Source organism: Pygocentrus nattereri, chromosome 21 (assembly GCF_015220715.1).
Source record: "Pygocentrus nattereri isolate fPygNat1 chromosome 21, fPygNat1.pri, whole genome shotgun sequence".
Taxonomy (NCBI): Eukaryota; Metazoa; Chordata; class Actinopteri; order Characiformes; family Serrasalmidae; genus Pygocentrus; species Pygocentrus nattereri.
In genome coordinates this window covers 15717831-15862009 of record NC_051231.1, presented here as the reverse complement: position 1 = coordinate 15862009, position 144179 = coordinate 15717831, and the positions used below count along the sequence as shown (strand labels likewise).

The window sequence follows — 144179 nt, the reverse complement described above, 5'->3', positions numbered from 1 at the left end:
TATATCATCTCCAGAAAAAGGTTTATCTAAGGGGAGGACAGGGCTTTCTTGCTGGGGAAATGTCTTCTAAGGGCCGACACTATGCACACAGAAGAAGAAAGATGTTGCTTGTATAGAGCAAATGGCCCGTGACCAAGCTCAAACACCAACCGTGCCGTAAAAACCCAGTTGATAAATGTATCATAAATCTCACAGACAGCAAAAGCAGGGATGTGTCGCTCATATTTCACACTCTTTACCTCGCAACTCAAACAGCGAATAGTTGGTCGTCATCCGGCCCGCGACGCAATTAAAGTAGTTATTGGCCGTGTTTACAGAAGTCTTTGTGTGCAGCAATTCCCTCGGAAAGAGTAATTACCCCAGCTGAAGTGTGATCTGGAAAGCATTTGATTAACAAGCCTAGTCCCATCCACGAGAATCGGTGCTGCTCTTCATTGCAGCGTATTTTGCCCTGCCGTTCGAAATCAAAAGCTTTCCTATTGCCCTGTAGTAGCTCACAGGACGGCCCAAAGGGAACCAAACACAAACATACAATTAGATGGGGTGCAGAAAAAAAAAACATTTTAAATAAGAGAGGAAAACAGTGCTAACATTTCAACAGTGTCAGAGGTTACAGTGTTCCCAGCCAAGGCATTAGCGACAAAGCAGTTATCATGGATTTTCTCCATAAAATTCCTTATAGTTTATTTTGTTTAATGCTATAGGACTATGACTGGTCTTCTACGTACCTGAATTATCATATATGATAAAGTGCGCTTGAAAAAATCAATGGCAGTGAAGCTCTGCTGTTCAAATAACAGTTACATTAGAACATCATCTTTTAATATAAGTCCGCGAGTCAAAAGAGCCAGATCACGTTTGGAGAAAACTCCCCTTCTGCCCGAGTGGCTCAGCACACACACACACACATCAGGTCCTATTTTCCTAGTGGGTGGTCCCTCGTGGGCTTGATGTGGAAAGTGAATTAGCGGCCGAGCCAATTTTTGCCCTCGATCTGGAAACATTTTCTACCTTCCAGAAAGGGCCTTAATATAGAGACGTAATAAAACACCTTCAGCCTCTGGCGTGTTGTTTTACCAAATAACATCTAACTGGCCATTACTCCCCATTAAGGCTAATGGCTCGACTAATTACAATAATTCCATAAAAGGTGCTGTGTTTAGCCCAAACTGTAGACGAACATTAACTTAATGACAAGGCCGACCTCTCTCAAACGCTGCCAGTGTGCATGTCCGTGATAGGCCATTCATCACTAGCATTTTGCATTAGGCCTTACGTGGGAGAAGCCTGCGAATGGGCTCGTGTGGTCACAACGGTCTGGATGCTTATCAGATATAGCTTTCAAAACGCAAATGACATGAATGTGCAGCTGCACCACAGACATGTCTCGCACCGTCAGGAGAAGGAAAATGAGTATTTATCTGTCAACTTGTGTGGTTGTAAACTGCAGACTAAATAGGTTTTTAGATAAGGGGGCTCCAATCCAGCTCTCAGCGACGATTACTGCGGAAATCCTCTCCACTCCTCCTTAGTGGAATCAAGTGTGGAATGTCAGATACAAAAAAGGGCCATACCCCCGCCCTCCCCCCAGCACACACACACCCAAAAGGTTTTTTTGTGTTTTTTTTTTTTATCCAATCAGTGAAGCCTCTGCCATGAAATATCCTGGCTCACCAAAATGACAACCATCAGATTTTGGGGGGTATTTTGTGTCTAAACTCCAAAGTCGATGGATGGACCACAGTCTGCGAAGGAGTAAGATAGGGCCCCTTAAATGTTTTTCTTCATCGCTTTCTGCCCCAAATTCTTTGAGGTTCTTTCAGCAATCAGGGTGATTTCCGTAAAATGTTGCCATTCTGCTTCTTCTGCAATCGCACCATTACGCCGTGCGCTATTGGTTTTTCTTCTAAGCGGCGGCACTGGTTGTGTAAAAGGCAGGGCAGTAAATTAATCGTGTGCATACGAATCCCTTGTTGCTGGCAGGCATACGGTGCTGCTGATTAACACTGAGCTGGGAACTAAAGCTGTTGTCCCAGGTGCGCTGTGTTTGGAGAAGGGCCGTGTCCAACACGGAATACTTCACAGAGGAAGTCCATCACTGGGGCCTACATGAGGGAAGTTGGGCTGCATTTAACCAGCAATGATAAGCTTCAGGGTACACAAGAACTGTGGCTATTACTGCCACAGTCTGTTCATGTTACTATTAGGATTGTTATTGTTGTCAGCATTAGCTGTACGCCTATTGTGCTGATACATTATTGGTGTTATTTGTAGAACTGCATGTCTGTACTACTGCCATAATGCACATGTTCTTATGTTAACTTCCATATATGTTGCTGTACATATACTCAGGGATTTGCAAGCCAAATTTTTGTGTGTATACCATAACAATGAAGGTATTCAGTTATCAGTTATTCAGTTATCAGTATTCAGATAAGGGCTATTTTTATGTTCAGAGTATGCATTAGGTTTATTGTTGGTCCTACAGTGGAGATCATTTTGTTGCATAATTATTTACAGTCTATTCACAGTCTGCAGTATTACTGAGGACAGTGCCTGGGGGCAGTGGGGGGTGTAATTTTTACTTCGTTCTCACTCTTCCTTATTGTTACTGGTTGGTAGTAAAAAACTGCCAAGCTTTAGGTGGTTTGCTCAAGGGCACAACCTTTTGAGCTCTAGAATTTGAACCAACAACCTTCTCATTGTTGGCTCACTTCTCCTGTCGCTAGGCTTCTGGCCTAGTCTTGCATTGAAGTTAAAGGGGACTTTCACCGATTTCTGCATAACTTAAACCATTTAGATGTGAACAAGGTCATTCAGAGAGGTTTGTAAAATGCTCCGTTCTAGAGAAACTTTCCAAGCCAGAATAGTTCACAGCATTAGTGACAGGAACCGTATATCTGAAGTGCTAAATCTACCTCAGAAAGTTATTACCTGAAATGGGTATGATCACACTGCCGCATATCTAAAATATTTTTTTCTTATAGGTTTGAGAAAAGTTTTGGCCTAAAACCCTAATTTCTGAAATACATTCTCGGCAGAAAAATACCTGCAGAGTGTTTGTAAGGTAAGAAAACAAGTTTTTCACATTTACCACTATTTTACCATTATCAATATTACTGGAAATACAGAAGATATGTATAAATGAATGAATTTACCATTGTAAACTAATCAAAATCTGTAACTGTCTCTACAGTGCACCTTTTCACACCAAACCACTCTGGACAGCTTTGTATATTTAGAAAATTTGGTGAAATTCCCATTTTAGACTAGGGTTAGAGTGAATGTTAGGTTTAGGGTTGGGGAAAATCTTGAGTGAATGTGGTAGAAATTTAGCTGAGTGTAAGTTTAGGAGAGCATGAGTATCTACAAAGCATCTACAGTGGACCATCAAATTTAAATGCTAGCAACAAATTACATGATAGAAAAAGCACAGAGGGCTGTGCAGATTTGCTTCAGCTGTGCTCTACATTATGTATGACAACCCCAACCCCAGCAACACGGCACTAATCCGCCGTTTTCCGTTTAATTGCACTGAAGCTATTCGGCTTAGCATCATGCACTGAAAGCTTCACAGCAGTGATCCAAGCTAATGTCGATCTACCGAGTGCATATTCCTCAGGAATTCTCCTGACCATGGAAGCTATGCAATGTGGACCGCTTGCCTCTCTAGGAAAGTTGGATCAAGAGGAATTGCGAAGTTGAATTTCAGTCTCCAGTCTTGGTTCCAGCCATGATGTTGTTACGCAATGTTTTGGATCTTTAATAGGACTGAGGAAGCAGAAGGTGCATTGAAAGTGGTTAACCTCTTAAAGTCCCAAGATCCACATGTGGCCGCTCTCATAACTACATAGCTTCCATATTGATTTCATAGTAGCTACTGAATAATTTACAGTAGTTACTGTATAATAAGATTTAGGAATAATAACTGAATAATGAGCCTTAAAGGCATAGTTCAGACCAGTATGTGAGTGTAGCCACTAATTAGCATTGGGCAGAATACTTTTGGAAAAAAAAGATGCTGACCTAAATCTTAATACTGTGCTTAATGTTTTCAGTAATGTAAACGGTACAGTACACAAAAAGCAACATATTTAGAATCCCTTGAGCAGGACCACCTGTCTCATGAGCTCCTACACACTCCAATCTTTTGTTTTTGTGAGTTGTCTCTTAAATGTAAATGCCTTAAAACTGTAGTGAGCGTAGTGATATGATTGGGCCCATCAGGCCTTGGCCCACCCATGAATCAAGGCACTAACTCTCACAACTCTAATAAGAAAATTACGAGTTTAAGGAGTCCAGCATTAACAGTGATGCTGCCAGCATTTTGGAGATCAATGTAGGGAGGACTGCTGCGTGGATTTAAGGATTGGAAGCAAATTAACATGGCTTGTTTTAAACATGAAAGTAGCCAAGCTCACCATTTAGCATTGGATTAACACAGAAACTACAATTATCTAAATCTACACATGGAACAACAGTCAACCAGCTCATTAACAATGAGGTGTGCGAAGCAAGATATGTGAGTTTAGATATTTTTCTATTATGAGCTCAGGTTGACTAAAATAGTGTGTCCTGCTGCATTTTTTTACGTATATGGCCAACACTTAGCAAATGCTTCCATGGAAGTAAGATTTGCCCCACCTGTTGGCTACAAATTGTTTTATTTGGGTGTTTTAGACCCTGGAACAGAGTTAGGCACCATTTTCACTTGAACCTTTTTCAGGTTTTCAAGGTTTTTTGCAAATGCATAATATTCCCAACATTGTACTAAACTTGCTGTACAAAACATTTTGATTAATCTATATATATTTTCTTTTATTCATCATATCTCAATAACACATTTGCAAATTTGACAATGAATTATATAACATAATTCTATGAAACAAATGCGTCTTGTCCATTGCAACATTGATACTAAGCTTATCCCTCATGAACATGCCTCTACTGAGGAGACTGTCCAGTTTGATCATCTCTCAAGAGTTTAGTAATGATGAAATTAATAACTGGCTCATTACATGGATTTATCAGTCCACTCAGGCTTTAGCAGGAACTTCAGTGTTTGCAAAGGAGCCGTTAAAGTTCTTTACAGACCACCTAATGAAGGGGTTTGCTACATTCTCTGTGCTCATTTTAAATTATTGTCGTTAATAAATGAGCACTGATGTTTCTTTCAAAGATTGTATATTTTATTGATATATTTTTTAATTCAGCGGCTAAGTGTTCTAAAGGTATCCCCCTAAAAATGTCAAAAGTATCTGAATACTTTTCAAAATAGTATGACATAGTGGGTAACACCACAGACCTATATAGTGTAGAGAGGGGTTTGATTCCCCGCTTCGGGCAAGAATCAGATCATTGTTCCAAGAAAGGCAAAGTTTATAACACTACATTTTTCCTGCCTCTGTAACATGGTTCAATTGTAAGTCAGTCTTAATGAGATCTGGATTTTTTCCAACATTTTATATAGAAATTATACTATATTTTGCACTTCTGGTTAGATGCTAACTGCATTTCATTGATTCTGTACCTGTACTCTGCACAATGACAAAGTTGAATCTCATCTAGTCTAATAAGCAAATGCTGGCAAATGTCGAGAAGGTTGATTTCTGTATTCTAATTTCCCAGTACTTGTGTTCTCTTGCATTCTATTCCTGGTAATTAGTGGATGCATATTCATGTTAACCTTCCAGTTTAAGAGGCTAACACTAAGCCTAAACCTAACTTAGTTTTACTAGATACTTCATTAACAGTTTGGACATTGGTAGATCTTAGCATATAAGAGAACCATCAGTCATGAACCACTAGACAGCTTTTCATTTATATGCAGGCTTCACCCCAAGTCTGCGTGCATTTAGAGATGTGTAGGATTCTTAGCGTTTCTGGCCACCATCCAGGAGCACTAATAAAATAAGTGTTATTGTTCCTGACTGGCCTTAAGAGAGGCAGGCCTCTGCATTCCGTGCAGCTGCCGGGGCGGCCATGAACGGTGTTGATTAGAGCAATTGGGGCATCCTGAGCTGAAGCAGCTGCTTTGATTCGGCTTGATTGCCGGGCCCGAGTTCGTTCAGCTAAAGTACGCATCTGTCAGGGATTGTTTGGCAAGCTGCATAGATGACAACTTCTTTTTTTTTCCATTTTCTTTCTTCGCCCTGCATTTGTAGTCTAACGCATGCTTAATTTAACTCCCGCCATCCAAATCGGGGATGACAAACCGATGATTAAATGGCGAGGATCAGCTCGGACGTTCAAGGCCTGACACTGTGGCACATTATCGTTGGCGTGCAGCAACCTGCCCTAACTGGCTGCAGGCACGGCCGCTTAGTTTGGAAAAGTCTTCTTCATATTTTTCAAGCTGGAAATGACTTCCTTCTCAGATTGGAAAGGAATACAAACATTTGGACATTTGGACTCGGATACAAGTTCTCCGACCATAACTGCTTGGCACTGTGGCCTGTGCCTCAGCTTTCTTCATCTTACTTAACCATTCTCATATTCTCATGAATGTGCAACAGGCAGCTTTAGGGAAACAGCTGGAATGAACACAGAGGTCTCTCATCTTGGTTTATGTACAATATTTTCCACCTTACCCCAAATTTCGATCAGCCAAGATGTGTTCACTGTCTGTATTAGTTTTGCACTGGAGCTACAAAGGCAATAAAACAAAGTAAAAAAAAAAACAAGTAATGGAAGCTTGTACCTCATTACTGGTTGTTAAGTAATCTTTGGTCCATAAGCAGGTCTATTTCAGATTACATAACTTAAGGTGGATTGAAGCATTTGTATAATAGTTTAAATGTGCTGTTGGCATGATGCTAATTGGTGAGTCCATTATGTTCCATTACTTGTTAGCCTCATCGCTCCAGTACAAAACATCATTATTGCCATTAAAATTAACTCTTTTCCTTACAGCATTGCTGCCATTAACAGTAACTAACTACAGTTCAATATTACTTCAATTAAAAGTAATTTGCTACAATACATTACTGCCTCTAAAAGTAACTAATAACATTGTTGCTGCCATTAATATAGCAGCTTGCTACGTCAGTGTTAATGCCATCAAAAGCAATTTGCTGCATTACAATGTAATAATACTGCAATAAAAGAAACTGACTACATTGCAGTGTTACTGCCGTAATAACTCTCTTAATTAGTATTACTGCCTTTGAAAGTAATTCATTGTATTACAGCATTACTACCATGAAAAGTAACTTATTACATTGTTACTACCATAAAAGGTAACATTGCATAACATTGTATTTTAACAAGTTACTTTTAATGTTACTCCAATTAAAAGTAACTTGTTAAATTACAATGTTGCTGCCATTACAAGTAACTTGTTCAATTAGTGTTAAGTAACTTGTTACACTACAGCGTTACTGCTATTAAAAGATACTTGTTACATTATAGTTTTACTGCCATTAAAGCTAACTCACCAAATGAAAAAAATTGTTGCCATAAAATTGATCCTGTTTCATTAGTGTTACTGCTTTTAAAATTCTTAATTACAATGTTATTGCCATTAAACATTTACATGTTACATTGCAATATTACTTTCATTAAGAGTACTTCATATTACTTCTATGAAAAGTACCTTGTTACGTTGTAAGTGTAATTGCTGTTTAAACTAAATATTAATTACAATGTTATTGACATTACAAGTAATGTGCTGATGAAAGTAAAAGTAGCATTACCACAAAAGCAATGTGTCCTTTCATTTCTTTGTTTGTATAACTTCAGTTACCTTAACACATTAAAGCAAACATCAACACTGTGTTGACTAATCGACTACCATTTGGCTAAGAGAAAAAATTGTGTAAATTAGATTTTTTTTTTTCTAGCTATCACTTCAATCCTACTGTGACAGGTGGAACCACCACATGAACACAAGCCTGAGGTCTGGTGGATGTATTCTATGTTTCTATTGCATGATATATTTTGGTGTTGTGATCTGTGCAGGGACCTCTGCAGGTATCTGACTTTACTGCTTCATGAAATAAAGCATCTGCAGCCTTTTAGAGTCAAATGAACTGTGTGCTCAGTGTCGAGTTTCTTGATGAAGGACCGGCCTGTTCTGGCTGTCAGTCTGTGCATTCAAACACATTATTACTTCAGCCGTACCGCACATAGACTAATTAATGTACATACATGCTCCCGTTTCCTCTGCTGTCCCGGCCCCACGCTCGGCTGTTGAAACATGAATGACTCTCCAATGGGCCAAACCCTCCGCTTCTCTCTTAGCACCATTTAATTACATGACATCTGTGCTGACATTGTGAATGCCCGTTTGAGCTGAGGAGCCAAAAAACCGTAAGCAGTCTTATGGGTGAGCTTATAGCTAATGTAAATAAAAAGCAGCAACTTCATTCTACAGTTAACTCAGTTCTCAGAGTGCCAAGTGGAACCAAAAAGGGTTCTTGAAAGGTGAGTGATGAAGTAAGAGAATGTATATGTAATTCAGTACATGAATAACTATGTAATTCCTTTGATGTTATGGAATTACACTTGAATATTGTAGCAAAATAAAACTTTTTTAACAATATATTTTTTTTTCTAGGCATGACCAAGCCTAGAAACATTTTGGGCTCTTTATTTTGATGAGCATGGTGAATTACCTTGTTTTTGGTCATTGCTTGACATTCAAGTCCAGACATCAAACCTGGGAATAGAATGTAAATTAAATGTGTATGTAATTCATCACATGAATAACTCTGTAATTACTTTTGTGTTTCCATAGATACATTTGAAGTTGAAGAAACATGTAGGAACCTATCTTTTGAAGAGTGTAGTAAATTGCCTTATTTTTGTCTTTTGGAATGTCAATTGAAAGTATATGTAATTCAGTATATTAATAAATATCTAATTACCTTTGTATTTACACACGTTTGAACTGTATAGTAAAATGAAAATTAGTAATAACTTCTAACTGTAATTCCACGCCAAGAAACATTTAGAAACCTTTATTTTGGAGAATGTAATAAATTTCATAAATACTAATGCATGATGTGACTAAGCATATTGGATTACTATGACAACAGGCATTGTGGTAGATTATGTTTATCGTGATCTAGTTTATGCTTGTTGTCATCGGTATACAATAACAGATTTTGTTTCTTTTTTTTGGAAGTAAATTCCTTCCATGGGTTGAGACACGTTGACACTCTCCAACTCATATTTATGTCTTTTTGGTAACTACACAGAAAGAAACGCTCCAATAGATCAGTGTCAGAGGCGATGATAACTGTGCATTTGAGTGTGAGTGTGTGTGTGTGTGTGTGTGTGTGTGTGTGTGTGTGTGTGTGTTTCGGTATGGGGGGCACATCTGAGAGCAATCTCAGCATGTGACAGAACGCAGACATAACAGTCTGCTCTGACACTTGTTACCAGCACATAAACACTTGCCTTAGTGAGCTGTGGAGGAGAGAGGCTTGCAGCAGCTGAGACTGCAGAGCATATCTGCTATTTATCAACCGCTAATTAACTGTTAATTTGCCAACCTTTGGGTTCAAGCATGTGGCCAATTTATCACACCCAGCGCACCCTCTCTGCCGTGGTCCTGTGGGGGGAGTGATCAGCATGCTCACAGTAGCTCCCCGTTCATAGCCTCACAATACCATATCAACCCATATATGAAGAGTTTCATTCCTAAATGCTGTATATTTATATAAAAATATATATTCATATTTTTTATATTTGTTGTATATTTGTCAATATTCAGTGTAATGCATTTTGGAATAAAACACTTCATAAAGAGATGTTTGTGTAATTTTTCTCCTCTTAATGTTACAAAGATAATTACATAATCAATTACATAGTGTTTTTCATTGCATTCTGTATTAGCAGGTTCGAGTCAACACAAGATTGCGTCTGTTTTAATGCAGAGATAAGGCAAAAATATGGCAAAATGTAAAAGTTTTTTTTGTTTACTGTACACACAAGGAATGCACTGGAATGTATGAAAAAATATGTAAAAAAGAAAAAGATTAAGTGTATTTAAAAAGTGTCTAAATGAATGAGTGATTGAAAACTTTTTTTTATTTGCTCTCTTGAGCCAGTCAATGCAGTTCAAACTGTTTGAGTGGCATCAGATAAACAGTGAAAATGTCAGCTGCATGGAAAAGTTTCCCAGTTTCAATTAGGAACATTAGTTAAACGATTTATAATCTCTGTTCATGCAGATTATCAAGAACTTCTCCACTACAGGTTTGATACCGTTTAATATAAGTAGAAAGGAAAGTGAATGCCAGCAGGATGACGCAGTCTATAGCTTCAGTAAAAATAATGAAAAAGTTCACATGTATCTTTGGCTATGGAAATGTTTGAACACAGTCAACTGACATGTTTGTCACGTCCTCTACAAAGATCACATTTAGCACACTATTTCAGTGTATTTGCTGAGCTTATCAGAAAGCAAAAACAGGAAAAAAAATGTATGTGGCATAACTTTTGCACAGGCCACATTTTGTTTTATTTTTCATTCCCAATGTGTGGAATTCAGCAGACAAACAGTAAACACTGCTTTAAAATGTGCAGAAATGTGTTCTCTGTACTGTATTATATTTGTACTGTGTTATGTCTGTATTTAGAAAAACAACAAACCATTGAATTTGACCAGGAGCACCCAAACTTTGGCAAACAAACCAAACAAAAACAAATTATGAATAAATGAAGAAAACATTGCAGTTTCATTTGTTTGTTCATTTAAAAACAGCAATGAAAACTTTCAAAAGAAGCTAACATGTCCAAAAACTTTAGACAGGCAAATTCTCTACATGACATGCTGTACACTGATTGCTGAAATTGCCATTGTACTACATAATTTGTCGTAATGCTTGCACTTCTATTGCGGAAGGCGAGCATTATACACAGCAATTATAACACTGAGAGACTGTCTTTATCTCCTTGTGTCTGAGTGAATGTGTTTGTTTAGGGTGCGTAAGCCAGCATAGACACACACACACATCTACACCTATGCATGCACACACACACACACACACTATAAAACTAGTAGGTGACAGCTGCTGTCAGTAGGCCGGTGGAAGCGAGCGCACAAAACATCCTTGCTGACAGATTTGTTATCCTGAGTGGGCCGCTAATGCTAACGTCACAATTGCTAACACCTTCCTGAAAGATCCCTCCACAAGGGCGTGAGCAAAGCATGAAAAGAGCTATTGCAAATGGCACTGAAACCCGGATGACCCGGCGAAACTGGGCTGTCGTCAGTCACTGCTTTCTCACGCAGACAGTTTTGACATGGCTAATTGGCTAAAACACATACAATAGTCATTAGGAAGTGATGCTTGGAGTGACACGAGGAAAAACACTAAAGCTCAGGTGGATTTAGCCTTGGCACACTGTTGATGAATCATACGCTAGTGCTAGACTTTATGTGAATCAGAAGATTGCATAACTGTGCAGTGTTGAGATGTTTTTACATTTCCTATATAAGCGTTCATAAATGCTACCTTTCAAAAGTTTGGGGATACCTCTTATTCTTTTGAGATTAACAAATGCCTGCATTAAACGGCTACATGCTGTTTGGAATTAGTTTCAGTACTCAGCTGCATGTTCATTAGTAGTTATTAGGTAACGGAACAAGCAGTAATTTGTCACTTTATGGACGTTTTTCTGGATGGACAGTTTTGCTTTATCACTTGGTACTTTATGGCTGTTGGATGTACACTGTACTGCATATCTGCATGCTTTTTGGATCTTTCTACATGTTGGTTCATAGTCATAGTCTGTAATAATGCCTCAGAAACTCTTGACTATTTCGGTAGTGACAATTTTAGCTAATATTAAGTCGAACTCAAAAACACTAGCAGTGCCTGACTAGCAAATACAGCTTTCGCAGTTGAACACAAAATCATATATATATATATATGTATTTTGTCTTTTGTCTAGTAACATTCACATAATTGCACACTGTGTTTCAGTGGTGATAATTCTTAATGTTATGTGTTTCATACTGTGGGACACATTTACTTCAAAACGATGGGATCTAACCTTTTACAGTCACAAATTTGTTGCACTTTCCATGTATATGAAATAAAAGGGCCAACACTATAGTAAACATGACCTTTAATAAGAACATGGCTGTGTTTAACAACCACCTCAGCAAATTGTTAACAGGCTAACAGACTAATCCAGTAATGTTCAGAGTTAGGCTTTAAGTTTAAGAATTCAAATCTGTCTGAATGGCATCTTCAAATGTTGACTGAAGGCCCAGCTCTTTGTGTAACAGTGAACTCTAATCTAGCACTTATTGAAATGTCTTTTATTGCACTCATACTTTGTCTTCATTCTGTATTTTATCTAAGCTAGAATACATTTTCTGAGTGAACTTTAGTAATAAAACTTTAGTAATAATAACTTTTCTGAATAAGAGCATCTGTTCAATGCAGATTTACTGAACTGCAGCATCTAAAGTTATGTTGTTGTGTTTTGCCTCGTTCCTCCCCTGTGTGTGCATCACTCATTGTCTCAGTGCTCAACGTAATGCACAGATCTGATTGGCGGAGTAGCGTCATGTGTGATATTTACAATGCATGTGATTGGTCTGTGAGTTTTCCGGGCAACATGAAGGCTAGAAAAGTGACAATGATTAAAATAGGACCACCGTGTCAAAATTAAATTCCTATCCATAGTTTATCGATTATAGGTCTAGGTCCACATAGGACAGTGCCTGGGTCTGGACTCGGACCGTGGTCTGCCTATTAGTGACTCTGGTCTACCTGTTTAACCAGCTGGTTGACAAGTAAAAGATATGTTTTCCTCTAGTCCAGCTGGATGTCCAGCTTGTCAACCACCTATACCAGAGGTGCACAACTCCAGTCCTGGAGGGCTGGTGTCCAGCAGTTTGGTGATTTTCCTGTTCAAGTATGCAACTCATGTGTATTTCAACTGTGTATTTCAACTCATCTGTCAATTGTCATGTTTAGGGGATGTGTTTGAATAGGGGAACCAACAAACTGTGCCCTCCAGGACTGGAGTTGTGCACCCTTGGCCTAGACCAGGGGTGTCCAACTGGATCCAGAAAGGGCCGGTGTGGGTGCAGGTTTTCATTCCAACCAAGCAGAAGCCACACCTGATTCCACCTAGTTAATTAGTTGATCCTGGCTTTAAAAAGACTGTCAGGTACAGCTTCTGCTTGGTTGGAATAAAAACCTGCACCCACACCGGCCCTTTCTGGATCCAGTTTGACACCCCTGGCCTAGACAAACACCAACTTAGACCGTCTGAAACCAGCATAGGGTATGTTTTCATTTGAGTTTAATGACACAGCTGGTCTGCCAGCATGAACAACTTAACCATACTAGTTGACCTTCTTGATCATGTTTGTCGACCTGCTTGGTCAAGTTGTTCGACCAGCTAAACTATCAAAATCAAAGTATGTGCTCTGCTGGTCAAACAGCTTAGATGGTCTACTAGCTTAACCAGCTTGGGCTGATCAAGTTGTATTTTTTTCTAGGAAAGATGTAGCACAAATAAAAAGATAAAATAATGTAGTTCATATTCATTTTTATTTATTTATTTAGATTATACTTTAAGCCTATACGATGGTGAAACACAACTAGAGACAAGAGTGCAGAGTTTAGGCTACATTCAGATTAACTGTACTTTCTATACAGGGGGAAAAAAATGATGATGTAGACTATAAAAATCATTTTTATGATTCATTGTAGAATTGTATTTTGGCATGCTGGATCAAGACTGAATAGAATCGTGACGTGCCTAGAGCTTCAACGTCTAGTATCAACAGCAGTTTTTGTCTGTGTTGTGATTCGGCAGATCTTTATTCCAAACTGTCGTTAAAAGCATATATTGAACATCTTTTGGTCCAAATGTGGTTTAAACACCTGAAAGGTTTCAGTGCTGGCATCCCAACAAGGGGATAATGTTTTGAGTGCATTATTCCTAACCTAGCAGTTGGAAATACTGACACAAATATTGACATGTGATATTGTTTTTCTTAAAGTCTACCTGCTGAAATTCAGTTATTACAAGCCAACAAAGAAAAACATACTCATTGATTAAAAATCACTTTGAAAAGCTAAGCAGGCTTTTGTAAGCTTTGTCTACCTTTTTTTCCCCCTGGCATTGTTCAACATCAGAAAGTAAAGTTGGCCGTCTATAAAAGCCTTTGAACACGGCCTTGGCAAATTCCTCTACAAATTGTTGTAACAATTCCTCCATTCAAAAGCATTTATCCTCCATAAACTGCAAATGGCTGATCATTTTATTATGCTTGGCGTGCTGCGTGCTCTTGTTTCGCACACTTTATCCCGATTCCTGAATCGAGTGAATCCTCGCAAATTAGCTGACAATTTTACGGTAAACCTGGAACAAATGTAAACAGCACCTTGCAATTTGGGATGTTTCGTTTTTCCAACTTTCTGGAGCTAATGACTTCAGGAAGTGTGTGTGTGGTGTGAGTGTGTGTGTTGCCCGCAGTTGTTGTTGGAGAAAGGTCCGAGCAGAGATAGTGAAGGGAAAGCTGAGTCCTGCAGTAATTAACATCACTCAAGCATAGAGCTCCGAGCCCAGAGCCAAATGAGGCAGTTTGGCTGTAATTTAACTTCCTGGGGCAAATCTCTGGGGCACGTTTGAGAAAGGACAGACTGTTTACAAACAGAGTCCAATTACAGAGCTTAAGAGCAGCAAGAGAATAACCACGGAGAAACACACACACCAGGCCTGGACGAGTGAGTTGTCTCAAGTCCTGAGTCAAGTCCCACTTTTTTCTTTTTTTTTTTATTATTATTTTTATTTAACTTGGGACATTATCTGAAGACCTACTATCCCCAACACACACTCCCTTTTATAGACAATAATTGTTTTCCTTCATTTTATTGCTATTGACATTCAGTTCACAGTTTATAATAGTGCAGTTTTAGTGCAATAGTGCAGTGTAATATGGATGATTCTATTGAATTCAAAGTTAAATCAACACAATTTTTTTTTACTTTTAGCTGATTTGAACTTCAGACTAAAATTCTTTTGTATTGAATGAACCTCCACCTTTAGATGGTTATTTATTAAAACAAATTATTAAATGTTCAATAATCACAACTAAAACAATCAATAAAATGACACTTTTTAGCACAAAAACATTAGCCAGTACATGACCAGCAAACACAGCTTTGAACAACTGTACACACATAAAATCATCATATGTTTCATTAAAACAAGAGAATTTACTTAATTGTAGAAAATATGTATTTTGGAAGTGACGGCTCCTAATGTTACACACAGATTTTCATACTTCACAACAATGGAATCTAACGCCTCAATATGTGGTCATTTAGGAACAGGGAAAATACAAAATAAAAATTGTAAATATTTTGTAAATGTTTAGTTTATTACTACCTCTGTTAATGCATTGGGCTTAACAGATTATAACATAATCCTTGTAAATATTTAGCATCTGAATACTTAATTCTTTGTATATATATATATATATATATATATATATATATATATATATACATTTAGACATTTAGATTGCTAGCTCAATAGTGGTCAGAAAAATCACAATTAAATATTTTCCCCAGATTGTTCAGCCCTTTATGGTTTGTGAGAAGCAGAAAATACAACCAACTTATAAGACTGAACTGGAAGAGTGGAAAAACAGATTTCAGATTTCTTTGAAAAACTGAAAGCAAATATCCTGAATAGAACAGAAGTTTATATGAACTTTAAGGGTGGACACATTAAATAGTGAAAAGAATTAATATTATATGTAGTTGTTGAGGCTTTTGTGTAATTGTATGTTGAATGTATGTTTTCTGCTTTTGTTCCTGATGCTGAAAAATTAGTAACTTCTACTTAAGGGCTGTTTTAACTGGAAAGAGTGATCTCCAACTTTTACAGAGTAATGTATCTTGTTCTGCTAGGAAATCCTGAAAACCTGCTGCTCATCTTGAAACGTAGACCAACAGGCCTAAAATGTCACGACAAAAGCCAAAATTCAAAATGTTTGCGCCACATGCAGGAAAAACACTGTTCAATCACAGCACTTTAATTTTAATGATGCTGGTTTCCTCCGCAGTCTGCTGCCCACGCTTTGAAACCAAAGAAACAGAAAATAAACACCAGGCCCGGGAAAGAAAACACGGCAGCATGTTTTACCCCACATCTCTGCATTCATCTGAACACAACACACACACGTGCACACACACGCACACACATACACACACACAACTCTGTCTCTCACACACAAACTCACACATACATGCACTCATGCACACACACACACCTCATAAATGGGCATCTCACAGACATATACACACACACACATGTAGTCACACATGATTTACCCCATGTGCATGTATTCCTTTCATGTGTTCATCTTCTTACACATACACAAGCGTGCAAATCTTCACACACTCATGTGCACACACACATACTCAAACCTGTACAACGCACGCTTCCAGTGCAGTGTGTGTTCTGTGGACACTGTGCAGACTCTAGCATGGTAAAGCCCAGCACAGCTGTGAGGTGTGTGTGTGTGTGTGTGTGTGTGTGTGTGTGTGTGTGTCTAATTCACCTGAATTAGTGCAACACACAGGTCCCCCTACAGAGCAGCCTAATGCTCTGTTTATTTTAAGGGTTTTGCTTCTAGCAAATCATTCCTTATCTGACACTCACTTATTGCCCCACTGGGTCACCCAGAAAAGAGGGGGAAAGGAAGTGGTGGGAGGTTGGTGGTTATGAAGGCCATTTACCTTTACCACAGCTGCATTGATCTTTACTAAAAATCTTAGAAACATATGAAGAACAGAACATCTGGGGATAGAAAACATTTTTTTCTTTATATATGCTACTATTCAAAAGCCAGAGATCATTCATTTATTCCTACCATAAAGTACAAGTTAGTCCTTCTTGGGATTTTTTTTTCTGTGGAGATTACACATAAAATAATCCACTTGAAATCACAATCATGCAAAAGTTTATAGACCACCAGAACTGCCACAATCAGACCAACAGTACCTACAAAGAACCCTACAGGTGTTTCTGTCCATTCTTCAATGGTGAGAAGACAATACAACACTGTGGGTCTGAAAGGATGTGTAGCTGTCAAGAAAAGGAAAAATGCCAAAAAGAAGAAAAGGATGGTGGTGGTGGTCCAGAGCAATGGACTGTTCAGCAAAAGTTTGGGATTGCTTGGATCCTGACAAGCCGAAAATGCAAACAACTTCTAAGACTGAACTTTCAGAGGCATGAAAAAATCAATGCAGGTTTACTTGGAAAAAAAATTAAAGCAAGAATGGAAGCTGTAATAAAGGCAAAGACAGAATACTGACACTTTTTTCCATTTTTTTTGCTGACACTGAAAAATGAATAACTTACATAATGGCCATTTTGTCTGAAATTGAAATATATATAGGGTGGATACACTCACCTGTATACACTCTATATAATTTTTTTTTTTCAAAATAATACTTAAACCTATAGAATATAAGTCTAAATATGACAATATTTAGGCTTTCCAATAAATTGTATTTGTTAAACTCCACTAAAATGGGATTACACAAATAAAAGGAAAATAAAGTTAATAAATAATAAATTTATACATTTCTGCTTAATGTGAAAATTTCTTTGAATTTTTTATGGCCTAAAATTTCCTTCCAAAACTGACTCAGGCTTTTTCGATCAGTACAGCACACAATACGTTTCATGCTGAATGCTGTTTATCTCAGATGTATGGGCTTCAGTAATTACAAAGCACCATAACGTGTGTTTTGAAACCGTTGGGCTAAATGACAGAGCAGCAAATGTTCCTTGACGTCCTAATCGTCTTTGCCCATGGCTTTGAGTTCAGTTTGAATGGATTAGCCTAGCCATGCTAAGCTGAGCCTATCTCATCTCTGTGAGCCATCCTAATGAAGAAAGAAGCACTGAAGCAGCCTGCTGCCTCTTTATATCTGCTACCACTTACTCCAAAATGCAACTAAATTTCTTTATAATTGCCCCCAGTTCTGCATCTGCTTGTAAATAACTCTTCTGCCCTGACAGCTAATTTATTTAGTTTAGATTGCTGCTATGTATAGGCCTGGCATGTGAACTCCAAAATGTGTGTCATCTGCATCCCAGCATGAAGACAAAAAGTGCTAAGATCATTATTGCTCCGCTTTTGGATGTGTTTATTTACCCAAAGAGGGCGAAATTGCTGTCCATCCACGCTTGGCAACGCAGATGGCAATTCCCCCAGCTTTGCATGGTTAGAACTGTCTCACTAACAAATGAAGAAACGAAACATAATTGGCCTCCCCTTCACAACCTGCAATTCAGAATTCCCCTCGGATTTTGTAATATCCCACTGAAGCAGCTCAGCCAAAGCTACCATCCTGTGCTGGGATGGGGATATTATTTTCTAATCTAGGGATTTTTGTTTCTCTTTAATTCCCCCCCGATAGCACAACACACAAGCAAATGCACTCTCAAATGCATTTAATGTGAGCCCTGAGCCCTGCTCTTGTACAAACCCTGCAGTGTTTCTAAGCCAAAGCACAAAACATAATTTAGTTAGTGTTCATCAGGCAGAAAGGGACATGTCCCAACCTCTATCAGCAGGCTTTGAGTTCACAGCACAGCTTCTCCGTAAAGGAAAAGACAGCATGTATTTGCTCAGCGCTCCGTGGCTGATGCTCCAGGCGATGTTGGAGTTGTTTTCTCTGCCACTTTACCATCAAATGTTTGACCACCCTAAAGGGGAATTAACAGCTCAGCCTTCACCTTGTTTCTTTACTGTCAGTCTGGTTACAAAAGAGGGAGGCCTGCACCCATCCATCCTAACAGGGCCACAGTAAGCAGCCCCACTCTGTTTGCACCCCCAATTGTTCCAGGTTGCTGCCCTGCGTCCATCTGCAGGGCATGATATGGATTTACACTGGAGATGCACTGAATTTCTGGGCCCAATAGGAAAAACAACATAACACCTTATTGTGGCTGATAATGATAACATATGACTATAATTTTATTCATTTTGTAATGAACTATTTAATTATTTTTATGTTTCACAATATGTATATATTGTAGCATGTTTCAACAATGTTTATTGTAGGTTGTTGTTCTCCAGCAGTTATTCTCTGGGTTTATTTTAAAGGTCTGTTATTTTGAAGGCTTGGAAGCAAGAGAGTGCAGACATGAGCTAATGCTAGAGCAAGCTGTTAGCCTAAGCCTTGCGTATTGTACAGCAAAGCTGTGACCAACTACAGCCTTTAATATAGCACAACAACTTGTACATAAGCTGTGTGTCCTCTTTAATAGCAATAAGTGCTACAATGTTTTATATTATACCACAACTGGGTCCATGCTGTGTGATTGGTTGAGAGCTGCCCTGTAAGTGCGAATAAGTCTTTTTCAGTATCACACCGCCTTATTCGCCTTTAATGTAGCAGTGACAACCACCCATTAAAACAATAATGGCCACAGTTTTAAGTAACCAGCCTGTCAGAAAACTATAATGACAGCAGGTCAGCCCAAGTGAGCTACAAGAACAAACCCAAACTGCTGAAATGAAGCTGTTTACACCTGATCTTAGTCTTTGACAGACATCCTGTTTCTGTTTCTGATGCATCACTAATGTTCCACCTTAAATACTGTAGTTAAGCCCAGCTCCTTTCAAAACCTGGTTAAACTAGTCAAAAACAGATCAAGAAACCGATCCATGAGGTGGAGAGCGGTGAGCTGTATGAACCTTTTCTAATTTTTATAAGGACATTTCCAGCCTGCTGGAAGTTTCAGTTTGTTATACCATGTTTTTAGTCTGTTATGAGCTTCTGATATTTCTTTTAAATATGTTACACAATGTGAAGTTTGTAGCTTGTTCTCTCTGACTTGTGTAGGGCAACAGAAACCCTATCATCTATTTCTGTATCTAGAAAAGGCTACTCTGTTCAATTGGAACAGCCTCGAATGTTTGGGCCTTTTCTGGGGCATTTTTAACTAAAAAGGGGTAAATAAATGTTTAATACTATTTGCTGTAAATCAAAAACTAAAATCATTTTTATTTCAAACATGACATGTATGTGTGTGTGTGTGTGTGTGTGTGTGTGTGTGTGTGTGTGTGTGTGTGTGTGTGTGTGTGTGTGTATATATATATGCAAGTGAGCAAGTAGTCAAACTATAGAAACCTGCTTGGCACATTGTCATTTCTACAGGCTTAGATTGAACTCTACTGTTGGCTTTAGTCCTAACACTTTACATCTGTTATATATTTGCATTAATAACATTTTATGGCATTTAATTGAACATTAATGTTGTTTGAAAACGTGTTAAGATTTTTTAAAAACATGTTGATGTATTTGATCTGGTGTCTCTGCTCAGAGGGATCACATCCCTACCTGTAAGATACATAAATGTAAATATTACTTCACTTCTGCTTTTTTATTTTTATAGCAATTGTGTGAATTTGTTTCTAGCCATGAAAATATGAATTTTCCATGAATGTAGTGCCATGAATTTGGATATTTAAATCATTCAGTCAGCAGCATGCAGATATGTCCGTTTTATGATTACATTTGTTTACAGGCAAAACTTGACTGCGCCAACATGACAGACAGTAGATGTATCACTTCAGATGGAAAACAGCAGACAGTGTGCCATCTGTTGTTTACATCTGTGTCTAACAAGTACAACTTTTGGCTTTCAATTTGACTTAGAACTCTGCTTAGCTGGTGTTATGCTAGCATAACTCATAGGTAGCTTGCTAGCAAGTTAAAGTAGGTCAGTCGCTACTCAAATTTTTAGATGTTACTTGAAGTCATTTCAGCATCTATTCTTTTGTATTTTAGGGTAGTTATTCTTCATCATGACTTGCCAGCTATGCTAAACATAGTTTATATGCTGTGTGTTAGCTACCTTGGCTTAGATAGCTAGGTAATAACCAATGAATAGGCAGCCCAAACAGCACTAACCCTATTATTTACTGGTAATTATTAAAGATTGTCCCTGTGACCCAGAAGGATAAGTGGCTTAGAAGAGGTGTTTGTGTATGTGTGTGTGTGTGTGTGTGTGTGTGTGTGTGTGTGTGTGTGTGTGTGTGTGTGTGTGTATTTATGGGTTGTAATAAGAGTGTATGGTAACTTCAACTACTATCCAAAAGTTAACTTTACAAACATATAAACATACAAAATACTACACAGTTTAGACTGACATATTTTTCTTATTCATTGCGCATCAGAAAGGACCCTTCCATGTGTCCAGATTATGTGAACACAAATGTTTGATTTACCCACCTTATTCAGAACACCATTTAAATCGAACTGATCAAAACCAGGAGGTTCATGCTAATATGAAAGGAAGTGTCTACAGCATGTCACCAATGCAGAACACTCACCAAAGAAGGGTTTTCCTCAGATAATGGAGACATTGTCTACTAGTAACTTGCTGGATGGTGGGGTAGCACTGGCCTGTCAAAGCACCTGAGTGGAAGCAGAGGCCCAAGGCAGCCGCTGTTTCCTCCAGCCTGCCAATTTAGGCTAAAGAACGAGCTTCTCAATTATTTACACTTCAGGGGGTCAGAGGTCAGACGGCACAGATTGGTGAGTGGGCACCTTGCACTGTGGGTTGTGGAAGGTGATGTGAGTGATTTTTCACATGCACCCATATGGCACAGGGAGAAGTAGCAGCAGGCCAAGTATTTGCCATTTAATGGTGCTAGTCCAGAAAATTAGATATGATGAGTACAGGCATACTTGGGGATTTCCCCACCGAACCCAACTCTAACCTTCACAAAAGTCAGTGATAGCTTCTTTTACTTTTTACAACAAAAACAAAATAAAAAAGTATTTTCCTTATGGAAATCACCCAGATATCCCCACAATTAAAAGAAATGCTCATGTGTTAATCTTCCTGGGGACATTTAGTCCCCACAAAGCACTAAATGCCTACACACTGCAATGGTTTGGTGGTTTGGTTATAAGTAAAGAGGGCAATTACACACCCTCTTGACTTGATTATTTTCTGTTCATATAAAGTTATGTTTTATTTACTAGTTAATGGGCAATTAAATATAAAATGTTTGTCTAAAAAAGTCTCTAATGGTAGCTGGCATAAGCAGAGTGTCCACTTCATGTTCATAGCTCATTAAGAGCTATTTAATAGGAGTCTATCAGGCTTGTTGTAATTACTGTCTAACATTACTGGGACGAGACACAAATTTAGCCCTGGCTACATCAAAGTACATGGCTATAATCTTCCCATCAGATGTTCAAACTGCTTCATGCAACAGAATGTCAATCAAAGCTGGGCTAATTATTTAGACGTGGCTATATAAGCAGAGTCCTTGTGGGTAAGGCAAGCCCAAATGCTAGCTTTTAAGCGTTCCGCTTTAAACTGACCAAAATTGAGGGCAGAATAATCCCTGTCAGTCGTAACTGGTCTGCCTCACATCAGCCCGGAATGTGTTCAATACGGGCGCACCACATTCGTCTCTTTAACGTAAACTTGCCCGATTTCATCCGCCCCAGTAGAGAGAAAGAGCTTGAGTTAGGAGGATTTAGGCAAAGCATTACAGCCGGCAGGCATGTGACCACATAATTTCTCCCTGAAATGCCCTACACTTCCTCTGCCCGCCGTCATTACGGCTCTCAATAACCCACATGAAAGCCCGTGGCCGTCCCAGGCCTTGTGAGCTGATTGGCCATTTTGGAAAATGAGGCCATGTTCTATATCAGGGGTTTCTTGACGACATAACAAGGCCTTTTAATATTCAGAGGAAGTGGTGGGGGTCAGGGAGCTCACAGCCGCTTGACCCCAGGGGGCCAGAGGGCAGAGTGCCGAGGGGTGGCACATGGTGGAGAGAGAGGCCTAATGATTTAGATATCTGTTACATGCTCAGCAGAAAGCCATTCGACTCACATTACCTGCACTGAAACAGGCCAAACACTGCTTGGTAACTTTAAAAGTGATAGTTTGGCCAAATGTACAGTTTTAGCTTTTACACCAAATGTAATCGATCAGCCAAGTTTTGTCTCTGAAGTTTGCTCTGTTAGATTTGCACTGGTGCTATGAGGCTACTGGTAGCCAACAAGTATTGCAAGCTTATACCCCACCAGTTAGCCTCATACACACTGCATGCCTAAATCATCACACACTTGCATCAAATTATTCAGTAATTTCAAAGATTATCTGAGATCTATTAAAAAAAGGTGCTTAACATCACAGCAAGAACAAAACCATCTCCAAAATAAGTAACTTTACAGGTGAAGGAAAAAAACTTTCTTAAATTTCACTGTGTTAATATAATTTGTTTTAACGGATTTTGGACTTTTGGGTATTTCTATTGGTCCAACCATCATGAAATTTTGACACCATATAAAGGGTAACTGATGTTTTCAAATTATTCTAAAAAATAAGAATGAAGTTTTGTTTCAACAGCAACAATAAGCTTGCATTACTTGCTTTGTTCTAGTGAAAAACTAAATAAGCAAACTTCAGACACCAAAGATAGTATAAAGGAGGACACAGTTCACTGGTTGAAAAATGGAATGGGATTTGAATGGGAATAAAAGATTGAATGGCAATGGACCTCTGCGTCTTCTGTATTTGGCATCATGCCATATTAGCAACTTGATCTACTAAAGTCTAAAATCTTTGACTTATTCCAAATGGATGTGGCTGGATATTTCACAACTTACTGAATAATTACGCATTCATTCACCCCATACACTGTGATATAGGTTCTAAGCAGGATTTCTTTATGGTAAAAATAAGTGCAATTTTCAAAAATTGCAACTGTCTAAACAAAACGGTCCCAAACCTGATACATACACTATATTGCCAAAAAGTATTCACTCACCCATCCGAATCATTGACTTCAGGTTTTCCATTAACTTCCATGGCCACAGGTGTAGAAAATCAAGCACCTAGGCATGCAGACTGCTTCTACAAACATTTGTGAAGGAATGGGTCGCTCTCAAGAGCTCAGTGAATTCCAGCATGGTACTGTGATAGGATTCCACCTGTGCAGTCGTGAAATTTCCTCACTACTAAATAATCCAACTGTCAGTGGTATTATAACAAAGGGGAAGTGATTGGGAACGACAGCAACTCAGCCACGAAGTGGTAGGCCACGTAAAATGATGAATGCTGAGACACATATTGCACAGAGGTCGCCAACCTTCTGCAGAGTCAATCACTATAGACCTCCAAACTTCATGTGGCCTTCAGATTAGCTCAAGAACAGTGCGTAGAGAGATTAATGGAATGGGTTTCCATGGCCGAGCAGCTGCATCCAAGCCTTACATCACCAAGCGCAAAGCAAAGCATCGAATGCAGTGGTGTAAAGCGCTGCCACTGGACTCTAGAGCAGTGGAGACATGTTCTCTGGAGTGATGAATCATGCTTCTCTGTCTGCCAATCCAATGGACAAATCTGGGTTTGGTGGTTGTCAGGAGAACGATACTTGTCTGACTGCATTGTGCCAAGTGTAAAGTTTGGTGGAGGGGGAGTATGATGTGGGGTTGTTTTTCAGGAGTTGGGCTCGGCCCCTTAGTTCCAGTGAAAGGAACTCTCTTAATGATTGAGCAGACCAAGAGATTTTGGGCAATTTCATGTTCCCAACGTCATAAAGGATGAGCAAGTTTGGTGTGGAAGAACTTGACTGGCCTACACAGAGTCCTGACCTCAACCCAACAGAACACCTTTGGGATGAATTAGAGCGGAGACTGCAAACCAGGCCTTCTCGTCCAACATCAGTGTCTGACCTCACAAATGCGCTTCTGGAAGAATGGTCAAAAATTCCTATAAACACACTCCTAAACCTTGTGGAAAGCCTTTATAGTTGAAGCTGCTATAGCCGCAAAGGGTGGCCCGATATCATATTAAACCCTGTGGATTAAGAATGGGATGTCACTCAAGTTCATATGCGTGTGAAGGCAGACGAGTGAATATTGGAAATATAGTGTACATACATACGTTTTCCACTGAGTGTGACTGGATTCTCTGATCTACAAGGTCTTTAATGAGCTGAAATATAAACTTCGATACATCTGTGCTAATATCAAGCTACCACTCCTGTGCACTAAAATGATGTTCTATGAAAGTAAGTCTACATGATAGCTTCTCCTAACATACTGTACCACAGCCAAACTACCTCACTTTGTTTGAGCTGTTTTTTGTGCCTGTCTTGATGTAAATTCAGTGAGCCGCAGTGATGGCACGCAACAATGTTTTATGCATTATTTAGCCAAACACTGAAAACTATTTAAGGCATTTTCTGTAATTCTGTGTTTTCCAAGTGACTTCAAACGGATGGGATCCCTGTCACAACCGGAAATAACTGGCCAGGGTTTTGCCAGGACAGTCGCAGAGTGGATAGACTTTCCAGTGAGTTTAGAGCTTCATTTTCAAGGCCTGTTGTAAAAATCACTGTACAAAAAAACTGAACTACAATGCATTCGAAGCGCATTGTGCTAAAATGTTTGCTGAGACGACAGTTAAATCAAAAACAGTCGACCGCTATCGATGCGTGCTAGCTGCAGGCTGTGGACTCATGACTTTGCTCTGAAACGTTTGCGTAAATATTAAAACGAATGTCAAATACTGACAATTACTGTGCAGGGTTGATTTGTTTACTTGATGGCCTGTGGTGAAACTGCTAAAGTAAAACAGTCCGCGCTTTTTTTTCTGTCACAGAAGCTGTCTCTCCTCAGTTGGATTACAGCGGCATTCGCTTGAGTTTGCCTGAAAAACTTGTACCCTCAGACACTTGCTGATGCGTGGCACGGTGTTGAATTTCACCTAAATGCCCCGGTAAACATGAGGCTTACACGCTGCAACAAAGGCGTGCCCTTGAAAAACGCTTTCAAAAGCAATTTCCGTCTCGTACAGCCACATGTAAACGGAGTAATTGTAGTTGGGAGACTACCAAGCACCAGCTGACTACAATCCTCCACGCTTTGCATGAGGCAGAATTTTGAATTACACTCTTTAGCTGGAGTGGGCCTGTGATTAGGATGTAGTGGTAGTCCACAGTAGTTGTATTATATGTAATAGGAAGGATTAGGGGGTAAATGTGGCCCAGTTTACACCATATGCCAGTTAGGAAATCATAAAAGAATAAGAAAATAATAATAAGAAGAAGAAAATCATATCTAATAGTATTAATAAATCTAATAATAACATAATATTTGCAGTTGGGCCTGTCTACATCTCTGGACCGACTGCAAAAGTTTCTAAAAGTGATATAACTTGCTGGATCCATTTAAATAAATGGAAACATATTAGTCATCAAAATATCCCATTACTCACTAAAGACCTTTTTTTTCTTCAAATTAACTCACAAGAGCTGTTCTGTTGTTATTTGGGGACACTGCCTCTACCCTGAAGTTACAGCTAGAAGTGTTTCCTTATGGATGCCGGGATTGCTTACATAGAAAATGGCTGGTTTCATATGTACGCTTAAAAAAACCAGATGTTTGCATTCAGCCCCAAGCCTAAATTTGATGCATCTGCTGTTTGGCCTATCTGTTTACGGACATCTAAAAGGTTGAGATTAAGGGTGTTTATTCACGTCACGAGGCCGACGTGCTCACACTGCGGTGTGAAACACTTCACGATCATGCATGTGAATGGGGGTCATAGGGAGTTTAAAGACTTAATATGGGACGCTGATTGGCTAATGGGGCTCCACATATGCTCATTCATAAAATGTTCATGCAAACCTTTCCAACTACTTTTCTTTTTTCTTTCTTTTTTTTTGTCTGTTGAAATTGGAATATGCTGCTTTGTGTAAACCGAAGTGGTTTCATATAGAATTTTAAAGCCTCTTGCCACAGGCCAAGTTATATAAGTAGGCTAAATAAGGCCAACTCTTTTTGTGCTAATCATGTTAATGATAGCCTTTTATACACGCAGTCATATACACAGTGGACGCTTTGATACTGATGTAAATGAATGGAAACAGAAGTGGGACACAGATGGTGACAGCACATGGCCCTGAAGATTTAAACTACAAACAGAATATTCGCCTGCTTGTTGTGATACTTTGTAAACTGCAAAGAGGGGAACTCTCAGGGCCTTCAAAGCCTTCTGCGAAATAAAAATACATGTCATTTTTTATTTCATTTTTATTGAATACAATTATCTTGCTTGTTGTATTTAAACTGTTATGTAGTAAAATGTAGTAATTTTGTAGTTTGACTGTAAACAAAAGCGCTAAATTCTTAAAACATCCAGTACAAAAAATGTCCACTCAAGGTTTTTTCCTCCATGCTCTATGTACTGACTAATTCCATTATTTAGGCCTTCAGAAGCCTAACGCATATTATTGAAGGGAAAACACTCCAATTTTTCAAAAGCATAATTAAACTGATAAGATGTAAACAAAGTCATTCTGGGTGGTTTGATGTGTAATGCTTCGTACAGAATCAGAATCGTTCAGGGTGATGATAGGAACCAGACGTCTGAAGAGTTTAGTGCCTCTAAAAGTAACTTCACAGAAAGTTATTGCATGACATGGTTATAAATATGTTGTCTGAAATAGGTTGCAATAATATTTTTGCCTGCAATGTATTTTTTTTTTAAATACACGCAGGGCAGGGGGATACATGCAGGCAGACTACTCCCCAAAGAAAACTTTACTGTTATCAACGTTACATATAAAAACTTACAAGGTTCACTGGTGGTTTTGTATAGTAAATAACATATACATTTGCATCATAGAAAAAAAATAAAAGGGTGAAGTTCCCTTTTAAGAAGTGATAGAAGAATCAACCAATCATGTTTTGATTTGCAAAGGCAGGGACCAATTTCATGGGGAAAAACATCTGGAAGTCCTAGATATGTTAGGTCTAAACAGGATTCTTTCAGATGTTAGAAAACAGCAGCACCCTTATGCTACAGCTATTTACTGAAAGAGTCAATATAAAGTGAGCTATAAGTGGGCTATAAAGTGTATGTTCATTTATGCTACAATCTTCAATGAAAAATATAGGTTTTTTTTGTTGTTTTTTTTAATAAGCTTCAAATGTTTGTATTTACTCTAGAATGGCCAAGAAATATTTATGTGAATCAGACTGTTAGCTTAGTGCTAACATGCTAAATGAATCCTATAGGTGTGCTAGCGGAAATTAGCATTATCATAGAGATGTTTATTTCTCAGAATTCTCACATTTGTGATCCGAACTAAAGGCCAGGCCGTAATTCTTATGGTTTGCCACTGATTGTGTCAAGTACTGAACTATACTTTTCTATTGAATTTCGTTCTTTTGGACTTGAAAACATACTAATTTGCTCACTCAACATTTTTCCCCAAAACTGCCAAACCGCTCATGTATTTTTTCCTTGCCTTGCCAGCTGGCTGCAGGCTCAGATATAGTGGTTACATGTTAATGTAATAATATCGTTTCATGGTCACTTTCAGCCATGTCACTTCACTCCGCTCCTGGGCTGGTAGGAAAATTAAAGCTGAAGTGTTACCTTCCAGGTTGTCTGCTCAAGTCTGTCAAAAGTTAAATCCACACACCACCATGAAGAGTGTCTCCACATTCTCATATCCCGCCTTCCCTAGGATCGGAATCAAGTAAAATAACAATAATACTGCTCTCACATGGCAAATGACCTAATTTAGCAGAAGGGCAAGTCTGAAGGCTGCATAAAATGAGAGCACACGTATTGGCAGGCACCCACATGAGCACATACACGTACTAGTGTGCTGGGCTGTGTTTGTGGGCTGTTTCCATGATCTTTTGTATGAATGTATGTAAGTGCAGCTCCACCTAAGCTAATTCTAACCTCAGGATCACACCTCGTTCACATCTTACAAAAAAAGCTGCAGTTTTATGGGGGAGAGGTATTTTTCTTGTCACTAAAGCGCCAAAATGTTCATGTTTTCATCACCCAGTCTTCGGCCCTCACAAAGAGCTAGATACACACAATGGTGCTAGCTATGTTTTCATCATCCAGGCTTTGGCCCTCACAAAGAGCTAGATACACACAATGGTGCTAGCTATGATTTCATCATCCAGGCTTTGGCCCTCACGAAGAGCTAGATACACACAATGGTGCTAGCTATGATTTCGTCATCCAGGCTTTGGCCCTCACGAAGAGCTAGATACACACAATGGTGCTAGCTATGATTTCGTCATCCAGGCTTTGGCCCTCACAACGAGCGAGATACACACAATGGTGCTAGCTATGTTTTCGTCATCCAGGCTTTGGCCCTCATAAAGAGCTAGATAGACACAGTGGTGCTAGCTATGTTTTCATCATCCAGGTTTTGGCCCTCAGAAAGAGCTAGATAGACACAGTGGTGCTAGCTATGTTTTCATCATCCAGGCTTTGGCCCTCACGAAGAGCTAGATACACACAATGGTGCTAGCTATGATTTCGTCATCCAGGCTTTGGCCCTCACAAAGAGCTAGATACACACAGTGGTGCTAGCTATGTTTTCATCACCCAGTCTTCGGCCCTCACAAAGAGCTAGATACACACAGTGGTGCTAGCTATGTTTTCATCATCCAGTCTTTGGCCCTCACAAAGAGCTAGATACACACAATGGTGCTAGCTATGTTTTCATCATCCAGGCTTTGGCCCTCACAAAGAGCTAGATACACACAATGGTGCTAGCTATGATTTCGTCATCCAGGCTTTGGCCCTCATAAAGAGCTAGATAGACACAGTGGTGCTAGCTATGTTTTCATCATCCAGGTTTTGGCCCTCAGAAAGTGCTAGATAGACACAGTGGTGCTAGCTATGTTTTCATCATCCAGGCTTTGGCCCTCACGAAGAGCTAGATACACACAATGGTGCTAGCTATGATTTCGTCATCCAGGCTTTGGCCCTCACAAAGAGCTAGATACACACAGTGGTGCTAGCTATGTTTTCATCACCCAGTCTTCGGCCCTCACAAAGAGCTAGATACACACAGTGGTGCTAGCTATGTTTTCATCATCCAGTCTTTGGCCCTCACAAAGAGCTAGATACACACAATGGTGCTAGCTATGTTTTCATCATCCAGGCTTTGGCCCTCACAAAGAGCTAGATACACACAATGGTGCTAGGTATGATTTCATCATCCAGGCTTTGGCCCTCACGAAGAGCTAGATACACACAATGGTGCTAGCTATGATTTCGTCATCCAGGCTTTGGCCCTCACAAAGAGCGAGATACACACGATGGTGTTAGCTATGTTTTCGTCATCCAGGCTTTGGCCCTCATAAAGAGCTAGATAGACACAGTGGTGCTAGCTATGTTTTCATCATCCAGGTTTTGGCCCTCAGAAAGTGCTAGATAGACACAGTGGTGCTAGCTATGTTTTCATCATCCAGGCTTTGGCCCTCACGAAGAGCTAGATACACACAATGGTGCTAGCTATGATTTCGTCATCCAGGCTTTGGCCCTCACAAAGAGCTAGATACACACAGTGGTGCTAGCTATGTTTTCATCATCCAGGCTTTGGCCCTCACAAAGAGCTAGATACACACAATGGTGCTAGCTATGTTTTCATCATCCAGGTTTTGGCCCTCACAAAGAGCTAGATACACACAATGGTGCTAGCTATGTTTTCATCATCCAGGCTTTGGCCCTCACAAAGAGCTAGATACACACAATGGTGCTAGCTATGTTTTCATCATCCAGGCTTTGGCCCTCATAAAGAGCTAGATACACACAATGGTGCTAGCTAATCTTAGTTAAAATATGCCAACTAGCTAACTTTAGATATTTAAACTCTGTGTTAGGGTAAACTCTGTAAAACTAGGTTACCATTTGGTACAAGTTCTCTATGGCAATAGTTAATGTTAATGTCAACACCGCTAACTTTAGCCAATCCCTTTTTACTGTTTATCTGGTAATGCATTGTTAGAAAACTGGAACATTACTGAAGTATTACATTACTTTACCAAATGTCTTACAGCTCCCTTCTTCTTTTTCCCCTCTATAGTTTTGAAACAAATTTCTTTGTTTTTCCATCTTACTGTATCATAATAGCTTCCAGTCAGAAATCGCACTGGTATCCTGGGAATGACTGTAGAATAGTCATAGAGATGAGTGCAGTGTAACCGTATAAATGGGTGTAGTCCACTGATCTATTTATCAGTTGTGTAGGCCTTTTTCAGGCCACGTTATCATTTGCATCATTTGTATTATGATAGTCAAGCTGTGCGAGTTGACCTGCACTCTTTAGTGACTTCCCCTAAAATCTCTAGCAACCTTTGAAAATACAAAACCTAGCTTTTGAAAAGTCCCCAGTGGAAACTAGGTCTTTGAATACACACAAGATCACTATAAGTGGTCTACCGAGGGTCCACACTCCCTCCCTCCTCTATCCTCCACAATCTGCTCAAGATGAAATCAGAGCTGCTTATCACAAGTGACAGCCACATACCACACACACCCTACAGGCTGATGCAAACGCCTAAGCCCACTGTTAGAGTAAACTAAATTGATGTAGTAATATGTGTGTGTGTGTGTGTGTGTGTGTGTGTGTGTGTGTGTGTGTGTGTATATATGAGTTTTTGGAATGGGCCAAAATGATTTGGAAAAACATCAAATAAAGATGCTATTGGTGTTCTCAGCACAATAATGCAGAAAATTCAATCAACTTCTAAGACTAAAACTGAGCTCAGATTTGTTTGAGAAACTGAAAGCAAGTCTCTCACAAAGAATGAAAGCTGCTAAAAAGGCAAAGCATGGAGAAAATTCTGAACTTATATTTAGTAATTGAGGCTTCTGTATTTTTTTGTTATGCTTCGCGCTTCTTTTCCTGCCTTTTCCTTTACCAAAAATTGGTAATTTGACTGAAAATTAAATAACTTTGGCACAGTATTGTAAATGGATGGATGGATGGATAGATAGATCTAGATCAAACTAAAGAAAGAAAAGCGGTGACCACATCACGGCCACACAAAGACACGATTCGCTCGGACATTCCTGTGCAATTAAAGCATCCTCTGGCCGGCACGTTTCTCTGGACCACTGGGGACTGCTTTAATAAGGGCACACACACACGGTGCACCAGACGCTGGCCCTTCACATCTGGAACGCTAGCCCACATATGATAGCAATGAGATCAGCTCAAATATGACACACAGCAGGCCCTGTTTGCGCTGCACTGACGTTCTAATTACCGACCCACTTACCCTCCTCAAGGTACCAATAATTAATTCCTACCAGACAGAGGCAGAGGGGCGAAAATAAACGCTGCTGCAGCTTACACAGTAAAGTCCCGCAGACTCTACCACAATGTGAAGAAAATGCAGACTGCGAATATGGATGCATTTGGCCTTTTGTTCTAAAAAATGTGAAAAAAGAAATACAAAGGTATGGCTTTCTATTCTAAAACTTAAAAGAAGAAGAAATATTTGTGACTTGGCCTTTATGATAAAAAACATCATAATAATTGTACATTTATTACCAATGCACTTGACCTTCTATTCAAAAAATTGTGTAAAAGTGACTTGTATTTGACCTGTATTTAAACTAAAGAGCACAAAGCCTTGACCCAATATTTTACCCTATCAGCTTCATTGCTGCCATCTGAAATGGACTGCTACACAGAGGAAATGTTTATTGTGGCCTGTCAAGCCTTTCTGATGGAAATAATGTTTATGGGAAAAATGGATGTCATGTTCTCTGGATCAAAGATTATGCGGACCATTCAGATTGTTACCAGTGTAAAGTTTAAGTTGGCGTTTGTCATGGTATGGGGTGCATTAGTGCACATGGCAGTGAAGGTCACTAACGCTGAAAGATACAGTGTAAAAGATACTTTGGAGCAATATATTGTCATTGTTCAAAGAAAAACAAGTGTCTCCAAAATGCAAACAGGAAAGGACAAAAATGTATTTACCTTTTAATGTCATTTAAAGCATTTCTATTTGTCCATTCATCATGACATATTCACACAATGTGAAGGACAGCTAATGTTTTTTTTCTTGGATGTGCTGCTTTATAGACGATGTTCGTGCTTGTTTATTAAGGCCCTGTGTGTTTGCACAGCTGAAGAATGGCAAAAATGCTTTCTCTACAGTCCCCAGATTATTTTGTTGTTAAAAGGAAAGATTATGTAACACAGTGGTATGCGCTCCTGTCCCAACTTTTTTGGAACATGTAGGTGACAAATTTGGAATGAGCATAAAAACCCGAAAACATGTTCAAGAAGTACATTAGATATCGTGTTTTTGTACTGTTTTCAATGTAATGCAGGTCTAACCAAATTCTCTCATCACTGCTTCCTGTTTTATTAGCGTTTCACATACTGTCCTAAGTTTTTTGGTACTGAGGTTTGTACATAAACAGTATTAAAACAAGCCCCATTTTCCACCTTCGCCAGCCACACACATACACACACAGACACTCTGCCAGCAGTGGCTCTCAAATGATTTTCTCTTCTTGCGAGGAAAACCCCAATCTAATGCTTTTAATCAGTGATGTTAGACGAAGGGAATTTCCTGCGAAAGCTCGGGCCACCTGCTCTTCTCAACAAGAACAAACAGCACCAAACTGCTGCTCTCTCTCCACGTCTCTCTGTTACTGTTTAAACATTGCATTCAAAACGTCTGAGTAAGCAGAGGCGTGTATTAAATATTTAAATGAACAAAAAACCCAAACTGACCCCAACAGTTTAGGCCTAAAGTAAGACAAAAACAGAGAAAAATACAAAGAAAGTTTAGATATAGCATAATAGAGCACACACATATAATCATATACAAATGTTTGTGCACCACTGTTCAAATTATGTTTTGTTGATTTTTGTAAGTGAAATAAAATACACATCCGCTACACAGAACAAACTGCTGCACATTTAAACACACAGTTACTGTTTATTTGCTGAATTTAACATGCTGGAGCAAAATGGGCCCTGAGTAAAACTTTTATATATTTTTTATATATTATGTATTTTTTTAAATACTCTAAACTCATTTTTAAGTTTGTTTTCTGTAAAGGAAACTTATTTTCACTCAAAACAATTTGCCTGGATGTGATCAAACTTTTGCATGTAAACTAGATGTAATCATACTATACTATACAATGCCATGCGTACACAGTATTGTATACATATGGTATAGTACAGTATGATTTAATGTGATGTTAAGAGTTTAAAATACATGTTCCTAAATAGTTCCTAGCTTGGGCATATAGTTCTAGGAAAAAACTTCAAACATTTAAGGTAGACAATTTCATAATTTATGTGTGTAAATATATATATATATATATATATATATATATATATATATATATATATATATATACTTTCAACTGTTGTTCTCTTTAAAATTCTTTGTATCCATAATTGTTCCACATGGATCTAAAGCATTATGTAGTGAAACTTGTACTGTCTACTGTAAAGTTATCATTTTGTAGATACAAGGTTTTGTTCCAACAATTTACAGAATTATATATATTAATGTGTGTGTCTAAATAATTGCAAAAAATGTTGAAAGTGTTTAACAAATAAAGCCATTTAACCTATGTTTTCTGTTTTAAGTCGCCAAAAGTAACATGAAAAAGAAAATAAAATGTGTTTTATTTCTTCCTAAATGTCCTCATTTTACATCCAAGTGTCTAAAAGCCCTCAATTAAAGGGCTTAGCAAGGCCCCCTGGCCCTGGGAGCCCCCGGCCCATACCCCTTCCAACCCCAATCTAGCCCACTCCATCCTTCTAAAAAGACTTCTTTTTTGATGTTAACTAACTGCTAAAACAATGTTTGCTAAACAGTGCTGCGGCGAGACAAACAAACTGATGGCAGGAACAACTGGGCCTGATGAACGGGGCTTCTCGTGCAGTTCCTCTGTGGAGTCCTCGCACACATAAACATCATTAATACACTCCGGAGTACTTAAGGGCCACGGGGCCACTACTTTGTCGAGGAGTTTGGTTTACCGTAACGCAATGAGCAATTGCATTCTGTCCGCTGTGGACGACACATGGCAGATGTTGATGTCAGAAAACAGCATTTTCATGTTAAGAGTGGAACGCTGCCACGTCTTCAAACAATAACAAATATGTACTCAAAGATTGTTTTATCCCGCAATTATTTGAAATGAATGTCACGCCGTCAAGATTTATGTGGGATCGGTTTGAATGTCAGAGAACGAAGGGAAGCAGTTGAAGGAAAATTAAACATGAAAAGCGAAACAGGCCACATCCTTACAATAATTATTTGCTTATGGCAAAAATTTTTTTTATTATTATTATTATTTGTGCCTGAGATATCTCAGCATATTTCTGCTCCGGGGGTAATTTTAATTGTTTTAAAGCCGGATTGACCTGCATTCTGGTGTGCTCCTTATAATGCCATAAGAAATCTTCAAAGTAGCCTAACGCATATATGTCCAGAGGACTGTAGACAACTGTTCATCCATGTTTCCTCTGAAACCAAGGGTATTTATTAATAGACGGTTTGTGCCTCTTTGCTGCAGTAACAGCCTATACTCTTCTAAGAAGAGATGAACTAGAACATTGCTGTGAGGATTTGATGCATTTAGTTGCAATCATTATTGAGGTCAGTTGTTGGTGTTGGATGATCAGTTCTGTCCACTTCAGCTCCTCCCAAAGGTATTAGATGGAGCTCCATCACTCCAGAGAATGCAGTTCCACTTCACAGCCCAGTGCTGGGGGGCTTCATAGGGGGCTTTTTGAAGGAGATTATACACTTTTTTTGTTTAATACAAGTGTTTGTGCACTTGATCACCTGTGGAATTGGAGCACCTTAAAGTAGCTATATTCACTAATTACAAGAGGTGTCTGGATTCTTGCGGACATGTATGTTAAGTTGATTTCTTCAGCTTTCCTGAGTCAGGGCCTCCTGACATATCTCTCCTGAGCATTCTGTCGCCCCCTGCTGGGACAGAAACGACCTCTCTGATGTAGGTGATTCTAAAGCAGTAACCTGCAGAGATGGACAGTGAACAGTTACATTGACTTTGCTTTCATGTACTCATGTAAAATTTTAATGAAAGCAATTTGATTTTACTATGTAAATAAATCTCATTACACTTTATATTTTAACATAAAGCTCCTAATTGCTGTCTTGTGCTTAATGCTGGTGACACTATCCATACTGCTTTAATATGAGTCATACTCATATTCCAGAGGCTCCTCATTTAGGCCAAGAGTGTGTCAAAAAGACAACAGCAGAAAAACAGGACCTAACAAACTTCACTTCCTTTGCTGATAGATTTTGGATGTATTATGAACTTTCACTGCCGTTCTATAAGCTCATCTGCACTAAAGTAGTGTTTTTTAACCTGATACTTGTGTACTGTTGCTTTTAGAAATTTTATTTGAATGGCTATGTCAAACAATCAGGAATTATTGTATTTGTACTTGTATGAATTGAGGATCATCTGGCAACCTGAATGCTGGCAAAGCAACAAGCTACAATACAGAACACTCAAAGTTTCTCATACAAATATATAAAAACAAATTTGGGGTAAATTGTCAACATATTGCAATATATTTCATTTTTATACAGGCCTCTGCAAAAGTCATGTTTGTGTCTATATATAATATTTCTAAATCAGTATATATAGTATATACATATATATATATATATATTGTAATCAGTGTTTATCTTTGTAACTGTCTCTATATTTGTGTATCAATCTATCCTCCTGTGTATTCAAAGTTATATGTATGTGCAAAAGTTTGAACACCCCTCAAATTACACATTTTATTGATTTTCTAAGAGGAAAATAAGTTAAAACATTAATAAAGAAAACACACTTAAATATGGCATTTTCTACTTCACAGTTTTCATTTATTTGTTTAACTTTTGCACAGGTCACTTTTTATTTCCCATTCTCCTCCACTCAGATGTGGTAAATTTAGCAAATAAACATAAGCCGTGTATTACAATGTAAAGTAAATTAACTTATTGTCATTCAGAAAAAACAATAATACTTGCCATATGACCAGGGGTGCCAAAACCTTTGCATATGACTGTAAAAGTGCTGATAGAATCCCACCCCACCCCTCCCACACACTTTCTGATTTCTGCATTAGGGAAAATATTCCTAATCAGCAGACTCTGATGATATTTGACTTGATTGTGTGAATAATTATTGGCCCCCTTACGGATCCTGAAGTGAACTCGAGTTTTTACTTTGTGTTTTTTTCTGAAATCAGCCCCACGGAGGGTCTTGCTCTACTCAGGGGCTATTAATGGTGTTGACCTTGGCGAGAGTGTAATTAATGAGTTTTGGCTGAGTTTGCCGGGTTGAATTGTATGTTAAAATGGAGCAAAAGCAGCACGTGCAGCTCAGCCCCCAGCGGCCACCACGGCTCTAAAAGGAAGGGCTGTGTTGGAGGAAGACGTTTCTCTAGAGTACCGGACCTGAACGCTGCAGTAGCATGAGCACATTTAAAAGCAATTACCCCATCATGTTCCAGCGCACACGTCCCAAATGAACGGTGCAGGAGCATGCAACAAAATCAGACTTTTCCCGTCACTGTTGTGTAGTAGGAGTTGAAAGGCATGAGTGATTCATTTCACCTAATCCACATATATGTGGGTATTTCTGAAGACGCATTTCCCCCACTGGTGTTTTTAAAAATATTCGCATCCACACCAGCATCATTTTGGAAACTCTCTCCATCCACGTAACATGAGAGTGATGTGAAAAGCTAAAAGCTAAAAATATTTGAAAACGCTCACATGAACATGCTACTCCAAGAGTAGGCCTGGGATGAGTCATTGGGATAAAGTTATCAGTCCATATTGATGGACAGGTTCTGATAGTACTAGAGGGCTTAAATAAGAATTCATTATTTTTCAAAATTTCTGCAAAATTCTATTGGTGAGATGTAATCAAAGTCATTCAGAGTGGTTTTTATAGTAGAGTGATTTTTTTATATATAATGATCATGATGGTAAAATAGTGCTGAACCTGAACAGTTTGGGCACTATTGTTATTAAGTACTATTATAGCAATAGCTACACCTGGTACTTCAAGGGTTCTTTAGTAAAAAAAAAGGTTCTATATTGCACCATGAACGCCCAGAGAAGCCTTTGCATAATTAAAGGGTTCTTTGCATTGTGAAAGGGTTCCTAGGATTGATGTAGAATGTGCTGAAGATGAAGATTCTGTAAAGAACCTTTTTGAAAGGGGCTCTGTATAGCACCAAAAAGGGTTCCTCTATTGTTACGACGATGCCACGCTTGCTGTTTTGTGATACCACCATTTTCGAAAAAGGTTCTATATAGAACAATATACAACACATTTTCCACCAACCTGAAGAACCCTTTCACGATGCAAAGAACCCTTTATTCATGTAAGGGGTTCTTTGAGTGTTGATGATTCAATATAGAACCACTTTCTTTCTGAAGAACCCTTGAAGAACTATATGTTTTAAGTTTGAAGTCCTAATGTATTACTGGAAAAGTAACTTAACTACCAAAGCTTGTTGGTTTGTTCTGCATCAATAATTATCATAAGTCAATAAGTGGTCACATACTTACCTGGCAGGGCGAAGCTCTGCCATTGCACTTTGATGGTGATGAATTCCATTGTAAATTCCCCAAATGCGGGAATCTCAACTGCATAATTTCTGGTAGTGGGGGACTGCGTTCGCACTCTCCCCTGACAAATTTTTGGGGAAGTTGTGGGCTGGAGGTTAGGGAACCAGCCTTGTGACCGGAAGGATGTTGGTCCGATCCTCTTAGCCGACCGCCCTTGAGCAAGACACCTAACCCCCAACTGCTCCCTGGGCACTGCGGATAGGGCTGCCCACCGCTCCGGGCAAGTGTGCTCACTGTCCCACAGTGTGTGTCTTCACTCGTGTGTATGTTCTGTTTCACTGCACAAATGGGTTAAATTGCGCAGGTGAAATTTCCCCATTGTGGGACTAAAGGCTTACGTAATCTTACTCTTACTCATCCCTAGGAAAAAGAAGCACAGACCAGCATGTCGGTCCCAGGAAAACCAGCATATGTTATGTTTGGATGCTGGTATGCTGGTCAGCAGCAATGGAAACTGTTATGCTGATCACCAGCAAAACCAGCATATGTTGTGTTTGGAAAGCTGGTATGCTGGTCAGCAGCAATGGAAGCGGTTATGCTGATCACCAGCAAAACCAGCATATGTTGTGTTTGGAAAGCTGGTATGTTGGTTACCCAGCATGACCATGTTGGGTGACCAGCTAAACCAGCACATGACCAGCACTCGACCAGCATAAAGCAATTTAGACCAGCATGGAATGCATGCTAATCTGTGTATTTTCTGTAGGGATGTCATAACACTTGATGTCTCATGCTTTGATAAGAACAGTACAAGCATAGAACGGCTAGAATTATTCAGAAGAATTACAGAATGAGGGGAATTCATCTGTGTAGACTACCGCTGAAGTGATAAAGAAAGGCTAAATTAAGTAGACATGTAATCAAATACGAAATTACTGAACTCAGAAGTGAAGCACGCTCAAGATCTGTTTTCAGCGAGCTAAAATTGGGTTTTTGTGTGGACAGAAAACAAGCTTTTCTAAAATAAAGTGAATGGGTTGAAGTGAATGTGGTCTGAAACACCAGATGAGGTGAAGGACAGTGATACACTGCCCATTAAAAGTTTTGGGACACCCAGATTTCAAAATGCTTGTAATGAATGAGCATGGTTTTGGTGCGTTCAGTACCTTAACCCCTTAACATCCCAGTCTTATTACATACTAAGGCTTATTAATCAGTATTTATATGGAACTGGTCGAGCTATTCTCAGGTTATAGATGTGTATAATAAAACTGGATGCTTGCCATTTAAGAGGTTAAAAGAGGAAAATATCCTATATTTTTCTTCCATATAATTTTTTCCCCCTGAGGTCCACTTGGGACATTTTTGTGTTTTTTTATGCAGCAAAAACAGTCATGATTAATTTTTACATGAACATTTAGCAAAATCCCTTACAATTAAACAAGCTGTTTTTATAAGTGTGTCTATATGTAAACAAGATCTGTTCTGATTAGCTCCCTGCACTTTTAAAAATAATGGGTCTTCAGGGGTTCTTCAGTTAAAAAAATGGTTCTGTATAGAAATTTGAGCACTCAGAGAACTCTGCATGATTAAAGGGTTCTTTGCATTGTGAAAGGGTTCTGCAGATTGATGGAGAATGTTTTGGTACTACATACAGCCTTTTAGAAAAAGGTTATCTATTCTTACAGGCTTGACATTATAACAATAACCCGTAAAGGGTTAAGTGTTCATGGTTCTATATAGATTCATTTTCTATACTGAAAAACCCTGGAAGAACCATAATTTTATGAGTGTATATTGTACCTCATTCAAAAACCACTTTGGGCTGAAACTCTCTTTTTAACTTCAGGTGGATATACATGTGTTGGTTTTCTTGGCATCACAGAGTGTATTCAAAACAGGCTCTCTGTGGTTAACAGGAAGCTGAATGCTGAAGCTTAATATATACGAAAGAAAATAAAGCATAGAGTTTTTTTTTCTTTTCAAAAACTTCAAAGGAAGGCATCTCCAAACTTTTCATGGAAGTATGAGCAGGGAAAGTTTAAAAACAGCTGCTCATAAAAACATTTAATATAACAGGCAATCATGAACATACAGTACTGGGAAAAGGTTTTAGACATCTGAGAAAATATATTTAAAAAGCAAAGAATCTTGGCACTAATATTACAAATAATGAAAATAACACTAATACAAAACATTGTGATTTTATGTATGTCAGTGTGTTCCACCAATTTGTCTATATAATTAATTCACTGAGATGCAAAGTCATTCAGAGAGCTTTCAAGTGAAATGCTTCATTCGAGAACAGTGGTCTCCAACCCTGGTCCTGGAGAGCTGTCTTCCTGCAGGGTTTAGGTCCAACCTGTATCCAATAAGCAGCCCTGTCCCTTAATTAACTCTAATGCATCTTATTCAGCCAGTCAGGGACTTGGAAAGAGGTTGATTGACTGGAGCAGGTGTGGCAAATTGTGGTGGAACTGGGCTCTGCGACAAGGTTGCTCTCCAGCACCCCAGGGTTGGAGACCACAGTTCCAGAGAAACTTACCAAGTTAGATCTGTTCACACTGCTGAAGAGCAATACTGCAGAAAGTTCTTACATTAAACCATGATGAATTCTCTCCCTGCTGTCTGAGACTTGTGTTCATTCTGAGATAAGCTTTTGGCCTGAAATGTAATTTTCCAAATCTACTCAGGGCAGAGAGGTACATACAGGGAGTTCTAAGGCAAAATAGAACCCAAATAAACTTATTTTCCGCATTTACCAACATTTTATCATCAACATGACATACAACTCAGAAGATACACTGGTGGTTTTAGATAGTAAATAAAATGGCTTTACTTGTGTTGCAGACTTTGTGACCCTGGGTTCCCATCACCACCACTGTAATGAAAAGCTGAGTTTATTATATTTGTTATAGAACAGAGCATTTCACTTCAAAGCACTCTAAATGATTTTATATCATATATGAATTATGCAGACAATGTTAAAAGTCTGTGGAAGTATTATTTGTAGTTATCATCCATTACCTGGCTTGAATCAATGCTTTGTTAAGTTAAATGAACTGTGCTGATGATGGAATTGTACAAATGCATGTGACTGCTCAGAGCACTGGAGAGAAATCTGGAACTGAACTTCGTTCTTTAAACTAGCTCAGAAGATATCAACTACTTTTAAAAATATTTTTATTTGCAATTTGTCCAGTGCTGTACGGTGTTTTTGCAAGCACACATATTTCTAATGTGCATGGTTTTAAACAATGCGCTTAGGTGCCTAAGACTTTTGCACAGTACTATATGCAAAGTTTGAAATACAACAAAAGGAACTGAGAAAAACACGAGAGGCCAGACGCAAAGGTAACATTCACTGCCCTGGTACAGTGGATGCATTTAATTGGTTGAACATATAAAAATAAACCACAACAAAGCAACACACATTTTGTACAAATAAAAACCTGAAATAGTTCCATTGACAAAGATCGATCTGAGTGTATTTCAAATCAGAAAGGTGGATACAAGATTTACACTGATAACTAAAACACTGCAATTGATCAGCAAACCGTTGTAAAGAATGTACATAATCTATTAACAAAATAAAATTCATGGCGTGACTGTGCGGTTATTTAAAAGAGCTGCATAATAATAATAATAATAATAATGTAACATTTTAAATGGATGACCTGTTGCAGTTGACAAAATAAAAACAAAAGGGGTAAAAAATGCTTTCACTAAGACAAAAATGGAACTATTGCCGAAAATCAATGAGGCATGTTAATGACACAAGGTTTCTAAGGGGCTCTCACACTGATAAAATATTTCAAACAAAAAACTCTTAAGAATTATACAAGTATAAAAGGCTACAAACATTAATAAATTACATCACTGACACAGAAAACACTTCACAAGGTGCTAGTAAAATAACCTTTGACTCCCAGTTGGGGGGTATTTGAAGTTGAATGCGAGGCTGGTCTTTCGAAAACTTTGCTTTTGTCTTGACATTATTATTATTATTATCTTTTTTTCTTGTTTTCCTCAAAGTTTCCTCCCCTGTTGTAACTGAATCGATACAATACATGTAGCTTTGTGTATGTAAGGCCATATGATATTTTATGCTGTGATGATTCTTTTGTTCTCCAGGCAACACCAAAGAAAAAAAAAAAGATAAAAGAAAGATGGTTAGAAAAACAAAGCGCTGCTATTGTGTATCTAAAAAGACAAAAGAAAAAAAGAAACCAAAAACCAAAAATAGAACGAAATGACTTTCTATATCTTTATATATACTTTTTTTGTTTATAATTTGCAAAAAACTAGTAAAAATGTATAATGAAGTATTAAGGAAAAAGGATACAAAACGTAGTCATTTAAAAAGCTATATACAGGCTACATTCTACATACTGTACTGTGAAGCAATACAAATGCATATTTCAGTCTAGGGTAACGGGTGCTGCCTGCGAGACAAACAGAGGAGAGAAAGTATCCCTATGTAGTGATACACATCAACGTGGATGAGGCTTATCAGAGCTGTAAAGGTCCCACGGAGTTAGTGTCTTTTTTATTTTTGGAGAACTGTTTATGGCAAACAAAAACAAGCACAACATTTACAGACGATACAGTAACGTGAAACGATAAATACATGAAACGCCAATGGTAATTCACAAGCTGTGGAGCCATGGGACGTCCAACATCTCAAACATCATGACGTAAAACCACCTTGATGCAGGAATCAGGGTTAAAAAATACTTTGAGTATTGCTAATAGTTAAGTAACATTTTTACTACAACGTACTAATTTGTTGTTAGATTGAGATGAAAATATCATACTGTAATATTAGAAAATATATGCATTTTAATGTAAGTAATTAACCTGAAATGTTTCACTCATGATATGCATCTCATGATTTGCGACGAAGTGGTAGAATCTGATTCCGTGAAAACATACAAATGTCCTATTGTTTGAAAATGGAAAAAAAAAATCTTCTAAAACAATTATGAAATATCAGATGAAGTGCTACAGTTCATGGTTCACAGTAGCTGTTATAAAAAAAATTAAAAAAAACATTTAAAACTACTCACAATATAATTCAGTTTTTGTGCTTCGTTGATGTCCTTAAGTGCCTTCTGGCTTTCCTCAAACTACCTATGACATGTACAATTATATTAGGTCAATAAATATTATCAGTGATAGTGCTTAGCAAACGAAAAGTAACTCGTTCCATGTAAGTAATGCTTACAAAACAAGAGACCCTTTTATCACAAGGAGTCTCGGTAGAAAACGTGGGGTGTTAGACTGGTGCAGGGCAGTCGCTGTGAAAATTCTCGAAAAACAAAAAGTCTCCATTAATACTTTTTCAACATCAAAAGACAATGATAAGCCACATCCAAAAAAGCTGGATTTCAACCCCCTCCCCCCATCCTAATCCCCCCTCTAACCAATGCATGCATGCAACTGGACACATGCAAGGGATACTTTCTTTATCTTGGAATGACTGCTATGTATTTCATAATATCTTAGCAACCCCTGATAAACTGACAGCTGTAGTAAAACGAGACAAATTCTTCTTACAAAATATTAATAGCAGGTATTCTGTACATTTTTTAATATCTGAAAGTTATAAAGTATAAGTAGAGGCAAAAACCTATTTGAGCTATGTTCTTCTTAGAAATTGAAAAGTCGCATGATTCTTCTCGCAATCTCCTTCCTACTTTCAGTCCTTGCTGTTCACGTCCCCAGTGTTTTTTTTATTTGTTTTTTGGGGGGGGCGGGGGATGGGAGGTGATGGGGGAGAGGGAGGGGTGGGTTTGGCTAGTCCACGCGGGGTCCATAAGATCGTCGTTAGGAGAAAACGTGGCCCCCCTCTCCGCCGTCCCTGTTACAGCAGGAGTTTCCCGTTCCGATGGATCTTTAAGATTTTTCCAAGTCTCTGTTTGGCTGTTGCCATGCCTTTCTTTAGCCGCTTGGCTGAGAGATGAAGGGAAAAAAAAACAATGTTAATGACATATGCAACCCCTGAATGATGACTTTTGTAGATAAAACACATGATCTGTCATGAGTACTACTTAGGACTGCAAGGATTAGTCACTATTATGACAATATCATGAAAAAAGTGCTTTATGTGGTCACTGTAACATTTGTGCCATTGTGACAGATTGTAATACTCTACAGGAAGTGTAGGGGTTGTTATGGCTTCTGTTGTCCTTTGCATTATAAAAGAAGAAACAACTCGTACAGACGGAACTAAATCATAGTGGATGTAGGTCACAATTTAAAAAAAAGAAATTCAATGATTTTAATATCTTTTTAAGCCCTTCGCAAAACAAAATAATACAATTTTCACCACATAACAATGTAATAATGTGCAATAATACACACACACAGAGAAGACTCTAGGTGTAACAGCCATGCACTCACATTTTACGTACCCACGTTTAGACTAAGGGCGGCTAGTTTAACCAAGACATTTTAAGACTTTTTCATCACCTTAAATTTTTAAAATCTATTTTAAAACTTTATAAGACCTGATCTTATATTAATAACAGTTGATCCATCCATCCATCCATCCATCCATCCATCCATCCATCCATCCATCCATCCATCCATCCATCCATCCATCCATCCATTTTCTAAGCTGCTTCTCCGTCAGGGTTGCAGGGATAACAGTTGATCAGTTGATTAAATAAAGAAATAATCACTATTTGCAGCAATAATGTAACTAATAAAAATATAAAAGCAATGATTCAGATATTTCTAGGGTATGAAAGTGCTTCGTTGTAAGATGGTGATTTAATTGCATTTTGCCTCAAAATTATCAGGTGAAAATACAAAAAAGTATTGTTTTTATTATGTATATTTTACAACTGTGTAAATAGTTCCTACAATTTGGAATCGTACCAAAATAACCACATCAAATCAAACTGTGGAGAAGTCTGAGATCTCATGTTACACAATCATTTTCTAAAGAATCGTGATCAGTTTGAATTGTGAGGTCAGGCATGTACATCCCTAGTTTGTTCCTAATCCAGTAAAAGTCTCTAGGCTACTGACGATCAGGATCGATTGAACTTAGCACCTTTGGCGTCTGATGAATTCCCACGCTCCACCTTAGCTGGCTGGGCTGAGTTGCTGTTGGGGGATGACGTGGAAGGGCGTTTCTGGTTGAGGAAGACTCCCGGGGCCATGGGCTGACCACTCACAGGCTTGCCTGGTCCAGTGCTGTACTCATGGTCGGCCGCGTTGCTTTCTGAGTCCAGGTTGGGCTCTGATGAACTGTTGTCCTGAGAGTGTTTAAGAGGCTCCTCTACGACTATGGGCTTCTTTTTGGTGCTTTTCTTCTTCTTCTTGGTTTTCTGCTGTTCTTCCTGTAACAGGGACAGAGAGAAACATTGACACAAAAACAGAGAGTTGATTTATCGATCTGGGCTCAAATCAGTCACCAAGTTATTTATTGAGAAACTGTCACTGCAAATTGCTGCACAATTTCTATATTTTGCTGTATTTAACATAATGTAAAAATATAAAATAATGTTTTATTTTTTCTCAGAGTTTTCTCTTTTGAGGATGTGAACTTTTGCATATGTCTGTGTAAGCAACTGCTATTGGTTAACACAACTGTTGTGCTATTTATTCTTAAACAATATAGTAAAAAGACAACACTGAAAAATGCAGTGACTGTTTTGCTAACACTAATTGGCAAGCCAGTTAAATGCTTCGTTAAGTTGTGATGGTGATTAAAAATTTAAATAGAATTAATTTGTAATACTTTATTAAAAATTAGTAGAAGGAAAGGTGATTTAATTGATTTAATTACACTGAGAAATGTCCTGTTAAAAGGAAGAAAGTACTGAAATAAGAGAAGTTATTTTCCACCTGAGACAGTAAGTTCTTGCAACGAAACCACAAAGATTATTCAGACAAGAATATTCATACATATACATGATACTGTGATTTTACATTATATACATTTTATAAATTATAAAATTACATTTACAAATTTTTAAATAAAGATTCTAGTAACACTATTTTGATGCTCCACTGAATGCTCACCTTGTCTAACTTTAAGATCAATTAAGTGCACTTTTAATGGTACCCAGTGAACTGTTTAATGGATAGTTCTAAAGAAACATTTTATGAGATTTGTGAGCTTGAAGGAAAAAAACCTCAGATAGTTCATGTTCCTGGCCACTTCAAGCACAATTCATCATATCAAAAATACAAAATTCTTGTTTTCCTGTAATCTTGCATTAAAATGTAATGACTTTTGTCTGCCTCTAAAACGTCTTCTGATTTTTAATTATGTCACTGTGCAATAATATGCTCCCCTCTCCCACCACCTAAAACTATCATTGAGTGATAGCTCAGAGACCCCACTTACATTTACTTGGAAATGCAACATGGAACAGAAGGAAAATGTGTTACGATTTTCGATTAACGCTGATTAAATGCATATAATGTAAGGAACTATACTGACTGTATGTCTTTTGTAGAACTCTTTCTAACCAAAAACCCTTTAGGAACCTTTCAGTATTACCATCAGTATAACATGTGACTAATTTTCTGATACTGGATTGGGTAATGTTTGAGAGAGTGATGAACCTGGTGGGAGAGTTTGGCGGCAGCAGCAGCAAGCCCTGTTTCTATGGATGCAACCCGCGCTCCTTCCCGTGCTGGTCTTTCATGCCGTGGTACAGAGGGCCCGACTCGTGCTGCAAAGCAGAACAAACAAGATATCAGAATCATAGAATTTGAAATGTGGGCCGAGTGACATTTCTTTTCATTTTCTAAATTACAAAAAGTACACAATCTCTAAAAAAGACACTTTAATGCACAATTCTGTGTTTAATTGCTGAATGTAGCACAATGGGGAAAAAACCATTGGGAACAAAAAATTAAATGTGGCCTGTGCAAAAGTTACAGCACATTTTATATTTTGTTTTTTGCTTTCCCCAATATGATAACTCAGCAAATAAACAGAGGCTGTTCACTAAAATGTTCAGAAAATACTTGTCATATGTCATATTTAAGTTTGTTTCCTTTAGAGGATGTGTTAACTAATTTTTACTGAGATAATTAACAAAACATTATCTGACTGGGGATATTGCGTGTGACTATAAAGTTTTCAGAAAAGACAAAGTTTTTAGATTCTTCTGTAATGGCTTTACCTTCATTCAAGTTTTAGAATGGGTAGAGGTGCAAATTTGCATCGGTGTCTCAATCTAAAGCTAGAAATTCAACTGCAACAGCTGTAGAAGTATGTGCTTTTGCCAAAATTTGTATTTTATTGTAAAAGCTGCCCACATATTCTACTATTTAAAAAATATGAAGTATAGTGGTAATACTGTAAACTGTGATAAAATTATTGAGACATTTTTTTTCATACTGGTACATGCCTAACCACAGGGGCATTAAAAACAAGGGCAAAACAACAGACCAGCTAAGATTAGTGTAGGGCTTTAGGCTTACCTTTTTCATGACAGCAGTTGTTCTATAAAACCTTCTTGGCAGCACACTCAAAATGTTTTGTTATTCCAAAAAGCCAAGGGAAATCAGGTTTTTGTGTGGCATAAGTAACAGATGCTGCAACTTCACGAGTTCAAGAGCAAACACAGCTAATCAGATGCTGACGAGGACTCGTCGTCTTCTTGCAGGTGTGCCAACATATTAGTTTGTCAGAGAAATACATTTTCATTGCTTGTGGACCTAGCTAACATCAGCCAGAGTAACTTAATCAGCCATGTTATCTCCACCCGCTCAGTCATGTCCTTAACATGTTTTACTGAAGTCCTATCTAAGGACAAACACTGTAAATTAGAGCATCGCTATAAATGATGTAATTGAATGTTGAAAGTCAGCAACAGAATCAATGATACTATGAAACCTGAAGGGGCTGAGAACACATAACATTTCTTGTTTTATTTCATTTATTTGAACATATTCAATGGCGATTCATTTATAAAATGCTTGTATCTGCATTGGACTGCCCCAAGTATTTGTACCCTCTGGTCTGAGGCCCTCCTAAGGCTTCTGTGCACTGGCCCCACGACCTAGTCAGTAACCCATATCTGGATCTGTCCCTATCAAATAAACATTACTTAAATAAAATAAATAAATGTAAGATGTCACAATGTGTTGACTACTAAAATATAATTGAATCGATGCTTAATCAGAGATTTATACCCCTAGTGATAATGAGAGGTGGAATGATATGGCTTGTATTTCATTAGTGGTTCAGTTACTTGCCGATGTTTATATTCTGCTCTCATGCTGTAGTCCGTACCTGTTGGACTGTATGGAGTGTCGTCTGAGTTTTTCCTTTTCTTCGATCGTGATTTGAAAATGGGATTGTCCTCTTCCGACTCCAGAGAGGGATACACTGGAACAAACACAAGATTTCGACACACATCAACACAAAGCTGCAGACAATGGAAAAAGTTCAATTTCAAATACCCACATGTATCTACATTCCATACTGCAGCACTGAGGACTTTCTGATTGAGCAGTAGCTTATCATGGGACAGATGCAGTGCAGCTGTTTCATACTCTTTCTCTCCCTGTACCTAGTCTCTTTGATCTTCAGCACCAGAGAACATGCAATTTCCAACAATTATCATGACCAAAAAATCCTCTGTTTACAATAGAAAAAAATGCCTGCCTGATAAAACACTCCCCTAGTGTGATCTCGATTGCGAATGTGCGTGCTGGTAATGACTAATTAGGGTATCGGATCAAAAAGCATTTAAAACAACAATTTAAAGAGCTGGCTAATGGATTATTAACAGGCTACTAATGGTCTTGCTGTTTTTGGAAGGGGTTCACAAGGAGCGCACAGCTGAAAAAGTAGTTCTTTGGAACTAAACTCAAAGCAAGGATTTTGGAGGTCCTTCCATGCGGAATAAACAAAATGCCAGTCACTCGCCCCAAATTGAGAACCTCCCATTTCGAATCTAAAAGCAATTACAATTTTAACTGATTCTCATTGTTCTAAACAAGTGTTCCTCATTCCCAGTCCGAAGAATCACACAGTGACAGCATTCCCCCGGCACACCTGATTCAGCTCCCAAAAGGTTTCATCATTAGTTGATGAGGTGAATCAGGTATGTTGGAGAGCGGGTAAACCTTGGTCGTGGCCCCCTTCAGCACAACACTCCATAGCCATTGCATTTTTTGGTGTAAGGGTCCTTTTCTGAAAATAACAGAAATTTAATTCCTTTTCAGAGTCCCCATTAAAAACAAATAAAAATTCCACCTGTTTTGGAGGAACCTCAATTGTTGATGAAGTATGTTTTGTGGAAATGTGTATGATTTACAAAAGCAAGAAGTCCAATTCATCACAGCCGCCTTTGTGGAGGGCTGTGAATTGTTTTCATAACAGGAGTATTCTGACCCCTCCTTTTCACCCATCATTGCTCGCTAACAGCTCATCACAGAAAGCCAGCGATGTTCTAGTTAAACAGGGGGAAATAGAAGAAAATATTTCATTTGGTTATGTTAAAAATACATATGCAAATTTCCATTCTGCCACTAGGGGACCTGCAGAAAGGTTAATCAGACAGGAATGCCATTATGATGCCTAGATAACAGCTTATAATAAATTATACAACGATTTTCCAGTCATTGCATAGTACATATGGTACACTGTCCTGGTAAGTGTACTGGTAATATGCATAATAATGGTAATATGCATGGTACACTGTCCTGTAAGATATCTGACCACTTAGTTTTATTGTTTTTTTTTAACCCAGTCACACAATGCACCCACGATGCATAAAACACAAGGCAAAAAACTCTCTGCCCCTGATGGTTCTTTGCTCACTAGAGTTTGAAGCTGGAGTTAAAGTGAATTCTTTTGTTTTTTTGCTTTGCTTTATGATAAACTATTTTTTGCCCATTAGTGTGAGTGACAACAAACTGGTTCCCTCATCATGCAGCCATGTGTTCTGTACTAGACCTCAAACTTTTAACACCAGACAAATTTCAGTAGGGATTATGTAAGCATTTTTATTACTATTATTTATTTACTTTTGCAGCATTTGTGTGCCCCTTCGAGGATGGGCCTGTGGTAACCCAAGCCCTGCTGGCTCTGCCTCAGGCCACCTGGAACTATGAGGCTAACACAGCTAATTAGTAATAGAAGCTCAGACCTCACAAATTAGTTGCTGCATCCCTTCATTATCACCCACGTTCCTTAAACTGTGTTGAGATGTTTAGAAATCTTACATAGACTCACTCACTGTCACATACTTGTACCATTTTTATATACAATATGAAAAACCACACACATTTCCAAGCTCTGTAGTGTCAGGGCTCCAGCATGGCACAACCTCCTAAGCGTTGGCCCTATCATCAGGAGATTGTGTGTTCGATCTCTAGTGGTGCTACAGCTGTATGTGGCCAGGAGTCAAGGAGGCCACAATTGGCCTCACTCCCTTTTGGGTGAGCAGGATGGGCCCAGTCTCCCTTATCACCCAGCACAGGCTGTTAGCGGATGTAACAGAACTGGCGGTTTGTGCTTTCTTCTGAGAGCCTTCAGCTGCTCTGTGACGCTGTGTTAGTGGCAGTTCAAAAAGATGCAGTGGCTCGCTTCGTAGGTCTAGGAGGAAGCCTGTGCTAGTTTTCGCCCTCCTAACACTGTAGCTTCAAAAGTAAAGAAGCAAACTTCAGATATGTCATGTTTAGTCAGACTCTTTCTTTCATCTATTGACTGAAAACTGTGTCTGAAAAAATCTCACCATAATCTGAGTCTTTGAAGCAGGCATCTAGATGGTCCTGGTCGTCATCAAACATGTCTGCACTGTCCACGCTGCTGCTTTTCTGTGGCTTCTTTGGCGGCCGCTTGGCTGGTCGCTTGCTGTTTCCAGTTGCCGCAGCACCCCCTGCAGGCTTCTTGCTGGCTGGGCCGGTGTGCGAGTTGTTCTTGGCCTGGCTGTTGTTCCAGGCCGGCTGCAGGCAGGTGTCTGAAGACTGCAGGTTGGCCATGGACAGCATGCCCTGGATGGCCTCCTGTGTGCTGGGGGATGCAGGTGGCTGACTGTAAGTCCATCAATAAGAAATAACACAACACACACACATTACTACAAGTGTCAGTGAAAATGAGAAGAGGTTTTTCGAGTTTTAGAGTGAGGGAGAAAAGCAGCCAGTGGGACAGTTAAGGCATCAGGAGATATGAGGATGGATTAGTGCTGGGCGATATGATGTCTTTACTGTATAGTGTCTATACCGAGGTAATGTTTATACTGATACTGATCACTTATCAATATATCGCTATTCGAATATATCAGTTATACCAAAATGTCATCTATACCAAAACATCATTTACACCAGTATACTGTGTATACCAATATACCACTTATCCCAAAATATCATACCTACCAACTTATTTATACTCATATAACATTTACATAAATATACTGTTTATACTACTAAAACTGTGCCACTTTTACTGACATATTTTTATACCAATATAACAAATATATCAATATTGTCTATTCGTACATGTGATCTATACCAACATTTTGTCTATACCAGAGGTTTTCAAATCTAGAGCTTTAGTTTCTGGACCAGTTTCTGGTCATGCAATTTGAAGCCACTGAACTGTTAATGTGACTGACTGGCTACTTAGTGTCATACCAACCAATGATTACAACATCCAAGACTGGAAAATGGACTGGTCTACACATCATGTACACCAAATCAATTTCTACACTAATATACCATCTGTACTGCTATACCACTTAATAAAATAACAACGTATCTCTACCGACATGCTGTCTATACTGATGTATCGTCTATGCCTATATATGTTCAATACAACACACCATCTATACCAACAGATCATCTACACCAATATATCGCTGTTGTCGGAAGAAAACTTTGTATCTCCAAAATTATAACTTTTCAGGAAAAGTAAAAACCTACTGTACTTTTAATGCAAGCCGATGGAACCACAACTTTTTCCAAGTCATTTTGGGACGGTTCTTTTGGTCCATTCTTCGTGAATTTTACACACAATGTGAAGAGCAACAGGCCTCAGATTTTCTCAAAAACTGAGAAATGACAAATACGGAGATAAAAGGTTTTCTTTCAACAGCAGTGATATCTTCTATTCTATACCTTCTCTGCCAATATACCAATAAACCTCAGTAATATCACACAGCCATAGTAATATTGACGGATAATGAGCATAATTCATAATCACATTCAATTCCATACAATGTACTTGAAGTGCACGAATATTCGGGAATCAAAGCCATGTTCTTTAAACTTTTAAAAAACATTCTATTCTTGTTATGTTTCACTGTGTTCATTTTCATTTGTATGTATTTGAATGTTACATAGTGTATTCACTGTCAAACACGCACTCACTGCTAAGATAATATTAGACTTTTGTACAGCACTGTATTTTTTTTTTTTTAGATGGAGTAAAGAAACTGTTGTTATTACTTAGCAACTAGTGGTGAATGGAATGATAAAGGTATAGTGCTGTCAGAATACAGGTAGAACATGGTTATGAAGTTTTTCAAGTGATCTAACTGTGTGATTGGAATTAAAGCTAGCATGTATACTTCACTTGGCAAAAATACTGCAAAAAAAACGGCACAGCCACCAAACACGCTGCTGTAAGTATACTTAAATAAAACTTGATGTACGTCTCAGCCCTGCTAGAAGCCAGCTGCATGCAGTGCACCAATCACAGTCATGGGCAGGTCTCAGAATTATGTGTGATGAACTAACAAAGTACTTCTGCTACTACCTATGCTTTTAATGCTGGCAGCTTTCTGCTAACCTGATTCAGGTAATCATAATATCTTAACTGTATTTTTATCTGATCGGGTAATTTAGGCTATTAAAATATCCTACATACAGTTTTATGTAGGGGGCCATCTATAAATAGGACAAGGTAGGTTAATACATCAAAACACTGGCTTAGCTGTTGTATCAAATTTTATCAATGCTGCCCAGTGCTAGCATAGATGGTGTACTCCAGGCTGGCTAGACTGACTCAGAAAAGTTTTCCCACTACAGGCTGTATGTGGTGTTGCTGTTGCGACTTGGCCTTTCTGAGCTCAGTGTTGTTTATGTCATGAAAAGAACCCACACTATTACTGCTCTGAAAAAATACAGGCCTTTAAAACACGGCGAAAGGAGAGGAGAATGGGGAAAAAGAGCTAGGAATGATGGGATAGGTCAAATAGTTGACAGACGAGTCCAGAAATAGCCAGCCAAAAATGCACAAACACTTCAAGCCAAGGGTGTGTCTGCTCGACAGGCATGAAAGCAAAAATATGCCACAGTTTGGATTTGAGACAGACTGCATAATCAAAAGGCAACAGCAAAATTCCCAGCATTTCATCTGTATTCACTACAGGTTTGCAATAGTGTAGACAGTCTCACAAATGTACCTGCTCAGTTTATTTGACAACATACATAATCAATTCACTGTTTTCTTTTAACTGTAAATGTATCCAGTGTTTCCAGAAGTATCCAGACACCCCTACTAATTAGTCAATTCAGCTACTTTAAGGCGACTCAGGCATTCAGTTGTGCACATACAGTTTGTGTAATCTCCACAGAAAAGCATCGCCAATAAACTAGAACACTCTGGAGCAGCTGCACATGAGCCTAAGGTCACCATGTGTAATGCCAAATGTCCACTAGAGGGGTATAAAGCCCCCAACACTGGGCTGTGAAGCAGTGGAACTGTGTTCTTTGATGTGATGGAGCTCCATCCAAAACCTCTGGGACGAACTGGAATGGAGTTCATGATCCAGAACTAATCATTCAACATGACCTCACTAATGCTTTTGTGGCTGAACACAATTAAATCCTCCAAGCAATGCTCCAACATCTAGTGAAAAACTTTCCCAGAGGAGCGGAGGCTGTTACTGCCACAAAAAGGTGGCCACCTCCCCATTAATAACATTGATTTCAGAAGAAACCCTGGATGAGTTGTCTACAAAAATATTCAATATTTTAATTATCAAATAATCTAGAAGATGTATTTATCATTATTGTTACTACTATCAGTATTATTACAAAACTGAACAACAGTTACTACTGTATTTGTTATTTTTACTATTATTATTATTATTAAAAACTATTGTTGCTATTATTATGAACTGTAGATGCTTTTTTTGTATGATGCTAGATTGTAATGTATATTTTGCTCTTTATTTATGCTTTCTAACAGACCTGTTTGAAACACAACACAAAAAAATCACTGCTGAACAATTAATGTCATATCAAGTAGAATAGAATGCTAATCCAGGTAATCATCCCCAGTCTGGCAACACTGAAAAGACTGCTGGTGCTGTTTGAACATGTCAGTTATGGAAGAACAGAGGTAGTCTTTTAACCAGGTAAGTCTTTTAACTTAAAAACCTAAACAATTTTTGGTAAACCTTTTTTAGTGCAAAAAACATGCTGCTTTGAATGTATATAATTTAAATGTGCGCGCCGGTTCCATATGAATGAAATACACTAGATCAAAACAATTACTGTCATTCATTTTACTTCCTTTTGACTAGAATTGTGTTGATGAATTTATTCATGTGGAATTGATGTACACATTTAAATCAAGTCAGTTTAAAGTAACACATTTTTCAGTATGAATGGGGGAGTAACCAATAGTTCAGATTCAATATGATCAGCTTACAAGGACTGCACCGGAAATTCAAATAGTTTTGCATGTAATTACAGCTCTAATGCAGATAGTGAGCCTGGACAGCAGCACGGACTGTTGCCTAGATATCACCAACCAACTGAATACAACTCACTTGAAAAGACTAACATGAAAAAGGTGAACTACAAACTTCTGTTCTGTGTGATGTGCTGGCAGATTATCTTGCTCTGTTTAGATGGACTATTATGGCACAAGTGACTCACTAGCATTTAGCTAGACATTTTTTGTTTCATGTTCACAAACAACAGATAAAAGACTTTTTTAGTTTTTTTGTTTTCAAATATGTTGATGTTATCAAATTTGATCAAATATTTGTTCTTCCATTTACAGAAGAATTTCATCATTTTTTCTGCCTAATTAATGGTTAAATAAACAAAGTCCTTCAGACAGGTTGGATGTGAAATGCTCTGTTCTCAAGAAACGCAAGTGGTTGATAGGAACCAGATGTCTGAAGCGTTTAAAACCACTAAAAGCAACACTGCACAAAGTTATTACATGAAATGGTTATGAATATGCTGCCGTCTATCTGTGACGTTATTTTACAACAGATTTGAGAAGGTTTTGCCATAAAATGTGTTTTTAAATGCCGTTAATGGTGGAAGGGTACATGCAAGGGTACACTACTTTACCATAATCAACATTACAGATAAAAACTCATGTAGGTTGACTGGTCATTTCAGAGGTCAAATAAAGTTGCTATAATTGTGCTGCAGACACTGTGACCCCGGGTTCCATTCACTACCATTGTAAAAATATCTGAGATGATAAGTTTCTTGACTATGTACCATTTCACATCAAACCAATCTGAATGACTGCTTCATCTCAATGATTTACTTATGCAGAACTGTAGACGAATAGGGAGATTAGGCCTTTAAACTTGTAAATTTTTTATTCAACCAGACAGCTAACCCCCCATCCCCCCTTAAACAGAAGGCAGCTTAGTCTATTTTTAGCTAGAAAGGATAAGTCTACAGAAAAATATATCTATTTATTATTATGTATGTATGTGTGTGTGTGTGTGTGTGTGTATATATAATATACAGTATACTTCTTTTCTTTTACAAGCAAAATAAAAATCTACCAGCTTTGTTAAATCATGGCTCTGCTTTTAGGCCTGTTGGCTCAGCATTAAAGGGTTAATCGCTGTGCAGGATATAGGAATAGCAGTTGCAGCTTGTGGAAAGCAGCAGAAAAATACGGATTTACCCTGTCCAGATTACCACCTATTAAGTCATTAACCAGTGAGCTGGAACAATGAGGAAAGTGCTTGTTTAATGTGGTTATAATTGACTTGAGTCATTTCCTCCCCACAGTCCGCAGTCATATGTCAGGTTTAAACGCATGAAAAAATAATTTGAGAAATTAACATATTTTAACCATGTTTTCTTTCTCCTTTCCCCCATACCTTTGTGCTAATTTGCAGCTTTCAGCAGAGTGGAAATAGACCATCAAAAACTGCACAAAGCAGCAAACAGTGAAATGAAGAGGAATGGCCTTGAGCGCTGACTGCTTTTTGATAAATTAATAGTGGAGAAATATCAAATAAATAGTGCTTATATGTGTAAACTGCTGACAAAGTGGATAAACTATTATTTTAACCATTAGTAGACTGGCTATATATTGAGTACATGCCTGGATATGACTTATTTTCAGTGCATATACTCAAAAGTAGCAGCCAAGTTAAAAAACTGAAACGTTTTCACACTCACCAGGTCAGGTACACACTCCATCATGCCAAACACACCTCTACTATGGCTGCCTGCCAAAAGACTGATTTACTTTAACATGTGCTATGTTAGCAGATATAATGTGCTGTACGGTAGGTCGCAGATGTGAATTAGACACGTATAGTCGTAGAACCAAGTTTCTTCACCAATATTTAAAACTACCAAATATATTGTTTTATAATAACTTACAGTAACTTTTCAAATGGAGCGAGAGCTTTTCTACATGAATTAATAATATATGAAATAAAATACCAAAGATAAATATATTAAAAAATGAAAGATAAAATTGTCTTGATGTAATATAAAGTGCTAATCAAAAGTTTGGCATCGCTGTCTTATTAATAATTTGTCATTTTATATATGATAAGATATATATTTTCTAAAAATGCAGATTAAAACTTAAAAGTTCAAGATTTTAATTATATACTCTGAACTCGACTGTTAAATTTAGGGTAACTTATGGGAAGAAGTGCCCCCAGGGTAATCCCCCCCCAAACTGAACTGAACAGTGGGAGCTGGTTTTTGCCTTGTGCCAGACTTCAGCACTCATTGGGTCGCTTGCTTCTTTTTCTGTGAAATTATGGATAAAAATGGTAGCACACAGCTATGGAACTGTGATAAACATGTACAATTTATTCTCTGTTGTCAATGCGACGAAAATACCCCTTCTAGTTTGTGAATTCAGCTACTTTCAGATGCAATCACTGACAATAGAAAGGGATGCTCTAGAGAAGCTGCATGTGAGCCTAAGGTGACCATGCCCAATGCCAAGTGTCAGCTAGATGGGGATAAAACCCCCCAGCATTAGGACGTAGAGCAGTGAAACTGAGTTCTCTGGAGTGATGGAGCTCCATCCAATACCTTTGGGATGAGTTGGAGTGGAGTTTGTGATCCAGAACTAATAATCCAATGTCAGTACCTGACCTCACTAATGCTCTTGGATGAAGGCTATCAAGTCCTCACTTTCAACAACTACAAAACAAGCCATTGTCAGAGTTTTTGCAAAAAGCACCAACAACAAAGTGATTTTAAGAGGTAAGTAATGCACAAATGAAAATGGTTTTCACACCATAGAGTTCTATGGTATAAAAGCTCAATACACGCACAACCGGAAACAATTCAGCACCACCACCTGGCCAGGTAAAAAAAAAAAGCACCTATATTGTAGACGTGTGGTCACCAGCCCTCCTCCCAGGAATCTGCTTTTCTGCAGAGTTTAGTAACAACATGCATCTAATAAGCTGTCTCAACCCTGACGTAACTCGGATCCAGAATATTCAGAGAACTGGGAAGAGGTCAGTTAGCTGGAGAAGGCAGTGTTGGCAGATTGTCCTTTGCAAGAAGACAGATTACCAGGATCAATGTTGGTGACGACTGTTGCAGAATTTTCATTTGTATTTTTATTTGGAATATGAATGATATCACTGTCTATCAGGATATTTCTAAAAGATTATCCGTGATTTTGTTAAAAAAGATTCAGCGAATCGTCCAACCCTACCACTGACCACAAGGCATTTTACGAGGGTGTTCAGACGACAAGGCACATTGCGTCTTGTGCTTAAAAGGAATATGCAGGACAATTATTTATTTATACATTTATAAGTTGGTTAATTTTTTTTTATTTTTACTTCATTTTTTACTAAATCAACAAAACATGAAATTTGATGGGGGGTGTTCAAACTTTTGCACACGACTGAATTAGAATATACCTAAAAATATGTCTTTTGATTGTGGTGATCTTTGTTGTCAAGTGTTGTTTGGAAATGGCCAAATTACATTTTCCTTGATATTGATTGGTCATCCTTGAATCCTTGACACGGACCAGGATGAGACACAAGAGCTCATTCAGCTCAAGACTCACTCTACCAAAATGCACCACAGAGAGCCACAGGAAGTCATTCTTACCTGTGGCCATCAAACTCTATAACTCCTCCCTCAGTGTGTGATTCACAAAACTCAATACGAAACTGTTCATATTTGCAAAAACTCAGAGGGACACTAACTTAATTTAAATAATTTAAATAATTGTAACTGCTTTATACCTGATGTTTCATATTACTATCACTATCACCGCCACCTTACTATATTCATAAGTACTTAAATCTTGTGTACATACTGTAAATTTCTCTGTATTGTCTTAAATTATTAGTAAAGTGTTTATTTTTACATAAATGGCTGCAACTGTAACAACTGCAATTTCCCCCTGGGATCAATAAAGGAATCTGAATCTGAATCTGATTGCTTTTATGTGCATACACAGCATAGGCTATAGGAGTGCTTATCATTTGATGTACACGTTGCTCTATAGGCAACAAAGAGAAAAGCGCACTTGAAAGTGTCTGACAAGGCGTCGTCTGAACGACCTGTAAAATTTTTTGATACTGATGAGTTAGTAATGATATGCTTTTGTTGATCATTCGCTAAACACCCAGCTGAAACCAAAGATCACACGAAGCTTTAAAGACTACTTCGGGGCTACTGCAGACATGGAGAGCAGCAGTTCAAGCATGGTGTGATCTGTGTACCTGTTGTTGCTGTAGTCAATGCCGCCCACTTGCTTGCTGGCCTGAAGGAGGTCCAGGATTCCTGCTGCACTGCCCCCTTTCTTCTTGGACACCTTGGAATTGCGGCCTTTGACCTCTGTCTTGGCATCTGTGTCTATGTGGAGTGATTCTTCGTCTGAGGAGTCGGCACTCTAAATGAAAAGACACATGAAACAGTGAGCATATAACCTTCATTTAAACATTTGAAGCTAATGTTGAGTATTCTTCTTTGAAGTTTCACTCACACTGCAAATATTTGTGTAAGCCAAATTCAACAAGTAAACGGACATAATGTGGGGAAACCTGTTTAACTGCTTGATCAGTTGCTTGTTTAACTCAATCACAGTTTTTGCTGGCAATACCAAACACATGTTATTATTTAATATTACACACTATGTAAGACCTCTCTATTATATGTTTTAGCATGAACTGATTTAATGATAATTGTAGTTAACTGAGTTGATGAGTAACTCAACATCTTTAGTTAACAAACTATTTCACCAATCATTTGGAAATCTGTGATTGTAAACACGTGCATTTGTGAGCTGGTATAGGTGATTCTTGCATGGTGTGAGTTCAAGGCTGTTTCTTCACTTGAAATGACACACACAAAAGCTACTTGCATAGGTTCCCCCTTGAGGAGAAACTGCAAGCGGCCACAAGTGTGCAAGCAAGTTCCAAAGTTATGATAGTGCAGTGGCTCACTGGAGTTGAGCTCACTGGAGTGGCTCACTGGAAACCAAGTAGGACGATCAAGTATTCTTTTTCATTTTTCAATTTTACAACTGAGGTGCTTAAACTGTACAGAACATGCTGTGAATCTTCCTCAGACTGTGCTGTACACTGGAAAACCCATTGCAGAGAGATGGGATTTTTCCATACTGTGATCTAATGGCTTAACACTTCCTCGTTTTAACAGAAAATGAGAATGAAATATTAACAGTACATATTATTTTATATTATTTAACAAGCTTAAAATTTTATTAGTCCTCTTTAGTTCTCTATAGACCATTCTACCAAACTGGTTCAAAGTGAGTTGAAAACACATTTCAGACTTCACTGACTGGGACTTTAGACTAAAATCACTTTGCTTTGAATAACCCTACACTTTAACTATGCTAATATTGTTAAAATAAATGACTGTTTCAGTAGTGACTATCAGTAGTGACAATTTCAGCTAATTCTGAGCTCAAAAATGCTACCCAGTACATGACTACCAAACACAGCTCTGCACAGTTATATGCACAAAATCATAATGTTTTACTCGATTGCATAAAATGTGTTTCAGCAATGACGGCTCTTCAGACTTCAGGAATCTAACACATGGCCAAATGCAGGGGTGTGGCTCTGTTTATGGACTAGACTAAAACTTTTTGTGTTTTAGTAGTGACATTAAAAATACAGGACAGTATTTTAATTAAAAAATTAAACTCATGATAAATCTAGTTTTGTTCAAAGTTTTTGTTCGTTTGTTTTTTTTTAAAAAAAACAACATTGAAAACATTGAGTGTAAATAGGGGTTAAGATTTGGGACAGATATTTCTCAATACAAAGCAGCCTCTAAATGATATGTATATATGATGATTATATATATTATTACATATTATATTAAATATTTATCTTATTACTATCTCAATTAGTGCCTTAGGGTAAAATTGATCATAACCTAACTCAAGTAAATATCTAGGGTCTGAATATTATTATTTATTTATTTTTAAAAGTTATTTGCTGTGGGACCACACTATGTTTGAATGGTTCAGGTCAATTATTTTTCCCAACATGGCGATTATTACTTCCGAAGCATTATCACCAGCTTACTTGTCAGTCACTTGTCAGTCGATTTCTGGTTACATCTTACAGGCCTAGTGTGAACACGTATGTGAAAGTAGTTCACCTGTGTTAATTCATGAGTACACCCTGAAAAAGCCATGTGACAAGAAAGGTCACTATCTGACCCCCTACGACCCCGCACTGTGCGTGCCTTTGTGTCTCTTGTGTTTGACTTCCTCACTCCCTGCTGCTTCACACCACAACTATTTCCTTCATCAGTCCTGTGGTGGTGCTTGGCTCGGCCCTGTGGCTTTCCCTCTTTGATTCACTCTGTGTGTTAGTCTAAGTCAGAACATTAAGTGGAATTACACCAGCCCTGCAGTGGGACACATGTGATCTCTACTGGAGTATTTTTTAAATACATCCAGACGGAATCTATTAGTTACTTCACAAAACAGATCGTGATTAAGTCTCAGTTCCTTAGAATTTATAATTAATCAGTGACTTCATGCCATTCTTCAGTTAAAGAATTGGGTTGTAGATGTTGGTCTTTCATTAGTGCTTATTTGGACGTTCCCTTAAAGCTGTAAGTGTGAGGAATCTTCCTGCTTACCTTAATTACTGCAGGCTGTGTTTTTGGCTTTTTCGTTGGCTGGATGGGCTCTCTGATGTTTGATAAAACTGTAAAAAAAGATTCAGAATTTTAGAAGACATTTTTAAAAATGATTAATGATGAGATAAAACCACTATGTAATGAAAACAGCAGGGAAGTTAGAACTATCCCACTACTACGGAACAGTATTTAAACATTTTATTAACATGTGATTGCTCCATATGCTGTAAGACTCTGTATTAGCCCCATAGCTGAGGCTACATAAGGATGGGACAATATGAAAATGTTATGATTAGCATGTTTTTCAGTATTATCATGGCGTTGTTGAAAATGTAAAGTTTAAAAAATACAAACATTGGAATCAAGTTAGATATCATAAGGATGAATGAAAAGGTTTGAGCTCCCCAAAACAACTTTTGTTGATTTTCTAAGTGATAATAATCACATATTTTCTTCAGAGAACACACTTAAATATTTTCTATTTCTGCTCATTTCAAAGCACAATTATTGTTTACTTGCTGAATTCAGCATATTGACACATTTGCAAAATTAATGGAACATTTCATATTTTGTTCTATTTTTGTACAATATGTTAAACTCAGCAAATTAATAGAATTTTGCCCTAAAATTTGTAGAAAAATGTTATGTTTAAGTTTCTTCTCTGTAGAGGATGTGCTAATTTTCACTTTAAAAAAACACCAAATTATGTCATTCGACCAGGGTTTTCTAACTTTTGTTTACAACTATATAACCATACACACATACTGGAATAATTCAAATGTAACATTTTACATCACAGGACATCATTAAAATTGGTAACCGTCCTATTCCTAAAGCTATTTAAACAATAGAACCCTTTAGGTCATGTGTTATCATGAATATTATCCTAGATGTGGCAGTAGGTCATTCACACTATTTTATTATTTTTATGCCAATTTTTAAAAACAAAGGGAAAAGTAAACCCTCAAAAACGTAATACACAGCCAATTTCTTCCACCAAAATTATTTGCACACCGTTGTCCAAACATTGTTACTTAGCAATGATCAGTGGTGGACAGTAACTAAGTAAATGTAATTTGTTACTGTACTTAAGTAGTTTTTATATGTATCTGTACTTTACTTAAGTATTTCCATTTTTGCTGACTTTAACAATCCACTGCATTGAGAAATCTGTCGTTCCTTTTGGTTTTTGTGTGTATAAAAACGTAACATGTCAAAACAAAAGAAACGCAAAGCAAGAACACCAATCAGGGCACAGCGGTCACTTTGTTCTGAGCTTGTTTTGACCTGTTGGTCATACCGACCCAGTGCAGCACACGGTTCAATGTCAGCGCAGCAGCGTGAATATTTGGGAGCACATTCGTCACCTAAATGATGAACTAACCTAACTTTGTGTAAATAGACCACAATATAGAAATATGTACACATATGCAGTCGTGACTGGCACGTTTCTTTTTTTCTAAATTTATACAAACACTTTCATTTTATAGCAAATTAGTTTCAGTTAGTTTATGTTTATGAACAGAGACCTACAGATCAATATAGTAAAGGAAAACATATTTGTGAACTTGTTTAAAGCCAGTTTTTATTCAGCTTGTATCTAAGCTACAAAGTAATCTTAAACTAAAACTTTGCTTGTTTGTAAAAAGTGATTTCAGAGCCACTTCTACCTGATGGAAACTGTTTACCTTCAGTGTTTTGATCATATCAATTTAATAGACATCAGTGTCAGACTAATTAATGACATTCTATTAAAAGACTGGTTTACCAACAGAGACACTGGAGTATTTTCACCTAAAATGAATTCATGAAGCAAGTCTCGTTACAAAAATGATAACAGGACATTAGAGCCATAGTTACTCTTTTAGTACTTTTACTTTCGATACTTAAGTACATTTGAAGGCAAATACTTTTGTACTTTTACTCAAGTTGTGGTCTAGAGTAAGGACTTTTACTTTTACTGGAGTAATATTATACCTTGGGTATCTCTAATTTAACTCAAGTACATGATTTGTGTACTTTGTCCACCATAATGGCAATGATACAGATTGAAAAAAAAAAACCTGTGGTTATCAGATAAACAACACAGGTAAAACACTTTTCAACCCAGATTGTGAGGTTGTGACTAACTTGTGCAAACTGCCAATACTCACAGGAAAAGTCCCTCTTGACAGGAGTTTTTTTCCGCCTGATTGGAAACTCGTCGATTTTTAGCTCTCCCTCATCTGAAACATACTCATACTCGTCTCGTACAGGCTTGGGTTTGTCCTCTTTTACATTTTGTAAGGAGCCAAACACGCTGGAGTTGGTCTGAGTCTTCAGCGTCTTTGCCCTGAGGAAACAGCAAGCCGATGGAGCCGTGATGGATCAGGCAATCAAAAACAATCAAAAAAACTATGAAAAGTTCAACACAAGAGATTAAGTCAACATCTGCCTTTCATGCCTATAATATGACTGTGTGTCTTAATGTCAAGTTTCTGATAAATGTAGGATTTATTATATTCATTTTCACCCAATTTAGGGTTTAGCCTATCATATGACAGCACCCAGTCTGGGAATGTGAAGGCAACACATTTCTTTGCCCACCTGGATGAAAACATTAAAACACCCAAGTGTGCTATATAACCAGACAGACATCTGACCACTCTTCTATTCTTAAGGAATCAAGGCCATGGTCAGCACATGGCACAGCAAGGAGTTAGAACTTAAAATACTTCAGCTGTATCTGTCTCAACTGTAGCGTACAATTGATTTTTTTATTTATTTATTTGTTTAAGGAGAGCATTTCCACTTCTTATACAATAAAATGCATCTTATGTATGATTTATATTCCTATTTATACATTTTCTTACTAATAAGAGGTGGTTTGTGAAACAGTATAAAAGGATGAATCTGTATTTTGTTTTCTCCATGCTTTTTAAGATTATTTAACTCTTAAATTAATGTGATATCAGCACTGATTCATGTCACTAACGAAAACAGATGAATTCAACCCGTGTTTATTTCTGCTGTTTAATCTTCTCTTCTCCGTTAAAAACATGACCTCTCCATGCTGTTGTGGCATTTGTTTCAGGGATAAAGAATGTGATCTATCAAAGCTGAAAATTCAAAGATTTTTGTTTGTGCTACAAACTTTTTTCTGCATAATTCAATCATTAAGATGTAAACAGTCATTGAGAGTGCTTTGGTGTGAAATGATGCATTAAAGAGAAACTTACAGATTCTGATTTTCTTTACAGTGGTGGTGATAGGAACCAGGGGTTGCGATGTCTACAACACAAATATAGCCATTTTATTTACTATCCAAAATGACAAGTGAACCTACACGTGTCTTCTGAGTTTTATATGTACTGGTGATGATGGTAAAATAGAGGTAGATCTGAAAAAATATGTTTTCTTTGGGTAACATTTTACTTTATAACGCCCTGCCATGACTTTTAAAAATGAAGTTTAGGCCAAAATCTTTATAAAACATGTCTCAGGCAGTGTATTCATATCAGTTTCATGTAACAACTTAAGAGTCATTAAATGCACTGGATGTCTGGTTCCTATCACCACCACAGGTTTCTCTAGAACAGAGCATTTCACATCAAACCAAACCACGTTGACTGACTTTGTTCACATCTTAATCATTTAATTATGTAAATATTTTGGAATTCCCCTTTACAATGAAGAAAACAAATGAATATTAATATAATTCACATTTTAGTGACCTTTTATTGCTACTCTGATTAAAGTAATCCAATAATAAGTGTTTCCATAGTGATGTGGATTGTGTTCTGGATGTGTGCACGCTGGCTCAGAACTAAAAACAGAGCTTCTTTTATACAGTGTTAGAAAACGCAGGAGCACACAAAGCTCCAATTTTAAATGCTCTACATTTTACTATGACCAACCTGGACATGCATCCAGCCCACCTACTCTGGGGGCAGACTGACAAGAATTAATTCAGAGAAACATCTTTTTTGCAATGATCGTATAGGGTTACAGCACAGCAGTAGAGTTAATCCATGCACTGCTAAACACAGACAAATTCATGAGTGTAACAGAACAGAAAATAATGAGAAATTCACAAATTCAGAATTATTTATCCCTTGAGCCCTATCAAATACTAATTTATAGAGTTATTTAGAGTTTTTAGTATTTTTTTTAGTATTTATAGTATTTAGTAGAGCTAATTTTATAATAATTTAAAGGATTAATAAAGATATACACCTACAAGACTGCATATTTGAGATCGCAGTAAAATACATACCCCAGCAATTTCCTGTTTGACATTGAAAACGAAAATTTATTGTCTTTATGTCCCAGCGGTGTTTTTTCAAACTTGTGCTCCTCTTCCATTTTCAGTAATGAATCTGGTTTGCTGTTCTGCAAGAGAAAAACAAAACATATCCCTCAATCACTGTTAATCGTTACAGATACCAGCATAAATAAGGTCATAAATATACATATAAGAGTTTTTTAATGTGTAAGTTTTTTTCTACTGCCTAATTCTGTTTTGGTTCAATAAAAAAGATTCAAGAGAGATGATGTGAAATGACTGAAGTGAGATTAGAAGCATCATCTGCAATCAAAAGAAAATAATTGCAGTACAATACGTCATATGAAAATACAGCATTGCATTGCTTAGCACAAATCTAAAAAAATTACATCATGGCAAAAGTATTAGGATTCCCACCCTGTCACTAACAGCACTGTTAATTACAGATTGTTTCCATGAATCAATCAAGTTAGAAGACTACAAAAAAAATGCCGGATGGGGCTTTACAAATATTATATTTCTCTTGTAATCTGTTCTTTTAATGTGTAATGTTAGTCCATGTCCTGGTTCAGCCCTGATACATTGTCTGGATTTAGAATATTCTGTGGCAGCACAAACATTATTTTCTTACCCTTTGGCGTGATTTTTAAACTGATAAAGCCATGCTGCAAAGTTTTGCGTTGCTGCTCTAGGTAAAAGTCAGTTCAGCTTGGTTGCTTTACTGCAGTGAGTTACAGTGAAGCAAGGTGAAGTTCCAAAGTGTTAGCATATATTTTAGGCTCCATGCACCCAAGCTAAACTTAACATAAAGTAAAATAAGTAGAAGGGGAAGAGCCGTGGAGAAAAGCTAGCATTACAGTGCGCCGCAGAGAGATCTAATAGGCAACTTCTTATTAAACTTCTCTCTCGTAAACCAAAACAAAAACTGATTGTCAGCCCCCGCATACTTCTAATTGGAATGAGAACCCTAATTTCCCAACATATGCACAAGCTGCTTTTTAATTCATTCCTCCCTGGTTTTCTCTGAGTTTTCCAACATGACGATTATCACTTTGTAAGCCTCTCCATTGGGTTACCCGTCATTCATTGACAATAGCCAATTAGATCACCCTATCACCCAAAAACTACCAAACTATAGCCAGAATAGTCAGCTTACTAGTTTCTGACCTGAAAGAATGTTTATTAACTCTATTTTAAGTAGGCACAGCAGGTATAGTGTTGATACCATATAAACTGCCTTGCTGAAATGATTACTAAAGAAAGGTATGGGGATATCAATTAAGAAGATCCTCCACCTCAGCACAAGATGGTGTGTTGGGTGGTTCACTTTTTTTTTTCTTCCTTAAATCAGTTTGGCTACATCCCCTGCACCCATCATTAATTTGGCAATTAAAGCAGCCGCAATTGCACACGACATCACAGGTGCAGCAGGTGATACGTAACTTAGTTAACATCATTTTCACAAAGATGTTTACACAACAGATTCAGATCGCAATCTTTAGTTTTTGAACAAACTGGAAAGAACAAAATGTCCCTCATGAACTTGGCTTGTAACTTACTCGCTCACTCATTTTAGCAGGCTGAAAATTCTGCACAAGGAGGTCACTTTTTGATGTTTCTTAAGAGTAGTCCTATTATTTTACAAAAATCATCAAGCATTTGGTAAAAATAAATAACAAAGGCATAAAAGGCTGTGATCTATTTCTGTTACTTGTTACTACACAGTTTACACAGTTATTCTTCACTGGTTATTGTTGTTTAAAAGCTCTCTATAACTGCTGTAAATCTGTCTTTATTATGATATAAGCAGTTGTTTAGTGTTCTAGAAATACTGACTTATCCTCAGAAAACTGATCATGTTCTCAATAGCATATTGTTTTATTGTTCATCCTTAGTTGATAGTGATCAAACAGGAAAGACTGAAGACTCAGGGCTGATGACCTTGGTGAACATTTTTAGCCAAAATATTCCCTCCATCTGTAAGTGCTTGGGGAGCTGCTTGGACCAGGCCGCTTGGAGCAACTACAAACGTATCAAAGCCGCTTGGCATTGACTTTTCCACGAAACCAAAGCCCTCTAATATCTTCCGTTCACCAGAATTAAGCCTTTTTCTACAAAAGCCGTCCCATATAGTCCAACAATAACGACACAACATGCTTACTTTTGCGGCAGAAACAGAGGCATATGTAAATACTTACTGAGCGTGCCGGGGATATGACATAGAGTAAGAGAGCATTAGGTAAACTCTGAGCCTGGGTGAAGGGCTCTGCACTTGCTGCCTTTGATGAGCTCTGAACAGAAAGCATGACTGAGCCACAGAGTTATTTCTGCTGATTGCTTTGATCTGAGACGTGCAAATCACTTTTGGACGATTCTCGAAGCCACCCCCCACTTTCACTGCAACTTCTCAACTTGTTATGGGGCTTAATATCATTTGCATGGGCTTTCAAAGCTGGCTCTTGCCTTGGTTCTACATTAAAGGATCACCACCATGTTTGCTTTGTGGGGAACACCAGGATCAGATGCATTCTCTTTGCAGGCTCACCTTGTATTTCCATTTCGCTTCCGTCTTGTTTTTGTTGTGTTCTCGGATTTCGAACTTCTCAACGTCATTCTGTTTGTTCATCTCTTTCTCCATGAAGCTCATCATGGTCTTTGGAGGCTGTAAAATTGGCACCAGGAAGTGCTTAGTAGTATGTCTGAACAAAAATCTGTAGTTTTGTAGCTTTGATTGTAATCTTTGTGGTCTAAATATCATTGCTCAAAAAAGAAAAACTTCCACCATGAAAACAGTAATTTTATAGATGTAACTTTAAAAGGCTCAAAAGTTTAGCTTTTCAAATTTGTTTGTCATTCATCATTCATTTTTCTCTATTTTTTCAAATGGAAAGATAGATTTACAAGGTTTTCTTATGAAAGCAACAACATATTATTTGCATTATGTATACTAAGATTATGTGATTTTTGATGCATTCTGTTTAAGCAACAGGACACTTGAGGTTATCTGCTGCGGTGATTAGCATCTCTCTGGCATGGCTGCTCTTCCTAGCCGTGATGTTATTCACAATACTTTGACTGCTGTATTGCTTTTACACAACTTACAAAAAAAGGGGCCACAATACAAAAGCATCATAACACTGAAGTCTTCTCTGATTAGTCGTCATAACAATTCCAGTTAGGATTGGAATGAGAAAGATAGATTTTACAGAATGGCAGTTTGTAAATTCAATATCTTATAATAACTCTTAAATTAGACAAGCATCCTAGATTATCATACTAGATAAAATCCCCTAAATACTGCCCTAATTTTGTGCTAATGCCAGTAGGGGTTGTTAGTTGTAATATGTAGTTGTTACAGTTGTAATCTTCCACTTCTACTATTAGCCTTTCTAATGTTATTGGTTCTAGGCAAGTGTGTCAGGCAGTATTAGTTCACTATAGCTAGCATAATGGTATTAAATTTACAGTTGTGCGCAAAAGTTTGAACACCCCCAGTCAAGTGACATGTTTTGTTTTGTTTTTTTGAGTGAAAGTAAGTACACATTCTCTATAGAAAACAAACTTAAATATGTTATTTTTAGTAAAATGAAGAGCTACAATTTGTGTACAATTCATTTGCTGAGTTACACACATTAGAAAACGATTAGAAGATAAAATATAAAATGTGCCTTAACTTTTGCACAGGCCACATTTTTTTGTTTTATTTTTCTAAAATTTTAAATTCATCAAATAAACAGTAATTGTGCATTAAAATGTGCAGAAATGTGTTCTCTGTATAAGATGTGCTAACCTATTTTCACTTATATATAACCCAACAAAACATGTCATTTAACTAGGAGCACCATAAGACTGTTCTCATATTGCAAAACAGTACAGTATTTAAGGAATGGTTTACAGTACTTTTCAGACTGTTTGGTAAGAACTAACTGTTACATAATCTGTGTGATTGTATAGTCAGAAAAGAATTCTTCCAAATCCACTCACCTTTGCTTTTTTAGGCTGATCCATCTTGGAAAGTATGTCCTTGGCATGGGACTCCAAAGCTGCCAGGCTGGAAGGCTTTTTCTCAGGCAGTCCTCCTTCTTTCACTTTCTTCGCTTTCTTCTTCCCACCTTCCTTCACTTTGGGCACCTTTGGTGGCTTGGGTGCCTTGGGCATTTTGGGCGGTTTCGGTGGTTTTGGGGGTTTTGGAGCTTTCTTCCTGGCCAGTTTATCTCGTGGTGGAGTGGACATTAGCGTGGGAGACACAGGTTCTTCTGGCTCTGGTGGGGCTGAGGGGGGCTCCTCTGCTGGGGGCTTTGAGTTGCTAGGCTCACTCTTTATGGCTTTAGTTGCATTCTGGAAGACAAGAGACACAGTTGATTAAAGAAATAGTCTGGTGCTTTTTTCACATCAGGAGAAAATTGTATACATTTGATTTTTTCAAACAATTGCTTTACAAAACATAACAAATGCTGTAAAGACATGTACCCAAAATCTCACCTCTGCAATCCGAATCTCTTTGGCAAGGTCTTTAATGAGCTGCGTTGGCTTCATATTCTCAGGAAGCTCATCTTCGTGCTCTAGAAGGGCCTTATGTGAGAATAAGTGTTGATTAACAAAGCAATTCTAACACATTTGCAGTTCAGAAAGACTCTAGATCAACCTTAAAGAACTCATATCTTATATTTGTCCTCTATATTATTTTGAGGTCCACATACATGTAAATGATACTTCTTGTAACTGCAATAGAAATAGGCCGAGCTTCAAAACAAGCTGTTTACAGAGTTCAGTTTTCATATATGGGGTGTGTGGACTGGGTAGGGAACTGGTAACAGTGTCTACATATGAATTCAAACCCTTTGATTTAAACAAAAGCAAGGAAAATTAGTTTTTCTATGATGTTGCCTCTTCAAGAACACAAAACCTTCTAGAGCTTTAGTGTATACCTACCTGTTTTTTAGTCCATGATCTGAAGGCTCCGTTGATGATTTTGGCACCATGTACCAGGTAAGGGGCTGGTTGTTTATTTGACTTATGTAAACCTGCAAAATATGTATGAAAACATGAGTATTGCTCTTCATTGACATTTAACATTACTGGACTGGAGAGTATAACTGTCAAAAAGAACATATCTTTACAATATGGACCATAACATTTTATGTTTTATTTTTGTTTCCAACATGTTAAATTGAACAAATAAACAGTAACTGTGCAAAATTCTGCAAAATATGCAGAAGTATGTTCTCTGTAGAGGATGTGATATAAGTAATCTTCATTCAGAAAATCAATAAAAACGTACTTTGACCAGAGACGCCCAAACTTTATAGTGCTGTATTTGCCTTAAACCAACAGCTAAAAACACACCTAATACATAATGTTTTTTTTTTGCCATGTAAACATAACATGATAGCTAACAACTGTAAAAAATTGTTTCAAAAACTGCCATTAGCTCAAATAATTGCGATCAGGCAATTATGTAATAACTGTCACAGGCCTAAAACAAGAAAGTGACCACTTGTTCAAAAGGCTAGAGGACAGCTTACAAAAACTGTGCACCACTAGACTACAGTCTGTAAGTGTAAGTGTTTAAAACCCAAACATTGTCACTCTGACCAGAACTGCTTTAACAAATACACTTAAAAACCTCATTTAAAAACATTAAATATGGATGATTTCTTTGCCTCTGCTAAATGATCCTGGAACCTTTCCCAGCAACTTTTCCTGAAATTGTTAGCGGCGGTGCCTGGCTCTGTGGAACCGTCTGTCGGAAACACTCAGAGCATGACACACACTGCTGAAAGGTGAGGGGGGGCTTTATATCAGAAAGTGCACTGGCAACCATAGCCATAACAATGGCCATTCAAACATCAGACTGATTACTGTGATCTATGGGGCCCAAAAAAGTTGCATGGCTTTTCCTAGTGCATGCTTCAACATTGATTACATTGGACTGGATACACGGCCACTACAGGAAATACACTGCACACTGCATTTAAATTAATAACATGAACACAAAGTGAAAGCTGAAATGGTGGATGGAGAGAGGAGGGCCAAGGCTGGCAGGGGGCCAATGGGGCCTTTTGGGAAGAAAGCCAACCCCCCATTTACCTGCAGTCACAACGAGGATCTCAAAAAGATGACCCTGAAAACAGACCCCCCCAGTGTGCCTAGAGAACAAGTGTGGTCCTCAACCGCCTGGTGCGTGCGCATTCCATACACAATCTGGCTGAATTAAGGGAACGTGAGCAGTGGAGGAAAAAAAGAAATGGTGGAAATATAAACATTGTGCGCAGGACCAGCTGAGAGGAGTTTAAACACCGGGCTGTAATGGAGCAAGTGATTCTGCCTTTTGAAGCTAATCATCTGTGAACTCTGCGATGCACCGATCTAATGACTGCAATAATATTCCTGCTGAACGAACTCTATCCATCTGCTCAGCAGGCCTCTGCCAGAAGCAGGCAAAAGCCAAAGGCCCTTAGACCCACTAACTGAGGCCTTTTTAGAGTCCTCTAACTATAACTTGTACTGGGATTGGGCTGTATGGGATAGGGCCAATATAGGCGTTCAGGAGGATCGGCACCCACTGTGAGGCGCCAGTTAGAATGCAAGAGGTGGTAGGCCGAATATAAAGTTAACAGCTTTAGTGAAAAATCCTATTCACGCAAACATAAGTTTCAACATTGTGATGTTCTCGGCTGACTGTTACGTGTTCTTGGGAGTTTTTTTTACAGTCTCACTGGCTACTGATGAAGAGGTGAACTACGCCACCTAGTGGTCTTTGCAGCAGGCTGGGATTATGGCTGTTAGGGATTAACCGATTAACCATAACTAACAAATAGTTAAATGTTCGATCAATACTTAATAAGCAACTACCAACTCATATTTAAACTGGCAAAACTTTCATTAAACTTGAGGATCAGTTTTAATAATACTTTAATTTAATTTAATAATAATATAAGTGTGCAAGAATGCAACTTGTCCTTAGTGAAGCACTCTGGGTTTTCTGCCATTGACTCCAACCTATTTAATTTTAATGCCACAGCCATTGATAAAGGTATATTAAACCATCCTACACATAGCTTACATGATTTAGAGAAGCTACAGATACAGCAATGCTTTTTGATTCTCGTAGACACTGTGAGAATCTGGCTTGCCACCATTAATAACAAAACCACTAATTTTCACCTCCTGCATGAGATCCAGAGCCTGTTTTGTTAGATCAATTACAGCCAGATTTGTAAATTGTTGGCTTGTTTTTATTAGCCTGTAATGTAATTTTTGTTATGAACATATCAAACATAAAACCACATTTCCGTTCTTTTCTATTTGCCAAACCTGCAATATAAGCAACTGGCATTTAAAAAGAACTTCAGATAACACACAACAATTAAAGCAGTACATCCAAAGAATGAAGCAACTGGCTATTCAGCACAATGACTCATATAATTATACTAAAATATGTTGGTACAGGTGTAGCCGCAGCATTCAAATACAGTGCGAGTGCATTATCTCCATCATTAAACTGCACATACAAATCAGCCGAAATACAAACAATAAGCTGGCTGGCTGCAAATTTCAATCCTGGCCAATTGCGATCTCGCATCCCTAATTGTTAATGTGATCACGTGAAGGCAAGTGATAACTTATCATGATCTAGAACTCCGAGCATTTCTTCGTAGACTGGCAATATGGCTGGATTATTACATAATGGCTTTAATGTCCCTGGCAGAGCTGACAATAAAAAGGAATTAGACCACAATGATGACTATGAAAAAAACAAATTGCAGCCAAATTGAGTCCAGTGGATGAAGCAGTTTTAGAGGCTGGACTATGATTCTCAAAATCAAGTGATTTTTCTGTCAAGCATGCCATCAGTTTCCACAATAGACAGACACAAAAAGTTCATTACCAGGAGTAACTCACTTAATAAACCCACTATTCAAAAGCTGCAGCTTTTGAAAGAAATGTTAAAAATGTTTCTGGTCTACAGGTGTAATTAAAAAAGTGGAGTGGATGAGGGAGCTTCGTATGACTGTTGGTACTGAAACAGGCTTGTTTATTGTAAATCCAAAACATATATGATAATTCTGGCCACAAATTCTTAAATTTTAGCAACAAGATTCACTGGCCTGGTGGCCTTTGCGGCCAGTGGAATATTTTTAACTCTGTTCATAATTACTGACTGTAGCCCATCTGTTGATTTATAATTCATTAGCCCCCCTCTACCCTGTCCAATAATGACAGGGGACCACCACAGGGACCATAACTGATCAGATATTATTTGGGTGGTAGGCCTTTCTCAGCACAGCACAGGATATGGTAAAGGTGTGTTGACAGTAGTCCACCACCCAAAAATCTCAGCAAATGCAGCCATAGTCTCTTACTGTACAATAGCAAGGTGGAGCTACAGAACAGAGGATTCAAATACAGTGAAGTGCAATCATTACATATTTGCCTCCATCTGTGTCGAGTTGCATCAGATGCCACACAAGAAAATCTACTTAACAAGTATGCAGTTTTAGGTGAGTGTGTGATGACTCAGGCATGCTACTAGCATAGTGATAATTGGAGTGGTATAAGCTTCTGTTATTTGTTAGGAAGGATGCACCAAGACCATTTTTGTTAGGAAGGATGCACCAAGACCAGCTTCTGCTGGAGTTTAGTAAATATTACTACATTACACGTCATTCTCTAATACAGCTGACCAATGACATTGCAGACACATTGTCAGGTTCCATTTACTGGTGCATATGCATGTGTCAGAAGCACATGTACAGGTCAGAAACTGCCCTGAGGTTTGATGGACTACATTTAATGTCAGTGAAAAATACAGTAAATTAGATTTTTTGCCAAAATTTCGCAAAGCATCAGCATTAACATGAATGAGCGCAATACTCACTTCTAAATCTCTCCAGGTAGTGCCTCCCAGTGTACCAGCAGGCTGTCTCAAAGTTGGGGAACGGAGTGAGGCTGGCGACTTTCAGCCTTTTTTCCACTTCATATGCCCTGAGTGGGGGGAAGCAAATGGGCCTTCACAATGTGGATTAATGAAAAGTGCACTCAGAGCGAAAGCCACCAGTGCACAGATGTGAGAAGCACTTGAGCCTGCCAGAACAGATGCCCTTGACTTTGACTTTTTTTATTTCATCGTTACAGGGGCTGCAGCTGAGAATAGAATGGGGTTTGATGCCTGAATGCTTCCAAGATAAAATCAGTCATTAGTCTGTATCGCATTGCAAGTTTCATGGAGAAGGAGTAAAACACATCAAATCTGGAGAAAAGTTTTCCATCATGACACATCACCCAACCTCGCCAGGGGATTATCTTCACCCTGCAAATACTGTTGACCTCACAATGATCTGATCTGATTATGATTCTCTAGGAAAAGAGCAGCTTGACATCTCAGATTCCACCACAGTTCAGTCGACTTTGATTATTTTGTTTTATTTCAGAATTATATTTTAAAAATAAGTTGTATGCAACTTTGGTGTGCCCGGTCAAATGACATGTTGATTTTCTACGTGAAAATAAGTACACATTCTTTACAGGGCGCACACTGCACATTGTAATACACAATGACTTTCTATTTGCTAAATTGATCATGTTATGTCTGTAACAGGTATAGCACATTTTACATTTCATGCTTTATTTTATTTAACTTCGAAAATAAGCATAAAAGTGTGCATGAAAATCTGCTGAAAAAAGCCAATATTGTTGTTCTCAGTATGAAGGATGTGTTCACTTATTTTTACTTAGAAAAATGAACAAAACAATTTTGACTGTGGACTTTTGCATATTATTGTACACTTAATACTCATATGTGACTTGAGGAATTAGAATGCAATAAAAACAATGGCCTGATTCATCAACAGTTCTTAAGAAGAAATTTCTTCTTAAAACATCACTTACACAGTTTTCACAAAGATTCTAACATTCACCAAAGTTTTCTTATTTGGGATTTTTTTTTAGGTAACAGAATCTACACACACACAAACACACACACACACACACACACACACACTCACACAAAGAGCACAAAGGTGTGAACAGTTCTGCACTTTAAGAACACATCATGAAACTGAAGTAGGCTTTTTCTTAGGACCTTTCTCAAGAACAAATAAAAAAAAAGAGGAAGATATTAGTGAAGAGGCCCAGCACCCCAAACATTTTTTAAAATTAGTTTTTGAAAACACATAAAAATGTTATCTTGAGATGGTTATAAGTGCAAACTTTATTGAATATTACTATAATAAATTATGATTTGATTAACCTGTCCAGGCTGTAACCTGCCTTCCGCCCGATGACAGCTGGGATAGGCTCCAGCACCCCACCGCGACCAAGAAGGAGAAGCGGCTTAGATGTGTGTGTGTGTGTGTGCGTGTGTGTGTGTGTGTGTATGTATTATTTGATTACAAAATTTCAAAACAGATGCATGTTCAAATCATTGTTGAAGTCTACCATATTTTACTTTAAGCATTGCACAAAAAAAGAGAACCTAAACACTAAGAGAGCACTAAAAGCTCTAAAGGACACTGACCTCATCTGCATCTCAACACTCATGTTGTGGACGAAGTGGCCAGAGAAGGCCAGGCAGTCCACGGGTGTCAGCACTGCATTAATCCAACCTGCAAATAACTGAGAGCATGAGCATCTTGGCAGTACTGTAAGACATATTTCCTTGAATTTCCTTGAACTGTATGGATTATTCTTATGGGTTCATTATTATTGTTGTTGTTGCTTTTCTTATAAATATTTTTATTTGTCTATCTACCAATGCTGTATATTCCATCTATTATTATCAGTATTATTATTATTATTATTAACAGTAGCACAACTAATAGTGCAACTGCATGACTAATCCAATTCAATACTACAATGTAATGCAAAAAGTGTTTTTTAAAAATGAAATCTCTTAACTCTTGTCAGTGATTGGAGAAGTGACCGAAACTTACTTTCTACCAGAGCACTTGCCAAGACTGTATTAATAATTTTTCTATAGCTCTGAATGGCTAGCTAGCCAACACACACCTATTTATTCTCCATAATAAATACAACTGAGCGCATGCCAGTTAGATAGTAATCAGAATAAATAATCAATGTTTGGTTGATATGTGCTGATCATTTCACTCTGGTTTTAGTCTTACACATGTCTTACACTGTATTTCTGACACGCAGCCTGGACTGCTCACCTGACGGGATGAAGAGCGTTTGGCCTTGCTTCAGCGTGCACTTATAGCATTTGTCCACCTGGTCGGCGAAGAACATTTCAGAGTGATTGGAGGAGGATCTCCAGCGCTCATACAGAGACAGGTTGGCTGAGGTGGGTTTGATCAGGAAAAAAATCTTCTCCCCCTAAAAACACCAGCACATTGTCACCAACATCATACTATTCAGTGTAAACACAAGTTATTACTTATTATAAGTTATGACTGTAGCAGCGTTTGTATTGATAGATCTATGTGTTGCTGGACTGTGATTCAACCCAGAGCTTTACTGTTTACTGTTTACATTATACACAGACAACCAAAGTCAAGGACACTTGAGTGTGAGAGATGCAAGTAGATACTTCAACACAAGAATTAACAGAACTGTTAGTTCCTTATCAGAACAGAAATAAAATGCAATTTCCATTGGTTTTAGAGGTTCTTTAGATAAACCATGAATATAACGTTGATGGAATATATTCTGATGGATTATATAGTTTTCCAAACTGAAAACAAACTGGATGTTCATAGGTGAGCAAGCAACATTTAGAAAGGTGTTTTTATTGGGATTACATTATATTTTTCATTCTGGCAGTGCTGTGCTGGTAGTGCTGTTTTTATCTCGGTATGTCCATCTTTGTGGAGAGGTGTGTATTGCTTTCACAGCAAGGGGTTCTCACCCCTTATCACTCAATAGCAGCTCAAAACAGAATCACAACATTTCAGGAGATCCAATAGTGTCCCAGGTAACTGGATAGCAGAGTTACTGGGAACAATAATTTATTTTATTTGATTATTTTAGTTTAAAATATGTCAACTGGTGGCCTGCAGAAATAGGCTAAAGTGATACATTAGAGAAAAAACAAATTTACACAATTTTGCCTCCAAATGTAGCCTGATCAACCAGGATATGTGTAGGGTCTTAAGTTTGCTTCTTTAGATTTATTTTTGGAGCTACGAGGCTAATCTAGTTAACATGTAATGCAAATGCACTAATTAACATTGTACTAACAGCATGCCTAAGTTTTTAGCACTTGCACATTGAGCCAACTCATCTCAAACAGACTTGCTTAAGTTACACTTGATGACATACTGTTATTCACATTTTCATTTACACATTTTGATACTCTGGTGGGCTGTAAGCTTCCATTAGCTTCATAGGTCCAGTGCAAAAATAGAGAAGCCACAAATATTCGAAATGGCCAACTACATTTGTGGTTTGGAAGAAAAAATCATTCTGAATTAGTAATTTGAGGTTCTATACAAGGAAAAAGCAATGTATGAAAATTCCTGTTTGCTATTCACTGACTAGGAGAAAGAACCGGGATTTCTTGGGACAGTGATGGAAACCTTTATGCTGCTCTTGGTCACAAAATCTCAACCCAAATGACCTGTTATGGGAGATTTTGGAGTGGCCACTCAAAACAGCTTTTTATTCACCATAAGAAAAACAGTAAATGGTGGAATTTAGTGTTTCATCCCTCCAGTAGAGCTCTGCAAAGTTTCTGCCAAAGCCCACTGACGTTCTTCTGGCAGCCTGTGGTGGCCCAGCGCTCTATTAAAATATTTCATGTTGGTGTTTCCTTTCCATGTTTTCCTTCAGTTTGGGAGTTACCTCCACTGTAACTGGAAGCTATACAAGACTCTTACATGCCTGGGCGTTCTGGGTGTCAAAAACGCAGTCTTACACTCTTTCACTGGCTGTTTCTTAATATTTTTTTTTTTGGATAATGATTTCCGAATTACTTTCACCCCAACAACCCACAGAATAAAAAGTTGCTGCTGTTCCTGTTGGTGTTAAAAGTAAGTGGAAAGTTTCTGGTGGCCTATTTGACTGCACATTACAGCATTAGATTTGTGGAAGAAATGAGTGACGAACCTTTCGTTCAGGTTTATATAAAATATCTTGCAGAGGAATCGATGAATCACTAAATGAGTCATGACCAAAAGTTTTCAAACTAAAAACAGCTTACTAATTTTCTTATTCTGTCAGAGAATGTGTTCTAAATCTCACAGCAAAACAAGTAGTGGTCAGTGGGGCTAAAGCTGACCAAAAGTGTAAGCTGTGGTAACGACTGCTGAACACACAGACATAACATCGTGGCAAAGCACTGTCTGTGCTAGTTCACGTGTAAATGTGGTTGAGGTTTGGGCAAAACAACATGTTTTAAAGTGATAGTTCAGCAATAAAACCGCATTTAAACAACTGTCTCCTTAAACATAAATGCAGCATTTCAGCAGAGACATGTTTGGTATCTGAAATTTGCTACTGTTTTTTGCACTGTGAGGCTCAATTATCTAAGAACAAATTGATGCTTATATCCCACCCGTTAGTACTGTGCAAACGGCTTGCCCAAATCTTCTCACCTTTACCTCAAACTATCTTGTGCTGTCAAGTGACCTTAAGCAGACTTGCTAACTAGAACATAAAGGAACTATCACTAAGGGCAACTGCGCAGAAAATCATCTCCATAGCAGGAGGTGGCCTGTATTTTAAATCAAAGAAAAAAGCTGGACGGCCTAGGCTGCCAGCTTGGCAGACAGCTATGGGATAATGGCTTCTGCGCTACAGTTAGTCTTTAAAATGTATGAAAAATGACAAATTGAACCATCTGTTGTAAACATGCCGACTCATATGCTACAACAGGCTGCAGCAGTCTCTAGAGCAAGATTTTCCAGTTTTATGACCGGTAAAGCTCTTCTTATGATGCATCTTGAAGGTTGGAGGAACATTTGAAAAACTACAAACACTTAAACACCGTCACATCTTTGTTACACAACTGTCCACTTGTGGAAAACGAGGAGGAGGCGACAGCGTGGAGCGAATTATTCAAATGGCACGCACTTGGTTAGCCTCAGCAAGCTAATCAGCTAGCCGTGCAAACTTTGCAATGCAAAACATTTTTAAGAGGTTTGACCACAGCATATATAACGTGTATGAGTAATTAATTTATCTGGCTATAAACTTGATGTAGAACCGTGATGTAGTGCATTTCTTACTGTTTGTCTTACTTTGTTAGCTGTGTGGCCTTTAGCATGCTAATGAACCAGCTAGCAGAGTAAAGTGACAGAGCTGTTTTAGCAGTCATGGATAACAGATGGAATAATTTGTATCCTAAAGCCCAGCAAATTGAATGTTATTGTTTTGAAATGTTTTTTTTTAAAGCTTTTAGCTTCTAAGCATTTTAAAGTAGTTTATTGCCGCAGTTCTCTGTCCACCATTACTTTTGGGTTTGAAAAGAAAAATGCATCAGGTCACTGATTCCTGGGCAATTTCTTAAGCTAGCCGACAATGGTGTTCACTGCATCCCTCACCCCGCTGACCATTTGCTGAATACCTTTCACTTGAGCTAATAAAGTAATGGAACAGCCCCTAAAATGGCACTGGGGACTCCCCCCAAGGGGAAAGGATGAGGCCAAGCGGACGAGGGTTGGTGCTGAAACGGGGAGATTGTGGAGGGTACTTGAGAGCAGTATTTGCATGAAATATCTGTGTAATGCATGTTGGTTATCGAGTGAGACAATACTGATGAATGAAAAAACAGAAAGGACACAAAATCAGATGTAAAGTATGTTATTTGAATGGCCTACAATGTTGAAATGTCTGTGTTTAACCTTAACCTGGCACAAAAGAGTGAAATCACATCTCCGACAGCTAACCTAACATAGAAAACCCCATAAAGGCACTAATGCAAATAAGAATGTTGTCATGGTGGATAAATGAAGCCCCACAGAAGTGAACCTTTACACATTAAACCTTTACACGTTTCAGTAAAATGAAATCTGCGGTTGTTCGTAATTGTAATGACAAAAAGTCCATTAAATGATTGTTTTATCACCATGAGCACCTCCTCTCGTGTGTCACTAGGCTGAGCAGGCAATCTGAAAATTCTCTCTAATGGCCAACCACTCATACCATTTTAACATGGTCCATTTGCAAAAAAAAGCTCTGCAAAAGACAGACTAACATCAGTGGGCCCTAAAACTCACCAGATCAAAAAGCATCTCTTGAAATAAATGGAATATCAACATACTGACAGTTTAATCAATTCAGTCAGCTGTAACATGTGTAAGCTGTTTTTAAATATTACCTTTTTTGACCACAGCTAAACAAAATTCATCATTCAGTAAACACTGCTAAACTGATCACATTCTGGTATGTACTAACAGCAGCGACACAAAACAAGATTTGTATCCAGTTATACTTTTAAAAATAAAGGTGCCTTTGGAGCGACTTCATTAAGAACATATCATTTTTCTAAATGTGTAAATGCAACTAAAGAACTAGGTTATATACCAATTACAGGTTTTTCCCAGAGTCATACATACCTAGCAATAATCCTTTATGAACCTTTACTTTTAGGTGAAAAGGCAGTAACAGATAAAAAAAAAAATCCTTTCAGAAATTCACCTTTAAGACATGGTACCACACAGAGGCTCCACCATTCTCGATGTGGAAGTCAGTGTAGCTGTCCTTCACACAGATCAGACAGTATTTGGTTACTTTGGGCTTCCCCAGCAGAGCATCGTCTGGCCAGTAATTCTCCACCCAGGATAATCTCCTCACGATCAGTGGACTCTCCACAATACTGGCCATTCTGGACAGTTACACAAAAAAATTTTAGTTATTTTTATTATTCCATACCATTTAAATATCTGTTTCAATTAGAATTTATTACTTACATTTATGTGCAAGTATTAGAGTTTTAACAGATGTCAAGAAATTTGTGTTGTTTTCTCTATTTATTCATGAAAAGAGAACTTTTTAACTTTTTCATCTATGCACTCGCAGTACTACTGGCCAGCTATACACCACATTAAAGTCCCTTGTCATTTTATCCTATTTAAATGTCTGTTTCAAATGACTTTCAATATATTTTTTATTACTCACATTATATTTTACATTTTCAATAAAAGCGCACACTTAGATTCTACTGTTTTTTACTTCTGCAGTTCATCACTTTCAATGATCTGTTTCAACTGACATTCAGTATATTTTTTCAGTAGATGCTACTGAAAGTCTATTTCTTTGCTGAATTTAAAAACAACCCATAAAATATAAAATGTGCGATTAATTACACACTGGCCATATTGTATTTTTTTCCAATATGTTAAATTGAGCAAATTAAACACTAATTGTGCATTTAAGTGTGCACACAGAGAGGACGTGTAGAAAATGTATTTTCATGTAAAAAATTTGCAAAACATTTGAGCAGATTTTGCGTACAAATGTTATTGACAAAATACATTTTCAGGTGGTTTTCAATTTTGTTTAGTTCATTATTTCCTTTTTTTGATATGTTGATGGTTTGCATCACTACACAAATGTACCAACAGTTCTCCCAGACTGTATTACGCTTATAACCAACGTCAGAAATATGATCCAGCCCTGCTCACCTTGTGTCGGAAAACTCCAGATTGATCACGTTTAATACTTTCTTTCTGTTTGTGCTGTAATAATAATCCACAAATTCCTTTAGCTTCATTTTGCTGTCAGTCTGTTTGGTGACATCGACAACATCCACAAGAACATCAGGCCCTGGAAAAAAAAAGGAATAATATTGAATAGTGGAAAAGTGAACTCACTCACTATTATGGTCAATAATGACCCATAACTGATAAAGAAGAATTTCAATGCTTATCTTTCGGCATGCAAAGGTGCCCTCTAGCGAAAATACATCAGGGCTGTTTCATTTAGGATATGATGTCAGTGCAAGGTATGTTAAAAATACATACTACAAATATATGCCCTTTAATAAAGAATAAAATAAGGAGGGAATTTCTTATTGTTTGTATTGTTCAGCTTTCTATTACAAGAAAAGTAAGCACTTTCAGTTCTGTAAGCACGTTCATTTGACAAACACACAGTCCTACTAATAAAAATAATAATGTGTACCAAAACTCTCTAGTCAACACTGCACATTTGGGAAAAACTGGCAACAGAGTGAAATTTGCTAGTTTATTAGTGCTGTTTTGTGCTTGAATGCAGTTACAAAAACAAGTGTGTTTTACTAATGGTTGTTAAGGCATGTTTAAAAGTTTGTAGACACCTGCTCACTCAACATAACTCATGAAATCAATGGTATTAGTAAGATGTTTTTATCCTGTTTGCATATTTGCATCTGATTGCATTCACAACAGCAATAGTGAGGTCAGCTGCTGGTGTTTAATGATTAGCTGTGGATCACAAACGCCACTCCAACTCATTTCAAAGATATTATATGGAGCTCCATCACTCCAGACAATGCAGTTCCACTGCTCCACAGCCCAAAGCTAGGGGCTTTTATGCTCCTCCAGTAGATGCTTGGAATTAGGCATGGTGACCTTAGGTTAATGTGTGACTGCTCCAGGGTCTCCATGCTATGTGCGCACCACTGAACACCTGTCAGCAATGGGTGCACCTTAAAACTATCTAAGAAGTAGCATTACTCAGGAGTCAGGAGGATAAACTTGCAAAAACATGGTGTCTGTGTGCTGCTGTGAGTCACCTTGTAAAGCCTAAAATGTAACAATCAGAGGTGTTGGGTCAGATTTTGCGGGAGGTTTTTGAAGCTACATGTTACCTTCACAGGCACAAGCTCAAAAGGAAGGTCAAGGTAAGGTTAAGATAAGTTGACAACAGTAGAAAATTCACTTAAATCCTCAAAAGAAACGTCCCTCACCAGGTTCTTTTTGAATAATTTTTCAGTGCTCTCACAATTATTAGACTCATCCACTCAGGGAAAGGTTCCAAAGTAGCTTAATTCACTAATTAAAAGGGTTGTTTGGACAAATAGTGTATAATTCTTCTTAAATGGGCACTTAAGTTACTTCCTTTTTGGTTTAGCCGGCAGTTGTTGTAAGCTATTATTATGTAGTCTGCTGTGATTAGTGCTTAACCATTAGCATTTTGGTTATGTGCTTTTTGTGCCACTTTATGTTGTACTGCTGTTAAACGCTAAGTGCATGATGTCACTGTGATAAGTGTGACCTCTGACAAGTTAACTGTGTTCTTACCAACATAGTTTTCAACATCACTGACGTAGAAGGTGGGTGCAGGCATGGTCATCCCCAACCCCTCCTTCTTCTGGATCAGAATGGGTTCATTAAAGCTGTTCTCCTCCAGATAGTCCACAGTCAGCTGACACCCACTAAGCTTGACCACCACATCCTCTGAGCTGCAAGGAACATCATCATAGTTAGCTTCTGGGAGATTTTAACCTATTAAACTCCTGTTATCTTGTCCACACAGTTCTTCACTTTCATACTCCAGAACTGAAACCCTAGTTTCATCATAGTTACTGAATAATAAGTCTTTAAAAACTAGTCCAGGGATTTTATTCCAATCAGGAACAACAATCAAGAGCAACAACTAACAGGAACAATAATTTCAGCACATTTCCCAGTAACACTTTACATTAAGAGTCGCCAATCAAACATTAATTATATAATAATCAACTATTAATTTCCCATTATTTAGCTATTAGTTAACTCTTCATTAAGCATGAGCTATTACTTAGTAACTGATTAAGCACTTATCAATTAGTAATTGTGTACACTGTTAGTTGATAAGTTAGTTTGGCTACTTGCTCATTATCTGTTTACTAACTGCTGCTTATTACATTGTTAATGAACTAATAAGTATTTTTATTCATATAAAGAAGTAACATGATAACTCACTAGTGCCTATGTGTTAGTCCCATTAATTCTCTGTTAATTAACTTTCCATCACGTCCGTATATTCAGTTGCTTCACTTCTCTCACATTGGTTCTTGTTCATTAAAGATGCTTATGGTCACGTCTAACCGTAAGATGAGCGCACACAAATTCCCTGACAGTTTTGTTAGTCATCACTTTCATCTGTGGCATATCTGTATGAACTAACTCATATCTGGTAGAAGTGCATTTTAATTTTCAGCATAAACGCTGGATATGTGGTTAACTAACCAAAACTATTATCAACATAATCTGTAATTGCAAAAATAAGAACAACAATAGAAAATATCAATATTAAAAAAAAACTTTTCATCTTTTCTTGTCTTTTTCTTGTAGTTTACATTTTGATAATTGTATATGTGTGTTGAAAAAGAAGATAAAGCGGTGAGTTTTTTTTTCTTTTGTTTTTGGTAATTCCAATATTTTTTCCTCTGTAGAGTTTTGAAGGTGCAAATGTGTATGCATTTTGTATTTGTATTTTGGAAAGTTACAAAGAAACAGAAATATTTCCTTCTTTCATTTTTAATAAAGAAGATGAACAGTTTGTGACTTCTGTTTGGTTTATTGAGTAAAATCTCTCAAAATAAAAATGTCATTTCAGAACGTATGTGTGTTTTCCACTTTACTTGAGGGGACACAAAAACAAGTAAAGAGCAATTAATTTATCAGTAAGTAGTCGTAGTTTTGTAGTTTTAAACATTAGTTCATAATGTAATTAATGGAAAATGTTGTCACTTTACTTGAAGGGACACAAAAGCAGTAATGAATGATTAAGTAAGAGGAATTTAAGAAGTAATGGTCAAAATGTAAAGATCTAATGGTCATTAACCATCAAAGTTGCGTAAAAAAGCATGTTTTATTGCCTTTTATAAGGTATGAACTGCTCTTTGTCTGTTTCATAACAATTTTGTACAATGTGGAAACAAGTGGAGATTTGAGCAAAATTGATAAATCAGCTTCAATGCATGAAAGCAGCCTAACAATGCCTAATTTACATATCATTTACATGAAGCACACACTAATTCATGCAGATGTTTCAGTAGCCAGCTAATAAAATGGCAGGGTTTGGCATGAAAGCTAATGGCCGTGCTCGTGGGCAGAGTTTGATGTCCAGCAGTGAGTGCAGTCCTCCCCTGCTGACCAAATTTAATAGTATTAAAATGACAACAACTGGAAAAAAATAAAATGCGAAATAAACAAAATAATCTGTTGTTAACATAGTAGAGTGATTGTTTAGTGCAATTAATTCCCTAAAATAAATGCTGTATTATTGCAGTGTATGACAACAAAAGCACAGTGTAATGTGTCTTTGAATGGAACATGAAGTAGTTGCAGCATTTGTTTATATCAGTGCACATGTAAAGTAAGTACATCCACTTTTGTACTGGACTGCCATGCACACAAATTAGTATTGTTCATATTTTCTATTGTTGTTCTTATTTTTGCAATTACAGATTATGTTGATAATAGTTTTGGTTAGTTAACCACATATCCAGCGTTTATGCTGAAAATTAAAATGCACTTCTACCAGATATGAGTTAGTTCGTACAGATATGCCACAGATGAAAGTGATGACTAACAAAACTGTCAGGGAATTTGTGTGCGCTCATCTTATGGTTAGACGTGACCATAAGCATCTTTAATGAACAAGAACCAACGTGAGAGAAGTGAAGCAACTGAATATACGGACGTGATGGAAAGTTAATTAACAGATAATTAACATGACTAACACATAGGCACTAGTGAGTTATCATGTTACTTCTTTATATGAATAAAAATACTTATTAGTTCATTAACAATGTAATAAGCAGCAGTTAGTACACAGATTATGAGCAAGTAGTGTACTCAATTACTAACTGATAAGTGCTTAACCAGTTACTAAGTAATAGCTAATGCTTAATGTAGAGTTAACTAATAGCTAAATAATGGGAAATTAATAGTTGATTATTGTATAATTAAGGATTGATAAGCGAACCTTAATGTAAGATGTTACCCATTTCCCCATAATCTCCCTGACAAGAACATAAAACCTGATGCATCATCTAATATAGATCTAAGAGTTAATGCAGTATTCCTTTAGGATTAATAAGAGAATAACAAACCTAGAGTTTAAGAGGAAGGAGTTGAAGTGGATGTGTAGTGTCACTATTTTTTGGGGTCTCTACAAGGATGATTAGAGAGCGCCATCTACTGACATGTTGAGGAACTGAGAGACTGGGAATATCTCAAAAGCTTAAATAAAAATAGATCTGAAAAGTACGTTTTGAACTAAAGTGATAGCAGTACATTTTATTGATTATAAGGGTTACATAATATATCATTTGTTCTATCACCATACAGGCCTTAAAATCATCATCTTATATCACAAAACGCTTCAATATGCAAATGATCCCTCTAACCACAGTGTTTTTACAGGTACAGATGAGTTTTGATGCAGCAAGGAAGTCCAACGAACATAAATCATTTTGGTCAAAATTATGCTTTTCCATCTTTAATCATATTATATCATAAACTGAACAATGCATATTTAATATACTGTGACGCACATCACAATTTTAACACATCAATATAATCATAATATGGTATTTTATCCATACTGTGCATCCCAATAATTATGGATTAAAAGTTAGTGACTTTATATGTGATTATAAAAATCGTTTCTAAAAGATACTGAAGGTTGAAGGTGACATGTTCTACATTCTTCTTGTATTTTTGCTGCACTTTTTAAATTATTTTAATATTATATTAATATAATATCACATAATATTCATCAGAAATAGTTCATTTTTACATGACCATTTTCCACCTTAGAAGTAAACTGCTGGTTTTGTTATTGTGCCTTTAAGTCTAACATATGTAAATCATCTCTGTTCAATTATTACTAATTAAATATTATATATTAATTTAAAAAGCTGCTCTGACTGAAACATTCCTTATATCTTTAAAATGAATGGGTGGAGCTAAACTGTTCTAGGCTAAATTTCTGGCTCTTGTTGCCACTTCTATACATGCTGTATGAACCAGGGAGCGAATGGAACAGGCAGAAGCATTTTTCTGCTCTCTTATTAAAATAGCATTTGGAATTCCATGATAAACTTACATGAAAAACCTGTTCATACATTTGTTACAAGAAGAACTGATTACTGTAATGCTCTTTCTAATGGGCTTCCTAAGAAAACAATCCATCCAGCTACAACACAGCAGCATTGATTCTAGCAAAAACAAAAAAAAGAGAGCTCACATGACCCCTGCTTTGAAAGAGCTGCACTGGCTACCTGTATCTATTAGGATGGTTTTGAAGTCCTACTACTAGTTTTAATACTCTAAATGACCTTGCATCCACTTTGCATTATGTGATCTTAGGCACAGCAGGGCCGAACGGTGCCAAGCACAGAAGGTAGCCATTATAGTGGCATTTCCACATGGACACGGTTCAACACTGAATGCTTCTAAACATTTTTTTTCAACATGGTTAACTAACCATGCTCAGGGCCACAGAACCCTCCACTGGGATGAAGTCTTGATGGACTGTCCAGGGAGTATCCTGCCTTCCACCCAGTGACCTCTGGGATAGGCTTCCCCCGCGAACCATAAGGATAAGCGGCTTAGAAAATGTGTGTGTGTGTGTGTGTGTGTATCATTATGATATGGGCCCTTTAAAGACAAGTGAGTACCGCCATACCTGGGAAACGTGCGGCTGCGGAGCTCCTTTATAAAAACCTGGCTGCCGTTCTGAACTGGTTTGACGTCCCCGCTCTGTCCCGTGTCATGTTTATTCCAGTTCTTTTTCTTTTTCACTGCAAAGGAAAATGCCCAAGGCAGAGAAAAAAAGTAGCTGAGCTTAATGTTCCTGAGGCACAGCCACAATAATGCACATTTATTCCACTGACCTATTCTGAATTCATAATCAACTACATTCTTTTACAGAGAGAAAAAGAACACAATTCAGTATACAAAGAGTGCATTAAGAGGGCCAAACTTACAGATGGAGATACAAGGCATGAGTTTCCAAGAAATAGCTTCAAAGATAAATCACTGTCTAGAGCAAAAAAACTGTAAACTACATGGCTTTCTCGGGGCCTGTAGGTTTAAATTGTATACAGCATTCATATACAGTAATGTGCCCCAATGAAAGTAAATTGCTTTTAATTATGCACAGTATACTCTGTAAGTGAAGCAGTGAAGGTACTCACAGGTGGATTTGCCGTGTGTTTTCTCACAGTTGGGACAGTGATAGATATCAATGTCGGGTGCGTCATCCTCATCCACTCCAACACAGCTGCAAGACAACAAAACACATCACTTCAGAAGAGTTGCCCAGTCGCTTCCATGTCAATGTCACTGCTGCGCAGAGAATGGTCCACCATCCACATAATATCTGGTAGTGGTCCCTTTTCCACAAAAGGAAAAGAGGCGAGTGACACATTTCACAAGGATGATCTAGAGGCAGTAAGTGCAAACCTACAAAGTGCACCTATAAGGTAGATGTTTCTGATAAAAAAGGCCAGTGAGTGTAGCTACAAGGTGGACATATTTGCCCTTTTTTCAGTTAAATACAGTCTGATGTGCTCACTGAAACACAAATGTGAAGAGTATAAAACAAATACCAGTTCAATTCAGCCTCTGATTTACCCTTTCATTTGCTCATGTGCAAAAAGAAAAAAAAGGTCATTTTCTGGGTGCTGATTTTGTCCGCTAATAACCACTGCTCTCATCTACTGTCTCTGTACAGGGGGTGGAGTAGTGGGTGTTGTCACTGTGCCATTTTGGACAGCTTAACAATGGGGGCAGCTGAGCACAGTATAGAGACTCTACATGTTCTGCTTTTTAAGCTTGTGTCCACTGAATGTCTGATATAGTCACAAAATCAGGTGCATGTGGCAGCCAAGCATGTCATTACACAGTAAGGTTTAATACAGAAACCACTGCATTTAATACAGAAACCACTGCATTTCACAGTGCAGTACATTTGCCACTACTAGGATGATGCTAATTTCCACTAGCCTGGTAATGGGAACTTCAGTGTTCATCACTGTTAGCATCAAGCTAACAAAGAGTCCCACTGTCAGAACCATTCCCTGAAAGTTCCGACAACACATCGTAAATCCAGTGAGTGTGGCCTGTTCATTATGCTTCCCGATCAGAAACAGCATAGCTTGACTTTCTTAGTTTAAAAATGAAGCACAAATCTCACTTACCTTTCACTTTGAAAGAGTATTTATCTTGACTGACCAGTATAAAAAACTTACCAAAAATAAGGGCTTTGCTCTAGTAAGACATTTAGTTTTATGCTGAAATGTTCAAAACAACACGTTAGCGACTTAGCTAACCAGCTGCATTTATCTTTCTCTTGCGCTTTATTTATCTATTTCATAAAAAATGACATTAAAGTAGGCTGACCTGCTAACAGGTTAATTACGCTCCTTCAGAAATGTTCGGTTAGAGGCTTTGGGTTTCAATTTTTTCTGAAAGGGTCAGACGAAATGCTACTGAAATGTCATCTGAATGTCTGATCAGTCTTCAGTTGAGTGTATTTTAGCTACAAGCTGCCACAAATCGAAGAAAAAAGGTTTAATTGCATTAAATGTTGTGTTACTGACACATGGCTTTACAAGCAAAATGAAATGTTCATAAAATGGCTGGAAAATTCCATCCTAAAAATGAGTGAGGCTAAGCAGAACGCAGTGGGTGAAGGCTCAGTCAATGTTGTAGGTACTACACCACATCCATGCCACAAGGTAAAGTGATGCCAGTGTTCCAATTTTCATATTGGAAAATTCATATTCACTATGTAATGATTTCTATGTATCGCTGTTGTCAGAACAAAACCTTGTATCTCTATTTTTGACATTTTTCAGGTTTTGACATAATTTGAAAATACCTGTTGCTCTTTACATTTATATTTCATAATGGGGGCTCCCGAGTGGCGCAACCGTCTAAGTATTGGCCCTATCATCAGGAGATCGCAGTGTTTGATCCCTGGTGATGATACAGACATCCGCAGCCGGGAGTCCAAGAGAGCATAGTTGGCCTCGCTCTCTCTGGGTGGGTAGGGTGGCCCCTCCTTCTCCCCATCACTCAACACAATGATAGTCAGTGCAGGCGTCTATTAGCTGACGTAACAGATCTGGCGGTTGGTGCTTTCCTTCAAGCATGTTCAGCTGTCCAATGATATCGCGTGAGCAGCAGTTCGTAAAGAAGCAGTGACTGGTTTCGTAGGTCTCAGAGGAAGCCTTTGCTAGCCTTCACCCTCCTAGCGTTGGTAGTATCGTGTGATTGGGGGAGTCATAACTAGCAGGTGAAATTGGAAACAACTAAATTGGGTAAAAATCCACAAAAAAAAAATTCATGATGAATGGACCAAAAGAAATGACCTAAATTGACTTGGAAAAATGTCTGGTTCCATTGACTTACATTACAAGTAAAGTATGTTTTTTTTCCTTCTACTTTAAAGTTATAATTTTGGAGATACAAGGTTTTGTTCCGACAACAGCGATATGGAACGCTGCTGAAATCTGCTGAGTCAGTCACAATCACAGAGGTTTACTGTTTTCCCACATGACATTACAACATTGTTTTACAGTCCTGTTCATCAGACACATCTGTATGTAAAAGGGATGGTGGAATTATGAACAAAGTGACACAACAACAAGCATCACATCCTAACAGCCTGCAGAATTACATGCTTTCCGTGAAAGGGAAATATGCCAAAACTTCACATTTCAGTTTCTTGGACGGCAGATACAGTGAAAAGTACATGTGAAATGGCAAGGAAAATGCAGCTCTGTTTATTATGTTCAATTCAAGACTAATTATTCTCTAACTTCTATAAAATATATACATAACATATATAGTTATGAGAGGTTACAGGGTTTAATTTGTTTTCTATAGCAGGAGAAAGCTGAAAAGGGTTAACAGTGTCCTCAGTGTCCCCTGCCCTGCGATTTTTCCACCTACAGCACATTCCGGCCAGACGAGGGAGCCGGCGAGAGGGGAAGCGGATATTACACTGGACTCACCCATGGCTCCTCTCCAGCACAATATTACTACCGCATGCAGCATTACTAATATCCTGCCTGCACTTCATTTAGTCAGTGGGTGGTGCGAGCCTTATGTCATGGTAAAAGTGATATATGTATATAAACAACGTGTATATTTTGATTACTTATATAATCTGTACCGCCTTACATTGTCCAGTACGGCACTGCTTTATTTGTCATGCACTGTTTGTGTTGTGTGTACCATACATGTTGCACCAGCGATAAACCTTTTTATTACCCAGCTGTGGTATAATGGCAATAAAGCTCAATTGATCTGAACAAGGCCTTCTTAGGAGGCCCTATGTAAGACCAGCGTTTGCGTGGCAAACCACATCACCCACAGTACAACGTTTATGATCCATTTGCAGTAGGATTAAAGCAGCAGTTGGCCCAGCAATCAAATTTAGACCATTTTCCTCTTACTTCAAGGGTCGCCTATAAGTCAAGACACATATAGTATCTAAAGCACCGAAGCTACTAATGTAGCTAGTAATGATGCCAGAATAGTCCTATGAGTGAGATTTTTTGGTGTAAAGACTAGGAAACCCCCCTTCTGATGATGTATGTTTTAGATGGGTGAAAATTTTAAAGAACCACAACTGCTTTGGGGGATACATGAGGGCTGACGTTCCCCCGCTAGCTGGCAGAAGGAAGCCAGATCGCCAGTGTTGCTGCTAGGAGGCCAAATATTGTGGCCTATATTAACCTTTACATCAATGCCTTTCTTTATTGGTGTGAATGGATTCTCAATGATTGGACCATATGTGAATAATGCATGCTGGGTATTGTAGTAAGAAAAAAAGATCCAAAAAGAATTCTGTCAAACCCAGAAGGCTGAGGAATGCAATGCTGTGATACAGAATATTAGCCAACATGTTAAACAGTAGTTTCATGTTGGAATGCCACTTTGTCATCTCAACCAGATTTGCCAATGTGGTTTCTGACACCATATGACACACTGTTATCTATAAAAATGGACATAATATAATAGTAATTATAGAGAACAGTTTGACATATGTCAGAAACTACATAAGCAAGTCTACTTGAGTTTACTTAACATCTTGACACAGCATCTAGCGTTTGGTGATTTAGGCACCCAGTTTGTTAAACATCCATTTCTTCTTGTGAAATATTGCTTTAAGACAAGTGGCCCCCATGTCTGCACTGTCCATTACTCGATGGCGATCGTTTGCATCTACACACTTCCCAGTGGAGGGCCTTTCCCATATTGATTTAAAGGGGAAACACACAACTGTTCTTCCTCTGCTGGTGAACATCCAATAAAAGCAAGCAGACTGTTAATTGGGTTTGCCCTTAATGGGCTTTGTACACATATAATCTAATTTTGCATGTAGTAAGACGCTGTTTGCATCCCGCAAACCACCAACTACACTGTTTACAATAATGTATCTTCATATAACACCTCTGAGCATTCTCAACAGATCTTAATGATGATGAGGATACTATTACAAAATTATGTACAATTCTTTAGAAATAGCATGACTGTCTGCCACTATGTTTTTATAGGTTATATTAGATTCTTTAGAAATTATTCTACACATTGGACATACTCAATTCATGTTATTATTCATGCCCTCTGATGGCAACAAGACTTATTACTAGTAATAAGAACACTTAGAATACAAACTTAAATACAAAGTCAGCAATCAATAGGGAAAAATAAGGACTAGGATAACAGTAGAGATGCAACGAACTGTGGGCTTATGCCGACATCCAATAATTTGAGTGTTTGGCCATATGCTGAAGTTTGTGCACCCTTGGTCAAGTGACATGTTTTGTTGATTTTCTATGTGAAAGTTAAAAAATCCTCTATATATACTATATATATATATATATACACTTCTCTATATTTTGATGCACAAATGTTTCTTTGATTAATAACATGCATATATATATATATATATATATATATAAACATTAAGGCACAATTTATCTTTTTTTTTTTTTTTTTTCCAGACAAATGCCATAATTAAGCATGTTCTCTGTAGAGGATGTATCAACCTATTTTCACTTACAAAATCAACAAAACATATTGTTACACATAACATATAATAATAAATGCATTATCAAATATCACCTTGATATTGGCCAAATCCAAACATATGTTCAACGTTGATCATTTATTTGAGTAAATATCTGCTGTTACTGCTATGATTCTGACATCACTATAAAACCCTTAATAATAGCTATATATATATATATATATATATATATATATATATATATATATATATATATATATATATATATATATGTGAACATTATAAAGTAACATTTCATATACTGCGCTCCACTAAATCCAATTAACTAGGCATAATTATTCTCTCTTTGTAATCAAACATGCGGTTGATAAGTGTTTTTTAAGCATTGATATCATTCCCAATGCTCAGAAAAGTGTACCGTGATGTATTATGGCTTAATTTATCACTTTAACGACAAATATTGTCACACCGCACCGCTGTAGTTCAGATCAATGCATCATGCAGCACTTTTACACCTCGAGTAATAAATGTTCTAAAATCAATAACGTCTGCTACTGAGCACCAAAGCGAAAGTTAAACTACATCATGACTGAAATCGGTAGCAACTGTAAAAAAACATCAGTCACAACGTCATACTGGGATTTCAAGCTTCTGGGATTTTGTGCTTTTCTAATCATCAATATCTTGCGTCATCCTGATCGACAGGTCTGCTGCAAATGGGGAAAGCTCATAAATGATTCATCTGACGGGACCCTCACACAGCCTGTAGACAGCCCTGTGGATTAAGGGCTGAACAATATAATGCTTGTTAATCGTTACTGTGATACTCTTCTTTGCAGCACTGATATCAGAGATGGCTGCAATGCACAAATGTTTTGTTGAGTTTAAATAAGTCAACACGTCCTCTACGGAGAACAAACTTCTGCACGTTTCAAATCATAATTTCATTTCTATTTATCTGGTGAGTTTAACATATTGGGGAAAAATATCTAATATAAAATGCACCACAGTTTTTACAAAGGCCACATTTTACATTTGTTTTTTGTTGGGGTTTTTTTTTCAAATAAGCAGTATTTGCATTAAAATGTGTGTTCGTTGCAGAGAACGTGTTATTATGGTCACTTAAAAAATCAACAAAACATAATTTGACCAACTATGCCCAAACTTTTGGATTTGAATGTATATATGTTTTTTTTAATCGGTGATAGACAAATGTTTTGGTCACACTTTATTTGGAGAGTCCCCTATAGATGCTCTACAGATACCTTCATCACTAATAAACTTTACGGTAATGTTCAGTTGATGATCAACAACACTGTGGTTAGGGTTAAGGTTAGGAGGAGGTGTAGGTTAGGATTAGGGTTAGGATTAGGGTTAGGAATAGATTTAATAAAATCTTTCATACTGAACTTGAAGTTCAGTTTCATTTAATAGATATTTAGTTGAATTTTACTTAAAGACAGACTGAGCTATTTAAAAGCATCTACAGTGGACCATCCAAATAAAGTGTTACCAATGCTACGCTTTTTGGTAATGTGTTCCTGAGAACCATCTAACCATTTCATGCATAGAATATGGAGAAGACCTGGACTTGATGATCTATAGACACAATTTGGAACAGTTTGTCAGGCATTTAGAGGTGTGTGAAGGCACCATACAATTAAGAGGTGGTAAAACTGTATAGAGAAGTGATGCTAAAGCTGGCCTAATATGATCTCATTTTCTTACGATAGTTTTCTCACTGTTGCATTTTGCACAAGTTGTAGTTTGCTTGTTGTAGTTATATGCATTACAAGTCACAGTAAGGAAAAATACAGGCATGGATTAATTTCTTGGCATCTTGCAAAGGGAGGCAGAGTCTCACTCTTGCTATATTCTCTAAATTCCATTTTAGCAATGTTATTTATGTAGTGTTTACAGTCTGCTGTGAGCGTCCTGCTCACTCACAGCTTCAGATGAGTTTCTGCTGGAGTTTTACTTGTTCAAGTTATGCAGTCGTTGATTTCCAAAGTGTTCCTCTACAGGGAACAAGCTTAAATATGGCACATTTTAGTGTAAATTTTATGTTCATTTGTTGAGTTTAACATACTGACGTGTGCAAAGAGCACATTTTCATTCTTTTCCCAATATATTAAATTCAGCAAATAAACAATATTTGTGCATTGAAATTTGCAAAAGTGTGCTTGTTATTTTCAAACATGTAATTTGACCAGGGCACCCAAACTTAAGGCATATGACTGTACATGTAATCCAACATAAGCAAATGGTTAAAATGATAATGAAGGCCAATCTTGAAACATATCACATTATTGATTAATATGCTTTATATCTTACCTGCTGTACTGCAACTGTAATATGTAGCAGCATAACCGCAATACTAATATTTTGCACTTTTTCATCGATTGCTGTGCAAAAACAAAGATGCAACTCTTTAACTACACTGTGCCAAAATGTTACAGCTTGATTTTTTTTTTTTAATGATTATGATTATATAAATGCTCTGTGCTCTGTCATGAAAATGTATCTTAACAGGAGAAAATCTGCAGATGTGTGTAAAAGCGAACATGAGTAACCACACACTCTGGAAATGTAGGTTACTGGAAATGACACAAATTTCAGTTCCCTTCAAGTTCAAATTTAAGGTGTCTGCAATTGGTTTATAAATCTTACAATGAAGAACAAACTTGCATTGAAGACTTTACTAAAATAATACAATGCAAAGTAATATAATATGGCCAAATTATGCTTTCTTTCAAACTTAAGAGAACGGTCTTATTTTCTGCCAATTTTAGTGCATAATTACTATTTATTTGCTGATTGAACATACTGAATTAAAAATAAACCATAAAATGTGTCATAATTTTTGCACAGATTTGCCACATTATATGATTTTTTTTCCCATATGTTAAACAGAAATTGTGAATTATTTTTTTAAATATGGAGCTCGCAAGACGATATGGCTATGAATCAAACAGTTACATTTACTGCTATAACATTGTTTTTAACAGGAATTGTTTCTATTGTTCTATTTCACACAGTCAATGATATTCCTAAAAGTGAAAACCACAAATACTAACAAACTCAAAATGCACTGCGTGGCTCTAAGAACTAGAAAAAACTGGTCTGGTTAGTGTATCATGGATGGTTGATTAGCCAAGCTGTTTGAAATGGCGAGGTTTCTCAGTGGAGCACAATAACGAGGCAAAGAGTGACAGACTGAACAGTGACAGAGTGCCAACAGTGCTTAATGCAAGGATCAGAAAGCTGTGCTAATAACTTAAATACACTGACTAATTTGTGAAGACATCTCCCAAGCATGTCCGTTACCGGAGTGGGAGGAAAACAGAAATAGCTAAATTTAGCCATTTTACATTCCACCTTAAACTGAGCAGCAATTATATGTTACTTCTGTTTCACTTAAGGTGGGACGGAAATTCTTTTAGGAGGAAGCTATCGAATACCTCCTGTATTTTCTTGGTTGTACAAGTCTCAGCGGCTGCTCCTCCCCACAGGATTCAGACACAAGATCAAAAATGTGTAAATGAACTTGTAATGCTTGGTTAATTTAATATTAATTTGTAGCCTTATAGTTTACATTTTGGGTTAATTTTTTATATAGATATTGCACTTCTCTTTATATTCTTTTTTTATGTCTTCTAGACAATGACATACGCTGGTTATCCCTTTAACAAGAGCTACTGTCTTATGGATTCAATTACAAAAAGAAAAAAAAGGTTTTGGAAATTACAAAAAACATCAATAAACATATACATTAAAAAATGGGGAATTTCTGTTAGCTTTCTTTTCAAAAATGCATCATATAGTCATGCAATGCTAAATTTTTGCATGACTGTAATATAATATAATATAATATAATATAATATAATGCAATAATTCCTTACTTCCCTTAACTTCCTATTAGATAGTTAGTTATTAGTCTTAAGACTTTGTGTTTAGTACCTACTACAAAACTAACACTTTGCTGATGTCAGAACAAAACCTTGTATCTCCATTTTTGACGTTTTTCAGGTTTTGACATCATTTGAAAATATCTGTTGCTGTTCACATTGTATGTAAATTTCATGATGAATGGACCAAATGTCCCAAATTTACTTTGTAAAAATTCTGGTTCCATTGACTTACATCAGAAGTTTTTTCCTTCTCACGTAAAGTTATTATTTTGGAGATACAAGGTTGCTCCGACAACAATATTAGTTACGTAGTTATGAGAGTGAGGAATCGAGGTGTGGGCACACATACAATCCCTTCGAGTTCAAAAGATTCATTTGTCTTAATGCTAAATACCTCATAAGGATAAACTGGACGGCCTTTCCTTTCACTATGTTTGTTTATTTTAAGCATGAGTTACTACCTTTAAGAATTATTTTGAGTTCACCTTTTACAGCAACACGTTACATTAAATTATGCTGCGCTGTGGAGCAAGTATTATTGTTTAAGGGGAAAATCTCAGACAGTCAGCGACGCTTCCCCAGACTGGCTCTGTGCCCTGCAGACGGAGAGAGAGCGATGATGTCATTCATTACTACCTTAGAGGAGGAGTGCACGCGCACACACACACACACACACACACACACACACACACACACACACACTCACTCACTCACACACACACAACAACAAACAGAACCATGTGGGGTTGAAGCAGAACCTGTTTTACCCTGCAGCAGCTCCAGCCTTTCTGACCTAAACCCACATCTCACCTGCTAGAAGAGAAACTACGAAACCCATATCAGCAAATAATAAGGGAAAACTAACAGGTTAAAAATGCAGGATAAACAAATTACACATATAAAAAATAGCAGGATTTCCTTTATGTAACAACTAACATGGATGTGTTATGCTAATGGATCAGTGCGGTTAATGCTCAAAACAATATGCACCAATTTGGGCGATGGACCTGAATGAAATGCAATGGATGAACTGTATGTCCAAAAGTGTCCAGGCACTCCATCAAGTGACACAGCCATTCAGTGTGGACAGACAGTTTGTTTACTCTCCACAGAAAATAAATGCCCATAGAATGTGATGCTCTGCAGCTACAGGTTACCAATGGGGTATAATGCCTCCAGCACTGTGTTCTCTGAAGTGACAGAACACCATCAAATATCTTTATACCTGAGTTGGCCGGAGATGGTGAACCAGAACTAATCATCCAATATTAGTAGCTGACCTTAATAATGCTCTTGTTGGTGAATACAAGCAAATTCTCACTGCAGTGTACTAACAACTAGTGCAGTGTTTCTCAACCCTGGTCTTGGAGGCCCACTGTCCTGCATATTTTAGTGCTTTTCCTGCTTTAATATACCCACTTTAACTCAATAATGGGCTGTTAATGAGCTGATCAGTTGGATCAGGTGTGCTGGGAGCAGGGAGAACACTAAGGGCAGTGGGCCTCCAGGACCAGGAATGAGAAACACAGATTAATTGTAAAGCGTTCCCACAAGAGTAGAGACTGTTATTGCACTAAAAGTGGGAACAAAATGAAAACTGTTTTAAAAATTGACCGATGATTAGCATTTTCCTCCTTGTCAATAAAAGTGGTTTTGTTTTGTATGTGTATATCTGACGCAACCACGATCAAAAAATACCCACCCACATCAATGTCCCATCCACAGCACTAATGGATTGGTAGAAATGTAGACCACATGTCACGTAAATCTAAACAAACATGCTTTTCTGTTTTGTGAGAGACGTGGGAATAAGCAGTGCCTGCCTTCACTTCACTCAAGTTAAGAACGTCAAGAGTTGGCAAAAAGCACCATCCACACTGTCATATAATTTTACTTACTCTAGCCAAACAAACGTGACCCATGTGTGCACCTCGAGCCCTGCCCGAAACATCATATTTATTTGGTGAGAGTGAGGTTTCTGTGCACTGGAGCAGACATGCTGTGCGGACCCAAACTGCTTCTTCAGGAGTTTGAACGTGTTCGGAATAGTCTCATTCGGAGCTTCACTGGGCCAACTATGCAGACAGGCCTCCAGAGAGAAGTAAATTATTTATAAACTCATAACCATGATTTCATGTTTAATAAGTAAGTTATACACAATTTCTGCTCATTTTCATTTGTATTTACACTTATTAAAAGCACATACAGCTGGAGCTGTCTACTCTGCTCAGGCTGAACATGCCGTTTTCATTGAATGATGCCGCACAGAATACATCTTATACATTCAGCACGTCCAACTACTGCTCGTTCTTGCATGTAAACACTTTTTACACTGAACAATGAGATGAAATAAGGACAGTACCGTTCATATTATCTCACCGTTGTTGCTTTTTACAAAGTAATGATCATTTCCACTGCATGATTCAGATGCTTACTGTAATATTTCTACTGGGTTTACAGTTACAGTTGGTCAGTGTAGGCTTTACACCGGCATTAACCAGTATCTAGGCTTTTTAGCTTGCACCCATATGCTGCAAAGGCAAGCTCCAGCCCTGATGTGTGCCTTTTCAACACTGTCCGTGGGCCGTGCAATATGACAACATTTTATCATTATGGTGATAAACTGTCACAACACACTACTGTGAGCATATCATGGATATTATAGCATTTTAATTGTGGCACTACACATTCTGTTTTACATATATATATATATATATATATATATTTTTTTTTTTTTTTTTTTTTTTAAATTGTGATGTTGTGTATTGTAAAAAATGTCCTGAAGTATTATGATGTCATTTTTTTTGCCATAATGTCCATCCTCACAGTTTTATATAAAAAAGTGTACATACGTTTTATTTGTATTTATTTAAAGTTTATTGAGCCAATTTTTTGAGTTCCATTTACTTCCCTGAGAGCTTTTTAAGTTGTTTTTCTGTTTGGAGCTAACTTTAAAATGTGGTGATGCTTTTATTTTGAAAGGTCCTTTTTAAACGAAACAAGCACTCAACAGACTCTCAGTAACATGTCAAAAACATATGAGGGTTAGGGTTAGATTTTGGGTTGAGATTAAGGTTAGGGTTAAGATTAGAGCCAAGGCCAGGATTAGGGTTATGTGTTTATTATGCTAACAATACTTCTACTGAATGTAATCTATCAACAGCACATCTTCAAGATTTTTACCTCATTGTATCCCCATGCTGCACCACTGCTGTTTCACTGATATGTTACTGATGTGTTACTGACACTCTTTTAAGAGTTTATTAATCATCTACAAAGGACCACTCCGAACACTGTTTCCTAAAATGTTTATTTTTGCAACCTACACTGTCTAAGGCTCAAAACGTTTGTATATGATGTTCAAATGTCCATATAATGTAAATTGTGAGGCACAGTTTCAATCTTGTACATTTTCTCTCTACAAACACCATATTTATGATGAATGAATATCTGCCACAAACACTGATCATCAGTCGCGATCAGCCCAGAAAATAAATATCGGACGACCCCAATTGAAAGTCCTGATTTCAAAGGAAACCATGACTGAGTAGGTGTCCACAAACTTCTGGCCACACAACGTCAGTGTTGGTTAAAAGCTTGTATGTGCTGGTCTAATCAGCGCTGCGACCCCGAAAGGGTTAAAACGGTAGGCGCGTAAAATGTCTCAGTCAATGAACTGCAAGACTACTGCATGCTCTCCATTAACACCGAGCCTGTACAGGCAAAGCGTCTCCATCACGCTACTGTGTACAATCTCTTTATTTCTTCGAGAGGGAACATTTTAAAAAGCGTGATAAATAATAAGTTAACATCCTTGCAGTGCACGCCGCTAAACTGATTTCCTCTGTCGAGCTCTGCATGCTGCTGTCAGCGGCTGGGAGAGGAGAGCAGAGACAGATGCACCGATTAATCACCGAATAGAGTTTGTAGTCGATCAATCTGATCAGTAACGAGTGGTGAAGGACGCATGAGAGCATATCGCGCATATGCACGGCTTGTGCCGAGAGAAAAAACCTGCAATGTCTGGCACAGGCAGGCTATTATTCCTCGGAGCTGTAGCTTGCGTTCGAGGGCAAGATGCCCCAGAAAGGAGCTGCAAAAAGGTTCAAAATACCCCCAGAACGGGCGCCAGATACCTCAGGAGTCACAGCACCGCATGCCGAGGAGCTCAAACACGTAGCAGCGACAGAAATATGCAGTGAAAAGCATTGTTTTCTTTCTGCAATGTTGTTGCAGAGCCACCCACAGCCATTAGCACAGCCTTTAGCATACACACATACGCTCAGTCACAACGGAGGCTGAAGAGCGCTTCAAAAGCCCGAAACGGGGCTCAAAAGGGGGATTTTTGATGAAGCAGACCCCCGCCGGGTGGTAAATAAGAATATGGAGGTAAACAAAAACAAGCCGCCAGCTGAAGGGGAACTGAGGGCCTCGGAGGGACGGAGCAGGAAAAAATACACACAAAAAACACAAGATGGGAGACGAGGCTGAAGTTGGCTTCCTATTCGCCAGCTTCTTGTTCGAATTTTCCCGTTCCACCTTAAATGGTGCAGCAGTTACATTCTAGAGCCCGAGGCGCCAGAATGTAACTGCTGCACCATTTAAGGTGGAACGGGAAAATCCGAACAAGAAGCTGGCGAATAAGAGCAACTACACAGATACAGCCCTCTAAACGGAGGCAGGGGGAGGTAAAGATAAAGAAGTGGGTGTGAAATAAAAAGGGCAGACGTATTTACCTGCCGTGGAACCAGTCCTTACAGGCGTCGCACTCGATCATGAACTGGGTTACGTCGTACGGTAACCTGCAGATGCAATACACGGGCACGGTCGCCATGTTAGATCAGCATTCACAACAGCAGAGGAGGGAGAGAGAGAGTGAAAGAGAGAGAGAAGGGGGGGGGGCAGGAAGGCAAAAAAAGCCTCAATGCAATAGCAGCGAACGCTGGGGAGCTCCTCAGGGCGAGTGTGTATTCATATCCGAGCGGGACGAGGGTCTAGCAGGGGAGTGGTGGAGAGGGTGTGTGTGTGTGCTGGGTGAAGGGGGAAGGGGGCGTATGTTGTGTGTATGTGGGGGTGTAGAGACGTTGGGGAACTTTTTAATGCTGAAGGAAATCACAGTTAAAGCAGCGGGAGGAGCTACACAAAGTGCAGGATTTACACGACGCTTCCAGGAGACGTAGGTAACGCCGCGGAACGGCAGATGCGTTATCTGAGCATTAAGAGCTAATTTTTTTTAGAATAAATACACAAGACGTTAAAAGAATAAGTAGCGGTTTTGTATAGGTTTCTGTGTACGCTTAACTATTCCCGCAGCTCTATTCGTGTCAGTACAGTAATATCTGTAATATTTGCGGTTATAATTATTGGTTTGGCTTATCAGGAATTCTGAAATCAGCTGGAGATAAAATGTAACCATGTGACATTTAAAGTTTAATAAACGTGAAGGCTGGAGAAATCTGGAACTGAACTATGTCATTTGTTTAGTCGTGTTTGTGTTTATTTTTATATTTTAAAGACATAGAATAAGCGGTTTGAATAATTAATGCTTAAACGTATATTATGCCTATGTAATTACGTCCATGTAGTCGCAATAATAATACATGACATATATGTAATTGTAATATTATTTATGTATGCATAATATATTTTTTGTATTAATTTCGTGCTCCTCGGTGTTTCAGCATTTTAGAATCATCTACATCTCTGGTATTTATTCTGGATGCAGCTCAGATGTCTTAATTTCTAATCATTTCAGATTTGTGAGGTCATATGAGTAGAATGCAAAACAAAAAGAAAGCATTGATTCCCAAGTTTTGAATTGTAGTGTATACACAACTCTTTGAATAGGGATGGAATACACTCCAGAGTGAAGCATATGCTGCAGTTTGGCTTCATACGCTTCTCAACGTTAAATCAGGACACCACAGATATACATGTAATGTATAAACTTTGAATGATGCAAAATATTGGCAGTAAAGAAAAAGAAGTTTCTGCTGAATTAGTGCATAGAAACATGAACAGTGTATCCTCCAGTAGGTGGCGCATACCGAAGACAGCCGGAATGGACATGAGACAAGTAGATAAAGAAGGGCTTTCACTATTGGTTATATAAGACCAAACAATAAGAATTCCAAAATCTTTTTATTTTTTATATTAATCTTTATATTTTTCATTTTATATATATATATAATTTATATTATTGTATTACATTTGTTATTATCCTATATTATATATATATATATATATATATATATATATATATATATATATATATATATATATATATATAATATATATATAATTATGACAGCACTTAAATAATCATGATGTTAAACTTCCCAAATCCCTAACTCCAATAAAAAATGCTCACACACAGAAAAATTATACTAAAAGAATAAAGACTTTTATTAAGCATTGTAAGTTGCATTCAATTTCCTTCAAAATACATCACACCACAATCCATCAACAATCACTCAAACCCAACAGTAGATCATTCTTTTACACCCCATGAGTTAGGAAAAACTCCGATCAACTTACATTAAGGTAACCTATTTAGTCTTGCGGGCAGGGGAATACACCATATTTCTGATCACTAATGTGCAATGAAAAGCATCAGGAGGATTAGATGGAAAACTTTTTAAGTAATGATTCTTGTTCAGAAGTAGAATAAGCTCCGAAAACACTAAAGTAAACACCGAAAATGATTACAAGTTTACCTGCTTACGCTAAACTCTCAAATGGGAGGGTCATACGTTTCATTTGTTTCAGGCTAAGAGGGGGCATTTGAAGATCAAAGCTTTCTTTTTTTTTATCCCCAGACAGATGTTTTTGGTTTTTTTTGCTAATATGAATGCAGAAAAAACAGCAACAAAGAACAAGAATGGATACAGAGATGGATGAGTACACCAGGGTTAACAATATTTAAAGTGGCTAGATAACATCTGATACTTTTTTATTTTGAGTAAATGCAACAGAGGTCAATAATCACAAAAATTTTAAGGTTAGCGCAAATCAGTTACTAACAGTTAACACCTTTTATAGGACTATTACTGATTATTAGCCATTTTTAAGATTTTGCAAATGGGCACAGTACTTGTAGAGATGGAAGAAAAAGGACAACATGCATAATAACTACACACTTGTTTTGAACCGTGAAACCATGCAGAAAAGTTGCTGAAACCGTCGTACTAATGTTCTACAATTGATTCAAGAAACCACACGGATAATCGATCACTGGTGCATGGCAATTTCTGACAAAGAAAACACTGGTGTTTTTTCATCGGATCGTTCTGCGATTTGTCTGTTTCTTGATGTTTCTTACAACGCTAAAGTATGACACTGATCATTAGAACCTAAAGCTGCAGTATTTATATACTAGTTACTTAATTTCCAAACAATTCTGCACATTATTTTAATTTTTTTAGCACAAGTAAACCCACAGTGATGACCCAAGTGAGAAATGTATTCTTGCTCTCTCTCTTTTTCTGTTGTGAGTTTTACTTCTCAAAAAAAAAAAAAAAGCATTTACTGTGACACAACACAAATTCAATTACAATGGCAAATATATATATGGTGCCAAGTACTGGTAGAACATCTCAACCTATAAGATACTAACCGACCGCCAAATGAAGGTTTTCTCGGCTTCAGCAATTCAAGAGAACGTAAAATAAAATGTCTGTGTAACCAGTCTTGAAACAGGTAAATATATCAGTGAGGAAGGAGTAGCCTTAACTCCTTATACTGGTATTATTCTCTAAGAAACTGGTATACTTTATGTCTTTATGTTGTTTTTTATCCTTTTTTAAACTGAGAAATATCGTCGTTACTCGCAGTTTTTAACTCGCTGACATCAAAGAGGGATTTCTTTAAAAATTTCATACAGTAAGTCCTCATATTTATCGCTTTTCGGAGAGGAAAAAATGTTCACCAACTGCAGGCTTTCCATCTTTCCGGATTTTCCTTAACCCTGAACCTTCCAACATCCTTCGCCCTCTCTATAAAAATAGGTTTACTCTTCTGTTTTTAACACAGAGGCGTCCACAGCTTCGTCTCTGTGGTGCTCGCTGTCCGCATTTAGTGCATTTAAATGAGGATTAATATTGCACATTTTGGAGTCGTTGCTAAAGGCACTTTCCGGTTGGTGGGGACCCCTGCTGTCCACTTTGTTTCCGTTCACTTGTTCCGCCTCACGGACCTCCAGGCCATTCTCGGCCGCAGCTGACCCCTCAGAGGACGTTTTGCTATCCACCTTCGGCTTCTTTCGCTCTTTCACCACCTCGCTGACAGACGCAGAGTACGCAGGCTTAATCTGAAAAAGACGAGGTCCTTTTTAAAAGTCTGGTTACTTAAGACAAAAAATCAAACATTCACAATTTCCACCCTTATCCTGTTAGTACTGTGCAAACTGTGTGCTGAAATCAGACCCACCAGAATTTTTCTTTAATTGTTGTAGACTAAAATGTTTGACTCTGCAGCAGCATTTTTGCCACAGTATTTTTAGTACTGAAAATTTGCAAAAAATGTGACACTGATTTTTATTTAACTTGTTTTAAATTTAAATCAGTTTTAGTCAAAGCAAGTAGGAAATTAAGTGTACCTCTCTAAACCAAGAACTCGAAAATAAAAGTCTCAAAAAGAGCATTTTAAAAAAAGTTTTACATCAAAGTTATGTAATGAGGGCAGCATGGCGGATAAATCATCCACATATACACTCTGCAAACATAACATGTCTACATAAACTTAGAAATGTTTAGGCTAGCTGAGAAAATTAATTGAAATTAGAGCTTCCAGTAGTGCTGAGACTCTGAACTAATTTAAACCCAGCAGCTAATGTGCACCTTAAAGCCTTATCTGTAATTTTGTCAATTTTTGCCATTCAGAAAACACATAAGCAAGAGTATTTGACACCACTTAACAACTAAACACAGTTTGAGGCAAGTGATGATGGTGATTTGCACATTGCTAATTAGCAGCTATCAGCTTTTATTAATTCTTAGCTACATTAGTCTTGTAGATCAAGTGCAAAGCTATAGTGACTTCAGATACAAAACTTGTCTTAGCTGATTGACTGCAATGCAATAAAGGGGGAAACTATGTGCATGTGATTTATAATCAAAGGAGTTGCTGCTGATATGTTGAAAGTGTCTAACAGATTTCTGAAGTTGCGTAGTCATTCTGTAGTCAGCATCATGACCATAGTAGGCAGTCAAGGCCTACGCTGGGATGAATGAATGCATACCCTGTGCTAAACAAAAATGTTCTAAAGCCAATATGTTATGCCATACTTACATTTTTCCTCCAAATATCACTTTTTTGGAGTCTAAATACAAATAATACAATATGCAAGCTAACATTAAACTGACATAAGCTTGACTACTGCAACTCGCTCTTGGCTGCTCTTCCTCTGTGGGCCATCAGGCCCCTGCAACTGATCCAAGATTGCAGCAGTGTGGCTTGTCTTCAAACTTCATTCATGTCACTCCACTGCTGCTCTCTCTTCACTGGTTTCCTGTAGTTGCCTGCATCAGATTTAAAACCCTGATGCTTGCCTACAAAGCCAAAAGTGGACCAACACCTCCCTACCTGATGGCAAATGTCAAAACTGTTTCTCGAGCCCTTCGTACTTCAAGTACAGCTCAGCTTGACCTGCCATCTTTTACGAAGCATGGAAGACAAGCATCAAGTCTCTTCTCTGTCCTGGCATGCAAGTGGGGGGTCTCTCTTTATACAGCACTTAAGTGAGCACTAATATAAGTATTAATTGAAATGTATTATATTGCACTTATTGAAATGTACTGTATGTCTAATTCAGTTTGTTTTTCTCTAGGTTTCAACATGGGCTTTTATTTCAAGCAATATCTAAGCTGAGGAGTAGCTTTTACTTATAAGTTGACAACAATGCACTTTTGTAAGTCACTCCGGATAACGGCATCTGCTAAATGCTGGTAATGCAAAATATAAACTAACACTGGTGACCTCGCCAAAATACCAAAGGTTTGTCAAAGTTGGTGGTTAAGTTGCAGGTTAAGTGGCTTGTAGTCCTGGGTGATATCTAAAAATAATTAGTACAATATTTTCCTGTTAAAAAACTATGATCATCGATTATATTGCCAGCTCAACCGGTGGACCAGGTACACGTCAACCCCTTCACGTCAACATTATTCCTTGATGGGAGTCGCCTCTTTCAGCAAGTAACTTGCACAGCCACCACTGCACATGTTGTTTGGGAATGATTTGAGGAACATGACGATTGTGACTGAGCTGCAACAAGAAGTTTGATCTGCAGTGGCCCCACCTCAAAACGTACACTATTTAAAAAATCTACTGCTAACGTCTTGGTGCCAGATACCAAGTTCATGCCTAGTGGGTCAGAGCTGTTTTGGCAACACAGGGTGGACCAACAGCATAATAAGCAGGTAAGCTGAGTACAGAATGATGACATGACTTCTGAGGTCCAGTACTTCACATTATGAGCACCATGTATGATAGCCACAGACCAGAAGCCACAGACCTACTTACAGAGCATAAATATGAAGCACTGAATTAGGGGAGCAGAACAAAGATTAGAGTAGCTAACCTGGTATGATCCCTGACTCTTGAAACCCCTCCCATGATATCTGGCTCCTCGGCCAAAGGTCCTTATAACAGGTGTGGAAATCACACCTCTTGGTCGTCTACTCAAAAGACAAAGAATGCTTAAAGCTCACCAAAATTCACAGACATTCACAAACATATTGTAAAAGTGTATTAAAATGTATGAAATATTCAGTAACTACTACGAAAGTAACTCATAACTCATGTAGGTATGAGCGTGAAGAACTGAAGAGGACCCGCAGTTTTATCATTCAGACTTTACTCTGACTCACCCTCTGGTTGGTCCACCAACTGACACCACCTGAATAGGAAAGGAGCCTCGTCCCCGGCCTCGCCGAGCACCTGCCCACTGACCCACCACTGTGCCAGCTATCTCCAACTTACCACCCTGAGAGGGGATGGGCTGGAGTCCTACTTACAAAAACACACAAAAAGTTCAGCAATAACAGCAGTTTAGGGCGATTAGTGAATAATGTTCATGACACTGATGATTAAAAAAATCCATGCAGCCAAAGTTGCAGACGCAGCTCAAACTGTGCCTTGACATGACTGCAATATGCATCCACAATGCAAGAAAGAACAGCAAACTGTACACAACATCACCTACTGACACACATGCTTTAAAAGGCACAGTGCAATGATCGAGCCGTTAATAAGCTCAAGTCAAAAGTCTAAGAGAGATAGAGGTGTTAATAAATTCTTTACATGTCTAAACATTCACTTATGCTTACATGTGGGAATACTAGTGTCTTCCTATGATTTCATAAATCAATACATGAACAAAAAGCTTTTTAAAAAGCAGCAAGTAAGCATCGTCACAGGGGGGCTGTTATGTGGTAACTCGGTTAACCACCACTAGACACAGGCCTACTATAAATGACACACTTTTTTATCTATAATGTAACACTCCTGTGTTTGAGCATTTAATACAGCATAATAACAGCAGTGCAATCATAACCTACTGTTAGAAATGTGCTGCCTTTTATTTCAGGAAAACACCCATATACACTTAAAAACTCTCAATGAAGAGAAACTGCTTTTTACTCACTTTAACACATTTGTATAGAATGCACTTACCAGGCATGGCCCTTCCTCGGCCTGGTGGAGGGGGAAGTGGCGGAGGGGGGTAGAAGGTGCCGTTGGGGGGGTAGAAGGGCATGGCATGTGGAGGCGGTGGTGGGAAGGGGAGGGGAGGTGGCCGAGAAAAGTTCAAACCCTCCAAGATACTCTGACGCATCTTCTCCACCTTAGCAACCTGCTCAGCCTACAGACAACAGAAGAAGACAGGGAAAAAAACACTTTACCACCTCCACACCTCATACTGCTGACCCACGATGATGCCTACTACAAATGTAGTCAATCAAGCTATAACTTTTTTGGTGTCCAAAATATTTTGGTGAAAAATTAAAATGATACAAATTTCCACTTTCCACAGATGTAGCTGATCGGCTAAGACATGTTTGGGGTTCAAATTCTACTATTTAATGTAGTGCAGGGAAAAAATCTTTTCTGTAATTACATCCCCAAATGTCCCTGAATTTGTTCAAACTGCATCCAGGTCTTCATTAAGGTCATGCAGACCTGCTGACGTGGTTTAAGATGCTGTATAGTAGACAGTGTGCTGCTGAATGCTGGGGGCAGCCATTTTAGTCAGCTGTTGTTCCAAATTCTGACTCACCTGCAGACGTATATACATAAAGATGCTTGATCAGATTTACAATTTCTGTTGTTTCTATTTGCAAACATCTTCCGTTCTTAAAATTGTAAATGAACAATTACTTCAAAATAAAAACAACAGATCAATTCAATTAAATAATCTGCACTATCTATATGCCTGTGTGACATGCACACAGGAAAAGAGCAGGCAGAACTTGGCACAACACCTTTTGTCAAAAATGGCTGTGGATGGATGTGGTTTGAGCAGGTTGATAGGTTTGGAGATGTATTCACGAAAAATTGATTTGGGTGACTATTGACTTGTAGTCTTTGTTAGCAATGTTAGCCTTGTAGCTCCAGCACAGATCCTCAGAAAATTTTGCAAATGTGATTTTTGATGAACTGCATGCCTAAATCATCACACACTTGCCTCAAACTGTACAAAATACAAACAACCTTTATGGCTGCTACCAGAGATGTTCCCAAGTTGTTTCATGAGAGCCATGTCTCGAGTCTGAGGTGCAAGTCTCACGTCTTTACTAAAGAGTTTGAGTCTCATTAGCTGCACATGTAAATCTCAACACAGCTCTGAATAACAAGCCTTTCATCACAGAACAACTTTCAGTGTGATGAACAGAACTGATGCCCTAGACAAAGTAAATACAGTGCTTAAAATAAACACGCAAAAAGCTTCAAATGGTTGGTTAAGTCTGTTGTGTGTGTTCTAGATCAATTTTGTCAACTAAGATATTTTAGCTAGCATTAGCTCTCCAAATTTATTTGCTAAGGTAAAATGTAACTAATGATGTACTCTGTTTTTGCCAAGTCTTCTTATATTTCGTGTTTGGAATTGAGACTCTTTGCATCAACTCCACTCATTCCCATTGTTTACAATCAGAATCGAAGGCAACTCCAAAGTTTCTAACAAACAGACCTACAGGCTAACAATTCAATGAATCGGAGCACTATGCCAAGGACGCATTGTTAAGGATGTGACTGGGAAGGCAGAGGCTCTAGCGTGGCTTTTTCACTAACTAATCTCACTACTCTAGCTAATATTAGCAAAGTCTTAAAACAGTGAAAAGATATTTCTCTAGCAAAATTACATTTCTCACATCATACATTTAGGAGGCTTTGCATAAAAGACGATTCTGGAGTCTGCATTCAATGTTGGAGCAGTTAGCTGTAGCGTCAGCTTGTCATCATGTTTTTAAATGTATTCTTCTGTGTGCTGCTAATTTTGTTTTGCATTTTTTGTTTTGTAACATCAGTGCTACCACCTAAAAATAGTATATTGTTCATAATATTGTTACCTGAATCTATTACTAGTTTTGTCTCATTCCTTTAAACTGCATTTACTCCATGTAGCTTTTAATACTGTCCTTCAGACAGTTTTTAAAAAATATCTGTCTGCTAGGATGGTTTTTGGTTATGAGAGGTACTTTTTGTCTATTTCTAGAGATAACAGTCATCACACAGTGTCAGAATCCCATAACCAAGTCTTTTTGAGGTAACTAAGCTCAGAATGGTTTGAGACAAGTGTGTGATGATGTAGGCATGCAGTTTGCACAATGCTAATTGGTGGGACTAAAATCATCACTTTAAGATAAGTTCAAAGCACAGCGCTGTAGGCAGTAGCCGCTGAAGTAACTGTACCTGACCATCACAGAGGTCAATGAGCGGAGCTTTGTCCCGGGTGGCTCTGATCAGTTTGCTCTGCAGTAGCTTGCCATCGAAATACATCCATGGACAGCAGTGCTCCCAGGGAATGGGCTGCCCGCACACGTCGTTGGCAAACAGGGCCATGTCCACTCCACTCATGAAGAGAGCTGCCAGCTGGACACCGCGGGGGTCCAGGTTATCGATCTAGAGATGGCATACACAGAACCGGTTACGGGTGCTCTGGAGCAGAGAAGCTGAACTTAGCACAGCCAATGAAAAAGAGCACCACCCCCTAGGCAGCAGCGAAGCACGAAGCAGGCAGGGGAGCACGCAGCAGCAAAGAAAGAGCCAGCGCAGCCAACACACACAGCTAAAGAGCAGCCTACACACAGTCAGCCACACACAGGCTGACACGAAGCTACAGAGCCAACACACAAGCACACAAACAAACAATAGGGTTGGGCGATATTCGTTATTCAAGATCATATATTCAAATGTCTTTTAAAATATTCTAGTAGACAATGTTATTGTTCATATTAGATATGTCATAATTAATAAACAAAGTCCATTAGTCTTTGACAATGTCCATGAACCCTGTAAGACTAAGCCTAGAAGTGACCACCTGGACATAAATATTCAGTATCATCTGATTCAGCACAAACTCAGCCTTTTCAGTTAATGAATGTAAATAATGAATGTTAAAGACAAAAACGGTGTGCAAAGGCAAAAAAATAGAAAAAAATTATTTTTTTTTTTTTACAACTTGAGCCATCCGAACAGTAAACCACTTCATGAACATATAAAAGTCACTTGAATCTCTACAGTGCACATGTACAGATTTGTGACCATTCTTCTCAGGAGGGGTCTGTAATTTATTCTTGTTGGTGAGGTGAGGGATGCAAATTCTTCTTAACAATAACTGACCATTACTAGTCAGTAATTAATTGTAAATCAACAAACATAATGTCATGGACACGACCCATGAAAACTTCAACAACAGCACTGCAAAAATGCAGCCTAACATCAGAGTTATGACAGTAATGTCACAGCTTTTAAGCTTTTTGTCATAGGGATGACTACATAAGTTAACTGTTATCTAACCTACACATTTATAGGCTATACTCAACATGGCACCTAAAAGCAGTCAGTTGTAGCCTACCTTAGCACTGTGTCATGTGGCTAAATATCCTTGTTGCAAAACTGCCGTGAACTATACTTAGGATTATTTAATCTCTGCTAAATCCCTTTACCAGTGGCTCTGGCACTATTGATTAAAATTAAATGGAGTCGAGGAGAAAAACTGGAGCTGTGCGTCACTAAGAAGAGCTAATTGGCTAATCACTGACATCCTTAACTTGTTATCCAGCTGCACAGGGACACATCATACTCCTGACAATTTTCAGATGTCTCCCTGCACATTGCTGGCCTTTAAAGTCAGAATTTGAATGTCTGAAAGCGATTCAGAAGCTGAGATTGACCTGCTGGTGCGGTGCAATGCAACTCTATGTCTCCATAAGTACCTGCTTTGATTGGCTCTGCTGTTTGATGTATTTAATCTTGTGATTGGCTACCAAGCAATGACAAAACAAAGCAACAAACTCTATCAGTCTATACTGATCTAAAGAACAGGAAGCACAGATGGCAGTGCAGTGGACAGACACAATGACTGCAGTGTGGATCTGTCCTGTGATTTCACAGGAAAATACAAAACAGTACATTCATGGCATATTGTCACAAAGCTCTGCTTCTCTAGTTTATAGAGAAACTTGAGGTTTGGTGAACTGTGTAACACAAATCTGGACCGAGTGTGTTCCTTAGATACAGGGCGCATCACATCGTGTTGCACTATGGGATCATTCCACAAGGGTTCATTCTTTATGTACTTGCTGCAAATTTTCACACACAAAGTAATTGCTGTTTTATTTTTTTTTCAGGCTTGTCATTCTTCATATTGAATTGAATTAAATTGGAGTGTATCTTAACTAGCTCCAAAAGGGTATCAAACAACTATATAACTGACAGTCTGGATCCACATACAAATCCCAAACAATGAGTAGTGATCTGGACATGCTAACAAGCTTCCATTCATAGATTTCTTCTTGCCTAACATCTTACATGTACACAAAAGAGGGAGTCAATCCCAAGTCTTTAATAGAGAAACAGACAAGTAAACAATTATCATCTGACAGCCAATGTTATTAGCTCAGTCCCAGCTTAACTTACTTCACTTGGCACTTTTTAGCTGGAAAACAGCGCATTTTGAGGGGTAAAACATGAGGTTTGTTGATTGGTAGTGGTAGTATCGCCACACAACCTACCATAATGCTGAGATTTGCTCCCTACTCACCAGAATCTTATTCCAATTTCCTGTTCCACCTTAAATGGGGTGCAGCACTTCGTCCTGTCATCCATAAGCATTTTGTGAAGAGTTAATTAGCTTTCAAACGTGATAAATTCATTAAGGTTTAATTCCATTAAATCTATAAGATTTTTTAAAAATTGTTTTTACCCAATTTGGTTGTTTCCAATTCCACCCGCTAGTTACGACTCCCTCAATCACACGATACTACCAATGCCAGGAGCATGAACGCTAGCACAGGCTTCCTCCGAGACCTGGGAAGCCAGCCACCGTATCTTTTCGAACGGGGACATCATACCTACCCAGAGAGAGCGAGGCCAATTGAGCTGTCTTGGACTCCCGGCTACGGATGGCTGTAGCATCACCAGGGGTCAAACTCATAATCTCCTGATGACAGGGCCAACGCTTAGATGGTTGTGCTACTCGGGACCCCAAATCTATAAGATTTGATCTATAACATTAGCTTGAGCTTGATTTTTATGCGCACTTTCACTGTGATGCTTCGTATGTGCTGTTTATTCAGAGCCATGTCTGAATAGCTGATTTTCTTTCCAAACTGTTTTGCTCGATTTTGATCTGATCTGTGATCCGGTAGTGATGTAGATGTGCATGCTAGTCATCACTGCATATGTATTTAGTGAGACCATAAGTAGGTCAAACGTGTAGGGTTTTTCAACTATTCTAAACCAGCTTATACTGATGAACACTGCCACAATGGCAGATCATCCATAAAACTGCATTACAACATCACATTCCTAAGCCCTATGCATGTAACTAGTTTAACAAGTTGAGTTGACAGAGTACACAGTGTACATCATGTCTTCATGGGTGGAGTACTGGCTATTGTGTGTTGTTGCCCATGATGTTACAAATCGGTGGGGGGCAAAATAATTTTTTATTTAGAGCTACAAAGCCCTGGTAAGAAGAAACCACAGAAGGCATTGTGATAGTCTTAAAGCCTGCATTTTATAATCTTGCCACATGGCGGCGCTGAATAGATTCTTGCAACGTCCGCTGATGTCTAAACGTACTGAGCACAGTCTAACTTTAAGAGAAACATTCTCCTCTGTGTGAAAACCATCTCCTTTGTAGCAAATCCTGAGTTTGTGCTTCCCTTCCATCTGCTAAGTTTATGCTTGGTGCTTTTCAGAAATGCTCTGATAATGGTTGGACTGTTAAGTATGCACATGTAATTGCTAGTCTGCCCAGTAAGCAAAGGGCCAACACCAATACTTTTAGATAACTGATAATATTGGCTGATACCATTTTATATTTACATTTTAGATTTTAATTTGATACTCAAGCAAACAAGTGCTTTGCTGACATATCACACTCCTTGAACTCAAATAAACAGAATCCCATAGTCTCAAATAATACAAGCCCGCACTGTGGTCATATAGTTTAAGAAAGAGCTCCTCGTAATAGGTGGTTTTTGCCTACTGTTGAGAAGTTGTGAGTTCAAATCCTGACACTACTGTCATGAAAAATAAGTCACACTGTCAGCAATATTTTCGCTGACCCTGATAAAACTGTGAGATGCCAAAAACGGTCAATATTATCAGCCAGCCAATATCTCGGCCGGGTCCTAGCAATTACATTTCACATTAAAGTTGCCAATCATCATCTTATTACAAAACATGACTGCACGATATGACGTCAAACTCATAATGTCCCATAATGTGTTGCCTAATTTTGTATTCACAAAAAATAATTGCAAATATAACTTAAATGTTTAATACTAAAGCCCAGCCCTAACGCAAATTTAATATCACTGTTCAAGATTGTTGACAATGCAATGATAATATCATCAAATCGCCCAAGCCTAACACACATAGCTACAGACAAAGGCGCACAGCTAGTGTGGATGGCTTACAAAATGTCCCTGTAATTCATGAACAGGTTTATCAATCTAGATAAACTGACAGACATGGAGACAGGAAATTAAGTGTGATCAAACAAAAGCCCACTACAGGGAATCTACAAGTAAACCATCCACACAAACCCCATCCTTCCCTGCCATTTAAAGCCACTCAAAAAAGATGGAACATCTTTTCCTGCAAAGCCAGTGCTTAAATGAAAGCATGCCTTTACACGTGGATAAGGGCCAGCACATTTTCTTGCAATAACAATATGAGGAGTGTCCTGGGAGAAAAAAAGTTGTACTCTGTGCTGGATGGTTCATTTAAACAAAAACCAAACCACTGCGTTAAACTACACTGAAAATAAAAGTATTTCCAGGACATTCCACATATGATAGTTGCCACACAATCACCTTCAGTTCCTGCAGCTGGTCAGGCTCATAAAGTTTAGGAGAAAGTGCCTGGGCTAGGAAAGCATCAAGTTCATTACGACGCAAAATTCTTACTCCTGGCCACTGTAACATAAACCTGAAGCAAAACACAAAGGAGTGAAATACAACAAAAATACAGGTTCCCATTATTTCTACCTGTTCAACTGGTTTTCTAGATGCAGAATACGACCACAAAGTAATGGTGAACGTACATGACAATTTAATTTAGTCTAAAACTAGGCTTGAAGGAATACTTCACCAAACATTATGCGGCTAATGTGGATAACAATGAACCAAAGTTAGTACGATCTCTGCATAAAGTCTATCATAACGTTAACTACTTGCTAGAAGCACTAGGATCATTGGATGAAGTGTTCCTCCTTAACCCCTTAAATGACCAGGACCCACCAGTAGGTGTAAAGGTATATAACCCAAGAATAACTACTTTGCATTGTAGTCCATATAGTTGCTGAATAATAAGCCTTAGTATGTTATAAGTCTCGGATTTTAATGGGTTAAATTCCTGGCTCTGGAAGACATATATAATCCCATGGGTGTAAAATATTGTGTAATCTTAAAATATTAAAGTATTATGGCCACAGTCTGGTTGTGCCCTCTTAAAGCAATAATTGGAAAATGTATCTGTAATGTAGTTGATCAGTCAAGCTATATTTGCTCTCTGAAGTTTGATCCTTGCATTTGCACTGGAGCTGCAAGGCCAATGTAGCTGACAAGTAAGGAAGGTTATACACCACCTTTTAGCACTGTACAAATAACACGCCTAATTTCTCACACATTTACCTCAAATTATGTAGTGTAATTTTAATCAGACTTATTTATGTAGTTTCATACTATGTATAAGTACTTAGACACACAGTTTGCACAATGCTAATTGGTGGGGTATGAGACTTCACTACTTGATACTATATTATTGTTACAATATTCTACATTAGCCTCACAGCTTTAAAGCATTAAGGAACAAAGCAAAATTTAGGCACAAAATATGTCTTGACTGATCAAATGGGAAACGGGTACATTTTAGGCTAAACTATCACTTTAACTGAGAGGATACAGGTAGGTGGGTGTTTATTTATTTATATGTGAGAGTATGTGAATGCTTTCTCACCGGAGTACACAGCAGAGCACCATAAGTGGAGTGGGGACATTGGCAGGGTTCAGCATGGCCGGTGTGTCGGACCTCATGCAGGCCAGGAAGGCCCTCATGCGCCGGTTTTTATCTTCCACAGCTTTGCCCAGCCAAAGCTTCTTCAGGTTGGGGCAGGTCCACTCACGAAATGGCAGTGCCTCCACCAGCTCCGGAGTGTGTGGAGATTTGCCCTTGTAAGCTGCCCATTCCTTTATAATAACAGGCTGATCTGTAGTCAGAGAAAAGAAGCAACTGTAGATGAGGCACTAAACTAAAGACACTAAAATTAGCCGATAGAATTTCATATGGTCAAAAATTTAAACAGAAATCACAGATTTAGTACCTTTTTGAGTTATTTTAATAAGAGTGTGATTTAGCATGAGCACACTATTAAAGTTTCATAATGTACTGCTCATTCCCCAGTCCATACACTGAAAAATAAAGATTCATAATGGAACGTGTCAAGTGGTTGCACACAATTAAAATACATCACGTCAATGCAATTTTTCTCTTTGAGTTGTTTTTTTAAGTAACTATTGATTTATGTGCAACCACTCAACACATTTGAATGACGTAAATTTACAGGGCCATTCTTTTAGCGTATAGGCCACAACTGCATTATTTTTACTTACACTCTGGCAGGCGATTTCTCCTCATTGCAAGTCTCTCTGCCTTTCTTTTTGCCTCGGCCAGGCTAAACAAAACTCCATAAACGTACTGACGGATCGGCCGGTAGAGCTGCACCGCAGATGGCAGGTCCTTGTTAGCTTCATCTTCAATGGTGACTGATAACTTAATCTCACCCTGCAAAAGAGAAAGTGATTCCTGAGTAGAGATGTAAACAAATACCTATTTCAATTATAAAAAAGGTGATGTGTTTTTATAGTTGAAGTATTATTTTCTTCAAAATAAAAAGCCCTATATAGCTATACGATTTTCATATGCTTCATGCAGTCATTTTGCCAGATTGTAATACACTACACAAAGTCTAGAAGTCAATATGGCTTCTATTCTATTTAATATGTGCTCTATAATGTTCTACAATGACCCAAGCAGTCATTCTGACTGTTTGCAATATAACAGAAAGCATAGCTGGTGATATGGGCGTTTCACTACACCATACCAGAATAAGTTGCTTGCTGCAAAGGTATACATGTGAATCATACCAGTGGCAAAGGCAGGGAAACCAAACAAAACTATGATAGTTTAACGTAACAGATTAATCAAATGATAGCTGATACTTCTCAAGAGAACCCAGCCTAATCCACATTTAATCATATTAAGATTCTCTATTCAGACTATGTTTGATACTAGGCATTAGCATTTTAATCATATGCATTGTGTTTGAGTTTTAGCAATAATGATAGTTACGCTTGGAATCTCTTATGGTTGAGACTTATGGTTGGACTTTGAAATAATGTAGGATTATTTTCAGTGGAGGGGAAGTAAAGAAACTAGTATTAATTAAATCACTTTCAGCAAAAATGATAGTGAAGCTCTTTATAACAAGTACTCTTTTTCTCTGTAAGCACAGGAGAGCAGTTTCTGCAACCATGTGACATCACTACCCAAAGTGTAACAAAAATGGTGACCTAGGTAGTTTTATTTCATCACATTACCCTGAATTCCCCACCTTGCCATCAAAAAATCTTCTAGATGTCATTTTAGAATCTGCAAACTCAGTATATAGTATATGCTTAAATTAATTCAGAAGAATCTGAATCTCTACTTTCACTGAAACAACAATGGGAAGAGGAGTTAGACTTACAAATATCTGAAAAAATATGGGAGGATGCTTTGAATAGAATTCACTCTTCATCAATATGTTTCAGACACACTGTGATGCAGTTCAAGGTTGTTCATCGTTTACATTGGTCTAAAGTAAAGCTGAAAAAATTCATACCGGATATTGACCCTATGTGTGAAAAATGTAAAACGGATCTAGCCACCCTTTCACATATGTATTGGTCTTGTTCTAAACTAATGACATTTTGGCCTTCAATATTTTCCTTCCTTTCCAATGTTTTATAAGCTTTAATTCCACCTTCACCATTTGGGGCTATATTTGGGGTGATACCTCAAGATATTTGTATAGGCAAACCAACAAAAACTGTGAAAGCTTTCACAACCTTGTTAGCAAGACGACTGATATTGCTCAAATGGAAAGATACACACCCGCCTACTTTTAACCACTGGATTAGGGATTTAATGTTTTTCTTGAATCTCAAAAAAATCTGTTGCACAACAAGAGGGGATAGTTAAAAAAATTTATGCTATCTGGCAGCCTGTCATTACGTATGTGGAACAAATGGACTCTGTGGATATTAATGCATGAGATTGTACTACCACTGTTTGTTATTACCGCTACTTTTTTTCTCTTTTTGACTGTTACAGCCACCTTTACTCTTTTGTATTTGTTTATATATGCATTTATTTTGAAAGAAGAGAATTTATAGGTGCAGTAGGGAGTGGGAGGGTTTGGGGTTAACTTATTTTACTTTATTTTATTTTATTTCTTTAATGTAATAACTTATTCAAAATAATAAAAAGACCTTTGACAAAAAAACGGTGACCTAGATTTAGATAGATAGATCATGATTTTTCTTTACATTTTTATCATGAAGAAAACACAGCAGTGATTTTTATAACACATTTTAATAGTTTACAATATTTACACCATGTAAGGTCAAAACGTCCTACCAGCTGGGAGTCATTTTAAGGCACTGCTTTAGCTCAAAGCTCCAAGCATTAAAAGGAGGCAACAATCTAAAGAAGCAACCATGAGCTGTGATGTGAAAGGGGGCATTTGTCGCCCCTGTAGTGTGTACAGAAACTATCCTAGATTTACTAAATATGTCAAATACCTGTGGTTTTATATCATGAAAAAAAAGAATATTTATCATCTCAATTTATTGATTTTTAAAAATTGCTTATCACCCCAGCCCTAATAGCAACAATAATAATAATTACACTTTATTTATATAGCACCTTCCATTACATTTAACAGGCAACAGTAAAGTGCATAGAAACAAACCTTGGTGAGGACGTGGTAGATGTAAGGGTACATGAGGCCCTTCTTGTGTCTGTGTTCTGCAACCCGTAGGACCTCGGGAGCCACCATGGGCAGTGGAGGGGTGGTAATGTCCATGTGGTTCCTGGTTGGCATTGACAGCAGAGATGGTATCTGGGCGTTGATTCCGTGATGACCTCCGACCTCCAGGCCCTGACCCACGGAGGAGGTCACAGAAGGATCAGACTGAACAGGGAATGGGAGAATACAGAGGAGTAAGAATGGTGAAAAACAGATGAAAATAATGCCACAGCAATATATATGTGTCTGTGCATCACTTACTTTATTTTGGTCCCCCACATCTCCTTCTGGGACATTGTCTATTTGATTTCTTTGCTTGTCCCATCCCTTATGGTCACTTATATGACTGAAAAACAAAGAGAAAAAACATATTGTCTTTATATACTCCGCTTAAACGGTGCTTAGCTTTTAACAGCAACAGCATAGTTCTGTCAAGTCAACTTAGAGTTCACAAACTTTCACCTTCTCGTTCTCGTAATTTGATAAAGTTTTCTTAATGTGTACAATGTTATAACCTGATTTTTTAAAATCAAAACTAAAAGTAAAGGTCAGAAATGAGGAATCAAACCTATAGATACTACCTGTAAATAATTAATTATTAACTATTTAATTACATATGTAACTGTATAAATAAAGTTTTGTGTAACACGAATAGAGGGCATAGCAAAAGTACAATAACTCTAGACAACTAGAGGTTAAACTAGTATTCAAGCAGGGTTAGGCAGGTCATTCTCTGTCATTCTCTCAAATGTATGTGCAGCCCACATTCAACAGCATGACTGATTTGTATAGTAAATACTATGAGTTAACAGTTCGCAAGTGTAATGTGGGTGTGGTATCATTTTCCGGACACCGTGAAGGTAAAGAACCAAAGCAGAAGTGTGAGGGCAGGTTCATTTTTTTCTTCAAGTTAAAATCTAGATACATATTTCACTACTGCTGCACAGCTTCAATGACGTCTAGCTTCCTCATGACTGCACAGGGCAGCAGAGACTAATAACAGTGTACAGTTTGTCAAAACCTATAGCCAACTAATTTGTTAAAAGAAGCAGGAGACTAAGAAAGTGTAAGAATCATGTTAGGATCTGTCTGCTGAGAGCAAATTGCATTGAAGAATACATTTTCTTTAAATGCCATCACGTTCTCAGTGCTCTTATTAGCTGGCCCCATTTTTAATTCCTTGGTCCAAAGGGAAAAGTAAAAAATAACATTGTCTAAGATATTTACAGAGACATTTCTGCAGCAGGAAAGTAGGAAAGGGCGATATAAAGTCAAATTTAATTTACATACATTGGAGAAGAAATCTGCTTGTTGATGATATTAAAAAATGCGTTATTAATATCATCAATATTAACATAATCTATTTTCAAAAATATAATACTATATCATGTTCAACATAATAATGAATTATAATAATTAATATTAACTGTGACTATTTCACTGTTCAATGTTTATTTTATCATTGATTTTATAAATGAGTCATTTCTATTCATCCCAGTCCCTCAGTGCTGCTGGTCACTCACTTGGCAGTGGGGCCTGCAGGCTCCTCGTTCTCAGAAGAAGAAGAAGCAGAGGAGGTGTTGAAGAAGGCTGGCTCAGTATGGTTGGGGCTGCCTGGGTTTGCCGGGTTGATGGGAGACGCCCTCTCGTACAGTGGTGTGTGGTGCTTGCCTTCGTGCGGAATGTTGCCGAAGCTGTTCTGATCCGAAAGCCCTTTAGCCGCCGGCTCCGGCCCAGAGGGGTTTTGCTGGACCTGAAGGGAAATGAGATAAAAACACAGTAGATGGAGACTAATTGTCAGCTAGAGATTAGTGTGAGCTGCGTGAGGATGGGTAGATGTCGGCCTGTCATGATTATTATACTGTTCAATCCATGCGCCACCCACTAATGTGTTCTTTTGTATAAACTGTTACCACAAGCTTTACAAAATTATGGGAGAAATTGTATTCAGCCTAATAAGAAACTGTAGCACAATTCAGTTTTTGTCATATAGCATGCTTGAACTTTTATTTTGATAATACATGAAAATATATTTGTTTTGCAGAAGCAACACCACTAGCCACTGTAGCATAGCTGAAGTAACTACAGAATTTTTTTTTGAAAACATAGTACTGTACAAAAGTCAGACTACCTTTCCTTTTATTTAATTTCCAGTGGAGTTTCCAAAACCTTGCAGATCATTAATATGACAGCAACAGCATAAACAGTACTTCAAGCTATTACTGTTTACCTATATTGAAACAACAATAACAAACTGTGTCATTTAATACCAAATTTCAAAATCAAAGCATCTGTGAGCCAATAGGCATGACACTGTTCCTAAATCTAGATTGACAACTGGCTGTCTAAACTACATTCTGTACGCATGTCATTAGCATCAGCACTTCTTGATTAGTCTGCAATCTGTTAATATAAATATAAATACTTTCAGCACCTCAAAATCATTTCTGGTTGAAGCCACACCCACAAATCATCTGTGATTAAAAAGATTTTATCAATAATATTGATAATTATTGAGGAATCGGTATCGAAATCAAGGTCTTGGTATTGGTACTGATACCAGAAAAATCACAGAGATGACAATGAAAGAATGTGTTGTTTACAAGAAGCCGTTACTATGAAGCTGGTGATTTTCTCCAGAGTACAGCCCTCAACATCCCTGAATGTGTTTGGGATTACTTGGATTGGGAGAAACAGAAAATGTTTCCAAAACAACCCGAAACAATGGAAGCTGTAATAATAGAAGAGAGTGGACACATTAAGTACTGAAAACTGCTATTATATCTAGTTGCTGAGACTTCAGTGCAATTGTCTGCTAAATATGTTTCCTGTCTTTTATTGACACTGAAAAATGAGTAACTTCTGCACAAAACTGTACGCAGGCTTATCAACATTACAACAACAGTGAGTTTTTCTATGAAGTTAGGAGAGGATTCTGTCACGTATGTTTGCAGTAGCTTTGCACAGGCTACAGTGCAAAAAACTACAGTCGATAAATATGAAAATAATAATGCTCTCTAAACAGAGGTATTCTGACAAAAAATGACTTGAGTCCTACAGTTTCTTAGTAGATTGAAGGTTGCCAACATTCCATAAAGCTTGCCCAAGCACCCAACATTAGCTGCAAAAGAACACATCTGTGGGTTGTTGTCAGCTATTTCATGACTGTGGCAGGTCTAGCTGCCTGTAGGTGGACATGAGTAGTAAAAGAGCCAGAACAGTGCAGAGCTCACCCCAGACTGCAGCTGGATGGCAGGTTGAGGAATGTTGAGCATCTGCGGAGGTGTGTGTGTGTAGTGTGGCACAGCTGCAGGAACCCCGAGCCGCTTTGGTCTGACTGTAGACACAGAGACGGAAAATATTGTAAGACTGTGTTAGGTGCAATGTTTTTCCAGTGGGCACAACCTCAAACACGTCCTTGTCTCACAGGCAAAGGATTTAAAAAATACTTATCCTGAGCAAAATTATTTGTTTGTTAAATCACTAATACTTTGATTCACCTAAACACCTACAGAAACTATTAACCCCTTAAAATTCCAGGCTTATTACATACTAAAGCTTATTATTCAGTAAGTACAGGGACTTCAATGCAAACTGGCTGAGCTATTCTTAGGTTATAGAAGTATGTTGGCCACCAGTGGGCCCTGACCATTTAAGTTGTGATTGGTCAGGATACTCTGATAGTTAGAGGCTGATATGCCTATTGCAATATATGGCCAATATCGCCATTACAACTATCAAAAAAGATATTGTGCTGCATTATATAAGATGCAAAGTGTGGGTCCACATATATGTTGGGGTTTAAATTAAGGGGTGGTTCTTACTGTGCATTTTCTTAAGGATGACAAACACAAGGTGCACTGCAGAGTCTATTTGTCTTGGGAGTAAACACTGCATATCTGAAGTCTGCTTCTTGCTGCAATTGTTGCTAAGTAAACAAATTGTAACTGTAAAACCTTATTGACATGGTGGCGGTAGATAGACAATGCCAAACCATGTATTCCATTGTTTTCAAAACAGCCATAACAGAAAAATTCTGCCACTTCTAATAGCAACATTCCTCAGACCACAGGAGTAAGTGGAATGTTGTGTCAAGAGTTCAATTATTCCAACTTTTGCCATTGAACATAGCTGTGAAACTATACCGATACCAAACTTTCCTTTCAAATTCCAAATGAACACACTATTAAACAACCAAAAATGAAAGCGTACATCCCCTGCCTTTTTTCACCTTAAATACATAATCTACACTGCTGCTTACCTCTGATACTCATCCATTTTTTTCGCTGGTAACGCTGTCACCATGTCAAAATGTTTGCCTGGCTATGAGACACGGAACAACGCAGAATAAGTCAGTTGTGCTATCTCACTATTGTTTCAATTTGTACAGGTAGAAGGTTTTGTCACTTGCATTTTACAAAGTGATCTACTATCAATGTACTACAAATCTAATCCACTCACAAGAAAAGTGGCTTCAGAGAACAATGCAAAGGACTACGCTAAGCAGCTACAAACTCTAAGATGCTAATGACAGATGACAGATTTGTTAAACAAATCTAGATGTAAATTTCAGGAAAGAAGGCTGCAATTTTGATCTATTGTCTCACAATCATCATTTCATCTCAAGCCTAAATGTCTTCAGTGTATAACAAAAACAAAGGAACTGTCCTTGCCGCCCCAATACTTCCAGAGGAGACTGTATTTTAGGCAAGCTTAACAAGCAAGGCGAAAGATCCGCCGTGACCTTTCCACCAACCCTCTCATCAAACATGGTGTGATTTGAACACCATCCTCGGTTTCACTCAGGGACGCGTTCACCCACTCCTCAAACTCCTGAGCTATTCTGAACACAGCTATAGCAATATTACAGAGAGAGGGAGAAAGAGGGAGAAAGAGGGAGAAATGTGTGGCATCACATACTTTCAAATAAAAACAAATGTACTATATAAATCATTAGAGCCCAATGTATTAGATGAAAAGCTTCCCTGAATCTCTCCTACTGAAAACACAAAGGAAAGGTCACATCAGTCCTCAAAAAACAAGTACAGTGTGAATTCTCCTTTTTCACAGACTTGCTTTTTCTTCTCCTGGTCTTAAAATGCAGAATTTGGAGATATAAGCTGTGCTTATATATGTAGTTATATTTAAAAATGAAGTGCAAAAGTATTCTACATTAAACACCTCAGCGTAAGAGTAGGTAACATTTATAATACACCATAAGATATATAATAAGAAGCAAAACGCCTCCATCATTATTGGTAAAAAAGGGCTGTTTTTCCATTCCTCCCAAGTGCTGTAGATCCACCCACAGCAAAGCTGATGTGGAGGTATGTTTAAACGTGAGTAGGCAGAGAAGCAGTGACTCTACACCACAACCAAGTGGGGGCACTGAATGTGTAGGCTAATTGTCATGCTCATGACTAAACAACTGGCATTAAAGCAAACTCATTAGGCAGGAGCAGTAAATCATAGGCTTTGCTCGTCATCCACAACTCAACAATATCACTCTAAAGTTAAACATGAAATGAAAAACACCAGGGGGTGGTGGGATCTTGTTTCATAAACCAAAAATATCACACCAAATAATTTCAAAAATAAATAAAATAAGGTAATAATAAGCCTAAAATACAAGCAAAGTACATAATATTAAAAACAATAAAATAGGAACAATAATAACAATAATATATATTTTTCTTGTTAATAAATCAAGATTTCTTGGTTAGCCTGGTAAGTTAGGACAAACATCAAGCCTGTCCAATTGGAGAAGAGCTAAGAAACATTGCCACTGGACAATCCCCAAAGTTTTGGCTTAAGTTATCCAGCTTACTAAGAAATCCTATTTTGTGAAATACCTTCCTGGTGTAATTTAAGAAAAACAGCTGTCAAATGTAGAAAATAACACAATAAAAAAAAGGGCTAGACAAAATCTATTTAAAAGACACTGACGCAAGCGGAAATGAAGGCAAATCCTGATACACAATGCTGTAAAAATCTAATCTCTGCTGTTTCTTCTTCTGAGAATGACTTCTTAACTACTAAATCTCCACATAAATAAGTTACTTTCCACTTTATTGGTAACTTTAAAAAACTTCATTAGCCAACTTCTCAAGCTTTAAAGATTCTAAAGGCTGTGGGAACCCTGAGATTGCTCACTCACAGCTGACAACCTGTCTGTCTATAACGTGAATGTGATATAAGCACCTTTAGTCAACACCTTGTGATACTACACTAGTTAATGCCCAAACTTAACATTCTGGTATTGAGACAACCCTAGTTGGATCAAATTAAGGTGGTAATTCTTCTAAATAATTCCTTTATCAGCACTTTTTGAAAGAAACTAATGAAACTTTTTGAGGCTGGAGTAGAGAAGCTTCTTTCCACACAGCTCCCATGCAAAAAGCTTTTCTGAGGGAATCCCATTTGTATGCATGAGGCATAGTGGCCATTCCAAAGTGCACACAAGGTCTGGGGATAGTGGGAAAATTTCAGGCATTACTGAGAGGCCTGAGGCTGGGAGACGGATAAGTTCATAAAGACAGATACTGCCTGTCAAGCAAAACTGCTAAACACAATGTCAGCTAAGCAGGAATGACATCTAGACACATCCTGTTCAAACATACATAAATCAAATACAACCATAAAAATAAGTAGGAAGAATTAAATGATCATTTGCCGGAGCTTACCTATATAAGGAGAGGACTGGAGAGGTTTGCTGGCGGCTGAGTAATACTCCACTGCCTTCTTGAAGCGGACAAGTTTGTCATCGGTCCTGGACTGGGAATGGCAAAGTAAAAGGTGCCAGTTCATTCAACCGTTCCAAACAAAACAGATGTATAGCTATGGGGGGCCTGGAGGTGCTACTCTATTTGGAGCCCAGGCTCCCTCATATTTATCACTAGTTGAAAATAAAAACACATTTTCTGAAAAAGAGACCAATTGATTAATTGTATGCATCACTCCACTACCAATCAAATATTGCACAATATAATGTCACTGTTCAAGTGATCCTTTTGGTAAAATGTTATTCACCCCTCCACTTGTCCTAGTTAAGTTGTGCTAGCTCCTAGCACAGCTAGCTAGCATAATATTTGACAGTGATTATGATGAGTAAGCACTACTGGTAATATTGCATTTTTTTAAAAAAGCTACAAAAGGGGCTCTAAAAATATTGGTCTTGGTGAGACAGAGGATGCTCTCAATCGATATCTGTAGCACCTTTCTCCAGTAAGACTTTCAGCGTGGCTGGTTGTGGTAACACAACATTACCTGTCATGCCTACTTAACTGGGTCAAAACAAACATGCCTTCTGGTCAGAAATTTTGTTCTTTGTAAGAAGCTAACCTTGTTCATGTTATGGCTCAGTAGCTGCTAGTACAGTTTGGTAGTTGCTGTAGGTTTAATAAAATGTATATTTACAGCCCATAAATCACTTTTTGTTAAAATAATTAATCCCTTGAATGGCCAGGGTCCACCAGCAGGCCCAAAGTTTTATTACACACTTCTATAGCCTAAGAATAGCTCAGTTAGTTTGCACTGAAGTCCCTACAGTTACTTAATCACAAGTCTGAGAGTGTAATAAGCTTGAGAATTTAAGGGCTCAAACGGTTACATGTCGTTTCTTGAAGAAACAATAACATGCATGGACCACACTTTATGTGCTGCTTCTTTCAGTTTAACATTACGTGACCCTTATTAGTCCCAAAATGGGGAAATTTCACCTCTGCATTTAACCCATTCGTGAAGGGAAACACCACATATACTCTAGTGAGTGCACATGCGTGTGCGCGCATACACACACAAGGGGGCAGTGAGCACACTTGCCCGGAGCAGTGGGCAGCCCAATCCACAGCACCCAGGGAGCAGTTGGGGGATAGGTGTCTTGCTCAAGGACAAATACAGCTAATTTTGTGCATCTGAAAGCTGAGGACAGCGTGTTTTGGACATTTTAATCGTCCAACTTGATTAACATTGCAAAATGGAAACTAAAAGCAATTGCCAAGTAGCTAGCAATTTGTAACCACGTCCCCTGCATGCTACACCACTGTCATACCAAAAGAGCTTACCTGGGAGTGCTTGAATATGTCTTTAGCAATAGCTTCCAGGTTGTTGATGTCCGGCAGGTTGCGAACATAATCTGCCACAGCCCTTATCACAACATCACATGGAGGAAGCACAAGCTGGTGGGCACGAACCTGTGTCAAAACAACTACCCATCACACTTCCAGCACAGAGCCCTGCTCAAAAATGTGATGGGTGTCATAGGGGGACATATCTGTCTTGGTATAAAAGTGCTTTTAAAAGATAATCAGCAAAACACAGCATTCAATACTCATCACTTAAATTATTCATCACTACCACTGTAAGAACCCGTATTGATTTAAAGCATTTTATCACTCACTCTTGGTCTCTTACACACACAAATAAATACACTTTTAGTACCAGCTGTAAGTTGCAACTGAAAATATTTTTCATGATATTTGACATCTTGATCTAAAGGTTTATCCTTTGAACCTTGTGTCCAAGCCAAAAAATATAAATACAGAAATCCTTCTATGAGTAAGTGTGTCTAAACCTTTGACCGGCACTATTAAAGGCTTCTAAAGAATGTGGCGAAAAAAGGCTAGAATGAACATGTGGGCCCCACAGTGGCATGAAAGTGGAAAAACTGAGCTAAGCACTCTCTATGTTAGCTCGCACTGAACCAATAAAGCCATCTGCCAGTCAGGTCAGTGCTAAGGAAAAACCCCAGAGAAAGAAAACTCATAGGCTGAGCCTTTCCTTCCATTCTCCAAACGCTTATGCAACTAATTGCTTTTTAAGGCTACAAGACACATTGGTGTTTAGGGCTAAAAGAGTGCGCGCAGTGCAGAAGGATGAAGTGATTTCACACGGTCCCAATAAGTTACTTGCCAGACCTCATTTCAATCTGGTTGTCACGGAAACCGGTCACCGTGGCTCACTACAGAGGAAATCTGTTTAGTACAAGCCTGATTTTTACTCCCTTTTTAAAAATCCAGAATGGAAAACCTCCAGAGACAGTCACTCTACAAACATCTGTGGGTGTACACATGGACAACACACACAGTAGGAAGGATAATTCATACATGTGTTTAAAAACAGAGCTACCCAAACAAAACTGCAAGAACATACAGTACATGACCATGTGTTGCTGATGGGAGGCTTACTGTACCTTCAGAGATGCTAACGGGTGCTCTGGACCGAGTAAACTCCAGTGAAAGGCCGCAAGATCCTCATCAGGCAAAATGTGATTCCCTGTAAACACCATGCATTGAGTAAGCACATACCTTACTAACCCATTTTTTTCACGTAACAGTAACAGTCCTTAGTAAATTTTTACACTGCACTTTCACAACTATTCATGTTATCATATTAGAACATCAATTCAGTGTCCACATGACATCACACAAATGCACTGCCAGCATTTTGGCATCTGACATTGTAACATTAACCTTTTCAGTGCTATATAGAACCTTTTCAAATAGATTCTTCAGAATCATAAACTCAAGAACCACTTTATGATGCAAAGAAGCCTTTAAGCACACAAATGTTTCATTGAGTGTTAATGATTCTATACAGTCCCATTGTCTTTACTAAATCAAACATTTCCAAGTGAAGGTTTAAAGGTATTTCTTGATTAAGGATGCATTTAGTGAGGTAAATTAATGCCTTTATTGAGGGAAGCTAATGATGGTTTGTATTCTCCAGCTTCTTGTCTAAAATTTGTTAAACATCTAAGGCACCTCAATGTAACTGCAGCGCATTTTAAGGTGGAAAAGAAAGTTCAAATAAGAAACTGGAAAATGAAGATCTTTTATTCCTGCTGTCACAATTATTACATGATCACTTACTTGCAATTATCTGAGGTGACTGCAGTCATAGTGATTGGTATATTGTAAAGGGTAACGTCTCTGCCCTCCACACTATAGACACCGGGGTTGGATCCCCAACTTGTGCAAGAATCCTACACAATACCACTAAAAGTCCTTGAGCAAAACTCCTAACACTAACTTAGCTTACAACTGTCAAATGATCAAATTGTGATGGATTATGGATTTGATATTTATTTTCACAGTCGTTAGATTTTACCATTACATTATATCACAACAAGCAGAATGTGAATTGAGTGTGTTGGGTTGAACCAAATAAATGTAAATATGAATAGCTAGTAAATACAGTCACTTAGACACAGAATGGGACACTAATGTGTAGAGGACATTTGATATTGAGCTAATTCTAATGCTTCTGGCATATATGCTAGCTAAACACTGTTTTGTTTACACCTTCAAACTTAAGAACGAATGTACCTTTGCATGACACAACATATGACTCTAAGTAACTGCAGAAATTTATTCAAATAAACACAGAGAGGAAGCAACACAGCTAATCAGTTGATTAGGTCACTTTATGTTTGTGGTTACATTTACGTTCGCAAATTTTTATGACAATTAATATCAACAAAAGTTTCATGTTTATGAAAGCCCTTGTCGCATTTGCCTATTTCTGAGTTACATAGTGCTGTGTCATGCCAGTGGTTGGGCTTTTACAGTCATTTCAGAGAATAAAGCGAGGACAAATTGCATTGTGATGTATCTAGGCATGTTTCAAACAGAGAGAGGACTCATCTCCTAAGAATCACCATTGCTCATTCCTTTCAAACTCTCAAATAGAAACAGTCTAACCAGGAATACAGAACTAGCCCCAGGAGCAGATTATAGAGACTACAGACCTGGAAGCAGTGGAATAGGTAAATTTCATCCTAAAGCAACCATGAAACTATATAATATTTAATTAAAGTTCTCTGAGGAGGTGAGAGAAGTGAAACGACACAAACACAGAGTAAAGCTAAAGCACAAGGAGAAAACACAGACTTGAATCTATGAGGTCAGCTTATGAAGAAACTTACTTCAGTTTATTTTAAAGAGCTTTGCTGAACTGAGCTCATATTGTAATGTTATCACGCAAGCACTTTTTCTAGTAGCTAAACCATATTTGTTTTTATCAGATACAGAAATCCTTCCTTAGATTTGATTTTCCCATTTTTGTGATGTTTTTTTCTACACTGTTCACAAAATAAGCTCGTCTGGACTTCAAAAGGCCCCAATTTTAAATCCTTTTTTAGGTCTTCTGGCTTGAAGTGTCTTGAAGACACTCATTCTTATTGCATCATATAGTGTGTTTTGTCAGAGACTGGGTTATTTATAGCCACCAACCACTTGTTATTCCTTTTCTCAGTCTTTCAGGTGAGTATGATAAAGACTTTTATTCCTTCATAGGTTGGCATATTAACTGATTTACTGAGTAAATATGTTTAATAGAGGAAACATGCCTCCACCAAAAGGGGCAATCCTTCACTAACAGAGGGCGTGGCTGTATCAGCCTTGCAAGGCCCCCCTTCCTCTGAACAAGTTCAGAGACTCTCTGTGGGATGTAGGAATCAATTACAGGTTCTGGAATAAAACAGTTCAATACCTCTGGAGGTTCACTGCAAAATGTCATGATTTTTGTCCTGAATATTTAAAGTGTTAGAAAGTTGATCAAGACTCTTTGACAGCATGACTCTTTCCCTTTCAGATATTTAGGTGGTTCCTGACTTTTGACTCACCTTGTATATTATAGTACGTCCTGCATTACCAGTAATAACAGCTATATTAGTAGTGTAATAGTAGTATTTCAACAGCATCATAAACCTGCGTCATGATCACGCAGCTTACCTAAAAGTGAAGCAAAAATGACAAAGCGATTTGGATTGAGATCAAGCTGCTTGGCAACTTCGTGCATCAGGTACTGGCTGGTGGTGAGGCTTTTGCCGTTGCGGCTGAGTTTCAGAGCGTGGGCGCTGAAGTAGTACGGGATGTTGCACAGAGCATAGTCGGAATCGTAGGCCACCAAGCCATGGAAACCATTCTCTCTGCATAAGGCGATTACTTCCTGGTGATGATCCTCAATGCTCTGGACAACCTTGAAAAAGAAACATATCAAAACAGAATCAGAAACTCTGAAAATCTCTCACCAAATACATTATAGATACGGGTAAATCTCTTCATAGAGTTGCTACTGATATGCACAAACAATGCAGTTTTCTGGTACTGACAATAGTTTTCTAGTATTGACATCTCTCAGTTAATACCATTTAGCGTCCTCCTCTTTCTCTGCTATGTACCTGACTTCAGCATCGTCATGAAAAGAAAAATATTAAAAATAAGACATTACTTGGTGGCGACATCTGGTTTACTATGTCATCCTATCACCTCCCTTGGCCACTCAGCAGTCACACCATGACAGTCACATATGTCTGGAAACAAGTACACTGCATTTCTGACACCATCTGTTATCTGCATTCTAGCTCAAACCAACTGCAATTACTAGACACCATTCACCCATGTTTCTTTTCTTGAGTGAGCAAAATTTTAAATGGTTATAATACACTTTACGTCATAGCTTTTAACCCTTAAACTGCAAGGACCCATATGTGGACTCAGTTATTCTCATATGACTCACATTAGGTTCACTGTAATTATCAAATAATTTGCAGTTATTTAAAAGTAAGTTTCAAGATTACAAAATGTTTAAAACTGCAGCTGAATAGGTTAATGTTTGAGGTTTACAGAGTACAGTCAATGTTTGTCTGTAAAACTGCTAACTCCTCAAATGTAAAACAAGCCTTCATGGTTCTGGATTCTTTCCAAAGCTACGTCTCCTCTCTATGTTTCGTCCATTTCAGAAAATGGCCTACAGACTTGGTCTGGCCCTGTCAGCTGTGTGGAGTCCAGTGGAGCCTACGAGGGCACTAACTCCTGCAGTGAGCAGTCTACTAGACCACAGCAGAGAAGGGAGACCCCAGCAAAATCAGTGCCTGCACACTATTTTATATCCCCACTGTCTTCTCTTTTTAATGAGTAGTTAAAACTTTCAAAGAGAGTAGCAGTCTCTACACATACAAAGTCCACACATATAGTTTTGTGTCAACTCTGAAGCAGTTCTAACCTAAATTCTACCTTTAGAAAAAATCACAAAGGATAATACAAATCATTGGACATAATGTGTAATGTCTGTGAGCTTTCCCTTCTTCATGAATAAGAGAAAATAAAGGCAACTTGAATTTGATCTAATCTGACATATCAGCAGAGTCACTAGACTGATGAGACTGAGTTGAATACATTTAAATATTTCTTTTCATTAGTTTAATGAGACCATCTGGCTTCCATGAAAACCTCAGGAGACAAATCAATATCCATAGTATTAAAAATTTTTTATAACAAATTTTGAGGCCAAGTTAGCTAACGCTAGCTGGCTAATTTAGCTGATGGCTAAGATTTCAGACAGTTGCACAGATTTGAGGATGAATCTCCCTTCCAGTAGATTAAAGTAATGCCAGATTACCTCACATAATACACTAGACATGTCAATTTTAATAATTTAATGATAAGTTTAAACGTGTCCCGACAGACAGTATAAATAAACAAGGGCGAGTGGCTTGTGTTTTTCTGTTGTTCTGCTAACACACTGGCTAGCCGCTCGTTAACTGTTGCAACGTTAGCAAGCGAGCTAACGTTACTGAAGAGCTAAAACTGTAAAACTAACCGACCTCGATGGTTACTTTGAAACATGAACAAGAGAATGAGGGTTTTCACGCCCTAAAACAAGCAATATACGGCTAGACAAGTCACTGGTAACCACATTAAAGCCACCTAGCACTGCCCTTGTAACCAGAGTGAACCGGCTTTTGCTTTGCTTGCTCGTCGGCTTGTTTAGCCCGTGTTAACGCTAAGGCCGGTCTGGTCAAGCAGAATGGCTCTCCTGCTGTCTACCAGGTGTTTTTCTCTTCTCTGACAAACCTAATTCCGTTCCAGACGGACCCGAGACATCTCGTGAGCTAATGATCAAGCTCTTCTGAGACTGAATCAGGTTTGTTGACCAAGAAAAATCTTGGTCTAAAATCTGCAGTGAACTAGTTGGTTCTCTATGGTTTGGAAACTGGCCCGAGTAGCGCTCAGATAGACTCGGTCGACCTGCACTCGAACAGGTTTGTGCGCTCCTGCCTTTAACGCGATTAATTCTGCCCGAACTGGGCTTGGGGCATCTCACTAGCTAAAGATGAACTCCTCCTTTGGGTGAACATGAGCAGGAAAAACATCAAGATATATATTCTAGATTAACGTTACTGCAGCTGCTGAAGCTGAGAGTCGCTTGTAAGGCAATGAGGTAAAACTCTGGAGGGCCACATCTCTGGAAGAGATTCGTGTTTTTTGCCCCTCTTCTACACAAATTCAACAAAGCGCACCTGCTGAGGTGCTGAAGATGAGAGTTGCCAATTATTCGCCTCTATACACCAATTGCAATTCATAAAGGCATTGAATTCAGTTAAATGAGGTGTTAGGTGAGGCAGAAGGCTCAACTCTGGTCACTGGCCAAGCTAGCAAATTCGGTGTGGTCGGTTTACTTACTCCTATCCGGAACCTGAGCAGCGCCAGGCGGATGCAGTGGGCCATGCACACCGGGGGCAAGAACCAGACTTTGGGCGGCGGAGTGCCGCGATTCTGAACGTGGCTGACGATTTGCTGGGCCGTTTGCCTCTCGTTCACCTGCCTCTTGACCCACTCGTGGAGTCGGCCTTTTTCCAAGGCGCCGTTGAAACACACCAGCAGCTCGATGTTGCCGTTGAAGCAGGCTTTGGCTAGAGCTGCCAGGTAGCCCAGCATATGGTTCCATTGGCCCCCGCTCACCCAGTCCGTGTAGAAGCCGCCGTAGAGCCGGTGAAGGCAGTTTTCGGCGTCCACTAGCAGCCTTAACGGGGACTGAGGCGGCCTCTGTCTGCTGCCCCCAACCAGACTCCCCCGGGCTAGCTTCTGGAGCTCCACCGGTACCACGGCGCTAGGGCAGTGCTTTTCAATGTACTCCTGGAAACCTTGCACACCCATGACTATTATGTAGAGACAGCAAAAAATGAAAAACAATCAAAAACAGTCCAGTTGTAATGCAAAAACCTAAAGAAACGGGGAGTTGTGGCAAACAAGCAGCCTCCCCCTCCTCCTCCTACATTGAAAACCAGAATGAACCAAATATTGCTGAGGATGAAGGTGATGGATCCAAAAAATGAAGCGGATCAAGTTGTCACGGATGCATTATTGGTTGTTTTTTGGTGAGTTGTTGATGTGTTTTCTTTTTTTTGGTTCATGGCCGCTGGCCGCCATGTGCAGTCCTATGGAGCCATGTCTGAGAGAGAGGGAGAACAGTGACGCATGAACGAATCGGTTCTCTCGAACCGGCTCTTTTTCATAAGAATCATTTCACAATTTCCACTCGTCAATCGGTTAGAACACCTTCTCAGATGCTTAGACTACTTTAAACTATTTTAAAATGCAACGTGCTTAAACACAGGTACATGCTATATTGTATTACATATTTATTACACATGCATTCATAGATAATAACGTCAACCTGAAATCAAAACGGATGTTTTTATTTTGTATCCTCAGTCATATTAAGCATGATTCATCATATTTAAAGAACAACATTCTTTTTTCTTTGTAATCTTTAGTCAGAATGTAGGCATTTGCCTGCCTCTAAAATAGCTTCTGATTTATGATTATGTCACCGTGCACTAGTGGGCGGAAAAATACTACTACTACTACTACTACTACTACTAATAATAATAATAATAATAATAAACATAATAATAATTTGTTTTTAATTTGCTTTTTGGACCGCTTATATCACTACTTAGACCATTTTGCATGCATGATTAATAATATTAATAATGTGCTTAAATCCTGTTTAATTGGGCAAATTTTGTTAAGTAATTCAAGATAACCGTCGTATGAGCATTAATTTTTGCAGTGGGCAGATAAGATAGAGATGACTTATTATTGTGTACATCATACTCACTTGCTAAATTAAAAATAATAGTAAGCATATAATAAAGGAAGGTGAACTTCATTTTTAAATCATGAAAATTAGATTCAGTGAATCGGTTCAATTGGACGTGCGCTTCATTGAAGCGAGGAGTTCGAAAGAGTCGGTTCGTTAAACTGAGTCGAACGTCCCATCATTAGTGACGCAAGCGTGTGAGGAGGAGCCCTGCCGGGGCACTTCACGATCACATTACTGGGACAAAAAGCTGTTGCATCTTAAAGGACCAGTCCAATGTCATCTCCTCAAAACGCACTATTTTTAAGTTTTCACTTATCTCAAACAACTTTGGTCTTTTATCTGAAACGTAGACTTACCTGAAATGTAAAGAAAGACATGGCACCAAATGTTTCTCTCGGCTTCCCTGAGGCCATTAGCTACTTCCCAGAAACTGATACGCTGATATACCCTAAAGGCGAACCATCCGAGGCTGAAAGCTTCTTATCACATTTGAGGGTATTATTTTACTGCTTAAAGAGGTCTAAAGCCCCTCTTGTTGTGTAGTATTCTGCAGCGTAGCACTTCATCCCTCAACAATATCGGTTGTGTTTTCTTTCACTACAATGACCAGCATGCATTATGCAAATACGTCATACAATCATGTTGAATATTTCTATAATGATAAGAAAGGGATGTACCACTCATGTAGAGGTTCATAAAGCAGGTGATATTAATCTATCAGATGTAATGTTGACTATTAGGCTAACTATCCTTCTGCTTTCACCAGCTAGTGGGAAAAAAATTCATACAGCCCACAATCACAATCATCTCTCCCAAAGCACTTGTAGTTTTTCAAAAGTTCCTCCATCCTTTGAGATGCATCATCAGGAGAGCCAGCAAGCGTGTTTACCACAGACGTAGCAGTGGTTAGGTTTTTACTTTTTGCCTGAGAGTCTCTTTAAAATAACAGCCCAAAGAATTTTCGTTTCTTAAGTTTTTAAGTTACATTTTTTTCTATTTTTTTATCTAAGGTACAACACCAAAATGACATCCCAATTTTTATGATTAATAGTAAAATTGATTTTAGAAATTCATATGCAGCTAATTCCACTAATGCATTATAGTGCAGTGTTCTTGGTTGCCTTATTATTTTCTTCTTATGGTAAGACATAATTAAAAACAGAACTCATCTAATCTTAGCTTTGAATAGTGATGCCCTTCTGAAGGCATTCTGAGTACAGCATTTGTCAGATGCAGACTCAGCCAACTATTACCCAAAAATCCTTGGGATACAGACTACAACCAATCAGAGGCATTTGTTTACAGCTATCTGACCAACATGACAAAAAGGCAGATATTCAGATATGAGTTAAAATCAGAGCCGGTTTAAGAGTTTAAGAGTCTGGCCACTTCTTATTTCAAACATTATCTTAAATAAAAAATATGGCAAAAACGCCAGAGGGTGCCCACAAGCAAGTCCTCAATGAATGGGGGTGAAAGGAGCCAAACAGCTCAAAACAAAAAACAAAACACGTTTCTAGCCATTCATTGAGAAATTTTCTTCAATTTCCCTCAAGATCTCTTGCCCTGTATGTCTCCATGTTGCTGACATCTCCAAAGAGCAGACCTCTCCTATTTGCTATGCTTGATTTTCTGTAGCCTCACTACATATATCAGCAGAGCTAACTAACATATCCACATGGAAAAATATTGGAACAGACCAGTTGGTGACTGAAAATCAGCAAAAATAGCCTCAAAATAAAAAAATACTCTTTCATATGGAAGCATAGCACTCTAGGGCACTGTGGATAGAAGAACCAAGGTCAGTGAGGAGGGCATTGTGTCTGTGGAGCTCGTGTCCAGCTGTATAGAGCTGCTAAGTGCTTGAATTGTAGGTCCTAGTCATAATTGACCTCAAAAGAATACAAATGTATAATTTCACAATTATAATTTCATTAAAAAGACTATTTTTCTGGATTTTCAAATCTTTTTTGCAATGTGATATTGTTTATTTTAATTGTATATAATCCCCAAATGGCCTGGAGCCACCAGTGGGTCCAAACGTGTTACATCATGCTATAACTTTGGCTCATATCCTAGATTTTTGTAGCATTTAATTTTTTTCGTAAGGTCTACTTATGACATTTGTGTAGTTTATATAAAGTAGTTTTAATTCATTTTTACATGACCATTTTCTAACTTCTCCATATGCCTTAGAATTAAACAGGTTATTATTGTTACTATGCCTTTAAGACTGATATATGTAAATGACCTCTGTTATAATTGGCTGCCTTGCATTGTGTTTATAAGTCCTTATGAGTTCAGCATGAATGGGCAAGATTACACTGCCAGGGGCCGATTAATTGTGATAGGTTTTCTTGACATCACAAAAGCAATGAACTTAAAGCTATTTTTGCAGTTTAGTTCCCATATATGAACTATATGGGTTATATATACTGGAATATATAGTAGAGTGAATGGTATGTCTTGAAATTTTTAACAATGTTTTAACTCTGAAAATTTGGTTTGAGATAATGTGGGACCTTCAGGAATAACTGTATTGTTTGTATTGTTAGTCAGTGTGTTTACAGAATAATGAGACTTAGGATGTAACAAGCCTGGCATTTTAAGAGCTTAAACGAATATTAATGCTGAATTCATTGTTAAATCCTTCACTCATTCACTCAAATCATTCACTGTGAAGATTAAAGAGTTTGAGGGGTGTATAGAATACAGGGCCACGCTGTGGAATCTGTTTGCACTTACAACATTCCCTCAGTGCAGTGCAGCTGTCAGTTGCTGGAGGAGTTGGAGGAGAAACTGCAATCAGAGCTTTAGCATCACTTGATCAGAGCATGTGAGGCTCTTTGAAGGCTCTTTGGCACATTTTGTCCCTTGTCCTTCCTGTTTTTCTTCTGCCTTGTAGTGTGTTCTGATCCCACGGAACTGCATTAGAAGCTTCGACAGGTTTCTGTGGGAACAGAGGTGGAAGCCCCTCTTGTGATGACATCATTTCGTAGTCCGACAACATAGCCAATCCTCCCTCAAATGATCTCAAAACTAACCTGTTTTTTTAATGTTTTTTTTTTCAGGTTGAAGAATGACGTTCACTAGAAATGAAAAGGCATTTTGTGCGCTAGAATATGTTCGAACACAGTCAAACAAGAGTGTGCAGTGTGCATTTTCAAGAAAATTCAATAAAAATGCACCAACTGGAAAGCAGATTTGGACATGGGACAAAAACTTCAAAGAGGAAGGCTGTCTGTGCAGGGCAAAGGGATCTGGACAACCAAAAATATTGGAAGATATCATCAATCAGGTTCAGGTTCAGGTTACAAAATCTACATCCCTCTGAATTTCTTGTTCGAATTTTGATAAATGAATCTAGTCTTGTTCAACATGAAGCTTATTCAATTTTGTTTGCCAGGACATGTGGTCGCTCAGATATTCACATCTCAAATTATGTCAATTTTTTTGGGACACCCTGTATAACTAATATGAGTTACCCAGTGTCATCTGCTGCTGTACTTATGATGAGCTCTAACTTCCCAGTTGAGTTTTTGCCCAGCAGATGTCCAGCAGAGGTTTAGGTTTGAGCCAGTGTCAGAATATAACTAGGAGCAAGAGGCAAAAATATTGAATATGGTGTGATTTTTTTAATCTTTCTGCTTTAAACGGCTCTTTATTCTTCTGTTTTATTTTTTGCTTTGATGTCCACTCAGAAAACCTGTGTGGTTTGATGGACTCAAAGAAACAGTCTATTTACTGGCTTACAAAAGTGTAAAAATAATGTCTGGACACTAGCTTGTCAACTGCAAGCGAAGTTCAACACTCAAAAAAAGAGAGAAATCTGCACTTTAAAATTGCAATTACTAATTATTTACTTATTAACAACTAGAAAATTAGCAAGTCATTCAGATTAATAGAACATTATAACTTATTTGCCACCATATTACTTATTACCAATCTGTAAAGTGCTGCCAGAAATACATTTGCAAGGCAGCTGAGGTGTTTTTGGGTAGCTACCTGTGTGCAAGTTATGCTGCATTCATGTATTTGTGTGAAAATGGATGATAATCAGAAGAGAGCATTAGCAGTACTGTTTATTTAAGATGGAAAAAAACAGGAAGATGCTCTCTACTCTTTTATTTTGTGTTGTATAGTACTGGGTTTGTCTGGAGTTCAACAGCAAGACATTTGACATTGAAGGCTCATGAAAAATCAACATGTAGTTTATTCCGCTGCTGAAGTCATTGGCAAAACCTGCGGAAATTCAATTTCAGTGGATTGCTCTGTTTACTATAGTGGTGTGTGGAACATTTCTCCTTGTAAAATGTTCTATTGCAGCTTCATTGGAAATAATGGAATATTCGGTATGCCATTGTCCGTCTATGTGACATTCAAACGTATACTGGGGCAGTCGTGGGCTGGAGGTTAGGGAACCAGCCTTGTAATGGGACGGATGCAGGTTCGATCCCCTGAGCTGACAGTGTATGACTGAGGTGCCCTTGAGCAAGGCACCTTACCCCCAACTGCTCCCCGGGCGCTGCGGACAGGGCTGCCCACTGCTCCAGGCAGGTGTGCTTACTGCCCCTAGTGTGTTTCTTCAGTAGTGTGTGGTGTTTCACTGCACGGAAGGGTTAAATGTGGAGGTGAAATTTCCCCATTGTTTGACTAATAAGGGTCTCTTAATCTTATTGTCTTTATGAAGGGGCACATAACATCTCTGTAATCTTTGGGAACAGCTTTTATTGGGAGGACGTAGAAGTGGAAATGGTAAAGAGTGAACAAATAAATAAACACTCATTGATTTGGTATTACAGTTAGTTTTGGAGGCTTCTATGTAATTTTTGGTTAATATATATCTTTCTTATTTTCCTGAAGATAGAAAATGAAGAAATTGTACTTAATGGTTATTTTGACTGAGAAATAATTGAGTAAAAGAGTGGTCTCTGACACACAGTAGAATATGTGTTCCTATAACTTCTTGCCACAAATTTTTTACTAATGTGTTATTTTTCAGATGAGCAAATAATTGCGCATTAAAATGTGCAGATGTGTTTTCCCTGTTCTTGCTTAGAAAAAAATCAACATAGCATTTCATTTGACCGGAGCACCCAAACTTTTCCGTATGACTATGTTTGAAGACGAGTTTGTTGAAAAGCTTGAAATAAAAGATACTTGTGTGTCTCAGAGACGTACAGTGTGATCACTTTGTGCCTGGCATTAAAGTATCTATAATATAAAAAACGCCATGACTCATTTCATTTCATAATACATTTGCATTTTGACTTATCTTCTTGAGAACGTTTAAATGTAGTTATTATTTACTTTTACATTTTTGTCTCCATTCTTCCACTTTCAGTTAGCTTTTCTTTCTCTGCTGGTCAGTTAACCAGTTAGAGATTTTACTTTCCATCCACCACAAGAGGGCAGTATTTAACAAGCTCAACCAGCCCCGACTGACTTGTACACACGTTAAGCTTTACTGAGTTATTTCCGAGAACCTGTAGAGGAGAATTACTCTGTAATATCTTCTGGGTTTCCCAGACGCTAGAGGGCGCTCCTGAGCGAGCCCAAAATGAATGGGATAAGATGGTGCACTTGAGAAAAGTCATAGTTTATAAATGTTTAAACACTTTAATATAAAAGAACACAATCATTCCCTGAAGAAAGAACAGCACAAAACATTTTAACACTACTGTTATATTTTTAAGCGCTTAGGAATTCGATTTATAGGAGTTTAAAACGGCGCGTTCATGATGTCTGTGAGCATGAAGAGCCAATGAGCTGCTCCGCTCGCCAGCCAATCAGCACTCAGTGACAGTAACGTTAGCGTCCTGCTGCCCATAATCCGTTTCCTGTAAATGAAAGGAAACGTACAGTGAGTTTTCCTTGCTTTTTAAGAGAAATACTTCCTTTTACTTTCTAACATGAAATAAAAACTCTGGGCAAGGGATTAGAAAATATTTTAACTTTTTAATTTGAACTGTTTAGCTCAGTTCACCCCCTAACCAGCTATTAGGGGCGTACTTTGTGTTCTTCTGGTCCCAAGCCCAGATAAATGGTGAGGGTTGCGTCAGGAAGGGCATCCGGCGTAAAACATGTGCTAAAACTATCATGCGGATCACAAATATTATTGCCATACCGGATCAGTCGAGGCCCGGGTTAACAATGACCGTCTCCGGTGCTGTTGACCAGCAGGGTGCCGGTGGAAATTGGACTACTGTAGGTCGAAGACCATCAAAGAGGAGAGGAGGAAGGCGGGTTAGAAGGCAGCGAGAGAGAAGGAAAGGCAGGAGTGTGGAGGTTAGAGTAGGGACTCTGAACATAGGGACAATGACTGGTAAAGGTCATTTGAGAGCTTGCAGACATGATGGAGAGAAGAAAGGTAGATATTCTGTGTGTCCAGGAGACCAGATGGAAAGGAAGGAAGGCCAGGAACATTGGAGGTGGATTCAAACTGTTCTATCATGGTGTAGAGAGGAAGAGAAATGGAGTAGGGATAATCCTAAAGGAGCAGCTTGGGAAAAGTGTTCTGAATGTAAAGAGAGTGTCAGACAGGATCATGAGCCTGAAGTTGGAGGTTGATGGTGTAATTTTGAATGTGGTCAGTTCATATGCACCACAGGTTGGTTGTCAGTTAGAGGAGATAGAGGAATTTTGGAGTAAGATGGATGAAGTGGTAGATGGTGTCCCTAGAGAGGAGAGATTAGTGATTGGTGCAGACTTCAATGGACATGTTGGTGAAGGGAACAGAGGGGATGAAGAGGTGCTGGGTATGTATGGTGTGAAAGACAGAAATGCGGAAGGTCAGATGGTTGTAGATTTTGCAAAGAGAATGGAAATGGCTGTGGTGAACACGTATTTTCAGAAGAGGGAAGAACACAGGGTGACATACAAGAGTGGAGGGAGGTGCACACAGGTGGATGGTTGCAGGCAGTTCAGGGAAAAATTGCAACAGGCCCTTGGGGGCAGTGAGGAGTTACCTGAGGACTGGGAAACTACAGCTAAGGTGGTGAGAGAAACTGGCAAAAATGTGTTGGGTGTTTTGTCTGGTCAGAGGAAAGAAGGCAAGGAAAGTTGGTGGTGGAATGAGGAAGTCCAGGAGAGTATTCAGAAGAAGAAGGCAGCTAAGAAAAAGTGGGATAGGAGTAGGAGAAGGAAGTAGGCAGGAGTACTGTGAGGCTAGTCGCATAGTGAAAAGAATGGTGGCAAATGCTCAGGCCTATGATGAGCTGTATGAGGGGCTGGACAGTAAAGAAGGAGTAAAGGACTTGTATCGTTTGGCTAAACAGAGAGATAGAGCTGGAAAGGATGTACAGCAGGTTAGGCTGATAAAGGATAGAGAGGGAAATGTACTAGTGAGTGAACAGAGAGTGTTGAGTAGATGGAAGGAGTACTTTGAAGAACTAATGAATGAGGAAAACGAGATAGATAGGAGGACAATGGGGTGAGAGATAGTGGATCAGGAAGTGCAGAGAATTAGTAAGGTGGAAGTGAGGGCAGCTTTAAAAAGGATGAAGAATGGAAAGGCAGTTGGTCCAGATGACATACTTGTGGAGGTATGGAGATGTTTAGGAGAGAAGGCAGTGGACTTTTTAACCAGGTTGTTTAACAAAATCCTGGAGAGTGAGAGGATGCCTGATGAGTGGAGAAGCAGTGTACTGGTCCCC

The 144179-nt window shown here is 38.2% G+C and overlaps 2 protein-coding genes, 1 long non-coding RNA gene and 1 pseudogene across 5 annotated transcripts in view; 2 read left to right on the top strand and 2 right to left on the bottom strand.

Annotated features, from left to right (window-relative positions):
- LOC108424601 overlaps positions 1-3067 on the top strand; it is a 7570-nt gene extending 4503 nt beyond the window's left edge. The window contains exon 3 of the long non-coding RNA XR_001857630.1: positions 2988-3067. This is a non-coding gene — a long non-coding RNA (uncharacterized LOC108424601). The remainder of the gene's footprint in view (positions 1-2987) is intronic.
- A 35339-nt stretch (positions 3068-38406) lies between these two features.
- LOC119261963 lies at positions 38407-38538 on the top strand (annotated as a pseudogene).
- Positions 38539-41763: 3225 nt separating this feature from the next.
- On the bottom strand, positions 41764-102811 carry phf2 (PHD finger protein 2). 2 transcript variants are annotated; one of them, XM_017692819.2, is made up of 22 exons: positions 102572-102811; positions 89075-89160; positions 88564-88678; positions 84183-84343; positions 82584-82725; positions 81598-81784; positions 77172-77334; positions 76520-76607; positions 74882-74988; positions 70933-71024; positions 70483-70572; positions 69985-70338; positions 68546-68662; positions 65992-66107; positions 63890-64068; positions 61737-61804; positions 59336-59505; positions 51134-51432; positions 48682-48777; positions 47001-47110; positions 45478-45766; positions 41764-44369 (listed from the first exon to the last, which is right to left on the bottom strand). In XM_017692819.2, the coding sequence occupies exons 1-22, from the start codon at positions 102667-102669 to the stop codon at positions 44281-44283; spliced, it is 3216 nt and encodes a 1071-aa protein (XP_017548308.1). In that variant the 5' UTR covers positions 102670-102811; the 3' UTR covers positions 41764-44280. The 2 variants fall into 2 exon arrangements, with proteins under 2 accessions (XP_017548308.1, XP_017548309.1); XM_017692820.2 differs by having other exon boundaries at positions 51134-51411.
- A 1405-nt stretch (positions 102812-104216) lies between these two features.
- LOC108424654 (constitutive coactivator of PPAR-gamma-like protein 1 homolog) lies at positions 104217-135881 on the bottom strand. Of its 2 annotated transcripts, none has more exons than XM_017692816.1 (17): positions 135099-135881; positions 132366-132612; positions 129824-129906; positions 128697-128825; positions 127317-127407; positions 123867-123970; positions 122157-122386; positions 120895-120979; positions 120577-120798; positions 118175-118346; positions 117522-117771; positions 116378-116492; positions 111741-111950; positions 109506-109692; positions 108701-108842; positions 108412-108508; positions 104217-106143 (listed from the first exon to the last, which is right to left on the bottom strand). In XM_017692816.1, exons 1-17 carry the CDS (start codon positions 135570-135572, stop codon positions 105844-105846), a joined length of 3138 nt encoding a protein of 1045 aa, XP_017548305.1. In that variant the 5' UTR covers positions 135573-135881; the 3' UTR covers positions 104217-105843. The 2 variants fall into 2 exon arrangements, with proteins under 2 accessions (XP_017548305.1, XP_017548306.1); XM_017692817.2 differs by having other exon boundaries at positions 108701-108839; positions 135099-135572.
- Between the last annotated feature and the right edge of the window lie 8298 nt (positions 135882-144179).

What these genes read in the sequence shown, in the direction of transcription:
- LOC108424654 (XM_017692816.1), bottom strand. Translation starts at nt 135,572, where the DNA reads ATGGGTGTGCAAGGTTTCCAGGAGTACATTGAAAAGCACTGCCCTAGC. An exon ending in GAGAAATCGCCTGCCAGAGT is followed by an intron (nt 117,772 to 118,174) that starts GTAAGTAAAAAT and finishes CTCTGACTACAG; the next exon opens with ATCAGCCTGTTATTATAAAG. An exon ending in GTTGGTGGACCAACCAGAGG is followed by an intron (nt 108,509 to 108,700) that starts GTGAGTCAGAGT and finishes TCTTTTGAGTAG; the next exon opens with ACGACCAAGAGGTGTGATTT.
- phf2 (XM_017692819.2), bottom strand. Translation starts at nt 102,669, where the DNA reads ATGGCGACCGTGCCCGTGTATTGCATCTGCAGGTTACCGTACGACGTA. An exon ending in TGTGGTACCATGTCTTAAAG is followed by an intron (nt 77,335 to 81,597) that starts GTGAATTTCTGA and finishes TGGTGTTTTTAG; the next exon opens with GGGGAGAAGATTTTTTTCCT. An exon ending in GATCATGGACTAAAAAACAG is followed by an intron (nt 70,573 to 70,932) that starts GTAGGTATACAC and finishes TTCTCACATAAG; the next exon opens with GCCCTTCTAGAGCACGAAGA.